Below are 137,459 nucleotides of genomic sequence, written 5' to 3' on the forward strand. Positions count from 1 at the left end.
GAATATCGATGAATTCAATCGTAGGAAATTAATGAGCTCCTTCTTCCTTTCTTGAGTAAGGCTGACCCTACTTTAACTACATGATCTAACTGTTTGTTGAATCTCGTATTTTGATGATGAAACTACTTGATATATGTTTATGATTTAATCTGCGTTTTGAGTGACGCAGGATGCTTCGATCAGAATGAGACAATTAAAGCAGGAAAATCATGTTGTGCCGAAGGAACATGTCAGAAGATTGGACGTCGGGCCGGTGGATCGGTCGACGTATCGACAGAAGGCTTCTGGCCGTGGACTCGGGCATCGGGCCAAGAAGAGCGGGTATTGTGCCAAGGATATCGGAGTTGCGGAGTCAACTGGCCGATTGGGCAATAGGCTGCACGAGAGGACGATGCGCCGAAGAATCGGACGAAGCGTCGAGGGACCAATGACATGTCGGACAACTTGGTTAATTGCTTAGGATTAATTGTCTCGATTGAAGTTTTGTTTTGTTGTGCAGGATTAACTATGATAACGAGTAAGACAAGCAGCAGGTGTTGCGCCGGAGTCAAGATCATGATCACGTTGGGAGTTCGAGAGTTCGACGGAAGTTCGGACGGTCGTCGGAGGTTCAGCGAGAACAGATCCGAGAAGTCCAGAAGCTTGCCAAGCGAAGCTCGTCGGAACTCGCCAAGTGGATCGTCGCAAAGTCCAGGAGTATGCCGGATGTCCGCAGAAGGATCACCGAGGGTTATCGGATGATCGACGGAAGTTGGCCGGAAACTCGCCGGAAGAAGCGATTGACGCATCGGAGCAAAGCTGCAGAAGTTGTCTTAGAGTTAATCGTAGTTAGCATGATGATTAAGCATGAAAATGGGAGGTGATCCCATTAGCTTAATCTTGGGGCAATTGGGCCCCTGAAAAGATTCAAATTGGGCCGAATGGAGTGAACCATTCGGACCCTGATTGCACCAGGAGGTGCAACCGCCCCAGCCAGGAGGTGCAACCGCCTGGGCTGTGGGGTTGGGAGGTGCAACCGCCCCAGCCAGGAGGTGCAACCGCCAGGGCTGCGAGGCTGGGAGGTGCAACCGCCCCAGCCGAGAGGTGCAACCGCCCAGAGCTCAGTCTTCGAGCTAGACTGGGCGGTGCAACCTCCTCTGCCAAGAGGTAGCACCGCCAGAGCTCAAGTTTCGAGCTCTGCCAGGCGATGCAACCATCGAGCTCAGTCTTCGAGCTCTGGCAGAGAGGTGCATCAGCCTGAGCTCAGTCTCGAGCTCTGCCAGGTGATGCAATCACCAAGCTCAGTCTTCGAGCTCTGGCAGAGAGGTGCATCAGCCTGAGCTCAGTTTCGAGCTCTGCCAGGTGATGCAACCACCGAGCTCAGTTTCGAGCTCTGCCAGGTGATGCAACCACCAAGCTCAGTCTTCGAGCTCTGCCAGGTGATGGAACCATCGAGCTCAGTCTTCGAGCTCTGGCAGAGAGAAGCAATCGCCTGAGCTCAGTCTTCGAGCTCTGCCAGGCGGTGCCACCTCTCCAGTCAAGAGGTGCAACCGCCTGATCCCAGAATTCTGGGATTTGATCGATTTGATCGTTTTGAGCTCGAATTTTGAATTGGGTTGGGGCCTATAAATACCCCACCCATTCAGCATTGAAAAGATACAGACCTACACCGAAATCTTGATCTTTTCTGTGATTCTAAGAGCTCAAAAGTGTTGTAAAGCCTTTAAGTCTCCTCCTTCTGTTCTTCAAGTTTTCAGTTGTAAAGTGAGGAGAGAAAGGTCTGTAAAGGTTGTCTCCTGAGCCTGTCAAAAGGAGAGAAATTGTAAAAGGGCAGTTTGGCCTTCGCCTATTGAAGGAAGGCCCCTAGTTGACGTCGGCAACCTCGTCGGTGGAGGAAGCCAAAAGTGGAGTAAGTCAAGGCTGACCGAACCACTCTAAATCTCTGGTTTGCGTTTATTTTCGAGCACTTTATCATTACTGCAAACCTCCTTCATTACTACTGCTCTCTGCGCTTTCACGAACAAGTTCTAAGTGCTGTTCTTCCGAATCTGCATTCAGACGTAAATTCGTATTTTCATACATTACAGTTTACGTTTACGTTTGATTCTGTAGAACTGTCTTCCGTGCTTTTACGAACGAGCTTCTTTGCAGTTTACACTTACATTTTGATCCTATTGATAACTGCAAACTGTCCTCTACAATTTTACGAACGAGTTTCAACATTTAGACGTAAAACTGCATTCAGACGTAAATCGGCTTTCCTCGCTCAATCATCAGATCTCAGTTCACGTTTACGTCTTGATTTCAACTGCATACTGCCTTCTGCGAGTATACAAACGAGTTTCAAAGTTTAGACGTAAATCTGCGTCTAGACGTAAAACTGCGTTTAGACGTAAATCTGCGTTTAGACGTAAATCTGAGTTTAGACGTAAATCTGCGTTTAGACGTAAAACTACGTTTAGACGTAAATCTGCGTTTAGACGTAAATCTGCGTTTAGACATAAATTTGCGTTTAGACGTAAATCTGAGTTTAGACGTAAACTGCGCTTAGACGCAAAACTGCGCTTAGACGCAATCTGTGCTTAGACGCAAACTGCACTTAGATACAAACTGAGAATTTGCTTTTGCATCATAATAGTTTTTGAACGAACGCAGCTTTTGGTTTTTAATCGCTGTAAGATTTCCGCTGCACTAATTCACCCCCCCCCTCTTAGTGCTCTCGATCCTAACACTGTTTAGGGTTTAGAGGAATTTTTTCCAATTATTCTCCTGTCATAGTGTCATGGACAAACTTCTAAACAAGATGTTCGATGTAATGCTTATGTGTGTCCGTGTCTTTTGGCATGTTCATACCTTGTACAACATGTAGAGGGGCGACCGAAGGCTTAATAGTCCCATTTTAGTTGGGTTGGTGGCCTCTTTAGGCTTGTAAATAAAGGTTGTGTCATGTGGATACGTACAAGAGATTTTTGGTCTGTAATGGACCATTTTACCCTTTATTGTGCCACTGTTCAGAGCTTGTAAAAGTCTATTTGTAATTTGCATTGTCTATGAAGTGTTTTTCGGAGATGTTTGCTTGTGGATCTCGATTGAGGCGTTCTCTTTAATCCGTTCTCTCTTTTGGTGGTCCTAAGGGACAATGGGAGGTTTCGGGGAGGTTAACCTTTGCGGACGGACACGCAAGGGTGCCGCACGACTTAGGCAAAACCAGCTAAATCCATGACAATATGGTGTAAAGCCAATGATGAAGGATCTCATCAATCCATTGCGTGAACGAGGATGCTCCTTTCTTTAGAAGGGTGATTGATGTCATAGAACATCATCTGGATTCCTTAAGATCATTTTTTATTTCCCATGCTACTAAACAAGTTGAGAATTTAAGCGTCATGTAGTAAGTCAACACTACTTCTAGTATTCAGTTGAAAGTAGGTCACCTAATGATAGCGTTATAAGCCAAGGGGATATCGATCATTAAAAACTTAAAATTTATTATCTTTGTATTATAACTAGTCCTGAAGGTTATGTTAAAAATGACAACTCCTATCAGGGTGACTGACTCTTTTGTGAACCTAGTAAAAATGAAGGAGATAGACCGAAAGTCTTTGGTTGATAAACCAATTTTCTAAAAGGCATCATGGTATAATATATTCGTAGAACTTCCTGCATTAATCAAGATATTTTTAACTAATGCATTAGTGATCATGAGGAAAACTACAATTTGTGATCATGATGCTTTGGGTATAGGTGCTCAGTCACTTTTTTCTCAAACCTTTTTAGCTATTAGTCTCTTGCATACATCTTTCAAGCAGAGGAATTATTGTAACCCCAACCCTAGTTATGCCTTTGCTTGACCACTTGGCATCCCCGCTCACCAGCCCTCGTAAGTGGCCAAGAGAGGGGAGGGGGGCAATTGCCGTTGCTTGTCGGCCCTCACTTGGAGGCGCATGTGACGAGAGAAGGGCAGGGTGACGATCAGCATTCATAGGTTACATGCGAAAGCATAAGCGGCCAATGGAGGGGGAGCAATCAACGTTACCTATCAGTTTGTGCACAAGGCGTAGGTGGTCAAAGGAGAGGACGAGGGCGATTGGTGAGGGCTATAGTCAACCATGTAGGATGGGTGAGAGCTAATGTGCGGAACTACTAAGCTGATGACGACCACACATGGGGGTGGAAGGGGACAACCAATGAGATAGAGGCACTGCTAAACGTAAGTGGAGATACGACGAAAGACGATAACTGATAGAGGTAAAATAATTATTTTTTAAAAATATTATGTGAGAATTTTTTAAACTTGGAGCGGTCTCTAACAAAAATCCAGGATTTTTTTCTTAAAAAAATTCGCCCCTTCAAATTTGAATATAAATATTTTTATACTTATACCAAAATCAAGTTCCGACCTTGCTATTCTGGCATCCGATCCGTTTCCTCTTTCATCCGCTACCGTCCGTCGCTGCATCAACTCCATCGATATTAATCCAACGGTGGCCTGGAAGATCCCTAAACCTAGAACAACCAAGTTTTCCCCAACCCCTCACCTCAGTTCGTAGTTCACTTCGATCGCATCGATTCCTCTCGCTCCCATCTACCTCCCTCCTCCCGTCGTCGACTGCTGGGAAATATCTCTTCCGCGGCACCGTCGCCGCCATCCACGCCTTTGAGTCTCCCGTTGAAGTTGGAAGCCCATCCTTCCTGGTGAAGTGGCACCACCAGCACCACCGCTGCCGATCATCTGCCAGAGGATGCGCGGATGAGGACGAGTTCAAACTGCTCCTAGGGACGCTCTCTTCCTCTCACCATCGCTGGAGAGCGGCGAGCCATTAGGTTTTCGGACACAGTGGCAGCCTTTGGCTCTTGCGATCATCGAGGTTCTTCCTATCTTCTTGGGTTTTTCAGATTTGTATATAGGGGTTATTTAGTGTAGTATTTTGTTATAGAATAAAACGAATGCAATGCGTCTTTGCCTGACAAAGATTACAAAAAAGAGTAGGATTCGGGAATGAAATTTTAAGTACAAACATCTATAAGAATGCACTACTGTATATTTCTAGAAGTTCAAGATCAGCTTATTATCCTCGACTTGTATGCTTCTGATACGATAATAAATTTCAGTTCAAAGTCCTAAGAACTCGGGTTGATACTATGTAGCTAGCCAACCAAGTTTGATATTAGAATCTATTATAGACTACAATCAGGAAACATCTAACTGATAACCGGATCAGGTTGAGTTTCATGATTAGATGCATGGATAAATATTAGGTTAGACACGGATCATATTTTAGCCGACTGGATGGGGTAATTGTATGCCAACTTTTATGTCTATGCATCAAGATGTTAACAGAAAAAGAACGGGGTAATACTGAAAGTTCTTGAAAGCTCTACCAGGGCATATTGGTTATGATGGTTCCATCCTTTTCTTGTTTCTACTGAAGGTACTGTTTACGAGAGTGAAGCAGTTTGCTGATCTGTAGCAAATGCTTAGTTATGTTATAAATGAAAAGTTCTCAACCATGTTTTTCAGGTCTTGGGTTGGTGAAATTTGTTATATTTGCTGCCTTAGCTTATGGCTGCAAAATTGTGGTCTTTTCTTTTGATGTCTTCTTCTTTATTGTTAACTTTTGACTTCTGAAAAAAGATATGACTTTATCAGGATCCAGTACTGAATTCCTCAAGTTTTTCCCAGTTCAGAGGATCCTTTTACAAGTTTATGACACAATATTGTTATCATAATGAATCATCTACATCGTTATAAAAAATTTGAAACAAGAAGTAAACTATTTGTTGTCAATTGTTTGTTTTATGTATATCACACAAGATATGCTGCTGAATTGGAAAAATGATGAATCACTTGTTTTTGCTGGTGTTATCTATACTAGTTAAATAATTTTCAGGATCAGGTCCTTTAGGACAATATTTTAAGTTTAATATTATTGTTAGTGTTAATTAGAAAAAAAAGGCTGCAATGTGCGAGTGTTAGGGTACCACATAGCAGAACGTGCAGTAAATAGACACATATGCATCTGCATATTAGTATATCTTAAATAAAATTAAGTATAAATGAAGAAATATACAATGGTCTAAATTACTTAGGGAAGGGAACAAATTTTTATGCACCACTCAACATGTAACCTCTAGTCTTTTCAATGCCTGAATGGCATATCTTTCTAAATCTGATTCGATATCTATCAGGTGAAACAATAGAAGCATGTACTTTTGTCCAAATTCCTTGATGATTTAATTTAAATGATCAAATCCAATGCAGGTAGTAGGTAGCATAGATAAGATTGCTATGATGGTTGATATAGAATTCACTGTTCCATTATTAGTTCCTAAATATATGCCAAGTCCAAATAACAATTCATAAGTTGACACAATATTAATGGCATTTATTAGCTGTTCTTAAGTAACAATTTATTAAAAAAAAGTTGAGAAGGTGCAAGGGATGTATATCATTTTATCATGGACCACACAATATTACCAAATTATTACTGGTAATTGAAATAATATTGGTAAGAATGAAATGTAAATCACATATGTGACCATGTTTTCATATCGCATGCAGCATGGACATGCTAAATTTTACATATACAATAATGTGACATGTTATGAATGCATTGCCTTATGCAAATATGATTGCATATGCATATTCTGCATGACCCGTATACTAATTTAAATACTGCTCAGTATTGTTTCTGTTGTTCTATAGTATATTAACACAATATGCTTTAGGTTTATAAAGAATCTAAGCATCCTTAATTTGAAACTTCGTGACCTTCATTTCTAATGCACATATAATAATTTTGCAAATTTATATCTGCAGGCATAGTACAAACCTTGAGTTGCATCCAAGTCTGGTAAAAGCTTTCAATATGGCAAATATAAGTATAACAAATATTCTGGAGAAGGTATGCAACTGTTCAAAATTTTATTCTGGTGCTTCTGCTGGATATTCTATTTGTGGGCTCATTTTGATAGTGGCTTTGATGGTCCATTTCTAGATGACGGGTAAGGATAAAGATTATAGATATATGGCAACATCAGATTTACTTAATGAATTGAACAAGGAAGGTTTTAAATCTGATTCTGATTTGGAGATGAAGTTGACAAGTGCTGTCCTCCAACAACTAGAAGACGCAGCTGGAGATGTATCTGGTTTAGCTGTGAAATGGTTTGCTTTCTAAATGCTATTTGATGCATTTACTTGTGTCTGATTCCTTGGATTGCGATGCATCTTACAAGTATTGCATAAACGTCTTGTCTATAGTCTTGTTTAACTGGTTATGATCATAATATTTGCTTGTTATATGGTCTTAGGAATTTATTTATTTTTTTAAATTAGACTATCATTATAGTATGCATTCGAAAGTTGAAATTTGTTGAATTTATGGTTAAATAATCTTTATGGTGATTCACCTCCTGGATACCTTACGAATAAAAACATTCTTTTAGGGTTGACGGAAATTCAGGAGTTCACTGCTACATAAAACATTGATGACAGTTACCGTTTTCAAGGTGGTTAATTAAGTCATTTTGCATGATTCTGCATAATTTAACACATCTGATTTTTATTAATTTTTAATAGGTAGCAAGTCCTAATAGGAAGTGGTGTGGTCTGGTTTGTTCAATGATTAATACATGGTGAAGTTGAGTTGCTCATTTTGTGGCCATCCATAGGCCATTCTTTCGTAGTTGTTTCTTCAGCGATTTCACAAAGTTTTTTTGTTAGTCAAAGATCAGACTGAACATTTCTATCATTTTCGCTTAAAATGGATGGTGTTAAACACATTTGGTTTATTTTAGTGTTCCACTACAGCTTGAGATGCACATTCTTTAGGAAAAGGCATATAAAGGATAAAAATATTGATGTCTAAATGATAACTCGCTGGGTGGGACATTGGGAGTGACTTTGCAAGATACAGATTGATGTTAGATGAATAGTATATCTGCAATGGTGACCAAAACTGAAGATGAATATGCCATCTTTTTATTATGCATATTGATATTCATAATGGAGTCTGGGAGCTGAATGTGCACCAGAGATTGGAGAAGGCATATCGTGCTTTGGAGTTGTTCTCGTGTTATTATGCTTATCATGAACTATCCGTTGAATATTCTTTTTTAGATCATATCTCATCTACGAAGAGTTTTTATTTTATGCAAGGTTTTTAAACATTTTTTGCATTAGTTCCTCCCATGTGAGATAGAGCCTTCACTTTTCTATTTGATTGGAGACCATTCTTGATTTGCTCAAGATGTCTCCTCAAGAGAGCTGCCTTACAATTTCAAGTGGTATCTGTATGTACTCCACCATATCTATTCTTTTCACTTTAAACATCACACTGTTATGTAATTGGTTTTTTCACAAATGAAGAGATCAGTTATCGCGTGTTGTACTCGATAAGCGATCAGTAATTCTTTGTCTTCAAACATATGTTTCTATTCTCCACATGTACTAGCTTAAAGATTCATGTTATATTGTTAAATTATATAACATGACTGGAAGACTGGAAGGGACAATATGGATTAGATGATTGACTTTTGGCAAAAAGTGAATTAAAATTATCTTAAAAATTACATAGAATATTTTAGAAATAAAAAGTGATGTTTAAAATTTTAAAAGGAACTGTAGCAACTAATTAAGATTTTTAGCTACAATTGATACTTTTGCTACTTCTTAGAAGTGTAAATATGTAGCTGTTCCATGATTATCTTTCTTTGGATGAATCGAGTAGTCTTTGTTTGATCTTGTCTAAATAGAAATATTTCTGACTGCAATAACCGAACAGTTGTTCTTCAGTTAGTTCTTGGTTGGACTTCGGTAATTTTTTCATGTGCCTGCAAGTCTGCAACCATCATGTACCCAAAAGGAATATGTAAATCCTGTTTATCCAGTTTATTTTGTTGTATGGTAATTTATACTTCTTGATCTTGATGTACAAATCATGTTTGGTTTAGGTGCACCTCATTAATTGAGCTTTCTTCCTTGCTGGTTTTTTTTTTTTTTTCTGTATATAGTCTGGCTCCTCTTGTCAAGAAGATCAGTGAGGACAGGATTCTGGAAATGGCCAACAAGCTCTGCGACAAATTGTTAAATGGGAAAGATCAACATCGTGATATTGCTAGTATAGCCTTGAAGACAATAGTCTCAGAAGTTAACACAACGTCCCTTGCCCAACGTATTCTAGCTTCTCTTGGTCCTCAGTTGATAGAGGGCATAACTAATCCTGTGAGTTTCTTATAATTTCTTTCTGTTTAGCTATTGTCTGTGGACATCTTGTGGCACTTTATCTTGACCATATGAAATTTTTAGTTGAAGCTTTTTGTTTAATTTTTTAACGACTCTTATTTCAACATGCACCTTTTTTAGTTTTTGTTATCCTATTTAGCTGCATGTTATATTTGCTTTCCGTATAATTGGATACATGGAAAACATTGTAGTTCTACAAATGTTTCCTTAGGGATGCAGGAAAATGAACATTGTACTTTTTTGTATGAGTTGTTTTCCTATCCAACATATTTGTGAAGGGAAGATTGGATGCGCTGTGAATTATGGAAGTGAATCTAGGTTTTGTAGATGTTTGTGTTGAGATTCTTAATCAGAAATCATAGAGAACATGTTGCTTTCCTTCTTCCATCCACTTCCTTGCGCTTTGGTATTATAGAGAGAATGTTGAGGCAGTGTACGCCTTTCTTTCTTCTTCTCACGTTTTTATGACCTTTTTGTGTTACATATGTTTTTGTTGCAAACTATGAAATATGTTATCTCAAATAATGTAACAACCTTTTTTGCTTGGACTACTCTTATCTACCAAATTCACAGATTTATGCGTTGGGAACTTTTTTTAATGTTTGGGTGTTGACGTGGTGCTGAATTCGTTTGATAAGTGAATAGAAGAAGAATTATTTATCGTGACTAGGATTCTTTCTGTAATTGCAATTCATACTCTGTACCTGATAATGTAATCTCATCATCTTGTTGTTACAATCAGTTAGTTCTTTGTGTATTATGCACAGGCTCTACTCTTGCCTGTCCTGATTGGTTTCTGTCTTTAATTTTTTTTCTTAAGCGGCTTACATCTAGAACTTACATCTGTTTGATGACTATCTACATTCCTTGTGTTCTTTGTTACTTTCATTGTACAGCTTGCACTTTTAGATGTTTTGCTCTTTTTGACACTTGGACTTCTTGAATGCAAGATCTAGACCTTTTATAGTTATGGAATTATTTATTTTGATTCAGTCTTTTGTTACTTGCGATGCATTATCCTGATTATTTCATTGATACGTCGAAGTACTAGATTTTGCAATCTTCTGTTCTGCCAAGACTTGTTGTTTGAGTTTAAAGAAAAATTCTACGCATATTGATGATACAAAAATATTTTTTTATTTCTGCCAGGGGAAGAGCACTGAGATTAAGTGTGAATGTCTTGATATATTAGGCGACATGCTCCAGAGATTTGGAAACTTGATGACAAAAGATGCTCATGAGGAATTGCTGAGTGCACTTCTGTCCCAGTTGGGTTCTAATCAAGCCAGTGTTAGAAAGAAATCAATTCTTTGTATTGGTGAGAAACTAGTTATTTCCAAGGGGTTTTTGCCTATGTATTCTTTTGAAGCTCCAAATTTCTCTCTTTTCATATATTTGCACATGTACACTGTTGTATATATCTCTCTAGAAGGAACAATTTGTGTGTATATACATGTGTGTGTGTGTATACATGCCATGTGCATGTGTACCAGTGTTATGAAACTTCATAGGCGTTTATCAATCCAAATAGCATATTATCCATTTCCATGTTATACTTTTGTAATGAAATAAATATTCTCTTGATTAAAATTATTTAATAAAGTATCTTCTTGCTTGTAGCTTCTCTTGCCTCAAGTTTGTCAGATGATCTCTTGGCTAAGGCGACATTTGAAGTTGTTCAGTTGTTGAAAAGTAAGAATATAAAGCCTGAACTTACACGAACAAATATTCAGATGATTGGAGCTTTAAGGTAACTTCTACTTGAGATCTTATTCATTGCTTCCTTATATTGTGTTCTCATGGTGTTGACATGCTTTACTTATTCTGTATCTATGTGATCACTATTTATTTTGCCTGCAAAATAGGCTGGTGTTCAAATTGAGTTTATGTACATTGCATTTTCATCAAATTGGATCACTTGTGTTATGTTGAATTCATCTGGTCATTTCTCTGAATTCAGAATGGACACAGAGATGTTTTTCCTATAAGATATGTGAATAAAAATATGACGGATCAATATTTTAATAGTCCTGCTTGTTTTTGGCATTTAATCCCATTTCACAAAATAAAGTGCAACTAGTGAAAATTGTATTCAAATTATTAAACCTGGACTTGTGCTGACCATCTGATGGCATGTATCAGTGTTTTTTGAGTCAGATATTCTTCTGACTGTAAGCTTAGACAGCAATTCATGGCTGAGTCTCCAGCAGTTAATGTTGTATGCTTAAAGAAGAATATCACTGGTTGTTACCTTTGGACAGAGGAAGAAAAAGGCCTTCCAGTCCCCAGCTATTAGGAAGTTGGTTGCCCAATATCACTTGGAATCAAAGTGATGTAGATACTGAGTTGTAAGCAGGATCATTCAGTATTGTCCCATTGTTTCCTTGTGACAAACATCAGTTAGAATGTCTCAGCTTCTCCTATTTGCCATTCGAGTTTTGCATACATCCTTTCATGCCAAGAGTGGTTCTCACAACAATGAACTGGTGGGGTTTTCAGAAAAAAAAAAAATTTCAGCTTGTCAATGCTCAAATTCATTTGTATAGTCCGTGATGTAAAACCTTTTTCCTTATGAGTTCAGCGTACACATAGTTCATCTTTAGTTGTAAATCTATTATTCAATGCAACCCCTGAACAGTCACTAGCCTTGATCACCGGCTCTTTTGATATAGATTATAACTTCGATAAGAAAGCAGGAGGTGAGGGTCTCTGATAAGTGACAACTTAATTGTTATTTAATATTTCAATATTTTGGAAAGTAGTGTTTGAGTATAGGGATGAAATTTTGGGTTTGGAGGACATGCTATTGCTAACGCTAGTTTATTTCATCGTTAGAAATTGCTCTGCATATTAAAGCTTGAGGAGGGAAATATGCTTGAGAGAAATTAAGAGTCTAAAGCTGGTCTATGGGACACCAAAGGGTAGCTACATCACTCGCCCATTACATTGGCCTTAACCTGACACCTCTCCTTTTACAGCTTTTGCACCTACATTAGCTTTTTCCCCGAAGGTATACGGCACTAGGCCCTGTTATAGTGGTATGTTAGTCATCAGTTTATCAATTGACAGTGACCAATACAAGTCAGGAAAAATGACATAATAGTAAAAATTTTCTACGAACTTGTGATTTTTCTTCAAATCCAATAATCTGAGCCTTGTAGTGGTCAGCTTCGAATGATTTTAGCCAGTGATCTGGTGTTGGAGAGGAGAATAGTTAGTAATCAATTTGAAATAGCAAGACATGGCTTCTGATATTTTATCTCATTTTCCAACCATCTTTAGAATATGATTTAGTTTCAATCAGTTACCATTGGCTTCATCTGTTTTTCGACAAAAACTGGTTTTGATCAATCAGTATACTGGGTCTGGCTTACAAACCACCTGTATCCAGACAATCATCCTGGTCCCTGTTTCCTTCTGATGATACATGCCACATATAATGGCAGTATGTCTCATTTTCCAACCATCTTCAGAATATGATTTAGTTTCAATCAGTTACCATTGGCTTCGTCTGTTTTTCGACAAAAACTGGTTTTGATCAATCAGTATACTGGGTCTGGCTTACAAACCACCTGTATCCAGACAATCATCCTGGTCCCTGTTTCCTTCTGATGATACGTGCCACATGTAATGGCAGTATACTGTAAAAAGTTAATCCATTCTCATAGGTGTCTCTTTGAATGTGATTTTAAACCATCCTGTAGAAGTGGTGGAATAGTGTTTGAAGGCATGATGGAGGAGATTTACCAGTTCAAAGAGCATTAATAAAGCAACATTGTTCTCTGTATATATGTATGTCTGATATTCTGTTGAGCGATTTGTGTGCAGACTGCTATGTTGAGTTATACTTATATGGTTATACCAACTCTTATTATGTATATATTTACCAATATGAAACTTTAAGCAAATCATATATATGTCTGCTATCCAAAATATCTTATTTGAAGGATGTCTGTTGTTGTTCTTTTAGTCGCTCTGTTGGATATCGTTTTGGACCACACCTTGGTGATTCGGTGCCGTTGCTTATTAATTACTGCATGACTGCCTCGGAATCTGATGAAGAACTCCGTGAATACAGTTTGCAGGTACACTCAAGCAATGATCTTTTTCACTGCATTGCAATTTCTATAGCTTACATTTTTTTTAAAATAAAGAAGTTAGAAACTTGCATCAATGTACTTTTTCCAACTTCTTGCAGGCATTGGAGAGTTTTCTACTTAGGTGTCCGAGGGACATATCTCCATACTGTGATGACATTCTAATTCTAACTATGGAATATTTAAGCTATGACCCCAACTTTACTGATAACATGGAGGAGGACACTGATGCTGAAGGGGATGATGAGGAGGAAGATGAGTATGTTGCTCAAACGTTTAAAATGTACTATTGAGCTTTATAAGTATTTTCTATTTCTAATATAGTCTTATTACAAATTCTGACAGTGAAAGTGCAAATGAGTACACCGACGATGAGGATGCCAGCTGGAAAGTTCGAAGAGCAGCTGCAAAGTGCTTACAGGCTATTATCATGTCACGACCGGAGATGCTTATAAAGTTGTATTATGAGGCATGTGAAGTACTATACTTATTTTTGCTTTATTTGCATGATGATGTGGTTGGTGCTATATCCTGATAATTGGCCATTTTCTTAACAAGATGGACTAAGTCCTCTATAGCTGCAACGTCGATATATGGCTGTTTGTTGTAGTTGATATCTAATTCTGTTTGACATACATGATCACCTTTATGAATCTTAAATTAGTTTGTTATACCAATTTCATACTGAGCATAAATTGTCCATTTGTTCCTTATCTTTTTACTCATGGTCTATGTGGGGTCTGTTGCTGTTTGCAGGCATGTCCTAAGTTGATTGAAAGATTTAAAGAAAGAGAAGAGAATGTCAAGGTACTCATAGATCTATCAAAATATTAGTGTTGAACTAAGATATACTGACTTGTATATCTTAATTGTACAAAATGCCTTTTCTTTTCAGATGGATGTATTTAACACATTTATCGAGTTGTTACGGCAGACTGGTAATGTGACAAAGGGACAAGTTGACATTGACGAGTCAAGGCAAGTAGTTATTCCATTGTAATCTCAAGTTAAACTGTAAATGCATCTTTTGAGTGCTGTTTATGTATTTGAACCTTGTTATGGGCAAACAAAACCATGCAAACATCACATAAATAATGCAGAATTTTAGATATCCAAAAGAAATTAGGGTCAAACTGATATCATCTGTTACTTAATGGTTCTCATTTTTCTAAACTTAGATTCTGCAAATTGGGATGGTTCTCAGCCTTCGAGCTTCATGTAGCTTTTATGGAACTTAAGTTCTAGATCAAATGCCAATGTCAATTTGCCAAATTGCTCATATGTCTTCTGAGGGGATTTTGACATTCTGGTTTAGTCAATAAAGCATTAAAATCAAATCGGTGGGGTATATCAGATGCACCTTTCTGTTGAATAGTCTGTCAACACTCCCAACTTCTGAGGGGTTGTCATCCACTTACTAATTACCAATCATAGAACTATGATCATCATGGTTGTCCAATTTAATTTTCCAACATCCAGTTGCTGATTTCTTACTAGAACTGTGGTAAACTTTCATAAGTATAGTGGCATCCTCACATGTTCTGTGGACCTGATATCCATAATGAAATCTTGAATCAAGTCAGCCATGATTCACAGTTTCTGTTTGATGGCCACCATATCAGCTCCAGTGGTGCCAATTTCTGCTTGGTCAAATAAGTTTACTGTGAATCTTATTTAATTTAATAATACCGATTGCTTCATTAGACTGCTAGATGAAAATTGCCACTGCTCAATTTTTTGTGTTACATGAGTGCAATGGTGATTGTGTGGAGAAATCTGATATCAATTTTTTTGATAGATACTTCTCTTTATGTTCTTTCTTCTCTTGGTTTTGTAGCCTATACTTTTCTTAATATTTTTCATATTTTTTTCCTTCTTCCTCTCCTTCTCTTTCATTTTTTAATCCAATCTCTTCTTCCTCTCTGCTGTGTGTTGATCTCCAAGCATGTTGATATTATCTTGTCATCTTATTATCTTGCCATCTTCAAATATTGCTTTGACTGTATCGCGGGATGACAGTCATTGTTTCTGAAGCAAAAGACTATAACTTTTTTCCTTGGACAAACCTTTTACGACATCTTGGTATGATGCATTTTCTGCTGGTTTTTGATGTTCAATTCCTTAACTAAAGTTAATATGAATGACATTATCTTGCTTTATTTGATTCTGGTTAAATGCAGTCCACGATGGTTATTGAACCAAGAAGTGCCCAAAATCGTGAAATCAGTTAACAGACAACTCCGTGAAAAATCTGTCAAGACTAAGGTCGGATTTCTTCCGACATCTTTTCTTGGCTCAGTTATTTTCTGGTGTTTGTAAGTTCCTCCACTATATATGTTCAGGTTGGGGCATTCTCGGTATTAAAAGAACTTGTGGTTGTCTTACCTAATTGTCTTGCTGAGCACATTGGCTCACTTGTTTCTGGGATTGAAAAGGCATTGACTGTAAGTTATTTCTAGGTGTTATAGTACAACTCTGTCCTTTTCTAACAATCGTATATAGTGACTATATATTTGCTCCTCTTCCCAGGACAAATCTTCCACCTCGAATTTGAAGATCGAGGCCCTTGTTTTTACCAGATTGGTTATGGCTTCACATTCACCTTCTGTATTTCATCCATACATCAAGGTAAAATAAAATCCTTCTTCCTTCTTGTGGACCCACATATGATATTTAAATTTTAACATTGTAAGAAACTTCAATTGGGCAAATTCTGTTTAGCTGTAGTATGAATAGTCATGTTTTATCACCAAATTTGTTGAGGGAGTGATCACCTTCAAGTTTTTGCTTTCTACATCTGATTTTTGTAGTTTTTTATGTATATAGATCATGAATCCTTCATGTCTAGGTTATGATAAACTCAATTTCTCATTTTGCACACTATTCCCTAACATTCCAAATTACATTGCACATTTGTTGTTGGTTTATCATGACTTTGCTTTTTATCAATCCTAGTTTACTTTATTAATGTAACTCCTTTTTGGTTTTTGGCATCGTTTCGAGTTTCAAAGAGTTTTTTTTTTTTTTTTCTGTTGTACTGTACCAATGTATCTACTTGGGGGTGAGCTGTGCTAATGTTGATTTCTAATGATGTTCTGACATTCCTGATGTTGATTTCTGCTGGCTGGCATGGAATGTGCTATAGACGTTTGACTTTCATATCATGTCAAGACATTACAAACATATGGTGTGCTGGCAGTGCTTCGGACGCACACTTTGTCAACACCCAGACAATACTGATATTTCTAACAAGTAATTAGATGATAATATCATAAATTTTAGTCTTAACTAATGTCATGCATCATAACTGAGCTCCATGCATTTTTTTTAACTCTTCAGGGTGCAGGTAAATAATGTGTATTGGTATGGTTCTAGTTGCAAAGCTTCACAGATAAATCAATATATCCATCATATCTGGCTAAAGCGGCCTTAGAATAATTTCTACCGTGCACACTAATTTGTTTTTTAATTTGATCATTTTTTACTGCCAACATACTTCAGGCCCTCTCTAGTCCAGTTCTATCTGCTGTTGGTGAAAGATACTATAAAGTAACTGCTGAAGCATTACGTGTCTGTGGAGAGCTAGTCCGTGTTCTTCGTCCTAATTTTGAGGTAATTACATTTAAGCTATATTTTACTCTCTATCACTTGTATGATCAGCGGTAACTTGAGTTTCTTTGTGGTGTAGACATCCACTTTGGACTTCAAGCCATACATCAACCCTATTTATAATGCCATATTGGCACGTTTGGCAAATCAAGATCAAGATCAGGTTGGTTTGAAGTTTTTCTTTGGTTCTTCACTTTGAACATCTTGCTTCATATATCTAAATAATGGTTTCATCCCAGGAGGTTAAAGAATGTGCTATATCTTGCATGAGCCTTGTAATTTCAACTTTTGGTGATAATCTACAAAGAGATCTACCTGCGTGCCTTCCCATACTCGTTGATAGAATGGGAAATGAGATTACCCGACTCACAGCCGTGAAGGTTATCCTTTCAAGACTTTATATTAAGATGCAATTTGGTTTTGAATTTTTTACTTTTATGTGAATGCTAATTTATTCACCTTCTCTTTTTGAGTAAATATGTCAAAATTATAAATGAATTTAATTGCTGTAATACTCTGGATACTAGAGGAATAAATAGATCATGATAAAATGTGGGTGTCTTGCTTTCACATGCTATAATATCTTTCTATATATGTAGAACTTAATAGTGTTATAATGTTACTTCTTAAACAAAATTGTAATTCATTAAACAGCTTATTATGGTTTTTTTATCAATTAAATTTCAAATAGCAGTGTTTTATCAATTAAATTTCAAATACTACTAATACGTGGACATGATACTCTAGGACTGCCATATAAAGGGTCATACAACATATATATTTTAAATTTCTATTATTTTGGTTTTCTATTTAATTGCATGTTTTTCATAAAATTGATGTAATAAAACTTTTACGCCTTGTTTTAACCTAGGGTCTAAAATTACAACTAAGCAATATAAAGGAGAATTGACACATTTTTTATTTAAGAATGTTCTTCATTTTTTAAAAAACTATATAAGCAAAATCATACTTGTGTCTATCTTTTTGAAAAATTTGAGAAAGTACATCTGGAGTACTATCATGTGGCTTCTGCAGTTTTCTGGTGGACGTGAATTCTGGTAAGATGCATTGCATGTATGCCTTGTCTCCAACAAGAACATCTATTCATGTGGCGATAGACACATCTGCTGATGTTTGCAATGGCATCCACATATGTACTTCTATAAACTCATGATTTATGTCCAAGCAGCATTTATTTACTTGGAAAATAATTCCTAGAAATTTCATTTGGAAATTGAATAATTCTCTTCAACTTATATGTCTCAAGCTAACAACAAGCAACTCATACTGCAAGCTCTGCTGATTGTTAATATATCTTGTACAATGAGTAAAGAAATTGCTAGTCATATCATTGTAGACATTTGGTTTCTGTAACATGTAATAACATATGGTTAAATCCATTTCAAAAATGTCTAGACTTATCAACTTACAGGTCATAAAATTATTGTTCAATATCAGTTGAAACTTGAAACTTACTCCCTTGATTAATTGGATAAGTTATGTATTCTGCTCAAGGTTGGCGTGGCCTTTGCAAGTGATGAATATCAGTTTATTATTATTATTATTATTTTCCTTCTAGGTGTTGATATTACATGGCCCCCTTGTGATCCTGTCATGGTCAGCAGTGTTTGCTATTGCATTTTTTTTTTCTGCTATGCTACTAACAGTATCTCATGGATGCAGGCATTTGCTGTAATTGCTAACTCACCTCTTCGCATAGATTTGTCATGTGTCTTGGAACAAGTTGTTTCAGAATTAACAGCATTTTTGCGGAAGGTATAACATAAACAGTTCATGTTATTAAAGGATTGGTGAATTTGACATGATGATGTATCCTAAGATTGGTATGCTTATTTTACAGGCAAACAGAGCTTTGAGGCAGGCAACCTTAGGAACACTAAACTCCCTTGTTGTTGCTTATGGCGAGCAAATCACCTCATCAGCTTATGAAGTTATAATAGTTGAACTTTCAACCCTTATAAGGTTCTTTTGGTTATGCTATATTATCCTTGAGCTACTTCATTTTCTTCAATCCAGCTTCTGAGTTATGAATGTGTTGTTTTGGCAGTGAAGCAGACCTGCATATGACTGCTCTTGCTTTGGAACTTTGCTGCACAATGATGACTGACAGAATATCCAGCCAAAGTGTTGGTTTGACTGTTAGGCATAAAGTTCTTCCTCAAGCACTCATATTAATCAGGAGCTCTCTGTTGCAGGGTCAAGCTCTGCAAGTATCTCATCGAAACTTTGGTTGCTCAAATGTGGAAATTTCTAGTATTCTTTTTGTGTACTAAGATGGTGTTTTGGAAATGCTGCAGGCATTACAAAGATTCTTTGCATCATTGGTTCATTCAGCAAATACAAGCTTTGACGCACTATTGGATTCACTCCTTTCAAGTGCTAAGCCTTCACCACAGTCTGGGGGCCTTGCTAAACAAGCTCTTTATTCAATTGCACAGTGTGTTGCTGTACTTTGCCTAGCAGCAGGTGATCAGAAATGTGCATCCACTGTAGAAATGCTAAAAGGCATTCTGAAAGATGATAGCAGTATGAATTCTGTAAGTTCTTTGTGGGTATTTTTTCGTTCTTTATTGATTGTTTTTTGTAATTTTTGCATCGTTGAGTGATAAAATTTGGGCTTGCAAAAAGAAATTTAGTTGCTGGTCTAGTTGATTCTTTCAAATTTTTTCTTATCTTCAACCTTCATTCTTAGCAAACCAGAACGCTCTGCTAGTTGATATTTACTGCAATGTTTCGGCAATTTTTGTTGCTTACCAAGCTATTAATTGATAAACGGTTGAAGTTAAATGATTTGTATATGCTTCTGCAAGGATTGCTGTTATGTGGCACAAGAACGATGCCTTTCTAGCATGATATGAATCTGTGGTCTGATTAGCATCCCCTTGTTAGTCAGCACAAGCAAGATTTGGTCTAGCTATATGTTGACACGTTCATTATGTGTTTGCACGACAGGCACAATAACTTTTTGGCATGGCGTGTTTTAGTCCATACCTCCTTGTGCTGATTGATGGCATTCCTTGTGCTTTTGAAACATGACAATGAAGGATATTCTTGATAATGATCTTATGTTTAATGCTTAATGATCTGGCTATATATATAATGTAAAACCTGGTTGCAGGAAGTTTAAACAATGGACATTTGATAGCCATTTGCAATGATATAGAAATTGCTAGCTATTTATATAAACTACTACACTAGTATATTCAAAATTTTTAGTTCATTTGTTGCCGATGCCCTGCAGCCTTTAAGTTAGGGTCGAACAACAGCAGACTCAATTATCTTGTTGAAAAGATTCTAATATCTGTGCTGTTTAACAGGCTAAACAACACCTGGCTTTACTATGTCTTGGAGAAATTGGAAGAAGGAAAGATCTTAGCATGCACGTGCACATAGAGAATATCGTTATCGAGTCGTTCCAGTCTCCTTTTGAAGAGATAAAATCTGCAGCATCTTATGCTCTTGGAAACATAGCTGTGGGCAATCTATCTAAATATCTGCCATTCATCTTGGACCAAATTGACAATCAACAGAAAAAGCAATACCTTTTGCTTCATTCTTTAAAAGAGGTTTCTTTTTTGTTAAAATCATTAATTTCCTTAAGATACATGGTTGTGCTACATTGTGCACTCCATTAACTTCTTGACTTCCTATGTAGGTTATTGCAAGGCACTCTATTGATCAAACTGGCCAAAGTGAGTTTCAGGAATCTAATGTTGAGAAGATATTGAACTTACTGTTTAATCATTGTGAAAGTGATGAAGAAGGGGTTCGCAATGTAGTTGCTGAGTGTTTGGGCAAAATTGCACTTATTGAGCCTAAGAAGCTTGTGCCTGCACTGAAGGTATGTCTTATGACCTAATTTGGAGTAATGAAAATACTAATGTGATCTTGCAGAACAAATAATGTTGGCATTTTGTAGGAGCGCACGGCAAGTCCTACTGCATTTACAAGAGCAACAGTTGTTGTTGCTGTGAAGTACTCAATTGTTGAACGGCCTGAAAAGATAGATGAAATCCTGTACCCGGAGTTTTCTACATTCTTGATGCTAATTAAAGACAGTGACAGAGTAATTTAGTTTAATGGTTGTCAGTTATGTGAATGGACTTTCTAGTTATTTTGATTAATCATGGCTTGTTTTATTCTCCTTCATGTGCTACAGCATGTTCGACGTGCAGCTGTCCTGGCTCTAAGTACAGCTGCTCATAACAAGCCAAATTTGATTAAAGGACTTCTTCCTGAATTATTACCACTGCTCTATGACCAGACTGTTATCAAGGTACGCTAATTCTGCTGTGATTGATTATATTGATGATTGGACCTGTGATTGCCGGATACACTATTGTCTGTATGAATGAATTGTATGCAGTAATATTCGCCAAATAATTACTACATGTTAAAATTGGTAAAACATGTATGGAATGATATTTTGTAGGATGACTTATTTTTTGTCCCAACTTTACTGCATGTTCAACAGGTTATTTGCGTAACACCAGCACTTCTGAAAGTTGTCTTAATGGGGGCAAAAATTGTGCTCTTGATTAAGAAATCCGGTGACTACTAGGTGGATAGAAGCTTCATTTTATTGGTTGGGAATTAAGCACACTGGTGGAAAAACTGTGAAATTCCCCTCTGGTCCTAAATAGTCACAGAAGAATGTGAAGATCATCTGAAAGTCAATAAATTATCAAGCATATCCATATTCAAAGTTTTCTGAAATCACACTCAATTTACTCTTTAAATTGTTAGAAATCATTTTCACTGTTTTGCTGTATGTTGTTCTGCTATTGTTTCTCCACCTTTACATGATTTATCTGTTGGCAACTTTCCCTACTCAGTTTTCTGAATGTTGTGGAATGATGTGCATTACTTGTAGCCAAATTTTTGTATAAACTTTGTCTACACTGGTTCTTTAACATCTTTGCTGAGCAAAATGTTTGTGTTAGGCCCATCTGAAATCATTTTGTTGTCAATGCTTTATTTATCACCTTACTAATGCATTTGTGTCTAATAAATGTGAAATAATTATTTTATAGTAGGAATATATTATTGGTTTCATTACTAATGGCATTTTTCTTAATTGCAGAAAGAATTGATAAGAACAGTTGATCTTGGTCCTTTCAAGCACGTCGTAGATGATGGTCTTGAACTTAGAAAAGCAGCTTTCGAGTGTGTGGACACATTGTTGGATGGTTGTCTGGATCAAATGAATCCGTCATCTTTTATAATTCCTTACCTGATATCTGGTTTAGGTGGTGAGTATGGTTTGAAAATAATGCACAATAGATCATGCAAGACGTGATGAGACTGATGATCATGGTCATAAGTAATTTCTTTCTTAACTAATATCGCTGTTGTATTTGTCTTGCTGCACATGAATCCATTTTGATAGGATGCTTTAAGGAGGATAGTGATGGTCATGGTGATAGTTCTCTTTTCTTGAGAGTCTGCCTATGACAATATTGCCAATAAATGCTGCATCATTTAAATTATACTAGCTAATTAGTTATTGCTTATAATAAAATTTGGTGCCAACATTTCGTGAAAATTCTTCTATGTGATAATATCTTCCAACCATTGAACTTTGATTCTAACATCTTATGATGATCATCATGAAAGATTGCTTGTATGCTATTATTCTAATCATTTAACTCTTTACGGTCTTCCCAGATCACTATGATGTGAAGATGCCATGTCATCTTATCCTCTCAAAACTTGCAGACAAGTGCCCTTCTGCTGTCCTTGCAGGTCTTTGCCTTCTGAAGGAGTAATTTTATTATCATCGGGTGATTAAAATTGTAACTTGCAATTCTTTTCCCTTATTCTCTTTTTATTAAATTCATGCAGTTCTGGACTCACTGGTTGATCCTCTTGAAAAAACCATCAATCACAAGCCGAAGGCTGATGCTGTGAAGCAAGAAGTAGACCGTAATGAAGATATGATCCGGAGTGCTCTTCGAGCCATTGCTTCCATAAGTCGCATAAGGTTATAACTTTCGATTAATTTTGAAGAAGTAACAAAATAAGTATGCTATTGAATTTATTGAACGTATCACTGATTATTGCACAATTAGTGGGTGGGAGATGAAACTGTGCAACTACTCATGCACAACTGTTTTGCTAACACCAGACAAAGTCATTCATTGCAATGTGATAGAGCACTGGACAGGATAAGCTATTTTTTATTATGGGTGGTGGTGTTACATTGGCCTTCCAATTTGATATGCTTCCACAGTTAGTAAATTATGATATGCTTTTGCCTATGGATAGATATGTGCTAAAACCAAGTGATCTACATACCAATGGGACAGACAAATAAATAATCCATTATTCCAATTTAGATACGTACAGCTGAAAAGGAACATTGCCTTTGATGAATTACCCATAATTCTATACTTTTTGTCCTTGAGGGTTCTAAAAGAGAGGGAGCAGAGTTTTGTGCTTCCTGCTATTTTCTGTCTCCAAAATGATTGTTGTGTCAACTTTCCTCTCTATTGTGATGGTTATGGTACACTTCTCATGTTTCATAACCAGTTATCACTGGTTCATATTGTTCTTTCAGGTTTCTATAGTAGGTTCCATTTGGTATGATGTCTTATTTACCCCCTTTTTTCAGCACATCTCACCATTTTAATTGCACCATATGGTCCTGACAGCAAGACAATTGCTACATTCTTGTCATTGTTCAAGTTGCTGATGTATAATGGGGCGATTATATGATGCCGGAAAATCTAGTTCGCATTTTTTGGGACATTTCATCATGTTACTCAATATGGTTCCTATGCTCTATTGAATTTTTAATGCACCTTTGTGTTAGAAGGCTGTATATATATGTATGATGGCTGGTATCTGTTTTAAACACTATGAATGTTTCATGAAAGGAGCCTGATTCCTCAGGACTTGTTTGTTTCTGTTTTTTATGTTCATATTCATTACACATTGCCTATTGTTGGTTGGTATTTCTGGTTGCACCTTTGTGATGGTTGTATCCACATGCTTCGATAATATGCATTTCAGGAGATTCAAAATGTTTTATTAATTGAGATCTGATATGATTTGAGGGAGGGTTATAAATCTTGAGATATGAAAAATGTTCTTGGTTGGTTAATCTGTCTTTGGTTCACTACTTGTAGTTAAGATGCTGCTTCTGATGTGTTTCTCTTTCTTTTCTTGTTTACATCTGTGATTTATTTTTCAGTGGAGGTGACTATAGCTTGAAGTTCAAGATGCTGATGAATAACATTATGAGCACCGCATCACTCTCCGAGAAGTACCATTTTGTGCGCTCTGAGTGATGGGTTGGGGCTTTCAGCAAAATTCTTAAGCTGAGTAGTACCTTGAGCAAATAGCATATCTGAGGTTCAATTTGTCTGAACGTGAAGATTCAACTATATCACTGAATATGAAGTTTCTTTTTCCCCAAATGGAATCTAGCCTAAAGGGAAGAACAGATGATCACTGTGGTGTTGCCTCCTACCCAATTTTGTATATTGGTCTTGAACAGTATTTGTTGGTCTCGATTTATAAAACATTTGAGGAAAGAGTTGCTACTGACCCTTTAGGTAGAAACTTGGTTTGTGCATATTGATTAAAGAAGCTGCTTCTGTCTTTTTAGTTGGAAACTAAGAGGGTCTTTCTCGACTGATACTTGTGGTGGATGATTCTTATGCTGTAGCTCAAGAGACATGGAGTTTACAGGGTTGTAGTATGTGTTTCATCCTCTATCCAGGACATTGCCCCGTTGTATATTCTTGCAAGTTCGCCTGCATGTGACATGCATATGGTTGTGGATTTCCTTTCTTATGTTGTTTAATCAATGTCTTTTTGTCTCTTGAAACTGATGAGATAGCCAGCCTCTTCGATCTTGGGTGCAATTTGTATGATATAGAATTGCACAGATGATTAGTTAGTGCCTGTTCTTTGACTTGAAAGTTTGTGATCAGGTACCAGCGCTACTTGTGCCCTCGCATATTGTGTTGTTTCGGTCATCATTTTTGGTTTTCTACAAGCCTTTATTGCCGTCATACGAACTGATTCACAATGTTAATGAGTTTTTCCTACAATTTATGACTTATTTTATGTCGATCAAATCGTGTTACTGGACGGAAATTAGAAATGTCCGTGTTTACATTTGTATTCATTAAATGAAAAGATAAAACTGGCCATTGCCACATGAGACAACCAAAACTAGATTGATTTTTGGCCTTTGCAAATACAATCTAAGTTAGTGCCCACTAATATAGACTTTCGATTCCAAAAAATACATCATCCCATCTATTTACTTATGCGCCCCTCCATGCATATATCTCACGTTTTGTTATCCAAATCCTAAAACCAGTGTGTAAGCCTTTGTAATTATTGTCCATTCCCCCCATCTCACTGTTGGAATAGCGATTTTGAAACCTTAATTAGGATTAATATTCTTCAATTATTAAAATATATTTTTTAATATAAAACACAAAACAGTTATTCATTGTTATACTTAGTAGTGATTCATGTGAGTATTTTTTTTTTTGATATCTGTGGAGGGAATCGGACGCACGTCCCAAATGTTTGGTTCGCTAACCCTCGCGTTCGGACTTCTTTGTTCGCGGCCTCTATGTTTAGGGTTTCGAACTCGTTGGAGTTTTCTTTCGCCCTGTTCTTCCTGGAATTCTCCTGTCTATTCGCGCTCCGCATCCCTTCAAAGCCCTCCTCTGATCCAGCGACGGGAGGTTCCGGCGGAAAATTTCAGGAGCCCTTGGGTTAGAGCTCGAATTCTTTAACTTTGTTCTCCTTCTCTGACAGTTTCGATGTGTTCTGTTAGTCTTTCCATTGCTGCTAAACTGATCGCGATTTGTTTGTTATTACGATGGTCCTTTGGTGGCGATCGTCGAGAATTTTGTGATGGTTATTGGTGCCGGTTAATGGGGATAGGGATCTAATCCAACAAATGGGGAACGCTCGGTTGTGGCGTGCAAATCAACTGAAAAAATTGATCCAACCGATACACCGGAGAAACATTTCCATAATCATACGAAGGAGTTGTGGATTCGGATCGGTCGTGGGGTGGACCTAATTTTATGAGTCGAATCGAAAACACCACCACGAAGTTCATAAATGGTGGATTTATCTTGATTAGTGTTCATATCTCATCTTGGATTATGGAATTTGAGGGTAGAGGTATAGGGCGTAGTTTAACCCAATTATTAAAGAAAAAAACAAAAGAATTATGTGTTCTTTGCCCTTCTCTTGAATCTGACATGATCTTGCTGTAGATACTTTTCTTGAAGACCTGGCATTTGGAAGCAGAGGTATCTTTCAAATTCGTTTGGTATTTGGGCACACATTTTCAATCATCAAATATTTGTCTAAAATAATAAAAGTCTACAAATTACCACAGTGAAAAGTGAGAAACATCTGTTGGTTTATTGATTCTGAGTAAATACAAGTTTGCGTCAGATCCGGTATAGGTTAGCGTATATGAAGATTGTATCAGTGTTCTTTTGTTTAAGATATGTCAATTAACTCTGAGAACTAATTCCGCTTTTCCAAGTTGACTTTCAGTGCAAACAGAACACAATATCCTTTCCTTTTGGAATGGCAAATAGTTTAATGTTGATTCTTTTTTCAGATATTTGCTGACCTTCTTAATTGTAGATGCATTTTTTATGACGAAATACAGCTGTTTTCTCTACCTTAAGGAGGGATTTCTTTTTTATTTCAACTTGCCTGGGAGAAACTGTTCTTTTTTTTTTTTTGACAATTTTAATCTTATTTTGATTATTATTTGAAATATTTTCTGATGAGGGGTGAAGCAATGGCTGCTGACATTAGGTTTCACATAGTGCATTAAGTTTGTTTCAAATGTTTTAAAATATACACTGCCCTTTCTTTTTGTGGCTGGTGGTAACCAGAAGGAAAAATAAAAACAAAGAATAAAAGAGAAGAACCTACCAAAATGAATGGGGTTGATGGTAGGTTTAGGGTCTGGTTCTATTGCTTTTATTGTTAAAACCTAGGTTGATGACTAAGTGGAGTTTCTTAATTGGTTGCAAGGGTGAAAGTCGTGTACGAAAACACTCGCTTCTTGTAGATGTTAGATTGCATATGTTGACTTTTCTAAACTTCTGTATTCGTAAAAGCATAGTGTTGCGACCCACTTTTTTCCCTCGAGGGTTAACGGTTACATCTTTGTTATTCATTGTGCAACAATGTTTTCTATTTTCTCTTCCCATCTAACAGGATAGATCGAAATAGAAAATATTTCCTTTCTTGTATGCATTAGCCATCGCATCCTAGTTGTTGAGTTTGCACTGATCTAGACCTGAATTTTATTTTGTTCCAAAGTATAAACATGTCTAGCTTGTCCCATGGTGCTGCTATCTGGAGCAAAATCTAGAATTGTTATGTATCATAAAATCTTTAAAATGGCTTCATATTTGTGAAAATTAAGCACTGCATAGCAAAACTTGAATCAGAAAGTTTTGAAGTTTTTAATTGGACATAGTTTGAATTCCATAATTTGAGCTTGGTAAGGTTAATAATAGGACTGAGTTTAGTGCAACTCTAGCCAACCAAATACCAATAGTAACCAAGTCTGCTAAAGACATTATGTACGTTATACATCGATTGTCCAGCTCAAACAAATCTGTCCATTATGTGTAACCAATAGTAACCAAGTCTGCTAAAGACATTATGTATGTTATACATCGATTGTCCAGCTCAAACAAATCTATCCATTATTATGTGTAACGTATTCAAGCATGTGCTATTGTTGAAATCTTTTTTTTATTGAACATCACTCTGAAGAGACCGTTATGTTAAACTTAGATTTTAAGATTCTGTTCTGGACTAAGAAACACCACTAGAATCCTGTTTTTGCTGTTTTGATCTTATTCAACACTATTGTCTTCATAATTTAGTGCCACTAGCTTCTCAAATCCTGCTGTTTTGGCTTCACCCTTGTACTAGGCAGATTTGTTGTTCAAGAATCAAATAATACTTGTGTTATTTTTAACAGCCATCAACCTTCTACTGTTAAACATCTAATTTTGCATTATTGAGGGTACTCAATGACATTAAAATGCTCATTAAGCATGAGTCTGTCCAAAATGCTATATACAAAGTTTTTCTTCACATCAGTCAACTTTTTACTGCTAACTGTCTGTCTCTTCCAGTGTTTGATGACGCATCATCATCCTGCCAGCTGCTCGAAGTGTCATATCTGTACATTCTTCTGCCTCTGCCACCGCGCTTGGACATGCTTAAACATGATCCACAGACGAACTTCGCCGGAACCTCATCAAGATCATCTATGCCCGAGCATCTTGTGTGCTTCCACACTCCACACCTGTCACATGCTAACATTCTCTCGCCATCATCATCTTTGGTTCCACAGGTGCAATCTACTGTCCAACTCTCTGTGCCCCTCTCCATCCGTAATTGCTCCAACTTGCACCCACCTCCCAAGCACCTTCCGCGAACTTGAACAGAATCATCTGGGCCTAGCAGGAAACTGATTTGGGTGGCATCATCAGCATCTTCACCATTTACTAAAACCTGCTCTGCCTGGAACGATTGCAAGATTAGGTATGTCTCCTGGAAAGCCTTTGTTGCTTCAGATTTGAGGTCTGCAACCGTGGCATGTAAAGGTAGTAGCAAGAGCTCTGGTGGGGGGGCTAAGTAGTTCTTTGGTTTGTCAGCTAACTCCATTCGACACCATACACGAAGTGTGAATGGATGTGGATCCACCAAGTCTTTATTTTTATCATAGTGCTTGATAAATTGCTTGCAGTCGAGAATTTTTGCTGATGAACTCCGGGAGGCCTCCCACACTGACCGTGGCTCGTAAGGCTGCATGGTGGCAGGGTTGAGAAGGGCATCGTACAACACCCTGAGGTCATGAAGAAGACATTCTTTGGAAGGTCTGCATAAGCGTCGAGCAGATGATCGCTCGTCCGAAGCATGCTCAAGTCTGAAGAGGCAAGTAAAGACATCAGTTTGCAGGTTAGACCCACATATTCATCTCAAGTGAATAGGGAGGAGGCCAACCTGTACTCGACCGAGTTCGACTCAGCATTACATTTGACTGCGACAACCAAACCATCGGTCACTGCTCTACCAGCAAGTTTCCTGAGGCAATAATCCAGCAGCTCTAACGAGCCAATAGACGAAAAGGTTGCCCCTCGAAGAGCCCGCCAGGTAACCCACTTGGATTCCTTAACAGCTTGAAGAATCTTGATAATGGCATTCTCTGCTCGGTTGATGTCTTCCTGTCTCCATGTGCACATTGGCAGTGATTCAGGATCTTCTGGTTTTTCTGTTGCATCAGCTCCCGAATTCTTCTCATCGTAGCAGTCCTTGATCTGCTGAGTTATGAAACAGAAGAGGTCTCTCAATGTCTTCAGTCTTCGAGGTGAAAGGAACACATAAAGGGCAATGGTCTTCTGCAGCTGGGTGCTAAGTGATCGGTCATCAAGGAGAGGAGTGCTGGAGAGACCATCCACGGCCTTACGGTAAGCCTCAGTGGTGTGACCAAAGCTGCCGGTACCAAACTGGTATCCCCAGTTTCCATACCATGGCTGGCCTGCGGTGACAGCTTGGAGGAGCCGGAACTCCATGCCGTGCTTCTTGGACACATCCATGACGGAGATTTTTCTGCTAGGGAAGAATCAATTTTGGGGTAGCAGCAGGGATGAAACTCTTGTTTCTACAATTCATGCGTGGAGGCAGTGCTTATAACTCTAATAAGCTATTAACTGATTATCCAGTAATCAGAATTTGTTCAGATTGTTATCCAAAGTATCGATCTCAAATTACATTTGAAACCCTTTTTCATTAGTTAATACGAAGCACGCTTTTCATTTGAAAAAAAAAAAAAGGCCATTCATATAACATATTGGAGTTATCGGTAGAATTATTTTCACAGTGGTTATTCCGATGTCAAAATCCATGATAGTTGCAAACTTTGTGTGGGTGACTGAGCGCACATGGTTGCAAACTTCCACAAGGAGTATTCCACCAAATAGTTGGCTAAGGGGGCACCTTTACCGATGAACGTTGTAAGGCATAAACAAATTAAATTTTATTATGCAACAGGCTACGTTTACCTTACAGTGAAATCTGATCAAATGTGTTTCATCGCATTCAATTTCATCACATTCAATTTCCTCTAACTACAATGTGTTTCAACTGGTTTATAGCCTGTCAAAAGATTACCCAAAGAACAATATGGCCACAAGGGAAAATTGTTACGAATATCTCGACTACCGAAGACAAAAAAAGGCCTCATATTGTAGCTAACAAATATCGACTTCATGGTGTACTGCAAATGTACAATTATATAACTTGTGTCGTGGATAATAATTGTTTCTTTCGGCGTCAAGAATAACAGTAATTTGTTTGATTCCATAAAAAATTGCATCTCCGGATTCTAAAGCGAATTAGAGAACTGATTCTTATGAAGTAAGATTTCCGTCTAAATTTGATCCGGAGAAATAGTACAAAGGATACGACAGAAAAAAAAAGAAACAATATAAAACCCTTTCTTATCTCCGATAAATTATTATATCATCATCTTATAGTCATCATGTCACTACAATCGTAACTTATCTCATGAATAATATAATCTTCCATCAGTAATCTCTTCGTCTTATTTGATAAAGAATCATCACAGAGTCATCATCGGCAAAACGATTCAAGTGCTACAAAATTTTACTTATATGATTTCTGAAATAAACAAAAAGACTTCTTTTTTTTCTCAATTAGTGCTCGAATAAAAAAAAATCTCACGATCAACAAATAAAAATATATATTAAAAAAATAAGATTTAATGTGATTCGATAAATCCCTACATCATCTCTCTCCACCTATATCCATGAAAAAAATTAAATTCTTCTAAGAAAAACCAATCAAATTCTCACGTAAGCTTGAAAATTTCTTTTTTCAATCGAGCTAAGATTCAAAAATGTATTTACAGGAATAAATCTTAATTATCTAAGCACTATTTTCTTACTTAACATTATTTTCTTATAAACAAGGAAAAAGATGACTACAATTACCCTTTTTTTAAGGTGTGTAAATGCAAAGATGTTGGATATACCTGACATTGAGTAATTTACACAGTCGATCCCAATATTCCATCAAGTCGCAACCTATTAAATTTTTCGAGCCGCCTTCACGGCCATTAACCCTCAGGAGGTGGCCATATCCATTGGCATGCACCACACCATGCAACAAATGCGTAGGGTCCTCCAACTGCAGAGATGCCCAGTCCTCCAAATCAAGAGAGGTTGACTCATAATTGCAAGTACTGCACCTGCAGGTTAAGCTGATACTCAATGTTAGAATGTCTCCTCTTCCAAATAACCTCTAAATATCTAAAAACTTCTCTAATTACATTCGATCAATCTTAATTTTGATGTGTACTTTAGGAATTAAAAGATCAAAAAACTGAATAAGAGAACACTGAGGTTGATTGATTACACGCTAAGCAATGGACATTCTATCCAACTCTCCTTTATTTTCTGTCAAAAGATTTTGAGAACTCGGAGATGGAGGACTAACTCTCAAGAATCTCATACCTGAGTTCTGAGAAGCGACGCGGCGCCCCACAATGTCTGCAAGGATGGTGCTCGTAAGAGGAGGATGGGCTGCTCTCGTTCCGGATTATGAAGTGGTATCGCGTTGAACACACTGGATTCGTACTCCAACCTGTTGATCCAATCACATGAATCACACATCGAGACGTACTCATGAAACTTAATATCAAAAGTGAAATTAAATAGCCAATAGTTTCTCCTCTAATTTACTGGATTATAATATGATTCATCAATGTCTACTCAGGATAATTTTCCCCATCGTTGTACCCGCTCGCACGCCGATAATAACCAACAAAAAGACGGAATCGCGCGTTGATTAATTAGATCGTATTATATTAGACATCAGAGAAGGCATAACGAAGCCCGACAAGATCGGCGACGCATCGTCGAGGTGGAGGACTCACCGACGATCCTGCAATGGTCGCAGTAGATCCTCCTCGATCTCGCGACGTCCTCCTCCACCACGTCCAGATCGACGGCGGTGTCGCCCACCCGGGAGGCCATCCGCCACATCCGCAGGCGCGGCAGCGTGGGCGGCGCGACTCGTGCTTGTCGGGCGATGAAGTACCTCACGCAGTGCCGGAACGGCCCGCAGGGAGCGATCTCGCCGGCGCTTATGCCGTCCGGGAGGCCCAGCATGCCGTCGGCCTCATCCCGGCGCCGCGCCCGTTTCAGCGGCCTGCCGTCGACGGCCACGGCATCCACTCGCACCATCGATCTCGGAGGCGGATCGCAGACTTGATTTCGATCTCGATCGCAGAGGTATAAGTAGATGCAAGGATTTGGTGGTGGGGGTTCGATTTGAATCGGATTTGGGGTCCGAAACCAGAGCGGGAGAGACGAGGGAGAGCAAATCGTCCCTTTCGGGATTCCGAAACCAAGGCGGTGACGATATCAACCGAGGCTTCTATAAAAAGGGTGTGCGAGGTCGGCTGCGTTGAGGGGTCTAATTATTACTACGTCGGTCGATGCGCTACCGGAGGATAAGTTTGAACACCAAAAGCGCCCGTTTTGAAACGTATGGCTACCGCTCGGCCACGTCTCTCGTGCCAACTGGCACGCTTTGACTGGCCGTTGCTCACTCCACGGCTCGGTTCGGCCCGGCCTGGTCCATTTAATCTGGCCCACGATCTATTGGGCCCCGTTGACCAGAGACTAATCGACAGGGATAACAAAAGCATGGACAACATAATACACTTATTTTACTTTAATTTGGAGCTTTTTTCTTCTAATTTATCATATATAATTTTGATCTGCAGCTTTAACATAATTAACCTTGGAGCATTTATGTAATAAAATTAGGCATATGCAAGGCTTAAAAAGAAGGGGAGGCCAAAGCATTTCTTGGTATCTTTTCGAGCTAGCAGAGCATGCAGCTTTCAGGGAAGAGCTTACACCAAGCAAACATGGGTATCTTCTCCCACAAACACAAGAATGAGCATGAGTGTGGCAAGGATGGCGTCTTTTAACTTGGACATTATATCCCCCATACCAACATGTCCCCTTCCCACCTCCACACAGTGGCAATGACATGTGATGAGGACTATGGTGCCCATATAAGGAAGAAAGGGAGCGAAGAAGACAAGAATGAAGCATAGGCTGCAATGATGTGTCGTGACATTTCTTACTGTTAATGAAAGATGAAGATTACTAGCGCTGAGTTTGATATCAAACTTAGATTTAGAACTTTGTTAGTCTTAAGAGCGATAAGAACGGTATCATGCATGGAGGTGGTGGTCTTCACAGTATATTCCGAGGAAATCAGCTGATGCTAAGGGAGGCTTCACCAGAGGGGCCATGGTTGGGTGCTTTAGTTGACAGAGACGGACTGGTAGAGTACCATCTGGCCCAGAAGAGGTAATTGACGAAGTTGAGGAGGCTGAGAGCCGCCAGGAGCCAGTAGAAGAGGTCCAGCCTGTCCTTGTTGAGGTCATTGTCACTCAGCCACCCACCACTCGACGAGCTTGATGTGATCTTGTTCACCAGGGAGACGAGGAGGGAGCTCAGGAAGAACCCAAACGAGTAGGAGCAGTATGTCATGGCTGTCAGAAAGGACTGCATCCCCCCCGCCGACTGCCTGTAGAAGAACTCGATGAGCCCCACCGCCGTGAACATCTCCGACAGCCCGAAGACGAGGAACTGCGGCGCAATCCAGAAGATGGACAGATGCTTGTGTGGCCCGACAGCTTCCTCCCTTCTCTTCTTCTCGATCAAGGCGGCCGAAACCATCGAGAAGGTCACCGTGAAGAGGCCGACGCCGATGCGCTGCAGGGGGGTGATCCCAGACTCCTTTCCGGTGAACCTCCGGAGGAGAGGGACGAAGCCAGTTTCGTAGATGGGGACGAGAACGATGAGCATCATGTAAGGGATGGCTTGGAATGAAGCCGGAGGGATCGTGAAAGAGTTCCCCACTCGAGTGTCCATGGAGCTTCCTTGTTGGACCGAGAACGTTTGGAGCTGAGCAAGGATGGTGTTGAAGATGATGGTGCATGCAAAGATCGGTATTACCGAGAGGACCACTTTCACCTGCTCGACTTCCGTGGCAGTGCATAGCTTCCATGGGCTCTCTTTCAAGCTCGAGCCATCTTGAGCTTTGATGCAGGCTTTGTCCAAAAACCTTAATTACCAGGAGGAAAAATGTTGCAGGAGTTTATTGCACACTGTCCGAGCATACTTTTACGACCAAGAAATGCCAACCTGAACTTGTCGGTGTGCCTGAGGCTGTTGACACCAGGAGAAGGTTGATGATGATCACCAGCATGCTTTTGGCTTTGGTGCATCAACTCAGAATTAGTAGAGGGGCAAACTTGCTTTCTCTTGCTAATTGCTGCTACAAAGACCTGCAAGAATAACTTTTCTTGACAGCAAGAACATGCACAGTTCAAAGATCATTGAGGGAACAGTGATATGATCCATGCATGTAGGGCTGCAGTCAAATGCATGCTTTTGAAGGAGAATTAAGTATATTATATGCGACATGAATCCAGTGTATTCCTGTTCAGAAGTATATAGAATATCTACAATGATTAGACGAACATGAAAATGAAATACTCATGTCAGTACATCATTCGTGTTCCCAATTAGCTACATTTTTTTCCCTGCAAGACAAGCTATCAGTACAAGCAAACGAAGACTGCTTTCATTTCAAGCATTAATTATGTGCCTTGTCCTTTCTGATACGGATAATAAAGTAGCAAAGGTAATAAAGTAAGAAATGCTACTTTTTGTCTGGAGCTATATCTAAACCTGAAGAACACAAACACAAATATTCTATCAGTTTCATACGTCAACAAGCAGCCCAGTACTAGTTTGACCAAATGACACCAAACAATCTCTGTAGACTTGATAGAGAAGGATGGAAGTCCCCAAAGGACTTTCCATCACCATTCATTGCAACCTTATCCTTTGTCAGTAATTTCGACTATGATGAGCATTAAACAATCTCATTGGATTTATCGAGTCAAAAGAGATGAAATCATGGATCTTACTCTTGCAATAGGGGTGAAGATGCTGCCCTGTGGAGGCTTGTTTCTATAGAAAACAACACCGGAAATTAAGCTGATGAGGCCCATCGCCATGGCGCCTGCCGACACGCCGAAGCCGACATCCATCCCGGAGCGCGTCTGCACCCAAACGAGAACAGTGAGGGCGATCAGCTCTCCCACGCAGAAGCTGAAGTAGGCTGCGTTGAAGTATGTGGAGAGCTTCTTCGGCTGCTTCGGATCGTCCCTTCCGAACTGGTCCGCGCCATGGGCTATCATGTTAGGCTTGAGGCAGCCACTCCCCAAGGCCACCAAGTAGAGAGCAAGGAAGAAGACGGCCGCCTTGAATCCTTTGGCCTCCACGCACTGCTCTCCCGTCATCATGTTGCATGGTGGTGGCCTCAGCTGTGGAAGGTGTGCTTGGACTGCCAGTAGTATGAAGCCCTAAATAACACCAAGACAGAAATAATGCAACTAAACCACATGCAGGTGTTTGCCTCGAGAAAAGAAATCACATGTAGGTAGTTGATGATGGGAGTATTCAGAGCTCCGGTCGTGTGGGTTTGCCGCCGCCAAGTGGCTGAAATATTTGCAATTTAGATGGAAAAAGATGACTATTTTCTAGGCTATAAAAGATAAGGTTTAAGCAGTCACATTTCATCACCAAAAAGAATCCAAGTAGTCATATTTCATGACATTATCTTCTTTTTATTTTGTATCTTATGGATGGACAGAAAGAGAAGAACAGAAACATGGTGGTATCATCCCTTGAACGAGTTTGCAAGCAGTGGGAGATGGAACTTACCGAGAGCTCAACGAATCCAAATGTTAACATGGTCCAGAAGCTGCCCAGATAAGAATCTGAGAGAAATCCACCGAGCAGGGACAAGATGAAGATAGTCCCCACGAAGTTGGTCACTACGTTTGCCGACATCGACAGTGAGAAGTGCATCTCGTTGAAGACGTATGTGATGAGGTTGTTCCCAACAGCAGCGATCGCCATGATTTCACATGCTTGAATGCCTGGAGAAGAGAATAGATTAGTTCCAATATGCTAACACAGGAACACACAGAGAGAGAGAGAGAGAGAACCTAATACGAAGACAGCAGCTCTCATGCCGCCATGCTTGTCGTGCTTGCAGGGCCTGCCCCTCCAATCAAGAGAAACTTCAGCAAGCATGGAGTCCCCTTTGAGGTCCTGTCTTGTCTCAATATCCATAGCCTCTTTCTACACACACAAAGAAACTCTCTGTCTCGGTATGAAGACAATCTCTTCGAATGCTCACAACCAAAGAAAAAGGCCCTCCGCCCGAGAGATTTTGGGTGAATTCAAGGCAGGCAGATGCAGCTATTTATAGTACAGAGAGAGAGAGAGAGAGAGAGTTGTGAACAGTGATTGGCTAGTGGGTTTCCATGCTGGCGTTGGACTGTCAGAGTTTGCTGTGCCTCTCACCGAGCAAAGTGGGGAAGAACAGCAAAAATATGGTCTCCCACATAGAAATCCTTGGGACTTGATTGCTTTCCTCCTCCTCTACTAATGCACAAATGATCTGATTTCCTTGCTAAACCTGAATCTTGAATCAAGAACAGGATTGTTAACCTAAAAATGGTGATGCAAGTGATTCTGGGAGGCAGAAAGTTCTTCTTCCCAACAAAAGCCTTTTCATGCAACAAATTACCTGCACAAGTACATGCACACAAAACATACTATCTACCAGCAAACCAGATGTCAAATATCCATGTTCGTTGCCAACCAATGTTCCTAAATACTAATACATTAGGAATCCAAAACCATCCAAAAACTTGGTTAATTGAAAAGAGAGTAGCAGGTGAAGGAACAACAGTCCATCTGACAATAAGAATATGTTATCCGAGAGTTGATGCTTGAAAGAAGGAATATGTGGGACATAGATCTATGCCTGTCGAACCAACCTATTCCTATTTCTTAGTAGATTAAATTAAACTCACTTAGATGTTCTCCACATTTTTCAAAGTTTGTACTTATGATAAAAGTTAATCTAAGTAGCTGAACAAAATGATGGATAGCTTGTGAGTTTGGAGATTATGATATCTTAATGAAGCTCACATAAAAACAAGATGAATTACTTCTCATCTTCTCCTTTATCTTCCTGGTTGTCTTATCATCACTAGTTTTGGCTTTGGCAGTGCATGTGTATAAGTTGAACACCACATGCAGGTCAACACTGGTCACATGAATCCAGCAACCAATAGCAACTTTCTACCCACTTGAATGAAGTGGATATACTCACTGGATGGATCACGGACTTGCATACGTTCCTGATTAATGTAGCAAGTTGCAGTATCTCATTGGAATGAACAGTTGACTTGTTTCCACTTTTCTTTTAATTTGGATTAACCATATATCACATCTAGCTTGTTTTCTTGATGTCCATACAGTGAGGAGATGAGTTGAAAGAAAGATGTTTACTTTTCCTTAATATCAACAGCGAAATCTTGGAGTTTTAGTAATATTGAATACTGTTCTATCTTTTTTGGCTTGATGGATTTTATGTGTGTTGCTGTTCCCCATAAATGCTAGAGCAAGAAGTTGACTGGTTTTGTGGTCCTTGATAAGAACACAGGCACATGATAGTCAAATTCTGGGCAGTGTATTTTGGATAGGAATGTTATCAAGAGTCCTCCAAAATTGAATACAAATAAATACCATAAGATTAATATGATTAAATCATGAAAATAATTAAGACAAAAAAATATTTTATAACTTGTTTTTTTTAGGATTCCCTATATAAAATTTACATCATAAAATTAATGTCTTCAAAACAAATAGTCAACTATGGTGTTTGATTTTGAAGGAATCCTTTGTGAAATTTAAAGGATTTTTTTATATTAATATATTTCGACAAATGTCAAATAATTCGAATTAGGAGGTGTTTTTTTTTTTTCTGAACATAAAACACATATTTATCGTGTCCAAGTTGAGATGCTTTCTTCTGACTATTGATCTGCAACAGTCAACGAAAGAAATAGATGACTTAGAATCTGGATAATCTTGATTACTTGGAAGATGAGAAAGCATGAAAGCTAATGGTGGTGTGCTAACAACCATCACTACCGATGGACTTGCAAGTCAACTCCTGTGTTGAATTCCATGAGATATCATTTTAATTGGAGAGTTTTGAGGGGGCAGAATCATCCCCACCCACCTCTAAAAGCTACGCAGAGCAGCACATTGTGCTGTGCCGACCGACAACATCACCTTCCATTTGTGTTGCTCGCCATGAAAGGTCAGAGGCCAGTTGGATTGCTTGGTCTCAGAGCACCCCGAAAGTGCTGCATTATGCCTTTTAGCAGTCTTGTTCCTGCTTCCTTTTTCTTGAGGTCCAGAAATCTATGCCTCTGACCAAGGCCTGTAATCCACCACCCCGTGGTTTTCTTCCACTGCAAACCAACGAGCGTCTTGCGATCATGGGATGCTGCAGCTGGAGTGAATCTTGACCCGAGGGGTTCCATTGGATACGGCGTTGCTATTGAGGTCAAAAGATGGGAAGATTTGGTGCGTGTGTTGGAATCTGGAGATCGAGGTTAGCTGTGCTGGCTAAACTTGTCGATTTCGGATGACTCACCACCCTCGGTTGGAGATCGTTCGTGCTCTTGCCGACGCTGTCATTTCTCCGAACAGGGGGTGTGCTTTTTCCATACTCATCTGGAAGAGCTCGGCACTTCAGACAAACGGCTGGGAATCCACACTGCTCGAGTATCCAAATCAACAATGATTCGTGGTCTGTATTCAACTCGTGAATTAACAATGATGTTGGTGGCTTCGGGAGACTTGATGCGTCCATGGTCCTACACACTATTCATCGCCACTGCTTTTTCCATCAACCTTTCTATGCAATGGGGTTGATCAGCCTCTGTTTGGGCCTCAGCAAGACAAACTCACAGCTTTCTTGGGACTGAGGTCTACTGAGCGGGAGCGACAACAGGATGACAAGTTTGACCACAAGAAACACCATGCGCTTACTTGTTGCAGTGGGTGTCTCCCTCTGACAAGTGCTTGTCACAAGAGGAACAACTTCCTAAGGAGCCATTGATGGATCATAATAACTGGGTAGAGACAGTCTTTGTTGCATAAATGTAGGTATGGATTTTATCTCTTACTGTTCTGTTTTTACAAAATGTTATGCCACAAAACAAAATCATCAAATGATACAAAGAGCAGAAGTTGATTACTGCAATATAAAACATTTTCTTTGGAAGATATTATATATCAGACTTTGCTCAAAATTTATTCATCCATGTTAAATTTGATTACAACTTTTCTCATAGCTATACACCAAGTAAAATATGGGAGTATTTCTTGACATCTGGTTTACCCTGCATATCATTGCATTTCTTTTGGATGACACCACCATCTTATTATGATTGGTCAAAGGACATATAGTATTCAACAAAAAGCATGTAATTGAATCTAGGCAGCAATATATGCTGCAGAGAGGAGCATGAACTGACTAGTCTCAATGAGTGTGTCATAATCTGCAGAAGATTATTTGGTTCTTCTCTGCAGAAGATGATGTCTATAATCTATCCTAAGCTTTCATCATCATCATCTCCTCATCCACTTGGAATGGCACACAGAAGGCCTTAATCACCACTGGATTATAAGGCAGCTTAGACAGATAGATGTTGGTGAGTTCAGAGGTCCACATTGGATTAAACTAGGTGCAATGATAGCTCCCAAATAGGCTTTGGGAAAAGATGAGCCATTTTAATCCTCAAGTATACAAAGGAAGCAATAAGATGCCAAGGGTCCTGGAGCTCAAACATGTCAGTGCTTCTCCATCTTGCTTCCTTTGACTAATATGTATGTGTAGTCCTACTTTTTATGCAGCAATAAGGAACCTATTACTTTTCACCAAAAAACCTTTAGAAATATGACATAAATCCAATTTGTTTCACTCAATTTAGCTCAAAATAGTGCAAAAATCTTTTCCAGATCTAGTTAAGAAAAGAAAGGAATCATCCTTAAATATAAAGTCCAATGGGTAGAAAGAAGAATAAACTTTACTTCAATGAACCATTGAACTTGGAGAAAAGTGTAAAAGAAGTTGGGGGCAAGCTTTTTTAAAGGCACAATGTTGGTTGATAAAGCACAAATAAGCCAAGGAGACAACTGAATCCAGTAAAGTTATTTCGTCTCATATCAGCTGAAGAACACAATGCTTGGTGGACTGTTCTGGCTTATGATTCTTTTCGCTAATGTGTTTTGAAGCTTAAATATCACATAGATCATGAAAAGTGTAGGAGATATGAAGTAGCTGAAAATTACATGAATGAAGAATAACAAAGCATCATTTCTAACAATTATAGAATACAACTATAGATCTTGTTTCAGTGATATTAACCTATTTGGACCTCCCACCACAGCCAGTATAATATGAATGTAGGATCTAACATTAGCTTTGCAACTAATAAGTCACATACTTCCTCTGTTCTTGATCAATAAGCCACATTTTTCTGATGCAAATAGACTTGTCTTCACAAATAGCTCACATTTAAGTTAGGTCATACACATTTTTGAAGTCTTGCACTAATACATCATATATTTAAAATGTTTGAACATGTTATTCAAGTCATCATGGTGGTTTTTCATGATTTCCTCTATGATTCAGAGAAGTAAAATTCTTCTGTGGTTTGAGAGTCACATAGTCCTATATGATTCAGAGAATTAAAAGAAGAGTCAGGATAGAAGAATTAGGTAGAATTGAAGAGAATATTTACAGCCAAAAGGGTTCACTTAGGATGCTTGATGTTTCTTTCTCATAAGATATAGCATGCATTTAGATACTTTGAATTTGATAAATATATGCAATAACCGACATAATCCGTATCAAAACAAATGCAATAAGAATGCATGATTGTCCTTTTAAAGCAACTGGATCAAATAGATAATGAAACATATGGAACTCTAGATGAGTGAGAATGTCAAAATGAACTTTAGAGAATAATCTCTTTAGTAAAACAGGGTGATCAATGAAGAAATAGCCACCAGTCATGAGTCATCAAATCCAAGCCAAACAGAATTTATATCACAATGTAATCTCTTTAATCGCATCCCTTTTTTCTTTTTTTTCTTTTATGGACAGTAAAATTACATGTGCCCAATCAACAGCTTATGTGCCATCTTATATAAACTAAATTATGATCAATCACAAAACTTCTTGATGTATAAAAAACATAGCAACAATTTCATGGAGACCAGTCATAATTGTAAAGCAGCTACTGAAAAGAAAATTAGAGAAGTGCATTGTCTGGTGATGCAAAATGTAGAAGGATATCAGATACTGCTAAAGTATGATGCCTAGCTAGTTATTACAAGATCCAGTTCTTAGTACATAGCATATAGAAATAGAAGTCTCTGGTCTCTCTGAACATAAACAGCATAAGCGAAATAGCAGCAATAATAACAGAAGTCTTTCCAAATTTAAACTGCATGAGAGAGAGAGAGAGAGAGGAGGAGGCTCTTGGACCTAACCATGGTGGTGTTGAAGCTGCAGTGTCATGGAAGAGGAACCCATGAGACCAAAAATATATCTCCAGGGTGTCCATTGGGTGGTAAACACTAAACTTAAATTCCTATGGGTGGTCAGAACTCCATAGCCATATATGGAGCTCATACTGTTAGTTAGGGACAGGAAGCAGCAGAGCTAGATGCCAAAAATAAACACTAGCTCTCCTCTACACCTCCCTGGCTTGGGGCTAAAACTCCCCCTGGAGCCTAGCCACAAATGTACACACAAAGGCTACTCAACAGATAAAGAGGGGTTAGTGAAATCAGCTTGCCTTTCCCCAGGCAAGGTGAATGGTTGTGATTACACTGAATTCTTACATGATGTTTAACTGGTAAAGTTGACATTATAGGGTTGATCAGATTCTCTCAGTCTTCACAGACAGTCAAGGTCATGGAAGACTTGAATTAAGATAAGGATCAGGGCATGCCTTACTCTACTACTTGACCAAATGCACCTCTACAACAGAGTAAGAATGTTAATTAAGCCCAACTCAGGCTGACACGGAAAAAGAAAGACCAGATTATGAGTAGTAAGACTTAGCTTTGTGTTAGCTAAGAGCCCTCCCAAGGGCACTTAAGTTTGATGGATCGATGCGCCTGGCTCATGAGGAGCCAAATTAAACTTGGTACCGCCTTTCCTCGTCTTTGAAGGCATCACCCTACCTGTGGGTGCATGCAGATGCTTTAAGCCCATCACAGGGATAAAGCAGAAGGAACTGCACAGTTACCACGGCATCAGTTGATGGATTCGGAGTGCTCCTCCGATCCCGAGACTGACTCGGTCTACAAAAGACCTTGGGGTGTCAACTTAGGCTTATGTTAGAGCAGATGGACAAACTTACAGACACACAGTGAGAACAAGGATGAGTGAAGAAGAACCATGGTTAGGCCAAGGGTTGCTCCGGTGCGGAAGGTGCAGCAAAGTGAGCAGGAATGAGTCTGTAGGGATGGGCTGTTGGACTCGGCAGGCTTGGAGATGTCACAGCCATAGTCATGCCTGTTTTAGAGCAAAAGACACTGTTAAAGATATTAGTACCCCAAATTGCAGATACAATGGCCTCAACCAGCAGAAAGATAATACAAGTGCATAAAGGAAAAAAGAAATCTTAGATCTAACACATTTTTAGTTAATGACAAAGAATAATCATGTAATTAGGAACGCTATTAATTATCTTTAACAGGTTGCCCTTCCTGAGATGTAATCATATGGCACTTCCAATCTCTAAAGAACGTGTTCGATCTTAACCTATTACATATCTACAATCTTCTATAGCGAATGTATTGTTACTAAGTAGGTTTCCGCCATTATCAAACTTTATCTGATCTCAAGGAAAAGAAAAGATGGGAGAAATGGAAGATCTCAACGAACCTGCTTGTGCTGTGGGGGTCGGAGCCAGGGACATGGGTCCTCCGTAGAGTTGAGCTGCGAAGCCTGTCACCCCGGCCGTGGTGGTCACCGCAGAGTACTGGAGCATCGGAGGGTACTGCAGGCCATATCCTTGACCCTGAGCGTAAGCAGCCGCGCCGCCGCCGCCGCCGCCGCCGCCGCCCTGGCCAAACTGGAAGTATGGGTAGTAGCCGGTGGTTCCGGCTACCACCCCGTTTGCTGCCCCTCCGTAGAGTGGATACTGAGAAGCTGCTCCACCGTACATGTTGTAGTAGCTCTGGTAATCAGACTAAAATGTAGTGAGGAGTCAGTAAGTGCATGCGCCAAATAATTTGCTTGGTGGTCATCGAAAAGCTATTCCATTGTAATGTCGATTCATGTTTCCCTCCAACTTGTTTATTGCGCCAAGGAAGGAATCCTATTTCTGTATTAAGCTCTGTGACTGGCTATTTAACTAGCAAAAGAAAAGCTTGAGGGGACAAAAAAACATGTTATTGCAGGTGAAGGTTCTGAGAAACCGGCATTGGCTAAATCCATGTCAGAAAAGAAACATGCATGCAACAGTACTAAAAGAGATGTGAGAACTTTATATCTCTCTCTCTCTCTATCTTTTGCGTCAAAACAATGCAGGTAGAAGAGAGCAAGCGGGACATACCGTAGCGTAGTTGTACTCTGCGGAATAGGGTGAGAACCTGAAATTGCAGGTGGAAAGCTACAAGTTAGAGAGACGTACATGGAAGTTATCTATGAAGAAAGAATCTTCATGCACGTCGACAACGTGACAACGATGACGACGAGAAGATGTGCGTATGTGTATGTTTGTGTGTGTGTGTGTGAGAGAGAGAGAGAGAGAGAGAGAGAGAGAGAGAGAGGAAGAGTGACACTGCTTTGATTTGAAGCACCCATCCATGTACACGGATCAAGGCAGTATCGTGCGTGGTGAGAGAGCAGGCCACCATGATCGTCTGTGAGAGAGGGGGGGGGGGATGCCTTTACGGGCAAGCGTACATGCACATGCTGGCATCTGACCCTCACAATGTGTGTCGCCTTCTTTACAGCTTACCCGTAGACATAATAAGGAAGCCCTTGTTGGATGGCATAATGAGGGAAGGTGGCAGCTGCAGGCGAAGGAAAAGCAGTTCCCACCCCACCTTGAAGGCCTGCCTGAAAAGATTTCATAACCCTAAAGTTCCTGCTCCCTCCTGTAAGATATAAAAGACAGTGTTATCATCCCCATCAACCTCAGTCAAACTACTGTAGCTGTCACCTCAGTGACTGTCTGCTCCACTGGGGGGAATCCAAGGTAGAAATGCCATGGAAACATGCCTGAGCACTTAAACCAGTTGAGAAAGACACACACACACACACACACTACAAGAAGTAATGACTTTGCCTTGATGAAATGAGCAGCATTGTTTCCTAGGATAACTGATATGATTGTCTCTTCAGCTTCTCTCATTACCCTTAATATCTTTAGATAACCTCACTGTTCTTTCTCCTTTTACCTTTTGTGATGCTACACCATAAGTTTAAGAATGATAACATAGGGTTCCAGCTCATAATGCCAGCATATTTAGTGGTAGAATGAATGAATTATGATCCGGAAAAAGAATATTTGACGTTATGCAATCCATTAAACAACAAGAATGTGTGTGTGAGAGAGAGGAGAGACTAGTTAAAATATGATAAGAGATGAGAGTACAAGAAGCAAATTGAATATTAATAGGTGCAAAGCCTACTTTTTATCACCCATATCATGAGCTCTTGGCATCACAAAAAAGCATGAAATGAAGCATAATTAAGAACCTTGGACAAGCAAATTAATTACAAGAAAGAAGCATAATTAATGATAAAGATTTGTTTACCATGAAGAAGAGTTGGAGGTTTAGATCTGTGAACCCCCAAGGAGGCGAGGTTGCAATTAGCCCTCCTTCCGTCGATCACCGGAGAGGGATCCACGCAAGCTCTCATCGCAGCTTCCGGCTCGCGAAATGTGACCTTGGATGAAAGATGAACGCAGTGAGGAATCTAATCAAGAGATCTAAGATCCTGATTCTTTGATAGGATTCCAATCTCTAGATTTTCCTTCTATCCATGTATGTAGTCGTGTTTGCAGTCACCGTTGTGTGTTCCCAACCAAGGAATCAATGGAGGAAAGGAAAAGTGAGGAAGAAAGACTTACAAATCCATAGCCTTTGGATCTTCCTGTGTTCTTATCGGTGATGACCACAGCTTCTAGGATCTCCCCAAACTGCTCAAAGTATTTCCTCATGGTGTCTCTCTGGGTCTCCCAAGCAAGCCCCCCAACAAAGACCTTGGTGTAAGTGGTGTCTCCAAATTGGCCTGCAACGTTAGCCGGAGTCATCTTCCTCCTCCTCCTCAGATCCGTCGCTCCTCCTCCTCCTCCTCTCAGCCCCTCCTCCAGAGGAGGTCCTAGCCAGCAAGTGATCTAGATGTGACGAGTAAAACGATCAGCCCACCAAATTTAGAGGAGCTTGTCAAGGCGTTATATGTGAGTTTGGTTAGGGCTAGGGAATTGAGAAGGGGAGAGTTGAGAAGAGAGGAAAGAGAGAAAGGGAGGGAGGGAAGAAAAAGCTAAAGGGAGGAAAGGGAAAGACTACAAGCAGTAGGACCTATTGCATTATATACTCTCCTTAAAGCACTGCTGTTGCCGTTCATGATAGTCGTGTTATGGGCCTCACCTTCTTGATGAATAAAGATAACACTGCAAGGCACTGGTTGTGATTGAATTGACCAATCTACCTCCGATCCTTGAAGGGATTTACCATGTGGAAGGGAAGCACCAGACCTGGAAGGAGAGGCAAGAACGGAACGGGAGACATGCGGGAACAGTTGGTGATTGGTCCAAGCATACAGGAAGCAGAAGCCAAACTCATGATCTGGACGAACCTTATGTCTGTGCTTTTCCGCTGGTTCTCTACAAAAGATTAAAGAAACCTATGTTAAAGAGAGGCTCGGCTAGCAATCAATTTAGGTAGGTCGAATCATTTGCATGATTTCCACGTTACAGCATACTCATTCAAAGAGCTTTCTGTACCCAATTCCTCGGCTCATTTGGCATCGGATCGAACCCCTCCTGTCTTCCCAATTAAAATCTCGACATAACGTAAAGCCTCGATTAACTAACTCAATCCCATGCATTGATGCCTTCCTACTTAATTAGACGCATCAGAATCTCACATTCCATTGTTCTGTAGCCTTCCTGCATAAAGTAAGACAGCTTTATCGTGTCCTAAAGGGAAGAACGTTAGGTGCGGACGTTGATTGGGTTAGCGGTGACGAGGCGTAGAAGATTAGTTTTTGTCGGACAGCGGATTCGGACCGGGTCGAACCGGTCGGGATGTAACTGATGGACCGGCCTCGTTGTTCCGATTTGGAGACATCGTCCCTGTGGGCGGACGTGATTCTGGCACGTGGGTCCGCCGATCGAGACCGTGGAATCTGCACCTCTGTACTCGTACCACTGTGTCAGATCGATTTTGACCTGGTTGACCACGATTCCTTGGGACGCTAATCGAGATGATTCGGCATCCACTCATGCAATTACATGCGCATTATGCGTGATTACGGCTTGCTAATGACTTGAGTTATCCATTTCGCTCCAACCAATGCCGTCCGATATTAATTAACCCAATCATTAAATCGTTGTACCGAGCTTACTCTGGACACCATTGTTTTCGCAGCCATCATTAACACACATAAAAAATAGTAATCGATTACTTTTAGTCCCATTATTGTGTAACATTATTATGATCACAATTGTAGTGAAATTATTGGTCTGTGTCTTTTCTTTTTCTCTATAATTGACACGAGTTTACCTCGAGAATTAGATACACATAATTGTAGGAGACTTCTGGCAACTTTATACACTGCAAAACTCAATTGATGCAAAAAAATCAACAGTGTAAATTGAGTTTATATAACTTTGATATAGAGCTCGAAATCTTATTATTTTAATAAAAAAAATCAATGCAATGATCTCTCTTCGATTTATATATGCGTATAGAAAAAGTTATTTTCTGCACATATATATCTCATCTTCTTAAAATTCGGAATCAATAAGATTATATTAAACCTATTTAAAGTCTAAAAAAGAATTAAAATGCTGTGACGTGCATGTACTCAGTCTTCATGGGGTCTTTGTGCAGCGACATGACATTAAACCCCTTCAAATGTATTTTTTAATGGAGCCAAGATAACAATAATATTAAGGCTATTTTAGGTATTTTATATATGGATATGATCCCTATTTCCCACCTCTAATCACCACTGATGACTCCCAAGTTGGTACGCGTGCGTAATCATGAGGATCACCAACTATTAAGATTGGTTGCACGAATCTTGGTACTGACCATGGTGGTATATAATACTTGATTATATCCTCAAGTGTTTTGAAGGTTAATCTTTTTTCCATTTAAGATGGCAAGAAAAATTGTTATTATTTTGCAATCGGTTTAATGATTTGCGTTAAAAAAAGGCTCCTTAGGCTGAAAATTAAAACATAATTAACAAATAATCGTGGTAATAAATCGCCTGACAACACACAACTATGCGGATTCTACTTCCCTTTTTCCTCTTCGCCACAGCTGTCTTCAGCTACGGCTTTGACCGAGAAAAGCTGACGACAAGAACTTGGGACGAGAGCAACATCAACGTGGCCTCCTGCAACCACAGTGGTTCCCCGCTTGAGCGTTCATGCTGCCGGCCATGCCTCTCTCTCTCATCAACGTGGCCTCCTCCAACCACAGTGGCTCCCCACTTGAGCTTCCATGCCGCCGGCCATGCCTCTCTCTCTATCTCTACGTATATCATCAAATGGTGCAAGGCTTCGAGCTTGCGAACTCGAGACGCCAACTCAGATGACCTGGATTTCTCGTGCACTTGAATTTTATATTTGTCTATGATGAGAACCTCCCCAAAATATTTTCTGTTTTGTTGTCAATTCACATCCCATCTCTGGTGAAGTAAATGGATTGTTGATGAGCTATCGTTGTTCTTCGTCGACCATAACATCAACGATTAGTTTGATGGTGGTAAAAGATCCAACTTTCCTGTGTCTTAGCGATGCAAATCCTCATAGGCCTCCGGATCAAGGCTTATGAATACATTATGAAATCAAAGAGATTAATGAAACTAATATTTACATAGTATGAACTAGATAATTAAAGTAAAGAGGGACCATTAGGAGGAGTTTTAGGTGATCATGAAGTATTAATTAGATTGTATAAAATATTTTATAAGATACTTACTAAATCAATGATCTTTAAACAGGTAGGAGAATCATCCAAGACTGTGGTACAAACACTGCGGATCACCATGCTTACAATCACAGCAACCAGAATAAAGATGGATACATCTGTTCGATTACATCATGTTTGTCATACCTGACTGCATGAAGCATCGCAATCTGGAATCGCAGAGAAGACAAAGCATGGTACAAGCGGTATGTCTCATTCCTTCCTGCCTTCTCCTGTGGTGGCAACTGGGAGAGCACAGAAAAGAACAAACATGATAGGAAACGAACAACTTGAGTTGTCTGCATATACTCTCACAAAGACAAATGGATACACGTTGAACGTGAAGAACAAAATAACTCAGTAACGACAGCTTAGCTACCCATCAAATCAACAATGTTGCTGACAAAAACAACTCAATACCATATCTGTGAGCGCATTTTTGTCTCATCAACTGGAAAAGAAACAAGTCTAGTCATGACGAACGGCGCAGAAGAAGCCTTACACCCCACCAAAATACCAGCAGATTGAATTTTCAGGGCGCGGATGCTTTATTACAGCCCAAGCAACCTACTTAATTACTTGAAGTTTATCAAACAGCAACCTCAAATTATTATTAGTTATGTGCCAATGATTGTTGTGTCCAGTGAGCTCTCGTTAGATGTTCAACATCTAACGAGAGCTCACTGGTGCAGTGAAAAAGGTGGGAGAAAAAAGCCTATATATACACATGCGAAGTGGCCAAGAGGGTAGGGTGTCTTCCAAGGTTAAGTTTCCAGTCACTTGTGTTCCAACGAAAAGGGTTGCTAACAGCACCTTCGTCGAAGCAAAGTGGTGGCCATGATGCTTCCTTGCTTTTGGGTTATGACCTTAGACTTCGGCCACTGGCTTGTGTGTGCAATCTGGGCCCTGATCAGTTTGACTCGCTCAGGCTTGCTTGTCCTGCAATGGTTCTCATGTGGTTGCATCTCTGATGCTTTGTGGTTATGGTAATCCTTTTCTCTTAGGCTAATCTTAAGCAGTGAAGACCACCGAACAAGTGGTGGCGAGAATCGGGCTTTTGTCAGTGTGTAGCACCACATTTATCTTACAGCATGTATATGCCACTGCCTTGTTTAATTAAGTCGCTTTAGTTGGGTGTCCATTGTGTTTTAGTACTTCCCTCCTTATGTTCCCATGCCATTATTCTGTCACATTGGACCTGAATCATGCCGGAGTGATTTGGATCACCGGCATCCCGCCCACAGATTCTGCTATTCCGTTTCTATCGATAGTCTCAAAGCAAACACCAGAGAACAACATCTCATAGAGATGATTAATCATAGTACTACTGCACGTACATGATGGCTTTGGTCTCGTTCATGCCAGTAGCCCATGTGGCCGAGCGAGTACTACTAGCACACGTACATCACCCCTTGCACTCTATCTGCATGTGGGTGGCGTTCAAACCCTTGAAGAGGTCTGCAACGTAGATTCTCCTTCCCACCTCCTCTCTTACATGGTCGGGGGGATGAGTTGTATTGTTCGGCTAGCAGCAGCAAAGCCCTGCGCGTCAATCGGAGAGCCGCCTCCTTAATTGTCCTTCCCCTGTCAGGCGTCAGCAGACAACATGCCATCAGAAGAGCTGGGAAGGTGGTAGTAAGTCTTCCAGTTTGAGGAGATTAAAAGTCTAATCCTTTATTTCCTATTGATCACCTACCCGGCTTACGAATTGAATCGGACAGGCTTCTGTAACCTGGGTTGTTCATCAGGGACATTTGGTGGTGCAGATTTCTTCCAAGTTCAGGAAAGACTCTGCTGTGACCCTCATGAATAGGTTCAAACAAGACCCTGTGTTCACCATTATACCTGCGTAGCAGCTGGAGCTCATGGCCTCTGTTTAGAGATGTCTTCCCACCATTCAGCATCATGCCAGCACCATGAATTCCCATATGGAAGGCAACAGACAGAGGCCTAATGGTTAATTGCACGCAACGTGGAATAATTCTCCCCATTGCTCTCTGTCGGAAGGTCACTCCTCTGCTCTCCAATCCCAAGGCAAACCCATAATAGAATAAGATCATCGAGCAACGAGCAGAGTCTACGGGTGAGTCCTGTTTATGTTGAATGTCTTTAGAGTATCTTGAGGTTGGATGATTATTTCTCAGGTTGATGGGAAAATTAGAACTATCCACCAGTGTATCGTTCTTGATTACTTGTTCATGAATAGAGTATTTTGATCCAAACAAGCCTTGATGTTATCTTAAATCATTTGAGCAAAAAGAGTAGATTGCAGATGGATTTTACTCACATTGATCTGCATGTGCTGCGTGAGACGTGGCCGCACTGCCTTTTGCTCCACCAATAAACAAGTCGCAAGATCGAACCTTTCATGGAGCCCTGCCGCCGAAACGTATTGCTTCCGATCTCTCCCGCATCCCTTCAGTTTGTGGCTTCCCTCCATTGGAACAGCAACGCAGGACAGCCTTGCTTCTCAGCTTACGTGGTCTTTAATCTATTGCAGACAGCATCCGACCCAATTATTGAGTCGACAGCACCCTAACTCGTCTCTTTGGCTGGTCTTTCCCTGTCCCAACATATATACCGCCGCTCCTGAGTCCTCCACTCTTCCGTAGAGTACATCAGCCATGAGGCCTTCTTCCCTTCTGCGCACCTTGTCACTTAAGTTGATCTCCTCCAAGCTCTCGCCCTCCCCTGTCGCTCCGTGGCCACCCGTTCGCACCCCCTTCGACCGATGGATCGCGGCGGAGCTCGACGAGCTCCGATTCCCCGCCTTCAGCAGGAAGACGAGCGCTCAGTGGCTGTCCAAGGCCTTGGACCTTGCGGTCGCAGCGCTAGAAATGATGGCCAGGTCTGAAGCACTCGCCGGCCCTCGTCTGAGTGCGGCCAACCGGAAGCTGGTCGAGGACTATCTCGAAGACGTGGTGGATTTGCTCGACGCGTGCAACGGCCTACGAGACAGGATGGAGGACATCAAGGAGTACACCAATTTGATCTCCACAGCCACGCATTACCTAGAAGGAGAGCACGAGCGAGGCGAGGGCGTAATCCGGCGAGCGACGGCGGCGCTAGCTGCATGCGAGGCGATGGAGAAGCGGTGCGCGGAGCTAAAGAAATGCGGCTCCAGCTTGCGCAAGCTGGGCGAGAGGATCGCTGCGCACGGTGCGCCGTCATGTGACGAAACGAGCACAAGTGCCGCCGCCGACGAGCTCCACGAGGCACTCAGCGGTTCTCGGGCTGTGGCGCTGCTGGTCATCGCCGCCACCGGCATCGCCCTTTCCTTCAGGACCCGAAGAGGGCTGCCCGTGGTTCACTCGAGCAAGACCGCGCCATGGGGAGCCAAGCTGCATGAGCTGCAGAAGGAAGTGAAGGAAGTGTTCGACGCGAGGAGAAGAGGTGGGCTTGTGGTGTTGGATGAGTTAGATGCTGCGGCTTCTTCTGCTCGGAGTTTGCGGGATGCCATCTCGCGACGAGATCGGAAGGAGCTAAGAGTCATTGTGGATTTGGCCAGGAGGAAATGTAGGGAGTCGGAAGAGAGGACGAGGCCCCTCGGAGAGAAGGTTGATGAGCTCTACAGGCAATTAATCAGCATCAGAGTGTCATTACTGGGGAAGCTCACAGAAACCTAATCAAAAGGAGGCTTTGAGATTCCAAGAACAGATGTAAATAATCACTGCGCAATTTTCACCTTCAATTTTGATACGAAGGCTATTTTCTTGTTCGATTAAAAAAAGAAAAGAAAAAATAGTGCTATATATATCTATATATATCATAAGCGATTGTTACTCTGATATCTTATTTATCACGATCAAACTCCTGTTCTACGAAAAGAATTCTCAGAAACAATTCGTTGACAATAAGTAATAGTAACTCAAGAAGTAGTCAAAGTTGACTCAGGATAACTTTGGACGAGTCTAACGATGTCGACTTTGTTCTTCCATTAGCTTCGCCCGGCCTGGAACAGCCCCATATTACATTGCTCGCGGTAAGATTTATAGAATAAGAGATGAGTTATAATTCTTGGTTGTTCTTGAGGCAAATCCTACATAGCGCTTCATCGATCTGTTTGCTAGAGGAAGGACTTCACGGTCTAGAAAATATATGTAGACAAAATCTGAAGAACAACCCCTTAGAAGATGTATATCCACACAAGCACTGGCTTTCTCCATATCTTCTGCGTGTGTCTCCTAATTCTGCTCCTCAATATATGATCTTTTTTGCGTCTCAAGTCTGATCTTTCTTGATATCTCCGGTGAGCATAGCATCTGCAATGCGTTCCTTGGAGTGTCTCCAGATCATCTTCTCCATGTCATCTGTCGCCTTCAAGTTTAATCCATGAAAGAGTGATCCTCCACGTACAAAAGGTTTTGCTAGCCACGTGAGTGCATAAATTTCTGGAGGTCGATCACCATGACTGTAATGTCATCCCTGTTGCCCTTATTGCTGGAGATTTCTATGAGCTCTTTGCAGGATTTCATGGAGGAACTGTGCTTAGAGACAACATCGACCGCCTCCTGGTTTGTCACCTAAGAAAATGAAAATGAGTTAGAGATGAACTGCTGAAGATTTGACTGCTAAGTACGAGACGCATTTGCAGCAAAGCAGTACTAAAGTATACTTTGTCCCACAACCCATCAGAGGCCAGTATTAGGGATTCACAATCCGTAGTGAGGTGGATTTTCCTGATCTCTGGCTCGGAAATTATCCATTCCTTCATGTTCATGTCGCCAATTGCTCTTGACACAGCTAGCGAGTCCTGCACTCTCCACATACCATTTCGGCATGTCACATAGCCCCCCTGTTAAGTGTAGAGTACTTACTGTAAGCTTCTAAGCGAAAAGATCATGAGAGAGAGAGAGAGAGAGAGAGAGAGAGGAGGGAGGAAGAAGAAGAGCTTACAGAGTTTTCGATACGATTGCGCTCATCTTCTCTTCCGGCACGGTGGTCATCGGTGAGAGCATCTGCTACTCCCTTCCTGCTAATGACCACCCTGCAGTCGCCCACATTGGCCGCATGCAGCTCCCCATCTTTTAGCAACACAGTGACTGCACATGCTCCACTGCTCACACCCTACAAATGGAGGAAAACATACCGATCGTCAACACCACAAGCTAATTCGTCTGTGGATGTCATCTGAATAATGACACAAATCTCATAAGCAATTAGATCGAAGAGTTTGATATGATCTCTGGGTGTGCACGAAAGAATCGATGTCAAACAGATGGTCAAATACTTTCAAATCAAAAAGAGTTTGTCTGGTTAAGGGAGGATTGAATGTCTCAAAGTGCTCTGCACTTGCCAGTTGGGAGCCACACCTGACTTAGGAATTCTCTGTCCGTGGTCAAAAAGCCTTCTTTGATGGCCAGCTCCATTTGGTTCTCTTCCTTCTGTAGCTCTTCTAGAGCTGTTAAAATGTTCTTCCCGAGCTTCTCAGAGACGAAGTCCACAGCTGCACGTCCACCGTGTCCATCAAACACTCCGAAAAAGGCCTGGAGAAGAGTAAGACCAGCAGATTAATGCAAACATTATGGAAGGGAAGGCAATGAACAAATGATCAACACAGCATAAAGGAGCTTCAAAATGCCATTGCATTAAAATGCTCTTAAATGAACCAAGAAATGAGAAGCAACAAAATATGTAATACCTGCTTGTCGTCTCCATGGATGTTGGGTATGACCCCATACCCATCTTCCATCCTATGCCTCTGTCCTCTCCGACTGACCACGCAGTAAGCACTACCCTCGGCTTCCGATTCCGTTCGAACCCCATCCTGCTCCCCACCCACAACACTAAAAGCTGCATCAGCCGAAGGCTTCGGTATCACAATCCTCGCCGGTCTTCTTCTCGTCTTCGGTAGCGTACTCTCCACAACTCTCATCACAGGGGGATCGGACGTCTCCTCACGCTCTTTGTTCTCCTGCACCTTCTCTTCTTTCACGCCCACCTTGGAAAGAGACGAGGCGTGTTCGACTACGGAATCTGGTTGTTTGCATTCACTCGAGATCAAAACGACACCACCGTCGGTGCCGGAAACCAACAGCCCGGTAATCTCATCCTCAACGGGGTGTACCTTACGGTCGGATGACACGTTGGGCCTCTTGTTGGCCGCAACGGGCAGCTCGGCCACCCTCTTCCACGAGAAAGCTGGAGCCGGGAAGGTGCGGCGAGGAGAACTGGAGCACGGAACGATGGAGAAGTACTTCCTGAGCACCTGGAGCAGGCGCCCACGAGAACACAAGGAGTACCGGAACTTATCTGGATCAACCATTGCTTTGGGCCTCTCCTCCACCCTCTGCTCTCCCTCTCCCTCTCCCTCTCTCTACCTCTAGCTCGTGCTTCTCGTTATGGGATTTGATTGTGAAACGGGTTATAGTATCTATTCCATCCTGAGGTTCGAGGTCAAAGGTCTCCTATTCTTAAGGCTAATCGCCAGGTTTAGATGGCCAAGGAGGTTGGGGAAACGAAGAGTCTTGCTGTTGTTGCTATGATTGGGTGGTGATGGTTGGAGAGGGGTGGAAAGCTTTATATGCAAAGGAATCGGTCGTACGCCGAAATTGACAGGATCAGCGATTCTTTAGGTATCCCGTTCAATCTAGTTCTAACCTAAACGGGTCAAATCAATCTGAATCATAGATCTATTTAATCGAACCGATTAAAAACTAGTTAATCTGATTCGGTTAATTAGTTTATAATTTTAAATAATTTAAATATATATATATATATATATATTAAATAAATTTTATTAATTTGGGTGATATAATAATATTTATAAATTTAAACTCATATTATTTGTAAAATTAAATATTTGAACAAGCTTAATTAATCGGTAAGAACCAGTTTAGAGCTTAGGATAGTGAATTCAAATCAGTTCAGTTTGATTTGAAGACTCCAATTGGATTTTCTATTTTATACTAATAATAATAATAATAATTATTATTATTATTATTATTGTTATTGTTATTATTGATATTGTAAAATTAGACCACTTTCATTTCCCACTGCTAACATGATCTACACGTAGAACAGCAGAACGCCTCCACCGGCGTCGGCCACCGACTAACGTGGAAGCGGGTGCTACTGCGGAGGAGCGTTTCTACGGCTCGGGACGAAGAATCCGCTTCGGATCGGCGAGAGAAGACGAAATGTGCGGAGGAGAGTATGGCGTGGCCACCGGAAGCTGCCTCATCGAGGCACGCCGACATGGGAGGACCGGTGACCCCGGCCTCCCGCGGAGACTCGGTCAACCCGCATGACGCGTTCTCTGCTGTTCTTGGCGGGAAGTCGTTTGCGAACGGTAGTTATCGAGCAGTCTAATTTTGCCTCGCGGAATAAGTCATGCGGGTTGGCCCACACGAACCGGTTGTGACGGACCGAGCCACACGGACTGAACCGGACGGAATCTTGAGGAAAAATCTAAAAAAAAAAAAAGATTTTTTTTTCTTCGAAAAATCGTTCTTAATTTTATATATTATAATTTTAAAAAATTAAAATAATTGAGGTGTGTAAGGCATCACCGAGAAGAGGGCATGTGGTGTTCATCGGTGCATACCGGTGGGGGAAGTTTGTGGCTCGAAGATGGTCGCGACCGCGCTCCATTTCGGAGCCATTCCGACTCTAATTACCGTAAATAACCTAGCTAGGGTTTCCAAAGAGGGGCGAAGAGGACCCTCCACCACTCCTCCGTCTTCGGCCGGTCCCCTATTTCGATCGGGTTGGAGGATTTCGCGAGCCCCGGCGACGGCCCCGATCATACGGGCTGCTGCCGAGGTGCAGACCACCGAGGATGCTCTTGTGAAAGTCTCGACGGCGGCCGATGTGGTGAGGGAGTTCTACGACGGGATTAATCGCCGGGATCTTTCAGCCGTGGAGTCGCTGATCTCAGAGGATTGTGTCTACGAGGATCTGGTCTTTCCCCGACCTTTTGTTGGACGCAAGGTAAGGCAAGAATGGTGAAATTAACCTTCAATCTGTAGGCTTTAGCATGACAAGTATGCCACTTGTCATCGATGAGAAGAATGGTTTACTGCGATGGATTCATTACCCTCGAAGATGTCTCACTTTTGATTGTCGACTATTAAATGGAAATTAAAGACTTTTATTTGGAGATGACGTCGAAGAAGTCCACATAAAGGGTGTGGGCAATGAAACACATCTTTAATTTACATGAGGGCATCTTTATTCCATGAGATATCATATGAAGGAATCTGATCCCTGTTTTTATCTAGCAACACTCTACATTTTCTTCTTTAGTGTTTTCCCCCTAGAAATATTTTATCTAATGCATCTCTTCTTTTTTTCCTCTGTTTCATTCTCTTTTTTCTATTAGATGGCTAAGATGCCCTTTATCATATTCTTGCAAAATAAAAAGGGCCGTGCTTTCTATTAGCCTCTTGGTACTCGTTTGTTTTAATTGACCACTTTATTGTAATGGGCCAAAGTTTTGTACTTATTAATGCCTTGATTTCCTGAGGAAGTTAACAAAAACCCTAGATAGTTAGGGGTGGAACCTAATTTTTCTTTTGAGGTTGACTTTTGTTGTGATCGCATTCCTTGTGATATCTAATGCATTCTCTATGTTGTGGTAGCTGTTTCTCAACATTTTATGGACTATCTTACACAAGTTCCTCTTGCCTACAGGGCTTCCTTAATTCTTTTTGAGCATGCTTACAACTCCTTGCTACTTTCTTCCCCACCTTTCTACAGTTTATTCAATTGTGGTGCAATGTCATATTAAAGCATGTTGCTTCGATGTTTGTATTTAATTTTTCATGTCTTTTAGAGTTTTGGTTAAATATTAAGCAATTAATTTAAAATTTTTAACGTCTGTTAGAAATATTGTGCTCATGTTGAGTTAAAAGGTTTACATTGCATATGCAGATTTAGATATGTGAACTCTAATTAGGTTGGATTATTGATACTTATTTATTGTAAATTTCTAATATATATCAGAACAATGATACAGGCTATTCTCGACTTCTTCAAAAAGTTCACAGAATCGGTCAGTGCTGACCTTCAGTTTGTTATCGATGACATATCTAACGAAGATTCATCGGCTGTTGGAGTTACATGGCACTTGGGTACGTCATAGTTAGTGTTTGTAACTGAAGAAGTTTGGGAAACATAATATGCTATGTTAAGTGAATTTGTCACACGTGCAGAATGGCGGGGCAGGCCTTTCCCATTTAGCAAAGGGTGCAGCTTCTACAGTTTGCAGTTTCGGGAGGGCAAGAGACAGATAGTGTACGTCCCTTTCTGTAAGAATCAGTTATGCTTGAAAGTAGGATATGAGAAGCTAGAAGTAAGCTTCAACAGGAAGGTGCACTCAAATTAGGTATCTTCATGGTTCATAACATCAATGTATGAGAAGCTAGAAGTAAGATATGATGCAAATTGAATATAACATACATATCCAAGGCAACGGCTATTGCTTAACAAATTGCCTTATGCATTCTTTTATATTGTTTCAGTCTCCTTTTTAAGATACAATATTAGAAGTATTTTCTGTTTTTCCCCTTTGCTATCTGTCAGACTAATGCAGAGACAGATGGTGTACATCCTTTTCAGTAAGACTGCATGGTCATAACTAAGAATTATGGGCCGACTATTTTTGTCCTTAATGGCTTGATCATAGTTTCTGGCTACCTAATATTTGTAATATACACACTGTGGCAACTAATAAAAGTTGGATGATATGATATTTTCAGGACATTGAATCATCACTCATGGATGTCTGCTTATAATTTGTCATGTTCTCTGACCAATTGCTTCTTTTTTATTCTAAATACAGCTATGGGAGAGATTGTGTGGAGCCTGCTGCCAAGCCTGGGGATTCAGCATTGGTATGGGCATATGCATCATACATTATGAATTTTTGCTTGAACTCTCTCAGTATTGCAGAGTATTAGTTTATTTCATGCATTTATAACTAGAATATGATAGTTGCATCGTGTTAATCTGTCATCAGCCTCTCCCATTTTTATAGGTTTTCATGGTCCAGATGAAACAAAAGAAAGGAGGTCTGTTGCCAGTTGTGCTGGCCAGCCACCAAAATATGTTCTAACACTTTACTCCATAGTAACACTACTATGGTGGAGCATGAGGCAGGGATAAAGGTGGATGGTGAACCTTAAGATTCTTGCCAGTGCTCCATTTTGCATATTGCCTGAAATTTAAGCTGTGGACTGAACCAGTTAATCCATGAATAAGTCATGTGAAATCCTTGGATTTTCTATGACATGGTTCTCTTTTCATCGTACCTTTAACAAATTCTCATGTCTATATCATCATGCAGGTAATTATCCAGGGAGTATCATGGATACTTCAGCAATTTCCACAACTTGCTGATTGGCTCTGATAGAAGTCTCCTCTTTCACCCTGGATATGTAAAATACAAATGTATGTAGAATGTGTATCTGAATATAGTCCCTTGTGCTCCATGTATTTAAAACTCTTAGCATATGTTATGCACTGGCATGTTTCTTAGATTCACTTGATTATAACAAGGAAGTTTAATTGACTTTTTATCCCAGGAATCAATCACTACCTTTCAATGTTATGGACATCTGTTCAGCAATTGCATTCTCGTAATCTACCACAATATTGTTTTAGCAACACCGTCTCCAAAAAAATTGAAAGGCGTCAAATGATTTATACTGTATCAGCTGATCACCATTGTATGTGACACGGTCATCGTATAAATGAATGACTGAGCATCTCCACTACGCCGAGGCTCCGGCCGAAGCACCTACGGACGGCGGTGTTTTAGGGTGGTTCGGTGGGTACGGGCAACGAAACGGCGGCAGAGGTGGGAGTGGCGGCATAGTCACGCAGGCCGTACTCAGTAGGTTTGTCATGACGTCGATGCACAAGCCATTGCAGCACCACCGCCGGAACGGGCAGCGGATGCCGCAGAGGCCGCAGTTGTTGACGTCGGCGCCGGTGTCGACGCACCGGTTCCTGCAGCACATTCTTCGCTCGAAAGGCCGCAGGCGCTCCAAGCAGATCCATGGCTGGTACCAGCAGCCATGGCGTCTCGGCGACCTTCGCCCTCTGAGCCACGGAGAGCTGGTGGAGTTGGTTGCCTCCTCCACCTGAGCTGCCACTCCTTTGCCAAAGGCCATGAACAGTAGCAGCAGCAGCTTAAACCCCACAAGAAGGTAGAGTTTGAAGCGCATTGCTTCAAGTTGATCCCTCGGTCTTTGACACGCACACTGTTCGCTGGGAAACCGAGGAGAGGCTGTGTATGGGAGCGGGAAGTGCTTAAAGATGTGAACGGGACGTTCTCTTACCGCTCCATCGACAATATTGAAGGAGGGATCATGCATTCCTTGAATCTCCTGTTAGGCTACTCCAACAACCTAATTGCCCTTCTTGACTCGGTGTCACAAAGATCAAGAGAACGCTAGAGCTGCTGCATGCATGAGTTCTTTTAATCCAAAAGCTATATATCCGGTGGAATAGTTTAACATGGTTCGATTTATTAAGTAGCATAAGAATGACAAGGAGGTTAAGGTTTTTAGTTTATATGATTTTGGTTATAAACCTTTTAAATCTCTATGATTTATTTATATATAAAATAACTTATATATTTAGAAAAAATATAATATATAAGTCTTTTTCGTCAAGTCTAAGTTAATAGACGTTAAAATTTGTTTACGTAGTATGTTAACTCATAATAAATTATTAATATAATGATATATATAATTTAAGCTTAAAAAAATTGATACCTTCGTTAATAACGAAAAAGAGACGTTATTATGGATGCGATCATCAGTAATAGCATCGAAACGCTATTGCCTAGCCAGGCATCAGAAGCTCCTAAGCTCGTCGTCAACGTGAGAAATACTACATACGTATGATGCCCTACTAGGTAGCAATAGTTCGATGCTATTGCTACTGGTTGCTTCTACTCTTAAGTCATTATTTTTTTTAACTTAAATTACATATGTTATTATACTAACGATTTATTACGAGTCAACGTATCATAAAAACAAATTTTACTGTTTATTAACTAGAAATTTATATAATATATTTTAAAAATAAAAAAAATATTTTAGATATAAGTAAATAAAAAAATTAAAAATATTAGGATCAAAATTATAAGAATTAAAACGGACTTACCCAACGATTTACGAGTACCCGAAGAACACAATGTCAACTAGAACTTTTGACTTTAGTCAACCGTTGACAAACTTTCGTCGGTAACTTCTGGCACGTCAGGGTCGATTTGCATTCTTTGATTGCCTTCTCTCCGTAAAAGCTCGGTGTTGCACCCAGCAAGAGGAAGCTGATCAACGTGGGACGCAACCAAAAGAGCAGATGTACGATTCGGGTGGGCCAAAAGCAAGTAGGAAGACACGTTCGAAGGATAAAGTCGAGACCCTTTTCGTCGGCTTCTCTGCTGCCGGTTCCTTTCCCCCCTCCTTCCTACTCCATCGCTTCGGAACTCTACTCATCCGTCGATCACGGGAGAAGAAGTGTTGGTTCCTATCTGGAATCCGGCGGTATGAGTAATGAATAGTAAGATCTCCATCCATCTATCTCTTGGTCGTCCATTGTTCTCCTCCGTCGATTCTATTGTTTTTTGTTGTTCTTGGATTTCCTGATGGATCGTTGCCATCTGCTTCGCCGTAGTGATTACCTCTTCAAGCTTCTCTTGATCGGAGACTCCTCCGTCGGGAAGTCCTGCCTCCTCCTCAGATTCGCGGTGAGTTTAGCCTGGATGTTTCCGTATCATTCTAAATCCAGGGTTTGTTGGTCTCTTTTTATGCTAAAACAATGTGGCCTTTCGTTTAGTAGCTTGCTGTGCGTATATGTTTCTATCGATGCTGATGGTCTTTGGGTATTTTCTTCTCAGGATGATTCGTACGTTGATAGCTACATCAGCACCATTGGTGTTGATTTCGTAAGTGTCTTGTGTATCTTCCGGGGAACTTGCATCAAAATCTGTTTTTTTCCCTAATGTAATCGATTCCGTGCTCTTTTGTTCAATCATCTTGTCGCAGAAAATTCGTACGGTGGAGCTGGATGGAAAAACAGTCAAGCTGCAAATTGTGAGTCTTATCGAAATCATTTAATAAAATTTCATTTTTTTTCGATCAGAGAAGTTAGATCATTTTTCGCTTGAATTCGCCTGTTTGGTAATGATAGTGTGTGATCTTAAGATGCTGGAGGACTTGGAGAAATGGTTTTTGGATACTTTAATGCATCTTATATTTGGATATAACTGATAGATTAGGTGGGTAATTGCAGTTTGAAAGCCACTGATTTGTCGGGCTGTGATTGTAGTGCAATTGCATTATACTATATATCCATTTCTTGCATTGTTATACTTGGTGGCAGATATAAGCAACCTATGAGCACCATATGATTTACTTTACCCTGTTATGCACACAGACTCCGTTTGGTGAGTTTTGTCTTCCAATTTAATGAGAGGGCTGATTTAAGTTGTGGTTCTTATTACAGCAAATGTATACACTCAAGTGAGACATTGCACTTGTGTTTATTATTCATCACAACAACTATGAGTTCTAGTAGACATTGGAGAAGCCAAAATCTAATGCAGGTAGCTCAAGTATCATGGATTTTCAACTATAACTTGACCTACCTGCAGTTATTTTCTCTCTCAAATTGGCCTCTGCCGTTATGAATATTAAAAATGTTGATGAATATCGTTACCATTAAAAATACGAATGGGTGAAGGAGGTAGCTGAAAATAAAGAGTTCTTTATCAGCTTAGAACCTCAGAAGTGAAGTGCAATCTCTGAGCACATGAATTACTAATAATGCTTCTTATGTTTTCACCTAGTGCAGAAATTGCATTTGTTACATGTGATGATTTAATATATATGGTCAAGGTGGGCCTTGAAGCAAAATTTAAAAGGAAGACTTTAAATCATGCATTTTAATGGCTTTGACTTTAGTTTATGCTGAACTGTGATCACTCTCTAATTTTTTTTTTAAAACGAAAATTTTATTAAAAATCACCCAGGATCAGAGATATCTGAAAGTAAAGTTATCTCCTCTGATGGAGGAGGAACAAGAGATCTTGCAGCATTGGCAAGATTATGAGCAGTTGTATTTTGTGAACGGTCGATATGAACCCATCCTTGATCATTCTCTAATTTAGAATCACTTGAAGCAATAGAAGAAATCATATGCCCACTTGCATTGGAGTCTAGAATGCTCAATTAAGGCAATAATCATGTTTGCTTGTAGTGGGACACAGCAGGACAGGAGCGGTTCAGGACCATAACAAGCAGTTACTATCGTGGAGCGCATGGCATCATTGTAAGAGTTTTTTCCCCTAAGTAGTTACTTTTCTGGTTAAGTTGTAGTAGCCATGTCTTTATCCTTGTTTGTGTTTGCTTCAGATACTTAAATGACTACTTATAATCGGATTCTTCTTACTAACTCAATTTCCTTCACATGTTTTTCTTCTCGTCATAGAGAACCTAGCCATGGAATCAAGTATTAAGCCACCGTTAGGTAGTTTTAGTTTAGAATTGCAAAGAACACACACATAACATGTGGAAAGTTCATTGCTTGTTTCCTTTTGCTGCCAATTTAGGGCACTATGATACTTGCTTATGCTAGGGATGGTTTAATAAGATACCTGAATTATCTGTCGGGCTTTGAAATCTCTCAAACTTGAAAATGCATAGGAAGTGGCTATTGGCACTTGGAATTTCTTGGGTTAATCTAAAGAAGATTTTATTTCTTCACTTAATCTTTAAAATGCATTGGGGATAATGGTTTACTTACATCTGATGTCTTAAGGCTTCCTCCAGATTGTTTATGACATTACAGAGATGGAAAGTTTCGACAATATCAGGCAGTGGCTAAGTGAGATTGACAGATATGCTAACGACAGTGTGTGCAAGCTTCTTGTTGGAAACAAATGTGATTTAGTTGAGAACAGAGTTGTGGAAATGGAAAAGGCAAAGGTAATGATATCTACTATTTTTAACAAATAAGTGTTCTACTTCTGAATTTGGTCTATCATACTGTTGCAGTGCCTAAAAGTTAAAAACCAAAACCAGAAAATGACAATCATTTCTAGTATATTTACAGAGGATACAAAGAAAATGCGACTTTATAAGCAAGTATTAATGAAATTGGAATTTTGTATGTGTAGTTCAGCTGAGATCCATTATTCCATATATGTACCGGAGTAGCGGAGTTTCAGCTTCGGTTTTATTTCTCTTCTTCAAACATTCTGATGGTGACCTATGGGTTAAAGAACTTTAAATCATTATTGTGAAGACAGCATTGATTTATAAACATAAGGGGCAGCAAAAATTGATTGATGACATGGCCAACAAGTTTGAACCCTGGATGCCTTATTTGAATACATGATGTAATGCAGGCATTTGCAGATTCACTTTGTATTCCTTTTATTGAGACAAGTGCAAAGGATTCAATCAATGTGGAGAAGGCTTTCTTAACCATGTGTGCTGAAATAAAGAAAAGGTTAAAATTACTGACTCATCTTTATTAACTGCTGCTGCAGTCCTTTCCACATCTTCTGGTTGGCTTGTTTGTCTTATCACAATTTTGGAGCTAATAATTTGAGCTTTTCTAATTCTTGTACATATAAATGACACCATGAAGTGTCATGTTCTTGGAGAAATTCATGGAAGTATTTACCCTTATGCCATATAGTATATCAAACATTTACTCTTATACCATGTCATCATCTGTTTCTTAATTCATACAGTTCTCAAATAGTAGTCTATTTAGTCCATAGTAGCTAACATTTATATCTGTTACTCCTATAGCAGAATGGGAAACCAACACAGTGCACAGAGAGCACCATCTACCACTGTCCAGATGAAAGGCCAACCTATTCAGCAGAAGAGCAGCTGTTGCAGTTAATCCTGTTATACCTGTGCATCTTGTTTGGAAGAAATGTGACATCAGTTTGGACAATCAAGCAACTAAATTAGCATACATCAATATTAAGTGTTGGAAGATCCTAAATGACTTGTGTTCTCTCTACAAAATATATGACCTCACATCTTTCTTAGCCTCTTATCTATTACATAGATTGCCAGAACCTTACTTACCTACTGTTTATATTTTGATAATCCATGCCTCCATCACAAGGATCACACAGCAGATTGTTTGAGTGAGAGTTGCTGCATTCAGGACATTTAGAAAACCAAGCTTGATCTGAGTGCCATTCATAAACTGAATATTGAACTAATTAAACAACATTTAATATACAATAATAGAATCATATATTTCAAAGCATTCATAGGCACACATTTAAACCTTTAATGATTGCTGTTATGATGGAAAACCAAGCAATTCCATCCATGTAGGAACAAAGAGACTGAAAGCAAATATATTGAGCATCAACAAGAAGGAAATCACTCTAGCAAGCAGCTGACTGGATTTACATCAAGCAAAAGCAGACTGTAGAAACTCTGAGCGCATAATACCACTACGTTGAGCAACATTGCCTGCTTGTGCTGGAGTCTGATGCTGCGATCGTGATGGCCTTGCCTTCTCTCATACCCCCTGCGGGTCCTTGCGCAGGCGCCTCGGAAGAGATGTTCTTCTTGCTGATGACTCGATATATCTCAGCAAGGATAACTCGGAAGGCCTTCTCCACATTTGTAGCCTCCAAGGCAGATGTCTCAAGAAACGAAAGCCCCTCTCTCTCGGCGAAGCTCTGGGCCTCCTCCGAGTCCACCGCTCGAAGGTGCTCGAGGTCGGTCTTGTTGCCAATAAGCAAAACCACGATGTTGGAGTCAGCATGGTCACGAAGCTCCCTGAGCCACCGGCTTGCGTTCTCAAAAGTCGTCGGCTTGGTCACATCGAACACTAGGATTGCTCCGAGAGCTCCCCGGTAGTAGGCGCTAGTTATTGCTCGGTATCGCTCTTGGCCTGCTGTGTCCCAAATCTGTGCTTTTATTATTCGGCCTTCTACCTAGAAAAGGAAGAGCATGAAGAGAAAAGGATTCCATATGAATGAGAACAGAGAAAAAAAAGGAGAGATTATTGGCATCTAAGATGCATACTGATCCTTTGCCTGTGACAGACATTCATACTCTTCATCGTGCACTCGTTGGAGTAAGAATTCAGAAGAATTTATATAGAGACACATGGATTCTTTGTGCTTGCAAAAATCTTAGAAGAAAACAAGTAGAAATCTCGCATTGAAATCACCAGTAGATGCCCAACCAAATCACGCCATAGATGATACAACATTCGAGGGAAAATACGTGAGAGCTTAGCGGATGAACTTCAAATTCCCAATCCATGTTCCACACCGCCCAAGGAACAACGACGATCGACAACATCGGGTGAAACGGTTGAATTAGAAAGTATCTGCAACATCCGAAGAAGAGCAAACAGTTGCAGTTTTCGTGATCAAATAAGATCGTACATCTGAAACAAATGAAACGTGAAGAAACGTATCGAGCCACACAAAATCGAATTTTTAGCTGCCTCTTTTTCTTTAAATCGAGAGACCTCGTCGAGGAAATCACAGGAGAGTTCGTCAAGGCAAAAGAAGTTCCAGCGAAAATATGACGCAAACAAATCTCTGATCGAGGAAACAGGAAAAGAGTAAACCCAGTCGAGGTGTAAAGGACGACAGAGGAGGAGATCCCGTTGACGACTGACTTGGAGAGTACGGGTGGCGAATTCGACGCCGAGGGTGGATTTGGTCTCGAGGCAGAACTCGTTGCGAGTGAAGCGGGACAGGATGTTCGACTTCCCCACCCCAGAATCCCCGATCAACACCACCTTGAACAGGTAATCGTACTCCTCCTCTGCCCTCGTCGCCATCGATCGTCTCCCTCGTAGTGGAACTCTCGTTGACACACAGGAATGGCATCGACGAACAATAATCCTCTCCTTCCCAAAATACCCCCTGTAAGGTTTTACGAGCGGTTCACCGCGTACGGAATTCGGACCGGGCCAAATTTAGCGCAGATTCCGGTCCGGTTCATTTTTTGTCTTTTTGGAATCAAAGCAAACAAAAATGCGACAAAATATTTTTTTTATTTGTATTTACAATCAATATTAATACGGTGTTGGGATGATAATTCGATCACATCAAAGGTGTTGAACATTTGATCGGATTATAAGTATCTGATAAAAATATATTACAAAACATTTTCCAATATGAATTAATTTTGAATATTATTTGAATTTGCAAGGAATTTAACTTCGAAAAACTTTAATTTCCATGCACTAAAAATGATGTCCAATTTAATTTTGAGGGTTGTAGTAATTTTTTAGTTTAATAAAGGGAAAAGCTTGTGCAAGTTTCATGGTGGCTCTTTGATTTGTATTCCTTTGCGGAAGGATGTTGTGGTTACTGTGTAGAAATCTAAAGAACAGTACATATGTGCTGGCGTTTTGATTTGCTTGGAAGGAAGCTCTTCCTATTTCACTTGGGACCGCAACATTATCTGCTGCAATGTAATGGTCGCAGAGCTTTTAGAATTGAGCTAAGAACAGCCTCTGGGTTTATACGATCAAAAAGCTAGTTTTTGCAGCCAAGTTTTTGCGAGAGAAAACGAAGATGACACTGAGCTTTTCTATTCTGAAAATTTTGAGTTCAAGCAGTATCTAATCATACTGCTTCAGAAATTTTGATGATATCTGCAAAGCTAAGCTTTGACTGTTTCCTTTGGAAAACTACAAAGATGAAGTTTAGAATCCTAATCCTAAAGGTTTAAGATTGTTCACTAACTTCAATTTCTAAATTCACCATTGATGATGCACGGAAGTAATGCAAGTGCTGTAGTCTATGGATGTCTCAACAATGGAGGTATAGGAGACACCACTAACTCAGGCCTTCTCAACCATTTCCGAAAGGAAGATGCTACTGGCATCCAATGCTCCCACTGATAATTGCACTGTTGACACAGAAGTAATTATCATCACATAGGTGTGTGATGTGACACTGGTGGGTTCTCAGAACTGATAGTTAATGTGTTCTATACAGTGAATAATTTCTGATCACTTCTACATGTAAATGTGATTCTTAGGTACAGATCTTTCTGTGGTGTGAATATCCTGAATTGGTATGGTAAAGAGAGCAAATATTAGCTGATCCTACTTGTCTGTATTATAATTGATAATTATGATCTTGTGCCTAATCAAAGATCTGGGATAGCTGGTTTGGCTTGAGTTGACTCTTACTTGGTATGTGATAGTAACATAAAGACTGTTGGATTCAGTCTAATTAATCTATGGTTGATTGGCATCCACTTTTATGTTCCTTGGCAATGCTTGTAAGGGATGTGGTAGTGGTGGTGGTGGTGGTTTGGGCAAAGGAGTTCGAGTAAACCTGGGGCTTGAGGATTCCATATTGAACTGTTGGCATCCGCTGCGCACTGATCTCTTCAGCCGCAGAGAACATAGAACAAAGAGTCCATCAATCAGTCATATCTCATCAGTTCTGTGTATTTCCTTTGGACCATAACTTGTATCTCAGTGCTTCTTTCAGGTCTGCTCCCCATGACCTTGTCTAGGTGCAGAGGTTGCTTACCTCAAATTGGAATGCAAGTGACTCTCTCTCTCTCTCTCTATCTATCTATCTATTAGCATGTGAATACTTTCAGTGGATGAAGTGATGGGTTAAGATTCCTTGGAACCCCACTTTAAATACAATATTCAATTGCCTCTCATGATGATGGATTGGAATGTCTGAGTTGTGCTTCATCAGAGGAGTTTTAAGTGTTAGCTTCTTGAACTCAAACACAACTGTCAGAACCAGATGAGCATTAGTATGCTATGGAGAAGATGTTCTTGATTCAAGTTGCATTTTATTTGAGTAGTTAAGCATTGGCTTCCTGAGCTCAGACATGACCACCGTAAGTGAAAGAACAACCGCAAGACCAACATGTCTCCATGTGGAGCTCTCTTTTAGATACATCAAACACTGTCGTTTTGTTCTCTGAACTCTTCAGCTGGTTAGAATTCTTTTAGCAAACCTGCCATTGATGCTCATGCATGAACAATAGATAGTTCACAGGCATCCCTATCCGAAATGCCCCAATGTTAAGGGTGACTACTACCAACTTGTAGCAGTATTTTGGTTTAGTTCACTGTTAGGACTAACTTACTTTAATTGTCTATGTACCTCAAATTTCTTCAGCTTCAATCATGACAGAAGGTAGTGGAAGCAAAAGTAAAAATCTATCAACCTTTAACCACTGACATTTCAGAGGCCTCTATGAGTTGGATGGATTTTTAGCATAACACTACACCAGAAGTTTCATAAGGAGAGAATGTTCTTCCTCTCTTTTAAATGCTGTAGAACAACCAAGAAAGGTCACTGGAAATCAAATGATATGGTGCCCACTAAAGACTTGAAACTTGTCAACTTGCATGAAGGAAGATATTCTTCTTCACATGGCCAATTTACAAGGCCAACTACCCCAGAGTAATGGGAGTAATCTGCAGTAAAGTGAGCAAAAGCAGCATTGTACAATACTTGGAGATGGTGAAAGAAAGGGAAGAAGGAAGCAAAAAGGAAGTGGTCCTTCTCAGGAAGGGTAATAAAGGAATGTAGCAGGCAAGTTTACATCGTAGTAATGGTGAAAAGTAGATTGTCCAACAACAAAAGTCCATACTCTCTTTCTCATTCACAACAAGGTGGAGAAGATATGTGTGCAGACAAACACTGATGGGGTACGCATGTCAAAACCTACGACAGCTAGATGAAGGCCTCAAGAAATAATCCATTCTTTTAGTAAGCCTTGATATTGTAATGGAATAAATATAAAGCTAAAATGGGCTATACTTTTAAAGAAAATTATTAGTATAGGTGATGTTATATATATATTTTCCTCTTGTATCTTCAGAAGTAGATCTATATTATCTCATTTTGAGGTTTTTTGGGCACTCCACTGATCTTTCATGTTCTTCACCTTTCTTTAGGCATTCTTTTTGTCACTCCTTTTCATTGATAAGCCATTTAAAGTGGCATAGATCTTGAACTTATTAGATCCACATAGAACATATAACTACTACATATACAAGTTAGGTTAAGAAGCTCATCCAATGAACTCTTGGGAGACCACAAAGATCTATTTTTACACGATCTCTAAGAGAGGAAATCAAACAGATATAACAAGTTTGTCTCAGCTAGAAATTTGGAAATAGAAATTGACCTCCCACCTACAAGACAGATATTTTCCAAACTTGAGGATGATGATGGGACATCTATGAATTTTATACTATCTTCAAGCAATTTTAGTAGCCATTCATTATTTATCATATATCATATATGTATCATTAGTAGCCATTTATACTATCTTCAAGAACAACAATGATTTGCAGTATCACTATTTATCATATATGTATAACCTACATTCATGCATCTAAAGATTCAATCATAGTCTAATGTGTGTGTATATATATACATCTCTTTCTCTAGCCCTCTCTTTCAAGTGATAGGTTCTCACTTATTTCAAGGATATATATATTTATAATCTTTTGAGCCAATTGCTTCGTTGATTCACAACCATGTTGATGATATACAAGCAAACTTTTGCTACTTTCTTCCCTGTGAAAGCTTTAAGTTGTTAACCTTTTCTGAGAACTCTGTGCAGAAGTCATGAGCTTACCATGGGTTGCAGTATTGTTGTTCTTCCTTGATTAGGTTTCTAACTCTGTACATGTTGTATCATATATACTCTCAGTTATCATTATCTCCTGACGATTACTATCACGAGCATATTCTGAACGCAACATTCTAAACGAATGGTCCTTAGCAGAAGTGTCCATGCTTCTTCTATTCCATGAAATTATTTGATTTGATGTCTCCAACAGATCGAGAATCTCCATTAGCATACTCCTTAGATATTCATTTGTTCTCATAAATATATTTTACTTACTATAGAACACTTTCAAGTCCAAGTAATAGAAGAAGACAAGCGTCTGCAACCATGTACACATCTACCGTGCGTGATATATGCCATTGTCATTCTTCCACATGAACTCCAGGAAAGGAAAATGAAGAGAATGAAGCATAAGCCAATCGAAAACCCTAAAAGATATTCTTCTCCGAGTCCCTTGTTGTTTTGATTCCCCCACGGAAGAACAATATCTTCTTTTTTCTTCATGGCTTTGTTCTGTGGATGAAATGGGCACAGTGAGCTTGAAGCTGAATCCGAAAAACTGAGGACAAAAGCTTCACAAACATTAAAGTAGATTCGTAAATCCGAAAGCAATATATGCTGGATTCTCATCCAATGAATCAACTGTCAGTCATGCATTAAATCACATGTCCGACGATGAAAAGGCTCGACAACGCAGCCAAGCAGGATGCGCATATGTTCCGAACAGCGTTAATATTCGTATCACATGGTAGTCCACACCCTGCGCCAAGCACTGGTCTTCTCAATATATTGACCTCATACTTACAAGATTCTTCTCCCGGATATTAGAGCTGCACTGCTTGGATCGCCACCACCGATTCAAACCTCTCTCTACAGATCTCTCTACAATCTCAGCCAAGTGAAATCCATCAAGGATGTCACTGTGATCTCTGACAGGACGTGCTCAATCCTGGGCCATCCAATCACTAGTTCGCTGCCATTTCCCAGTGCTCTCTCTCTCTCTCTCTCTCTCTCTCTCTTATATCAGAAAATTTACATATCTTTTCTTCTAAAGTTCAAAAATAGCATATTTGTCCCTTTAAATTTTAATATAACATATATCACTTTGATATTACGTTTTTCCCTTTAAATATATGAATAATGCACATATCACTTTTGTTAGCATTCATCAAAAACCCTCAGAATAATCTCAATTAATTGTAGTAATCAATTAGTTTAAAATTATTAAGATATCTCTTACACTTTCACCAACTATTTGGCTTCTCGTTTTCCATACTTAGAAGGACAATTATGAAAATTACTTAGCTTAACCTAAAATTGGAGGAGATAATATACAATTCATAAACTTTAGAGGAATGTATATATATATATATATATATATATATATATATATATATATATATATATATATGGGCCATGGCATATATTTATCTATGTTTTGGGCTAGTAACATGATAACTTCATACAACTTGATTTATTATCAGTAAGCCTTGTCTTATCTTTAGATTATTTTTTACTTTATGAAATCATTAAAATATTATAGTATTTATATTAAAAATAAAAAAATATTATTTATGTAATAGTTTGACTTAGTTTTACATTGATAATAGATAAGAGTACAATGGCTATATTACCCCCGAGTCAAGCTTAAATATTTTAGCTAAGTGGTTTAAATATATTAAGTCAATGATTAAAGTCATAATAAATATCACAATAATACCTCATAACACGAAGCCTAGTCTAGCGATATATTTCTTTTATTTAGTTTTTACATCACAAGTAGCAAGAACTTGAATTCAAGTAACTCGAGTGAATCATTATTGTATTGTGCCTAAGTATTTTAAATTAATGATTTAAAATTTTAATGAGTTGTGCTTAAAAAAGATTATTTATAATTAAATTATATATAATCATGTGTTTCTTGAAACTAACACTGTTAGGCCCGACCCACCAATCATGCGGCTTGTAGTGGTCCACGTCTCTTGATCTGTCGGTTCAGGTTCAGCTAAACTCACCCTCGGTGGGGAGCACCCGGACCGGACCGCCGCACGTGCAAAAGGCTTGCCGAGTCTTTTCGTCCCTGTCCCAACCTGCGTCAAGTGTTCCTCAGGAACACCGCACATGAAGGCCAAAAGAGACAAAAAGAAACGAGGTGTTGAGTGAGCTCGCTCTCCATCTTCGGAGGGGAGGGACAGGATACAATGACAGCTCTCGTTAAAAGGAGGCCGCTGCGGCGTCCATGCAGTCTGGCTTCCCCTCTCTTCTTCTCCTCAGTCCTCTGGTGGATCCCGAGGACCCCGGCGAGGCAAAGCCTAGGCTCCGATACTGAAGGAGATTAGGGCTGGGTTTCTAATTAGGAAGAAGGTCATGATTACTTGGAGAAGATCTAGTGTTTTCCGCTTCTTTTGTCCTGAAGATTTCGTTTTTAGTTTAGGGAGTGGGTGTTCTGATGGTTTTTTTGTGCTTTCTCACGTCATCATGGATGGTTTGCTTGAAGATAATTTGTGGTGGTAACTCTGATGCTCGAGTAACCTTGATTTCTTGTCAAGCTCGAATTATGTAGGAAGTAGAGATCGATTTGTTGTTGTTTCGTTCTTTTGTTTTTGGGAGTGGCATCATGAAAGTTCTTGGAGGGAGTTTGTATTGACAGCTTCGGTTCTTGAGTAACCATGATTTCTTGTTTTCTTGGCATTTGCTTGGTGTGTTCTTAGCTTCTGCGAGATATCACACTTCAAAACGAATCTTTACTGATAATCTCTGGTAAGATTCACTACTTTTATCTATTGCTTAAGATGCTTAGGGATTTCGCTTGGGCATGGTAAAACAAATGAATCTGTCTCTCAGATGAGAATCATGGCCATCTCTTGACCTCATATTTTCGGTACAATTCAGAATAGCTTCATTTGAAACAATTTTAGGGATTTTTTTTTGAACTTAAATTTGTATTGTTCTACTTAATTTTACAGCTCAAACCTCTTTATGTTGTTTTCTAGCTCAATTTTGGCCCTTAACTTAGTAGAATTAATCCATCAGTTTCGTAGAAGTTAATTCAGCTAAATTCAACTTGGTCTTCTTGTAAGATATGAGCAGGTCAGATTACGGAGTATACCATTACAGACGACAAAAGAACTCCTTACTCTTGATTTGATTCAAAATTATGTTTCTTTTATTGTCATTAAGACCGGAAATCTTCTTTTTTCCAGCTCAACCTCGGTTCACCAAAGAGATCAAAGAGATGGGAAGGGGTAAGATTGAGATCAAGAGGATCGAGAACACCACCAATCGCCAAGTCACATTCTGCAAGCGGAGGAGCGGGTTGCTGAAGAAAGCTTATGAATTGTCTGTGCTTTGTGATGCCGAGATCGCCCTGATCGTGTTCTCCAGCCGCGGCAGACTTTACGAGTACTCCAACAACAAGTATGTCGGTTTGCTGAATTCTACATTTCATGCTATGATCTTTTTTCCTCTCCAATGAGTACGTATTGTCTTCATCATTAAAAACATAACAATCGGAGGAGATTATATAAGAAAAGAAAAGTGATGATAGAATTTCATGAGCTTTTGCTTGATAATCGAGTAAGAAAGAGGTGGTCGTTTTTCAAGAATTTACTGGTAAGAGGAATCCGAACTGGAGACATATAGATTTATGAGGATTCATGTTTATGAGGAGATAAGATTGATCTAAATTCACATTAACTTTTGATGAGGTTTTAATTATGTTTTCCATGAATTAATATGTGTTCTTAGGAGTTAGAAAAAAAGAAGGCAGGTAGATATCGGTTGTTGTTTCTTCTGGAATCATTTGATATGCATACATACACAGCAAAAAAATTCTAGATGCATCGAGAAGTCAATCCATATCTCTACAGATGAATGTTCAGCTAGGGTTCAAATCTGATGCATCATGATAAGGCTGTCAGCTTTAAACAGTTGCTGAGAATGTTCCCCATCTGTAATATCTAGAATTCCTTGTTATCACATGCCATATGCATCTGCCTCACATATCTCAGGATATTGTAGGGCCTTGTACAACCTAGAAGCTATTTCTGGTGACAGAAATCTTGGGCTTCTTTCTTCTTCTTCTTCTTCTTCTTTGCTCTTTCCTTCCTCGTGTTTGGCTTTGCCTTGTCAAATCTCTATTCCTGTGTGTGGAGTGGGTTCAAATATGTAGCATATGATGTTTTTTGTTGGTCCCTTGTGATTTCTCCACGGCAGAAATCCATAGGCTGCCATTTCCAGAAAGAGGCCTCCTTTAAATGGATTGCACTCTACATTGGTGACCCCTCCTAAGGTGGATCGTTGATCATACCTTCAAGATCAAGCCATCATTCTAGCTCCCCACACAAATATAGCTCAGACACTGTACTCTTTCCATCTACATTGGCCCGTGCACTTGTTTCCCATCTCTCCTCCAATATTTTATTTCTTAGAACTTCCAAAGCTTACCCAGAATACACTGAACAGAAGTCCTGCACATTTTTCTCTCCTTTTCTTAACCTCTCTCAAAGTTTTGATCTTTCTTAGGGTTCGGACTTCTCCCAACACCACCAGGGAAACTGTGGATACTCTAAACTCGGTTTCCCTTCTGGTGCTATGTCCTCTCTTTTTCATCTCCCTGTGGGGATCACTGCCACTGGGACATCTGTACTACGTGATGATGATTACTTTGAACGTGGAAGCGTTCTATTTCTCGGGCGCTGCGTCCTTCACGTCATTTCCACACCTGTGGGGAGTGGTGTGTCATGCGTACATTTGTATTGTCCCAAGGGCTTACCTTTATGTATCTTGTCTTGCTTTTTTGACGAAACCTTAACCTCGTTGCCAGCTCAACGGGATGATAACAAAAGGTTAGGAGGGCAAAGATCTGAAGCTACTTTATGAAGATCGAACCCAGCAGTTCTCTGCTTGACAAGATAAACAGTGAAGCTTATTTGGTGTGATGGAGGTGGTGATATTTTCCTGCCAACTTCACCTACTCTTTTCTTCTTATCCTCGATCTTATCTTTGCTAAAATATAAACAGTAGAAAAGAAAGAATGTTGCTATTACAATTGCTTATATTTGGGTGAGTCGACATGATATGTAGATAGATAGACACCATTTGAGGTGGTGTTCCTTGGAGTTTAATAGAAATATTTGATGTTTGTGGATTAGTGTGCAAGCATAATGGCCTTGCAGTCATCTTGTGGATCAAATAGACGATAAAAATATTGGCTTCTATGAAGCAGTTATGTAGATGCATATAGAGATTAGTATCATAGTTGATAGCACAGATAGTTAGTGCTTGGTATCATGATATGCAATACCGAATGGTACTGTCCGGTGTTGGCAGTATGTACCGGTCCGACGATATATTAGTATGCGGATCACCCGGTATCGGACAGAACGTGTTACAGTACTACGCTGTAGAAAGAAAATATATAAAACTGTTCGGCACACCCTGGTGTACCGCTCGATATGTAGGTACCATGCCGTACCGAACCAATCTCGAAACACCGGTACGATACGGTATTGCATACATTGGCATAACATCAAACAATTTTCATTATTACATTTAAAAATTGGTAAGAATTATGGAGATGGAATATATATGATGTTTACTTGATTCTATTGTCCACAATCCTTTTCTTTTTTTCTCTTCTCCTTCCATTCTATTACCTTTCATTTTCTTTTCATCCTTTATCTAATTCATTCAGAAGTACTTCCATCCTCTTTTCTTCATCTACATATTCGTTCATTTCACTACCTGTTGGGCTTTTTACTCCAATTTCCCTTGAAAAAAGGTAATTATATAAACACACAACTCAAAATTTGCTCACACTATGAACATGTGAAACTTCTTATACTTATCATTCTTGGCACCATAGTTGATACCAAATTCTTGTAATAAGAAAAAAGAAAATCATACAGAAAATAACAGGACATGTTGATCTTGTACCTGATTTACTTGGAATCCTTTCAGTGTTATTACACTGATCATTGTTGAAACTGAGTCATCTAACTAAGTTTATCATCCAGGAAGTAATGAGTAATTTTTGGGCAGTTTAATTCTTTGAATTAGCCATTACATTGATATGATGGCTTTTTTGAAATGATACTGATATCCAAAGTAGTAGTTGGTTATAGACTAATCAGAAGTAATCAATCACCATATTTCAGGGAAATTTCCTTAAATACCAAAATATTATTGATGTCAATCCTGCTAGACCACCTGCTTCATTCATAGGAACACAACTCAAAGTGCAAAATGAAAAGTTATGATCCAATGTCTGCCTGTTGCGTCCAGCTTCAATGTTCAAGCCACTGAGCAATGTTTCTTATGATACTACCTTCACCCCTAATATCTATATATTTACTCAATATATTTTCATTTGTTGGGAAAAAGATGTCTTATCTACTACTGTTTTGAGGCTCAACAATTATTCACTTAGCTTTGGTCAAATCCGGAGTTTTTGAGTCTCTGATCCCCATAGGTTTCCAAATACATAGCTTTTCTCAGTTGGCTACGTATAGGTCTTTTTGTGGGGTAGTAGCAAAAGCAGATAGTTCATCTTCTTTCTCGACAACATCTTGGATTTGTCAGCTAAGTTCTATTCCACATCAACTATGTTCAGCTTTTATCCTCTTCTCAGGGAACTCAAATCCTAGAGCATGTAGGTAAATAGCTACAGGAATAAAGATATTCGAGGAAGATACACTTGAACCCTAGAATAGCTGTACCATTAAAGATCAAACTGGAAGAGACCCATCCATAGTGTGTCGCACAGATCAAGCTACGAGTGGAGGAGAACATTGCTGTCATTTTCTTGAGGATTGTGTCAGTACTAGACCTCCTTCACCTTGCCTTCTGTAGCAGAACGAACCCTAGTGTATTCTCCACTAACTGCAGCTTTTGTCTTGCATGGAAAGAATTCCTGGCCGTCACTGTCCTTTCTGCGTGAAAATGACAAAGGGGCTCTCTCTGGTCTCAATTCAAGGGTTCTATGCATGTACAAGAAGATGCACCATGTGAGAAATGTTCCATGTGTTGATAAGACCTTGAGAAGATATGATAGGGAATATTTCTCCGGTTGCATCATAACTCGACAAATATTGTGTGGATCAAAGGAATGTGTATCCTTCACCAGCCGGAGACAAAGTCGACTTTGTTTAGTATTTAATAGAGGATTTGATCACCTACTTTCTGTATCTCAGGAGGCATGCTGTCTTATATCTCTTATGATCTTAAAGCTTCCACTTTACTCAGACAAAGATCTCTATAGGTTCTACTTGAAATCTCTCTTTGGGATCTTCATGAAAATATACCTTGTCATACGTTATTGTTCATCACTTCATTGGCATCCCTGATACAAGTGGATCAGTATTTTTGGCAGTCATACAGTAGAATTCCCCAGTCTCCTGGAAAAACACAGGTACTTCTGGAAATCATACCCTAGACTCTGCAGATACAAATATACATTCTACATTTTGCATTAGGGATCTATGCTATCTGACAATAGTGTTATTGGTATTATGATTAGTTCTCTCTTACATATTAGCAATTACTTGAAACATTGATATATAAATTGAAGCCAACTTTTACCACTACTAATAGAATATTTAAAGTTGCTCAATTATTTCAGTTATAAAGCAATCACAATAAGAAAAGAGGTTATGTGATATGTTTTATATAAATCTCATCAGTCTAAATATCTGTCTTTGGCATGCAAAAGCAAGAGGAATGATTCATTGTTTTCTCTTTCTAAATGGATATATATGACAACAAAATTCATGAAGAAATCTTTATTTAGTTCCCTGAGAAGTAAAAGAATGGAATATTAATGTAAATCAAGTGAAATTGTTGTTTCTTAAGTTAACTCTTATATGGCTGTTTTCTATGTAAAATCTCATAGTTATTTACAGTATAAGATATTGGTCTTCCAGCATAAAATCAACAATTGAGAGGTACAAGAAGGCATGTGCTGATACTTCAAATTCAGGTGCCATTGTAGATGTCAATTCCCAAGTAAGACTTTGTGGCCTTCTCTCTTCTTTTAGAATTATCATAAATTTGTTATGCTTAAAAGCCTTAACTTGTCTTGCCTCATGGTTTTCGACATCGGAGAATTATGATCATTTTTTCAACCTTCCTGTTTTTTCGAGTCTAGACCTTTGTACTTAATAAGAAACATATCCATCATAAGATATTTATGGTTGTAAATTATATATGCATATAGTGAATTCCAGCTGAACCCATAAGGGATACCTAATCCTATGAGTAAATGAAGAATCTAATGTACTCTAACAAGCCACAATCTAATGTACCAAAATGTTTTATGATTCTTTGAAAGAAAGATAAATCATAAAGATTATGTTGGTGCCATGAAGTCTAACCCCAAAAATTCCATCTCAAAAAGTGATTTATCCTTTAGATACTTGTGCTACATATGTTCCACTTTTAAGCCAAGAGGACTGTACTACTGCTTGACAATTGTGGATAATGCTTTTTAAAGATGCAACAAAGTCGCACATAATTAATTGTGCCAATCACATAAGCAACGGTAGTTCCAAGAATATGATTCCACAGATGCTGGTGAATGCCAGATTCTAAGAGATTGAAGATTACAGATATAAGTTCCTAGTCATCTCATCCTTTTATTTCCTTTAAGGCTATTGTTTGACCTATTTGGAGGTTTGTATTGCCAATGCAGCACTATTATCAGCAAGAATCTGCAAAACTGCGCCACCAGATCCAAATATTACAAAATGGAAACCGGTATGGTACCATCTTATCTCATGACATAAAGTGAAACTTAGGTTAGACAAGCTCACTTCTCTCTCTTGCAAAATGATGTTGGATCTATCTAGTTCCAATTTGATTATTTCCTTTTCCAGGAACTTAATGGGTGACTCTCTAAGTTCTCTAAGTGTCAAGGAGCTTAAGCAACTAGAAAACCGACTCGAAAGAAGCATCACAAGGATCAGATCAAAAAAGGTAATTTGGCTATTATTGAAAAGGAAGTTGATGTGCCATTCTTAGCTTCTAATTTCTGCATCCTGTTGTCTTGGATCACTGAGCAAATCTGACACAACTTCTACTCTGCATGATCAACTATAAGTAAATAACCCAAGAAACTATTATGAGGTGTTGAGTGGGTTAGTCGAAGTATGTATATATTCAAACTGGTCCCTGACTTAAACTGTTTCCTATCATGAAGCATGAGTTGCTGTTTGCAGAAATTGAGTATATGCAGAAAAGGGTAAGCATCAATTATCACTTCTAAAACCCCCCATTGTGGCCTTGCATCTGTTTCTTGCAGATCTTTGATTCAGTAGATTAATTTTCTTTTGTAATTGCAGGAATCGGAGCTACAAAGTGACAATTCCTACCTGAGAGCCAAGGTAATATTCACAAACTAAAGCACAACCTTCCTTAGAGGATAAACACTCTGAAGTGGCTGTTTAAATTTATGAATATGAAGGTAAGTCCAACATGAAAGAAAATTTGTGATACTATTGTCTTCTAGGGTAATTTGGATAGGTAGTGTTAGGAAGTTCAGGAACTTCCTATGGCATCAGTATAAACAGCAGCTACAATGGAGTATAAATATCATACAGGTTAGTTTTGGTGCACTACCTATCAACCCCCCAAAATGCTGCAAAATCTTATTGTTACCAACTCTATTCGGAACATTTTGTCATGTAACATCTTTTATATCTCAGTTTCTCAAAACAATTAGTTCTAACTTAAATCTCCTTCCAGAAGCATGATTTATCACAAGCTTGACCAACACTTTGAGCTAAGCACCTGTTCATGTTATTATCTGCCTTCAAGCATCTGTAACTTCATGATCGAAACCGAAACTGGTTATTCTGCTTTGCGAGTACTAGTAGTTTTCTATATCTGAAATCAGAAATCTACCAACTGATGTTCTCCAATGTTGTATCTATCATCTTCTATTGCTGATCATCCATCTGAATGATCTACAAATATGAATATGAGGATGAAGTGGTTCTTGCTCTTCCAAAGCTGACCTGATTCTTGAACTTAATTCAGATAGCAGAGAATGAACGAGCGCAGCAGCTAAGCATTATGCAAGCGGGGACCGAGTATTATACTCTTCCAACGTTTGATCCCAGGAACTACTACCACACAAATATGTTGGAGGCAGCAGCCGATTACTCGCATCACCAAGACCAAACAACTCTCCATCTTGGCTATGACACTAAAACTGATTCTGCTGCATGAAGTTAATTCTTATGGAATAGCTTCCTTGTTGTTATGAGGTGTTCATGGAGATATATCAGAAGTCAGAATTATCTTTGACAAACTGTCTTTCTTGAGATCCTGTTGCTTACTACTACATGTCTTGACATAAATCATATCAACTGTATTAGATGGCAGTTGCAGATGACTTTGAAAAGCTTTTCCATCTTTCATTCTCTCTCTCTCTCTCTCTCTCTCTCTCTCTCTCTCTCTCTCTCTTATATATATATATATATAGGAAGCAAAAGTTATAGTACATTTGCATGCATCAATAATGTGGGAAAAAAATTATAGTACATAAAATGTAATAGAAAATTCAAAATGAAAGCAAGCTGACAAGCATCTGTAACCCGCTAATTATTTTTAGGAATTATCGACCTGTATTAATTACTACAACTGCGATGCACGTCCATCATGCATCAATCACCATTCATTTCATCCTCGTGCGTTATGGAGTTCCAATAGATCTTCAGTATGCATCAACTGGAAACCCATCAATGAGTATATCATATGGTGAGTGAAACTCAAAATAAATACAAATACTGTAAAATAAAAAAAAAACAATTAATTTATGAATCAATACCTAAAACTTATAAACAAATCATTGGTTGGGTCACTTGATCATATGGGCTGATCAAATCAAAGCCCTTATAGAGTACTTGGATCGGACTTGTGGGCTGGGTCTCATGGGCTACTACTCTTACGCTGGTCTTATTGATCCGATTTAGATCACTGCTGGATTTGCCTTTTGTCTCCCATGTACCGGCCCGATTTGGGCTGACGCTCGAATTGAGCCCGGTCTGCTCTAGTCCACTGGCCTATCTGGTCTGTGGTGGGTTATAAACCCCGCCTCGACAAACCGCCTGGCGGAAACCCAAGCTGCGCCGAAGGCTCCCTCCCGTATGGAGGACGACGAGAACGCGGTGAAGGTCTCAGAAGTTGTCGCGGCGGCGAACGAAGAAGCAACGGAGATGGAGGAGAGAGTCGGAGGCGGCGGCGGGGGGCGAGGAGGGGAGGAGGAGGCGGAGGATGATGTGGAAGGCGAGGAGGAGGAGGAGGAGGACGAGGAGGAGGAGGAGGACGACGAGGGTTACACGTTGCGTTTTGATGGCGACACGGATCCCTTGGGCTTGGTCCAAGAGGACAACCACGGCGTCGATCTCTACCGGCAGTTCGAGCGGCTCGAGTACGAAGCCCTCGCCGAGAGAAAGCGCAAGGCCGTCAGCCAAAAAGAACCACCGTAAAGGCCAATCTTTTTTTTCCTTTTTTTAAATTCCTTGTGCTTCCGAGGAAGGAGCAAGTTTTCTTTTTATGAAAGGTATTGTTCGCTTTTTTCTTATTGATTAATTAATTTTGGTAGTGGCGAGTCTGCGAAGAAACCCAGGCGGGAGGATGTTTTAGGCGTCACCATGGAGGAGATCAATGAGCTAATGAATTTTGGTCGCCGGAGAAGATCAAGAGCCGTACGCTTTCTTTCTTGATCTTATCTAGAATTTTTGTTCCTTTGCTCGTTCACCCTCATGGTCAACTGAGGCCGTGAACTAATTGCTGTGGCATGGATTTTGTTGGAGAAGATACGCATGTCATACTTGTTTTTCAGTTCTTGGATGATTTATGCTGCATGTTTTTAACTTTTTGCTCGCTGAAACTTGTCTATATGTCATAATTAATGCTTAAGACACACATTGTAATGATTATTTAAGTAGACCTTAATTTAATACTATGGGATTCCTAAGTTTACAAGTAGTAGAATCTGCATAACATTCTTACTTTCTCATGTCAACTTTTTGTGATATTGCTTGTTGAGACATTTGATTTGGTTATTAGCAGTCAAAGAAAAGGGGAAGAAAAAGGGGGTCAAAGAAAAAACTTAGCCCTGAGGTTTCTAGAAGAATTGGGGATGCTACTCTCTATTACACATCTGGGGATTATGATGAGGTGAGTTTTTAAGACAATTTTGTCAACCAAATATCTTTTGGTTAATCTTGTGATCACAAAAAATAACATTACATTTTCCATTGTTTGAATTTCTGCTGGTGACATACTTATATAACTGCTAATATGTATTCATGTGCATTATGTACATATACCTTATACACAGTGTGCCTTCATGTGTGTGTATTGCTGGTTTTCCGCTGGTTAGATGTCACTCCTTCCTATGTTTAGGGTCATATAGTTTCTCTTCTTGATTTGAACAGCGCTGGAAAGAATGTCCAAATATGAGACAATTAAGATCCATATATTTGTGGCAGCATAACTTCATTGTTGTTGAGAGACAAACCAGACTATATATTAGTCATCTTATGCTGATTTGACAATGGTCTATTTGTAAGTAACTAAGTTTAGCATCTGAGTTCTCAACATCAAAATGCTTTATGAACTATTCTTTGCTGAGTTAGGTTGGTTTGTTTTATGTCTTGATTGAAACCATGCTGTGATTTTGTTGTTTTTGTTGTATTGAGACCAGTGATTTTGTCAATCATTTGGTCTTAGAACATCTCTTCGTGCTTACTACAGGGCATATTTAGCCAACACCTATCCGTATGCCCTTTGAAGTGTCATGAGTTTGGATCACTTGCCTTATTCATTAGGCCCTAACCAACTAGAACCTTGTGTAGATTGACCTGGACTAACCTTTCTGCATGGTATTGAGGATCAGTCTTCACTGTGAGCTAGTTGCATCATGCTGTTTTAGCATGCACCATAATTTTCAGTCCTATTGCAATTAAACTGCTCTTGTTGAGTTTGTCATTAATTTTTGTATAGTGGAGCAATCCTTTTCTTATTAGGATCAGTAACTCCAATCAGCTCGTGGAGTTTCATGGTGTTATATATGTAATGTTAAAATAAAACCATGAAGACCATTTGGACTTCTCAAATATTCACTTTTTTTTCCCCTACAGAGGATGTATCTCTATGCCTGTGTTCAGGTGATAGGAAGGAATTGCTGACTGGCATATCTCACTGCACTAGTCCTTTAGTCCTTTCCATCTTGCTCTAAAGTGTACAAAATCAGTATATGATTATCTGCAGTAACAAGTAGATTGACTTAAAATTTTTTTGGCAATAATGTAATTATAATAAATTTTGCCAAAAATTTTGGCGTATATCTTTTTACTTATCATGAATCTTCAAGGTGCTGCATGGTCCTAGGCTCCAATGGGAAATAGGGCTCAGAGAACATGAAGTTGCTGAAAATAACAGGCATCTTACATCAACCCTGCAAGATTTTAGCCAATAGTTTTTGTTCTATTCTTAAGCTTGCACAATATGTTTCAATTTTTTTTCTAAAAAGAAAACCATACCATTAACCGGTCATCTGAATGTTACTTACATAGCCATGTTGCAAAAACTGTTGAATTCAACTTCCCAGATCTGGGTTGAATTCTGAACACGCCCAAAATTAGCTAACAGAGGTTCCAGCCTATTTGTCTTCCCTCATATAATTGATCATTAAAACACCTACATCTTATGAAGCAATTGAATATCAGCAACAACATTTCTAGGGTAACAGGAGGTATTGTAATGTTCATGTATTTCTTGTTAATGCATGACTGATTGGTTCAATTCATTGAAGCCACTTATTTGGAAACTGTGGTATGCTGACCAGGTTTTATGGCATTGGGCACTTGTACTATGGCATTTCTTTTAATTACTTTTTGAATTTCTAGTATCCATCAAGTGACTTGTTTTTCCACACTATGGACTATGGATTTCAATTTGATATTGATGTTATTCTCATAACAGGCAATTCCTTTGTTGCAAGAAGTTGTGCAGCTTGCACCCAATCTTTCTGATGCATATTATATACTTGGTCTAATATATGATGCCAAAGGTGACAGGGGGAAAGCTCTAAACTTTCACATGATAGCTGCACATTTATCACCCAAGGATCCATCTTTATGGAAAAAACTTGTTGCATGGTCAATGTGAGCTCTCTTAGATCTCGGATTCTTGCAGTTATTGGTTCTTTTTTTTTTAATGTTTCTACCGGTAGTTCTTTTGATCTACAAAATGCTGACTATCAGTATCTAGATTGTTTATATTGGAAAGCAGCAACTGATTTCTACTGCTTCTTTAAAGCCATCATATTTTGTTGTTTGCACTTTGCACATCTTTTAAGCGAAACACTTCTTGCAGTGTTACTTTCTGGGTGAGGAAAATCCACCTAATGTAGCAATTTCGCGTATCCTAAATCTAAGACTTTGAGATCTACAGAACTTTGTCATCGTAAGGTCCATTTACTTCTATTTCCACCTTCAGGCTTGTCTCTGTAAGACATGTGATATCACAAGGATGTGCAAAACCATGGCTTGAAGATGGAATAATCTAATATGTACCTAGTTTGATACCTAAAGATTGGTGTCTTGTATAGGCTATGCCCCATGGCTTAATAAGATTTCAAGTCCACTGTTCTTTATGAAAATGTCCCAAGGACTGGTATGTGCAAAACCATCATGCACTGGCATGGACCAACACAGAAAGGCATGACTTGTTTCATGAACTACATTGGCAGCTCGTGTAAAATTCTCTGCATCATGGTATCCTGCCAGGATAAGTGCCAATTGCCAACAGGCACACTATCATGGCTATCCTAGCTCGTACTTGTAATCTATTTGATGCTGAATAACTTTGTGACCTGCTCTCCACATACTTACATTGTTTTGCCAATGCAGTGAGCAGAAAAATACTGGTCAGATTAAGTATTGTCTTAAAAAGGCAATAACTGCAGATCCAAAAGATGTGGGTCTCAGGTTCGACCTTGCTTTGTTGTACTGTGAACTTGGCGAGTACCAAAAAGCTGCAGAATCATATGATCAGATCATTGGGATATATCCTGCTAACATTCAAGCACTCAAAATGGCTGCAAAGGTTTCAATTTTTTGCTTTCATTTCTTCTTATATAGCTTTCCAAATTCTAGATGAGTTTCTCTTTTTTTGCATCATAGAAACTCTCAAGTAGTCATATTGATATGTTAAAAAAAATATGCATGGTTAGCACTTGGTGCTCCCTCTGGCATCTCATACTGGAATCTTATGACTGTACTTTGCCCGATCAGAAATATGGGCATGGAATGCAACACTGAACCATGCATAGTTCTTGTGCTCTCCTGGCATGATACTGCATGCCTGAACATCCCGGTATGACTGTGCATGGACAAACCATGGGAATACCTTTGTCATAATTTGTTTCCTTACATACTGTATGCATTTGCTTTAGAAACAGTTGCTACCAGTCCTACAAATTTCAGGCTAGTAATCTTTTTATTTACGTTGACAAAAGTTGCTTGACATGTCAGAAGAAAAATATTGATTTTAAAACATAACCAGGAAAGATTTCCAGGCCTATGTTAGGTTTTCTGGTGTACTTTTCTCTCATTTAGATCCTGAGGGGCTTGGATCTGGCTAAGTGGTTACAAGTTGGATTCTGGTGCATTGACTTTTACTTTCATTTGTCACCATTCTGATTTGGTTTAAGGACCGGTGTTTTCCCGTAGATCATATTTCAATATACCAAGTGCATATCAACCTATCTTTCCAATAGTAGAGCATAATTATCTTGTCCTTTGGTCAAAGTTCATTTTATTGCTTTAGAAGAAAAATAACTCATTCTTTTACTTACATCTCCTGATAATGATAGTTGAGAATCGAGACTTCAGTAATGGAAGTGCTTCGAGCTGATGCTTTAGAGTGCAGTTTCAATTGTTTTGGCTAGTTTCTCTTAAAATTTTTAGCTTAAAAATGTGTTACTGTCTTGATTCGTTATGGATAGATACTGTAATTGTCACTTATATCTTGATGTTTATGTAATCTTTACTTCTGAGTTTGCTCCTATTTTGCTTCTTTTATTTCAGATGTACCAGAAGTGTGGTCTAGTTGAGCGGGCTATTAAGATTTTGGAGGATCATGTTAACAGTCATGTTGAATGTGATAATAGTGTTATTAATCTGCTAATTGCATTGTACATAGAAAATGGCTCACATATGGAAGCACTTAAGCTTATTGAACGTGCATGCTCAATCTGTGGCCTGGGAAAGAAAAATCTGTTATATCTGAAAGTGAAAGAGGCTGTCTGTCATGCTCAACTTGGAAATATGCAACATGCTGAGGTTTGTAGTTAGCCACCTTACACCAGACTTATAATTTTAAATGTATTTATATGCTGCAGATTAATTCTTTCCCTGGTTCAGATTATCTGTCTTCATGCTTCAAACATGACACCATGTTATGTTTCATTTTATTATGGTTAGTAGTTGCTACTTATAGCTTGTCTTTGCAAATTTGATATAATCAATTACAGTTATGGTTCCCTGTACTCATAGGACAAGATGTATATATATATATATATATATATATATATATATATATATATATATATATATCCCCTTACACAGCTCATGGTGGGAAATGATCCACATAGCCTTACCCAAATAGTTGGTACGTTATGGCTTTTGCCTCCATGACCCTAAAATCATTGTTTCTTTTACAGGTTCTGCTTAAGGACATGCCAATGGATCTTTGTGCAGATAATGGAGATTTGATTATTGAAGCTGCAGACTCATTTTTGAGTCTCGGGCAATATCAATTTGCAGTTGAATTTTACTCCGTGCTGGAAGATGTTCCTAATCATGACAATGTAAGGTATTCTATGCCATATTCGTTCCTCCAATTTTTGTTTTATAACTATGATGATAGTGACTTCATTTTTGGCCAGTCTCTAATCCAAACAAAAGAGCAGTGCCTTTGTGGCATGGGCTCCCTTCAGAGCCTTTCTTAGTATAGCATAAGTGTTTATGCATTGTTATTGGCCACTTCTGTTATCATGTGTGCAAAGATTTGTTAATTCTTAAAATGTTTACCACTTCATGCTCTATCTAGTTTCTCTAATTATCACTGCACAACCAAAGAAGATCATGATACTCCACAGTGTGTTCCAGTTAAATGACCATTTATTCCCAAACAAACAGGCTCAAAGCCACCAATTCATGTTGGATCATGCTACCTTCTTGTTGAGCCGTGCTAGTTAAGTAAAAATGGAGAAACAATATTTCCTGATACTCCATTTGACCTTGGTTCATTTTTCTTTATTTCTTTTTCAAATAATTTGTTCTAATTTCTTTCTGCCTTGACATGTACGTTGCCCCTAGTAATGAAAGCATTATTGTTCCCTCTTATCCTGTTCGTTCTCAGGAAGAATTTTGGAGTTGTGCTCATGCTGAATGAACTAAAACTGTAACTATTGAATTTGGCTTTTTCAACTGTTAACTTGCTTATTAGTTTTTTTCTGTTAAATGACAAATCATTTATTGTCTAAATTTTTACCTTGGCTAGGAACCAGCTCTATCATTGGAGGATTGATGAAAGGTTTGATAATTGTATGAAATAGCACAACATTTTTTAAAAAGTCCATTCTTCATATGTTAGAAGATAACAATGAAAAATCTACACGATTAGGAATTTAGGAATAATCCATATCAGTTAATTAGTGTAAATTACATGTTCTTTTGTTCATTATTAGCCATTCATGGTCTCAGTTTTAATTTTTATAAGGCAAGGTGTTGTTTTTTTTTTTTCGCCAAAAGAGTGCTAATAATTTTTTTCTGCTCCAAACATGATCTTTGGTAATATTTTCTTGTATTTTGAGTTTTGCAGGGGAACTTACACCTAAAAATTGCTCAATGTTTCTTATCCATGGAGCAACGAGGAAAAGCTATAGCATTCTACTATAAAGGTTACATTTAGCCCATGTAATATCTATAAAATGGTTGTTCTAATTGTTATAAGTAACCATCTAATCTGCTGTAAATAACTTATTTGGTTTGTCTAGAAGTGTTTATTACTGCCTTGAGTCAAATATTTCTTTTTAGAAGATTGTGCCGTTGCATACTTCATTTTTTTTTATACATGAAGAAAACAAAGATTAAAATCTCGATCGGTCCGACACGATTCAGTTGGTATTTACTCGTCCGACCGCCAACCGGTTCGCAGACTGAGAGGTTTGGTCCGATCAATGTATATATTATACTTAGGGTAACATGATGCAAATTCCTTATGCATGCGATGATTTTGCATGGCAACCGCTCTCACTCGCTGCATGAGGAGGTATTTCCTCATGCAAATTCCTGATTCCTTCTCCCTCTTCTTCTCTTTACTACTTGCCCCTCTCCTTCCCTATTGTTGTCTCCTCCCTCCTCCTCACTGTCACTTCCCTCCTCTTCCTTCTTCTCCTTTGTGACAACTCTCCTCCCAACCGATAGCCACCAAGCCTCCTCAGACCTTGACAATCTCCTGCCCAATTCCTCCTCCCTCTTCTCATTAATTATGTTTAAATTTTAATATTTGTGAGCACCTTGCATCGCTAGAGTGAGTGCCTAGCGCTTTTCGAAACACTGGTCATAGGATTAACTGTCTTGCTAATTTGTGTGGCCTTCTCTATTGCACGCTTACAAATTTTGGTTGTTCAAATTCACATACTACTTGTTGGATAAATTAAAGGCACGGGATTTTCAATAGAAGGGAAACTTCATTGCAACCAACAAGAATTTACAACTCGATGTTGTGACACAAGTCCCAAGAGTAGGGAAAGAGGAAACCATCATTGAAAAACTTTGCATGGAAGTGAAGCGGCTGGTTTAATTTAATGCCCATTTCCTAGGTACTCTCTAGGAGGAACATCCTCTATGTACCAATCACTCAAGGGTTAGTAAGTGCTAAGATGGCTGACGTTTTAATTTAATGGCATTCATGTCTTACATCAGTTTTCAGCCCATAACAAGACAAATCTTGTTGTTGCTCAGCATAATGCATTGCAACATAGTGCAACTGAGATTGTACAAGATTGTTTTGTGCATATTTTACATGTTTGTTAAAGACCATTTCTACTAAACACTATGACATTTGTGCAGTTCAATTAGGAAAAAGAACTGGCAGCAGAATATCTCTAGCTAGATTTCTTGTGGGATACATGAACTAGCACTTGTGTAACTTATGTTTGTAAATGTTGGTATACATATACGTTTCTTGTTCATTTTATTTATATTTTCAACTGAAAAAGGCAGTTATCATTTACTTTCTTATCATAATCTCAGTGTTTCTTCTCTAGTCATTGAGTCTTGGCGAAGTGATGTTTTTGTACTTTAATACACTTTAACATGCTAAACCTCCTTTCGATGGAAATATTCCAAATGGTTTATTGATATGGTTACTTATTTTGAAGACATCTGCAGTCAGATATTCGAACTGGAAATTTCCAATTCATATGTCTAAACGTTGCATCTTTGTTTGAAATGAAAAATTATGGAGAAGGCTATACTCGTGAATCTCAGTATTCATGCTTTGAATATGATTGAAACCTTCTTTCATTTTTAATCAACATGCTTCATCTAATCATTTATCCATGTTTCTTTTTGGTTGGTCTTTACTTGTTTCTATAGCAGCTATGTTGCAGTAATTTTTAACCCTCCTTTTTTTTCTGCTGGTGTGAACTATTAATCATGATTTTCTTTATCACAGAGTTCATACTTTCTCCTTGAAAAGAGCTGTCATTTATGCCTGTTAGTTTTAATTTTTTTTCTTTCTAGTGTGTGCTCAAGGTTTTCAAAGTATTCTGTTCTCAGCAATTTGTTTCTATGGCTTGTTTCAGCTTTATCTAAAATTGAGAATGATGTTGATGCCCGTATCATCCTATCTTCTCTTCTCCTTGAAGAAGGAAAAGATCAGGAAACGATTAATCTGCTTTCCCCTCCAAAGGTTTCAGGTAAGTGCATGATTATCCTTTCATATGGTTGTACAGATTGGCAGCTTCTTTAATTGTTTCTATATTTTGTATTACTCTTCAGCACAATTGCCCAATTTAAATTCTGCACAAACCAATCCTTGGTGGGAAAATGGGAAGATAAAAATGCAGCTTGCTAAAATCTATCATGCAAAAGGGAAGCTTGAGGATTTTGTTGACACAATCTATTCATATGTTCGCGAAACACTTGTCATAGAGATCATGAATCGAAAGGTATTGTTCTAGGTTATTCAACTAGAAACAGGAAGCTTCTGTTCTTTTCATGATTGGCTAGTAGTAAGTCAAGCCCTGCAATCTGAATTTTTTTTTTCTGGGTTAAATCTTCAAGCCTTTTACCTGTTTTTATTGTATATTGGAGTTTGCTCGATGTATTAAATCCTTTTTAAATTGCATTTTTTTTACGTGGCTCTCAAGTTTGTTTGTGTTAGTTGTAATTAGTTGTCTAAGTAATTGGCCTGCAGATGATAGAAACTTTCTGAAGAATTTCCAACAGATGGTGCACAAATCTAACCATTATGAGTGAAACTTTAGAGCACAATCTATACTGCTAAACCAATCATTGCACTTAGATTTTTCTCTATATCATAGGAAATTTATCCATCTATCAAAATAATTAGACAGTCACTAATTCTCCACTTCATAAGTTTGTTTCGAAGCCCTAAAATGTAGATGGACGTTCTCTCAGGTAACCTGTAGTGTAAGTTGAAAATATTCTCCAGGTTTTTCTTGGTGTTGAGTAAATAAACCAAAACTTTTGGTAGTCTTGCTTTTCTCAATAAGTACTGCAGCTTTATTTTGTCCTTGACAAGATATTCTGTTCAATATAGTATTCCTAAAAAAATCCCAATATAGGATTGGTAAATCGACTGCAAACCAACTTCTATCTTGTTTTATGTTGTCCCTAGACATGTTGTTTCGGTAAATGTATGGGTACATATGAATATTCATTTCATTTATGTGCACTATGTATTTATTGGTCTTGTTTAAGATTATTTACATATTTGTATAATTATATCATTAAATTTTAGCAATCTCATGCTCTACTATGTGAGTATTCATTCATAATCATATGACTTGATGTTTCTAATTCACAGTATTGTTACTTCCAAGTAGGTGCGTCCAGCAAAAAAAATCGCAAAAAGTGTATTATTTGAAAGAGTCAAGTTGTTAGATGATCAACAGGCAGATAACCTATTCCGTGGCTTCAAGCCAGTTGCAAGAATGTCAGAGTTGTAAGTTTCTTTTTCTTCTTTTTAGTTATTATTATTTTCATGTGTATTGCTTGTAGATATTTACACTACATAATATTTGTACACAAAATATCAATGGCATGAGAGCATTTGCTATTACAAAATCAAAATAGAAGTTGCCAGTCTGAACTCATCTCTTCATGCCAATAGTACAGGCCATACACCATCGAGGATTGATACGTGAAACTAGAAATATTTGTCTTGAAAAGGAGATTTGTAATAGAGATCATATGTTGGTAAAATCCATGATTTCACAAATAGTAACTCGTCGACTAAAGAAAAATAATGTGCTTTATCTGAAAAAATCAGGAAGAAAATTTAAAAATATCCTTTGCCTTACACCTAATACAATTTTCTTCTGTCATCTTGTGAAGAAAGATTAAGAGAAGATAGAGATAATATAGAAAATAATATGACATAACATAAAGAATCATGTAAGTGTTTCATGATTAAAATAGGAAAAAGAATTCCTTCAATTCCAATCACTACAGAAAAGCTTCAGTCTCACCTTACCAGATAGAATACTCTTATTTTATTCTGTTTTGGCTGCCAGCCGTGCATGCACATACACACCTCCTTTCTCCTAGCACTTTCCACACCTTCTGCCATCTAGCCCTAACTTTCCTCTCTTTGGTCATCTTTCTTCCTCTCTCCTTTGCAAGGTACTATAATGACTAACCCAGCAACTGTCAACTCATGTTATTGTAATGATTAGTGACCGGCACTGAAGTGGATCAGTGTTTCCAAGAGGTTCACACATGCATGATACTGGATCAAATATGTGCATTGCTTTTGAATATTTTTGGTGCTTTTTGTTTGCTTTTCTTCTCACGAGCAGATTACCTGTTCTGGTTTTCTTTTACTGCTACATCTTTAATAATTTCAGTTGCTTTTTCTTCTTTTATACAGAAAAGTAATTTCTGTAGATCTTTTATTGTCTTCTGTTAAGGGTCAAAGCAGTTAGAGCAAAGAAGTCCCTTCAAAAACTAGCAGCTCTAAAGGAAGAAAAGAAAGCAGCAGCATTGGGTGCTGGGTTAGATTGGCAAAGTGATTCAGATGATGAGATTCCGGTATTATATATATATATATATATATATATATATATATATATATATATATATATATATATATATATTGCTCTATTTTATTCACTTGATCTTGTTTCTTCCATGTGATGAGCTTGATAACTTGTCTTAATGATCTAATGCTATTTTCTATAGCGGAAGGCAAAACAAGAACCTCCTCTGCCTGATCTCCTAAAGGATGTGGAGCATCATCAGTTCATTTTAGATGTTGGTACCTTTGTCACCACTTTTTCTTTGTTCTAATTGCTTGACTTTTCTTCTCATGTATGCATCTAGCAAGAAACATGAAGGGATAGTATTCTAGAACTTAGGAACCTTTAATTTCCTTGTTCTCCTCACTATAATGATTTCTTAGTACACATTCAGTGGTGACATATCAAAAATTTCATTGTGGCACAGCTGTTAAGGTCGATTTGATTTGTCATCAAAGCACCAAGCATATCAAAAATTCATTTAAAAGAAGCTTGTTAATGTTTTATTGCTGACAAATAGAAACCTATTTTTTGTTGATTAAAAATTTAACGGTCAATTTTTGTAGCCTTATCTGACATGGATCATGTTTTGCATTTGTTTTATGAAAATTGTAATGACTTTCCTAATGATTATTAGGCATTATTATGTCATTAATTTATTTATATATTGAAAACATTTGTAGCTCTGCAAAGCCTTGGTGTCTGTGCAACGATATTGGGAAGCATTAGAGATTATCAATCACACTCTGAGATTAGAGTACAACACGATTTCTACTGAGAAAAAAGAGGAGTTTCGATCACTGGGTGCACGTAAGAAATTGTTATTTCATCTCTATATCTGTTTAAACAGTCTATTGGATACAGCATTTAGTGTTGTGACAAATTGTTATGCCTTGGTTAAAGAAATTATGTTGAGATCTACTTTAAGTGTTTAGCATACATGTTATGTGAATGGAAAGAGTAATTTCAAAAAAACAGTTACTAATTTTTAAAAAAATTATGTATATTGACATTTTTACTCATATGCAGATATTGCATACAGCACTAGAGATCCAAAACATGGTTACAATTATGTAAGATATATAGTTCAACAACATCCGCACAGCATAGCTGCCTGGAATTGCTATTATAAGGTTGTTTCAAGGTAATTATATGTTTTTACACTGGGCTTATATGCTGTTATTACAAGGTTTGCTGAATTTTTCCCCTCTTTCTAGGTTAGAATATCGTTTTTCAAGGCATTTGAAGTTTCTCCACCATATGCGAGTGGAGCTAAAAGATTGTGTAATGCCAATGATAATTTATGGCCATCAATTTACTATGATTAGCCAGCACCAGTCAGCTGCTCGGGAGTATTTGGAAGCTTACAAAGTTCAGCCAAAAAATCCGCTGATCAATTTATGTGTTGGTATGATTTGTGTTGATTGACTTTTCCATCTGGGCAATTTATTGGCACAGCTTATTGTTTATTTTCCTGCAGGCACAGCCTTGATTAATTTAGCGCTGGGGTTTAGGCTTCAGAAAAAGCACTACTGTGTAGCTCAAGGTTTTGCATTTCTTTACAAATATCTGCGCATCTGCAATAACAGTCAGGTTATTGTTCGATAATTCTCCAAATGATTTTTCATATCATACATGCATTATCATCATGAATTGTTCAGCAATGTTTCGTCATTTTTTTTATTGACAACTCATCATCTTCTTGAAATTTTATTTGATATTCATATTTCCTTGCATCAGAAGAGGAATATTTTTTGTGATAGTTATAATCTACTCCGATTAGGAAATGTTTTGCTCAATGTGCATGCATGCTATGTCATGTTTAGCAACTATCTAGTCAGTATGAATGCCACTTGTAGCTGCTTGTGGCAGTTGTACTGAAACAGGCGAATATGGAGGGTTTAACTCTCATCTGGATTTTAAATTAAAGGAAACATTATTTTCCTATCAGAAAATCATTTAATTGCCACATACATCTAGATCACTTCATCTTACCCAACCATAGCAAAACTTCAACTTCTTACCCAATAGAACATTGACATGATACTTTGGGCTACTTTTCAGGAAGCCTTGTACAACATTGCGCGGGCGTATCAGCATGTCGGCCTTGTTACCCTGGCGGCTATTTATTATGAAAAGGTGCTTGCAATGCAAGAGAATGATTACCCCATCCCCAAACTTCCATATGAAGATTCAAGTGTTCCAGTAACTATGAAGCCAGGCTATTGTAATCTTCACAGAGAGGCTGCCTATAATTTGCACTTGATTTACAAGAAGAGTGGGGCTACAGATCTTGCCAGACAGCTCTTAAAAAATTATTGTTCTATTTGACTGTATATTGATGCACGACATGATAAAAGTTCCAGAAGATATGCTTTTGTTGCATCAAAGCCTAGCGTGCCAAGATTTGATGAAGTTCCGCATCTGGGAGGTTACAAAAGGTTAAAGCTGGAATCGACTGCCACAGTGATGAATATATCCTCTTCACAAAGTTTTGGTTTGGAATCCATTCCAGTAACATGGAATTGATGTATATTGGTTAATTTCTTTAATACTTGTATTGTTGCTTCAAACCCTTCTTTACAAATCATGGCAAGGCCTCATGTCTCACACCCACAATATGTAACATCATATGCATAGTTTTATCCAAACCCTATATGCATAACTAAAGAAAGTTATCGTATTTTTATTTTTATTACTTCTATCGATATGAATGTAGTGAGAAATGTATAATTTTAAAATTAAAATATATTAATTATTAAATAAAATGATACGATTTCTCTTGTATATAATATTTTTAATACTTGTACATAGTTTATAATATCCAATAAAAAAAATTTAAATATAAAATATTTAAAATTTATACTCATATACATAAAATGTGTACTCCTATATCGTATGTCATTATATATATATATATATATATATATGTTTTCACATCGTATGTCATAATATATATATTTATTCTTATAATATATATGTGCATTTCACATCGCATGTTATAATATTTATACGCACTCTTATACTACACATCATAGCATATGTATATGCTTTCACATCGTACGTGATAATATATGTATGTATATAAGATATTTTTATCGTAATTCATATATTTTTATACTTATAAAATATATACATTCACATTTAGCACATGACAATCATATCATCTACATGTCATTATATATGTATGCATTCATAATATTTTTATTATAATTCATATGTTTTTATGTTTACAAAATAATTCACATTTAGCACATGTTTTACAAAAGATATTATGCATATGATGATCTATACCATGGTATGTAATATCGAATGGTACCGCCCGATACCGGATGGAACGTGCTACAGTGCTATAGTGTTACACTGTAGCAGTGCTATAGTAAAGAAGAAAATATATAAAACTATTTGGTATGCCCTGGTGTATCACTCGGTACGCCCTGGTGTACCGCTCGGTATGCCGGTACCGTACCGTACCGAGCCAACTTAGAAACACCGGTATGGTATAGTATTGCATACCTTGATCTATACGACTATTATTTTACAACGAATTAAACTTATACTTACTATTTGAACTTGAAAATGAATATGTCAATCGAGTATGCTATGGAGCAATAATTAAGAGCATAGGGTCATGAGATACATTAATTAAGAACAATATTTTTTGAATCGACGATTTATAATAATTCATAGCAATAATCCATAAAAAAAAGTTTGATAAAATCTCTCCTAAGATAAATTATATTTAACCTAAAAATTTATTTAGATTCCACTATCAAATTTTCTAACAATTCACTCAATAATCAAATGAACTAGCCAACATCAATCAAACCATCACACAATTTTACAAAGCAATATTACTTCACTATTATAACTGATTGAATGATCTTGAATTATCATAAAATTTTGTATAAAACTAGAAGATATATAAAACTAAGTACACACCAAAATTCAGCTTAAAACAGAATCATTTGGAGGCTAAACTTATCCTCCTAATTCAATTACCAACACCTATTCCATTCTACCGAAACTAGTTGAGATTATTTGAATTTATAAACCTCATATCTTGGTGCAGGTGATATTTACTCAATTCCAAACTTTTTTAAAACATATCAAAATGTCAGAGTCTAATTATATTCCTAAGAGGATTAATTTAGCTTGAACAATCCCTTCCCAGAAAATAAAAGATTCTAAGTACCACATATTAAAACAATAATAACTATGTACCATTCTCAAATTAACGTCAAAGCCTTAGAACATAGGAGAATCATCTAAAACATATCCAAAAATCAAAGATAAATTTGAAGTCTAGATTACTCAAAACTAGCTAAAACTTAGAATTTATAAAATCGAAACCCTATGTATAGGAAGGGAGGAGTTGAGTTTTTCTTATCTATTTAGGGCTAGGGATTGATGGTTTCCATAAGAGAAGCTAAGAGAATTGCATAAAGAAGAAAATAAAAAGCAATAGGTTATCTACTGGATAAAGAGGATTATATCAAAATTAAGGAAGAGGTGCTTAGGAGGTAGGCTTGAGGTGTTGGGTTCAATCCCATTATGCCTTTTTAAATTGTTTTTCTTCTTTTACTAATATAATTTTAATATTGTAATAATCTTAATTGAGTTTAATTTAGTTTGACAAAGATGATTTTTTTTATCTAAATTTATTTTTCAATTATGTACCTCAACATTTAATATAACACTCTTTTTTATTTACATCTTCATTTAATTTTTTATTACTCTATTGATGCCGCTTATTATCCTCTATATACATTATGTTTAAAACTTAAATTTTCTTATTTTAATCACGTTCAAAATCATTCAGATTTACTTAAGGTCGATGATTATTATATGCATGCTCATTGCCATAACTTAACCTCATATTCATGCTAGCACATTTTGATTTATTGTACTATGCTTAACATAAATATTAATGTTTATACATGCTTAATATTAAAATAGTGAGAATGATATTTTTGGAAAGTATATACCTCAATCTTACAAGTATATTTTATTTATCATATTTATAAAATATAGACATCACAAATAAATGAGAATAACATATATATTATTTGTATTTCTATTGATATGTTAATTATAATTTAATATGTATAATATATTATTTATATTTTATTAATATATTAATTATTTTTATATTTTGTATTGATATATTAATTAGAATTACTCGAGTGTTACCGTTACAAAATCATAATGTCATGTTGCTTCTCTTGAGCTTCCTCCATCTGTACGACATCTTCTATATATTTAATGACATCCAAGATCACCCTCAAATTCCTCTCTCTCTCTCTCTCTCCTATGTAGTCAGGTACCAATTGCACAGGGCAAAACTCAAAGTAAAATCAAGATGCCACAAATCTCAGAATTACTTGGGTTGGTTTCAGCTGTTGATGCGGCGATGGAGATGCGGAGTGGCTTTACATTTGCTGTTCCGGGTAAAAGAACCCGTAATATAAAGCAGATGGAGTCAAAAGGATACACTTACCTTTCTGTCCGTAACTCGATGCCACCGCACCGCGTACCAGATAGCTTGGCTGTATTATCAGGCTGCTGGATTGTCAGATGCATTCTCGGACAACGTCCAATGGTCGACTACAAAGCATCGCAAGCTGCTCAATCCAACCGAGACCACCCATGCGAAGCCTGTGAAGGGAGGTCGAGGCATCATTCTGCAGCAGTTAACTAGCGACGAACAAAAGATGATGCAGCGGCAGCATAACAGGCCTCGATAAACCCACCGACGATACTTTGACATTAGGAAGAATAGCGTCATACCATGCTGCTGGTTACATTGTACAAAGCTCGGGTAGGGTAGGGGTAATTCACAAGCCCAAGGCCCTGGACGCGTCCTCCGACTCCCCTTCGGATTCAACCTCCACACCCTCTAAAACAGGACGATCCTTAATCTTGCTGTCGGTGATGTAGCGTTCCAATGCACCGTCTCCACGCAGAATTTTAGCTCCAGAGCCGGGTCTGTCTACAGAGCCAACCGCATCCTCATCTACAACAACTGCATCTATTGGCTCATCTTCGTCTTTGGTTTTTACATCTGGAATCTGAAAGCAAATTGCATTTTGACGAATTAATCACATAAGCAAATCTGAAGCGGCATTCCATGTAAGGATATGGTGTGGTGCAGGTCAATCTCTTAAGGTAAAAGATCGCCAAGAATTAGTCAGAGTACCTCATACATGGCCTCAAGAAGAACAGTTTCCAAAATAGCTCTTAGACCTCGTGCACCAGTGTTCTTTGCCATTGATTTCTTTGCAATCAAACAAAGTGAGGCGTCTGTGAAATGCAGCTTAACCTGGAAGCATAAGTTAAGAAGAACGGCTTTTCCAATACCAAAATCATCTACATGTGCGCATATACTTACATTGTTCATGCTAAATAATTTCTTATACTGTCGACCAAGAGCATTCTTTGGCTCCATCAAAACCTGAACAAGTTGGTTCTCGCTTAGAGCTGACAAACTAACCAGTACTGGGAAGCGTCCTACAAATTCTGGTACGAGCCCGTAAGCTATAAGATCGCCACTTTCAACCTAAAATAATGACAATCATCTTAGTGAGATCACAATGTTCTGCGGCGAAGAATTACTGAAATCACAATGCTGTAATAAAACAAATTGTTTGGAATTGTTGATGCTTACTGATTCCAACAAAGATGATGTCACAACATCATCTGTTAACCAACTGGTTCTCATGTTTGCACGAACTGATGCTCCAAAACCTATAGAAGAATCCTGTCGTCTGTTTAAACAATTAAAATTATGGTACGAGAATTGCATGTGTAAGCATCATTAAAAAAGATTTGCAAATGTCTATCTTCATGATACCTTTCTGAAATTGTCTTTTCCAGATTAACAAAAGCACCACCACATATAAAGAGGATATCTTTCGTATCTATCTGTGAAACAAAAGAAAGAATCAATTAGAAAATGAGATTACCAAGATAATGAATCTCCATTCCAATAGATAAATGAAGTTCAAAAGACAAATGAAATACCGAAGAACTTTTAGATTATAGAAGGATTCAAAAGCAAAAGAGAGTCAGATTGCTGACTCCTATCAATTATTTATTTCCATCTGTCACTGCTATAGTAACCTTTCTTGCCTATTCAGTAGCAAGGTGACTTTTCAATTTTTCTCTACAAATAGATCTAAAAAATTAAGCCTTACAGGTTCAATGTAGTCCAAGTAACATAAAAAGGAACACAAATACCACACCTAAAAGCAAGGATACAACTCATTGTTCATATTTAAACACTCAAATTCAAGAAATGCCTACTACCAATAACTCAGTGTTCATATTTCAACGAAGTTGAAAATGTTACTTGGTACCAATAAAGTTGATATGGTTAAGATTTCATGAGATCCTGAAAACTTTGAACATGTGAAGTGAGAAAATATTCCACAATGGTTCCTTTGACAAAAGGACAGCAGAAAGTGAAAGACTATAACTTGGTTTCCCAAGACCTCCAAGCTGCAGGTTTCCTGGTTTCTCCAATATACAGATTTTGTAACTTATATTAGTAAAACTTGTCTACATACAATGAAGTTCAAAAGATAATGCAGCTCTCTTTCACTTGTCCATGAACCCATATTGAATAATATGTTTAATTTTTCATGAACTAGAACCCTGGGCAGCATAACAGACCCAATCAGAAAACTGCATCAATACTGCAAACTCCAAAATATAAGTTAAAAATCAATATGCTGATTAGATTTAAAATCTCAGTTCGATATCACTTTCGACACCTTGTGGTGCATTAATGGTAATACCAGGCACTGTACCGATCTATACCTTCCAGTACTGGCCAAGCCAGTATTTGAGATCTTGTGCAATGGCTCTCTGAGACTCCATCAATTGGATTTAGTGACAATACTTAATTGAGTTTAGGATGACATACCACATCATTAGCACCTCAATATGAAATAAGCAATAGCATGACTTCAACAATAAACAATAATGAAGAATTTTATAATCAACAAGATTTTTACAACACAATCACAAGCACTTCAAATTTTACAATATGTCACATCTGTGTACCTGTATATTGTCACCACGAGGGTGCTTTCGAGCCCCATTCTCAGGCACATTGACTATCTGCACAAACAAATATGAAACACTGACCCTTGTAAGAAACCAAAAAGAAGTTCCACATGGTTCCAATACAGAAAGTCAAGGTTGCATGTGCAAGAAGACTAACCAAATTATCAATGCCTCAGAGCAATTATCTCGTTCATTATCTATGACACATGCATGACATATACCATGATAAGAACAAATTGTCATACAAAAAACGGACACTAGGTAATATTTTACAACACTAATGAGTTTCAGGACCTCAAGATTTATAACTTTCAGATAATTCTTATGAAAGATAAATCACCATTTGCAATTTAAACTATCAGTTGTTGAGCCCATAACCATCGGTTCAGACTTAACGTGTTTTAAATTGTTACCAGACTAGGTTTAAAACTATATATCATATTTGGTTAAAAAAATTCCAAAAATTACAATGATGAGCTCTGAGTTCGTCTTTCCTTTGGCTATCATATATACACATACATGACCACAAATATCTGAAGATGGTCCTGAATGTATAGAAAACTTCACTGATAATGTCCTCTATTAATACCAAGAATTGGTGACTAAAAAAAGAAATTCAAGTTTTAGCAAGAATAAAACAAGCTAGTACCACAGATCAACCAAAATGGAACATACTTGAAATACTAACAGAAGCACATACTTCACGCAAGTCATGGAAAATAAAGCTAAGTAGGCATCAAATTTCGGCAGGATTATGTATAACAAGTGGTGTAAAGCCCTATAGTAATTGCCAAGTTTTTTAAATTGGGATGAGATAGGTATCAGATGCCCAGAAAGGTTGGAAAAGATATTGACAAGAAGATCAGACAAACAAGTATGTACTGCAACATTGCAAAAACTAAGAAAAAAATCATAAGTTAAAAAAAATGAAAAAACAAGATGTTTAATAATAACATTGAATAATAAATATTTAATAAGTATATAGATCACTTGACCAAAAAAAATTAGAAATTGAAAACATTATTATCTTTTTGCCATGGTTTGTCTTACCTATCAGTACCGGTGTACCGACCGGCATTGACACAATACATATCGAACCGCCATACCTACATATCAGTACACAGTATAGTGGGGCATACCAACAAACTGATATATACCACCCACACCAATCCCTTGTCGAACCGGTATCTACCACCTGTATCGGGCGGTACGCTGAGGTACGGCGAATCTTGTTTTTTGCAAATATAGGTGCCCTGATATTTTATCTAATATCCATGCATATTTCATGTTAAAAGCCAATTACAAAATATATATCTTCTTCTCCCGCAGACATGGTATGAAAATCGCAGGGATCATGACTATCAGATTTTCAAAACCCTGGATATTGCAACCACGCGTTATTCAAAGTGTTTGATTGATATCTTTTCTGCTTCTTGTTTCCATGTTTAACCAATCTGAACATATTTGGTCCTTGTGTTTCAATTTTTCTTATATGATCTCATTTCTGTTCTTGCCGAAACTACAGCGGATTTTTCTTGACTCGATGACTCAGAAAATAAAATTAAAGTATCATTACTCATTGGATTCTGAGGTCCAATCCATGAAAAGTCCTTTTTATTTCTCAATTGCTTCTTAAATTTCTCATTCCAGTTTCAAAGAAGTCAGAGATAATACAAAAACTGAAAATTATATTTCCCTTAGAAACAAGGAAGACATGGCTAAAGTAATTGTTATTCACGAAAAAATGAATTTCCAAATTTGACAGGCGAAATATAACTATATAAGTAAACCCACTGGTGCCAATTTATATCACATCATCCACAAAGGTCGTCAACACAATCTATTTTGAGCAGTTGGTGAAGAACAAAACCTGAAGTTTTGCATATTATGAGGCCCTTGTTTCTTGAAAAACTCCTTTTTCAGTTAAGTCCAAAAAATCCAGTAGAAAAGGATGCACCGCAAATGAAAGTGTAAGAATATTCCAACTAAAAATTTCTGGAACAAATGAAAGCATGTGAAAAGGAGGTGACAAGTATTTTATATCATAAATTTAGATGAGATCATAATAGCAAACGTGGTATGTGAACTAGTAGGTATGCACATGTAAACAGCATTATGTATGACTTACAGTTCCTTCTAGCATTTTCAGCAATGCCTGCTGAACACCTTCACCAGATACATCCCTACTAATATTTAGGCTCTCAGACTGCATATTGAATGTTTAACAAAATCACTATTAAGTTCTAAACAAACCTAGAGTTAGAAAAATCAGCCATTTAGCCATTAACCTTCTTAGTGATTTTGTCAACTTCATCAATGTAAACAATTCCCTGTTGAGCTGCCTGTACGTTAAAATCAGCAACCTAACCAATAAAAAGTACAAGCATGAAGAAAATTCACTTAACAAACTGTAAAGATGAGAATCAGAATCGTAACAACTAACAAAGTTATTTAGCTATTAAAATTGAGATCAACAAAAGGGGCTAAAAGATCATTAATGCATCAAGTATCATAAAATCAAAAGAAAGGAAAATGAGGAAATTTTATGGACAACAAAAGTCCATCATAATCATGGTTGATGAATGATTCACGAATCACGCTTCTCTCAAAAGCTTCTTAAAACATATTGATCATCTTGACAAAAAACAAGAAAGTGAGATTTGTTGTTCTGGTTTCGATTTTATATATATATATATATATATATATATATATATATATATATATATATATATATATATATAGGATTTTTAAACCCTTTCCTCCCCCTCTTTCATCCCCTTTCATTATCTCAAACACTTAGAGTTTCTCAATCTCTTTCTCATCCACTTATTTCTTTTATTTTCACATTTACACTCTCTTAAAACTTCACAAAGTTACAATTTGTGGATTGGATCAAGCTTAGAAGGTTAATTAGCAAGAATTAACACCTAAGTTAGAGGAAGAACTTTCTAATTACAGGTACATAGACTTCTTTTCAACCGCATTCAACAACCCACTCGGTCTGGAGACATGACAGCGACGTGGACAATAGTGCCTCAACTGACAACGTTAGGGAGTCAATGATCCCATATACATAGTTTGGGAGTGGTGTATGGATCGAGGAGCAATATTTTATGCATGTTACTCAAGATTCATATCATGAAGCTCGACATGATAGTTGGTCATTCTTCTCCAAGCAATAATACAGTGATAGTTGATTATTTTTCTCCGAGCAGCAATACGATGTTCAATCTTATGATACAAAACAGCAAATCCGTGACAAAAGTAGAAGTTCCGACATTCTATGCTCCACACTAATACATGTCACATTGTACTTGCCTTAGGAGCCACCACGAACACGTGTGGTTCATGATAATCAAACTACGACCATAATCACATTGATGTATCAATGACATATGTTGTATCAGTATACTATGTCGTGGGATCAATTTCAAAATTAGACCCGACAAACATATCAAATTGATATACAGATACATAAGATCAAGGACCCTAATCCACTGCCTGTGGAATCCCATCGTTCTTTTAAGTGATAGAACCAAGTATATCAATCGATCGATTATTTGATTCATTTGAATCTTAAAGTTTAAGTTGTTTAACAAATAATCTAACAATTCAAATCATTTCTTTGTAGATAATTCAATATCAACGAAAGGACGATCCGGAACATACCATAAAGCTACTCCTCAAAGCTCAAAAAAGATATGTACCGCTATTCTTTCTTAATTTAGATTATTTTTGCTAAAATTGTACTAAATTTATATTTATTTCCAACTTCAAAAATCCTAATCTAACTTTTCTATTTTAAAAAAAAAACTTGGTGCTATTTTCGGCCATTTTTCCGTATCATCGGTACGCCCCACCATATCGACACACGATACATCAATACTGAATGATACATACCATACTATCGTCTGATCAATACACCAGTTCAAATCGGTAAGGCGAACCTTGACTGTAGCACCACGGCTCATCCTCATTATTTTAAGTAAACCAAATTCAAATATGTAGCACTGGTTTTGATAGATTTTGCATGTCTAATTACTAATAGCCACTCTAGACTCTAGTTTCAGCTGCAAGAGAGCATCAAAGAAAGGTAAAACAGCATTAACCTATTACACAAATAGAACTTTGTGCAAATAAGGCTTTCACAGAACTTACATCACAAGAAATATGAAGAAATTTGTTGATATTTAATTTTCTCATTTATTCAGACAGGAGAAAAGGTTCGGAGGAGTGGGGTTAGGATTAGTGACGTTGGACTAACAGGCCAGGATTGGCTAAATATAGGGTAAAGAGAACACAGAGGGAAAGATGGAAGGAGAAAAAGGGCAAAGAGAAAGGAGGATGGCATCTTGACCATCTCCCTTCTCTTTGCCATTGTATTTTATTAGGTTTGACTGGTCAGGTTGACCTGCATCGAAATCTACCAAGCCTAACTCCTTGACCTGTTTAAAAGTTGACTAAAACACAGCAACCATGCCCATCCAAATTGGAACCTAACAATTCCGAATGAAACTAAGATTCAATATGGTCCTTCCCAATCCAGAATGGTGTTGACTGATTCTAAGAACCATAATGATAATTTTGCAGTCTCTCATACAATTTCCTTTTGTGCTATGATAGTTTAAAAACAAATCATCATTCATGAGAAACCTATAGTCGCAGATGACTTAATGACCACTCCAAAAGCCAATAACTGGGGATATGAATCACAGCTGAAGTTCTACCTGCCTCTCACCTTATTTGTCACTCCAGAGGAAAGAATGTTATTTGCAAAGTTAGATTGTCTAATTGCTTTGAGTTCATTTCTTCCTTTTATGATGTGTGATCAATCATCATTTTTATATTAATGTAGATGGTCCATTTTTCTTAACACAGTCTCTGCCAACTTATAAAGTTGCTAGACATTACAATGTTACTACCATCCAAAACTTTACCATCCTGGTCCATGAATAGAAAATATAATCAGTACAGCAAAGAGTTTTTACATTTTAAAGTTGCATTTGCATGTAACAGCATTGAATTGTAGGAATTGTCGTATAGAGACGCCCAAGTTGAGGCAAGAGGAAGATGGCACAGCTATGATTGAGGTAACCCACATGCTGGACAAAAGGATGAAGCCTCATTAAGAAGGTTAACAAGCCATGTTCAGACATATGGCATCTCTAAGTCTCCTGTTATTAGCACACAGGTTTAGCATGCCCCAGAAGTAAATTTCTCAGGTATATGGACACTGGAATTGGAATATAACCGTGTTAGACAATATCAACTAGGCATGCAACTGCATTAGACATTATTCACTACAAACTCACTAAACATCAAACAAACTAAAAGGGTTAAGCAATGAAAAATATATTACTCCACGAGTTTAAAAATTATATGTTGAAGAATGAAAGATAATAATTTTCAATTAGTTTAATCATTATAGCCATGTACCAACTAGCACAAGAAAATACCATAAGCAGCTTGTACAATATGGATTCAACGTCCTCCCCAACGTAGCCTGCCTGCAAAGGTAAAGTAAAAACAACAAAATCATGATAGCTGCTAAACACTAAGCCTCAACTGAAAAACAATAAAATCATAGATTGAAGAAAACTTAAAAAAACAATCTCACGATAGTGCTCTGCTTCTGTTTATAGAGACAGTAGGTGAAAAAATGGATTCAATAAAAAGACCTGCCTGTGTCAGTGTTGTTGCATCCGCAATAATGAAGGGCACATTCACAAAGCGAGCTAATGTTTTAGCAAGTAAAGTCTTCCCTGTCTTATAGAAAGCATGACTGAATAGGTCAGCTCACCAACCAATCAACTTAAGGGTAATATTCTGTAAGTTGATGATAGGTAGGACCTACCAAAAGCTCTCATGTGAACCATCCAATTAAACTTGAATAAAAAGTTAGATCATGTACCCGATCCAGTAGGTCCCATCAAGAGTATATTGCTTTTTTCCAGCTCCACATTATCATCATCATCACCTTCTGCATGGTTCTCCGAATCAACTCCAGCACTGGGCATTTGGAATATTCAATTCATTATGAGCCATCGTGATGATAAGCAACTTCTTATGACCTAGCAATAGAACTTAACTGTCTATGTGTTTAAAGTTAAAGAGACAACATTAACAAGTTAATAAAACCAGAGATACAATAACTGAAAGCATCACTAACCTTTTCTGTAAGGATGCATGATATATTCTTTTGTAGTGGTTGTAAACAGCCACAGAAAGCACCTGCAGTCGTTCTTTATGTTAAGAAATTACACTAGGCAAATAAAACCCAGACACCATGCAGCTCAAGCATCGAATCGCAAGATAGGCATTTCTTGTTGTTTAACTATCCAGGTAAATTATTTGATATAATCAACAAAGATGTTAATCACAAAAAAATCAATGTTTTGGTAAGAAATGTGGCATGAAATACAATATGAACTTTACTTGGCTCATTAAATACCATGACAGAACATCTCTTTTGCAAGTTTTAACTATTGATCTGATATGAAGCTCATCTCCGTGAATGTATTTGCAGTCATAGAAGAATTAAATTACTGAAGAACATCTTGAGGATGTTCCAACATTTATGTAGATCCTAAATTTTCTTTTCTTCTATCTAAGCAGAATTTCTGACAAAATTCAATGAATGTCGAGGAAAGATTTAACCAATTCAATGCCTGCTAAAACTTTAAAATAATGATGATCTAAGGCGAGAGCCTGCATAACCAATATGGAAGACAACTACATAAGTCAAACTCATTATTGAACTGTTGAAGGTAGCCCCATAAAGTTTGGAATAGGATGCTTTTTGGAGAATACATGGAGATCAATTGCAGCTTCACAAAAAAAGTTTGGGATAGCATTAAGCAAAGAAACAAAGGTAAGGAACTTCTCGACAGATGTAATGGAGCTGTGGGGTGACTGGGTTGAGATGACTCTGAAGACTGAGATTCAGAGCACTTTCTTCATCCTGATTATAGCTATCTGGAGGCACGTCAGAAAGACAGAAACAGAAGAATGTTTGAATCTACAATCCAAATGGGGCAAAATTTCTTAAAGAGTATCAGATTGATCAAACTCAAAGAGTAACCAAATGTGGGCAAAAAGAACAATCTCCTAAAATGCGATGGGGTTAAATGTTATTGGCATGGTTTTAAATAAGGGTCCAACTATCGACTTCAACAACCTATTGGACTAGCACTGTATTTGATACATAGACTTGTACCGCCCAGCATTGCTGAATTAAATAATAAAAATATTAAAACTTATCAGTATACAAATTGGTGCCTGGCTGTGAGATCCACAACCACTAGTTGGTTAGACAACTAAATACAGACAAACATATACCAGTCTGACTGTTATTTTAAACCATGGTTATTAAAACACTTCAAAAGTCTTAGCTATTTTGGCTTAAGCATTTTGAAGTTAATATGAATTGAGATAGTAGAAGATCATGTGTCCTGATAAGCTTATCTGCAATTCTACTTGCAATTCACTTTATCTTTTACATTATAGAACATGCATAGCTTATTAGTAGATGCTGGCTAATCAACCCATCCTTTCATCAAACAAAAAGAAGAAGAAAGAAAATACACTGGTCTTTATATAATATAAGGTGAAAGAGAAAAAAAACTGAAATTAGACAGAATTAATTTTGTTATACTGAAATTTAAAAACATGAGCAGTAATCGGAAGTTCTGCAGAAAATTATCTGTCAGTTTACTAAGAACACAGGCTGGTTAAAACCATATCCATCTATAAATCAAATTATAACTAGTTATCGCAATATCTGCATGATTCAAAATCATGCTGCGCCAATAGGTAAAACTTGTTTGAGAATCACCAAAAAGCAAGATGAAAGAAACATAAAGCAAATCTATTTTACATACCTGAAATCTATTCTACAGGCCCTAAAGATCCAGAGATCGTATGTCAATAAAACCGATAGAAATTATACCTTCTTTGCGTGCTCCTGCCCAATCACATACTTATCGAGCCCCTCATAGATCTCCTTGGGCGTCGGCATATCTTTCCCCAAATTTGACCCTCCCCACCCCTCCAAACCACCAAAGCCTCCCCCGCCGCCGGACTCATCTGTTCCCCTTTCCCCGCCAGGTCCAGCCACCCTCACCACGTTCGAATTCATAGGGAACGCCGAGCAGGGCGGTGGCTGCACCGCCGACCCGTGCACCTCCGGAGGGCCCGGTACGGCCGGCCAATTTTCCGGCGAATCTCCGCCGTAAAATGATCTAAGTGCCTTCCAAAACCGGTTCTTAGCCCGAATCCCGTTCTCCTCGCTTTCGCATCTATACTTCTCCGGATTGGGGCCTCGGACGCGGCCGATCTCCACAAAAGTGCCCTGGAGAGGAACGAGCTCATGGGGGCTAAAGGAGTAGGCGGTCTTGCATCTAGGGCATAAGTTTACGGCATGGCGCTCTGCGCCGTAGTCGCCACTTCCGTCGCCAGTGACAGTTGGCGAGAAACGGTTGGGGAAGAGGACCCTCATGTGCTTGGAGCAGCGAGGACAGTGAGCCTCGGCGCGGATGCGGCGTGTGTGGAACTCGTCGGCGCCACCGCCATCCCACTTGTGGCGATCGTGACGGAGGAGTCCAGGGCGGCGCGGGGCAGAGGAGGAGGCGTGAACGAGGCGGCGGCGGAGGGTGGAGATCGCGGAGCACTGGTGGAGGCGGTAGCGGGTTTCGGCGGCGTTCCTGGCAGCGCGCGTCGCGGCGTCGCGAAGCTTCTTGCAGCGGAGGATTCCAGACATCGAAAAAAAGTGAGAATGAAAAAAAAAAGAAAAAATGAAAAAGAGGGAAAGGAAATTAATTCAGACAGCGGAGGGGATCGAATTGATGTGGTCGAATTTGGGCGTGCGTGAAATGGTGCGCGCTTTTGTTCTGGATAGCAGCCGCCCGAAAGTCTCACCTCTTCGTAACTCGCTGAATCACCGCCATAAGAAGGGGGCCCACGGATGATATATCAGAGAACCAACGGTGGGGAACGCATTATTAGTGTGCAACACCAAGGTTAATAATGGGGGACTAGCTCAGTAAACGTTTAAGCCTCTTCTTACCTCTGTTTGGACTGAGCCACGTGAACCGCAACCGAGGAGAAGGATCCTTGGGAACTACCACTACTACCAAATGGGACCGAGTCACCCTGAAGAACATCAGGTTTTACGTGGCATAATATCCAGCAAATTGTGATATGCCATGTCATCCCTGAAACTTTTCTTCCAGATTCCGTTTGAGGTGCCTATATGAAACTAGTATGTGTTCATCGATTTCTAGGACGAATGATGATCTAATGAAAGATTAGACTCCGTTCCGGATGTAATCTGAGCTTTGTTATGTACAATGGATGACATTCGAGGTTGTCAAAAGTCCGATCTTAGCAAACCGACGAATTCGGGATGTGATCATGTAAAAAAAATTATGTATAATGAAATCGATAAAATATTCTTCAAATGGCAAGCTATAGACAAACACATAATATATTTTTACTTTTGTGATCGTAAGTTAGAGTACCATCAATCGTGAGTTAGCATGATTTAGTTGAAGATACGAGGTTATCCAAGAAACTCTATAGTTATCCTACAAGGCTAATCCTGTTATGATCTTGGGTGACTTTTGAGTGTTCGAGATGATCTTAATATTTGACTAAGATGAAATCCAACTCTTTAGTATGTTCTTATATAAAGGTCATTGTCGGAAGGAATTCCTCGATCCGACCCTTTCGACACTCAAATCGTTACGAGGTTTGTAATATAAAAAGATAATTTTTAAATAAAGATTTGACTCGTAAGTCGATATGGGAGTTTACTTTTATACCTAACTAATTTAGAGAATCTTTTATAATAGCCTTAACTTCTTCTATTTCATATTATTTTCTTGCCGATGTTATTGCTGAATAAGGGTGATGACTCGACCCTTTTCTTATACATCAGTGATACCATGGTGTCCAACTGAACAAAGATTGATTGTCAAATTATTTACTATCAAATTATTTATTATCAACTTCCCTCATAGTTCCACTTTCCTAAAATATATGATTTGAGCTACAAAGTGGCTACCTGACGAAAGGTTGGTTGTCTTGCCAGCCGAGTTCATGCCTTGGGCAAACCAAGCCGTGGAGCCCTTTCAACTGTGATAGAAAATAAAGTGGTTTGAGGAACAAAGAAGATGTCATGATCGCAGCAAAAAGGCATGGCTAATGGTGACTTTATCACCAGTAATCATGCTTTCAGTTCTCAAGGAACCTGCTTTATACCTGTGTCTCCATCTACTTTGATTTGGATATACCTGCAGATTCTCTTGATATCATCCCTATGCTTTTTCGTGGAATACAGGAGAAACGAAATGGAGTTCATTTGTGTTTCTCCCCCTTGTTCATTTTCTACAGCTTTATTTGCATTTTGCTTTGGAAACATGGAAAGGGAGAGAAAACAATGAAGAGTAAATTCCAGAGATGCATAAGATCTGTAAACTCAGGTTTCTTGGAAAAAGGAAGAGGAGAAAGAAACAAAGACACATGACTCTGTCTGCCAAACTAATCAACTTACACCACCTTGTCAATTTAGATGTCAAGAGGAAATCCCAGGACAGCAGCATATGGAAGGGTTGATGGTTATGTCATGCTACCACCTACCTCAAGACTCTGTCAAAGAGAAGATCTCCAGAGTGACATGTACGAGGGACCATGGCAGTGGCATGCTACCACCCAATTAGAACTCTAACATCCACATTCCAAGTGTGAGACATAAACCAAATAGAGAAGAACAGTTTGGCTCGGTGAGAGGGGAGCCAGCTGCAGCAGTCATTCGAGCTGGAGAGGGGTCTTCTTGGCCAAGTTGTGCTTGTTGTTGTGCATCCACACCTTGAGGACTCTCCTCTTCACCCCGATCTCCTGGCAGAACTGCTGCACCGCGCTCTCTTCCTGCTTCTGAAGCCGCCAGCCCGCCTTCTCTGCGAAGTGAAGCATCTTCTCCTTCTGCTCTGCAGTGAACTTGGTCCTGAACCTCTTCTTCACCAAGGGTGGCCTCGCCATCATCCCACCACCCGCCCCCTCCATCTCATCGGACTCAGATGTCTGCATGGCACCCAGGGGCATGATCATGTGAGGTGGTGGCCTCGGAATGAGGCTGTTGCTGCCGGGGTTGTAGCCAAATGGATCTGCCCCTGAGATCAGGAGGCCTCTCTGGCCTATTACTTTCCGTCCCTTGAAGGGGTGGTAGCAGTCGTAAGAGGACTCCCCTTCTACTTCTTTCCGGTGGAAGTTCCTGTGGCAGTTGCAGGCGGAGCACTTCAAGGCTTCCAGAGTCCCCTCCTCGCCGCTGGGCATGAACTCACCGCAACCATCAGTGGCATTCCCACCAATGGCGGCTGCATGGTTCTTGAGGCACTCCCTGTACTTCACCACCAGCCCTTTCTTGGTGCTGTACGGATTGGTGCTGTGGTGGTGGTCCTCGGTGGTGGCTGCGGAGAGGGGGGGAGGAGGAGCAGCAGCAGCGGCAGCGGGAGGAGGGGAAGAGCCACTGGAGCGGTGGTGGAGGGGAGAGGTGTCATGGGTCATGCCGTGGCCATGGGGTGGACCATGGCCAACAACATAAGTGCTTGTTATTGGGATTGGGATTGGGATATCCCCGTCATGACCAGAAAGATCCATCCTCTCTCTCTCTCTCTCTCTCTCTCTCTCTCAATCTCCGCGCTCTCTCTTCCTCTTCCTTTAACTGTTCTTTTTTGGCCTGCACACCAAAAGCAAAAGGTCAAGGACAAGAAGGAATTAGAAGCAGACCACCCCAAGTGATCAAATGCATGAGCTAAGGTTTTTAAGGCTGAGATCCTTGGGACTCTAAATGAAACAATAATGAACCAACTTGTCCACCTTCTGAAGTCTCGGTAGAAAGGAACAGGAAAATTAGCTCCGAGACCACTATACAACCTTATACTGGTACTTGCTCCTGTACCTCTTTCCCCACATTGAAGACCCAAGAGTGGTGGAAGACAGTAAAAAGAAAACATAGTCTGGACACAGAGTAAATTCCACATTTTTGGGGCTTTCTTTCCACAAACACTAGGAAAATACATCAAAGCATCACAGGAACTTGAAATGAGCAGTTTGACTTGGTAAGAAATTTCATCTGTAGCACACAAGAATTAGTGGTAGATCTGTTCCAAAGAAGGACAGTGGTCAATGAGAGCAAGGAGTCTTTGTTAGCTAGAGAACATAAATCATGAATTTTGGTTTTCAAGAAGGTCAATTTGTGGACTTTAGATTCAAGAACTATTGATCTCATTGTTGTGTGTGTGGAAACTAGAACTTCATCCTGGGTTTCAAATGCCTATTTCATTGCCTCAGAGGGACAGCATAAGAGATGAACAAAATATAGCAAATCTATGTGAGATTATCGGAGAGATGTAACCAAAATGGTGGGCAAGCCAAGACTACAAAAACCCACCTTTCTCTCCTGTGAACTGAGAGAGGAACAGGCTGCAGGGTGGTGGAGAATAGTCGCAAAGCTAAACCAGAAGTAAGCTCTTCTTGGCAACGTTCATGGCTCATAGGAAGAAATGGAATTATCCAAAGAACTCCCTGTTGGTATTATCCATGAGAAGTTTCACAGGAAGAGCTTAGAGAGGAGGGGAGTAAACAAAGATGAGCATCAGGAAGAAACAAAATGAGAGGTTTGGTAGAAGGGCTGCGGTTGTGTGAGACTAAACAAGAGGTTTATAGCAGTAGTGAGGGAGCATAAAGGTTGGGAAAAGATGAAGAGAGAGAGAGAGAGAGAGAGAGAGGATGAAGAAGAAGAAATTTTACAGGACAAAGAGGGAAAAACACAGAATTTTAGAAGCTTATGACCAAACAAAAGTAAAGCGTGGGATGTTTGCTTTGCTTGCACTATCAGGAATCAAGCTTACGCCATAGAAGATAGATGGAGAGAGAAAGAGAGAGAGAGAGAGAGAGAGAGAGAGAGAGAGAGAGAGAGAGGGGACTGCAGTGTCAGAGAAGGAGAGGCACAGAAAGAGGGAGAAGCAGAACCAGTCCCCACATATGAATTTGAAAAAGAAAAAGAAAAGCAAACATACTTAGCTTCTAAAAATCCAAAACACCCCCATGCCAAATTAAAATGACAAGACTTTGGTTGCATCCAAGTCCTACATCTCAAAAAAAAAAAAACAGGAAGAGAGAAAAAAAGAAAGAAGACAGAACCTTGTCTCAGATTCAGTGGACCAAAATGCTCAGGCTAGTTTATCTTCTCACATCTGATAGATCCAATTCCATTCAATTTAATTTCAGTAGGTTGCATCAGTAACTTTCCTAGTTGATCTCCAGAGGAGATAATCTAGATCTCCAAGGGTGTAATGATTGGTTTTCTAGGCTTTTCTTCCATGGATTAATTACATGATTCATGTGTGATGGGACTTTGAGTCAATTCAGCCCATGTTTATGATTAGCAGCATCATTTTGTTGGGTAATTGCCTGTCATGCATCAGATTAGAATGCCTAGTAATTGGATTCTGTGTCCTAGTACTTAATTCTTATCACTTACTGGACTCCATGCACAAAAAGCTCTCACTAGCTTCTTCCTAATGAACAAAGGGTAGAACAAACCTAAAGGCTAATAATGACTGCAAGATGCATCATCTTTAGAGCTTTCCATGTCCAAACATCTTCTGGAGCTTAAGGAATGTTCTCAATCATAAGATGCTTTTTCTATTTTTCTTTTGTGTAGGATGAGATCCTGGAACATTTATCATGAGAAAGAAGACATGAAAACTTTTAAATGGAATTTCTTCACAAAGGACTGTTGGATCATCAATCACTACTTACAACTTAGATTCAAATCACTTTATTCTTGCCTCTCCCTCACTTTATTCCATCTAGCCTCATCCAAAGTTCCTTTTCCACCTGTGTTTTTCCCTCCCCCCTTCCCTTTTGTTTCATCTCCTCTTAGGTTTCAGTTTCTAGTTGTGGCATTAACATTAAATACATCTCAATAACTCTTTTACTCGTTCATGCAGCAGAGTAAGAAAGGCAAACTGGATGTGAGCAGTACATGGTAAAAAACTGTGACAATACTTTGGAAGCCTTGTGTGGTTACGTGTGGTAGTGACTTTTCTGTACTGTGAACCTTCTTCCCCTGCCTCCCCAATCTTTTCTCTCTCCTTTCCTCATCTCTCTCTCTCTCTCTCTCTCTCTCTTCTTTGGCCTTTCCTTTTTTTCCTGTTTTACTTGTGATAACAATACATTCATTAAAAAATGTACTCCATTAATATATACATACATCAGCTTCAAACAGCAGGCTACAGGGTCAAGCAGAGTGATCCAGACAATTCAATGAATCACAAGCTTTTGTGATTGCCATTAATAAGGATGCGTTATTCTCTCCGCGTGAGAGAGAGAGAGAGAGAGTGGGATTAGGATGGGAGAGCATGTGGTGGGGAATTAATACCGAAGAGGGACAGTTGTGCCAGCAAATTAAATGGGATCTGACGACACACTGATCAAGAAGCAAAGCCAAAGCCTCCCCAATCCAACCTTGGGATCTATCAGCCAAACACATCCTATCCAATTCCAGGTTACTGAGGCAGTGTTCAAAGCAGTAGTATCCTTCCTTCCTTTATCCTTGTGTATGCAGTAGGATTACGTACCTTATCCTCCAAGTCCCCTGTACACATTCCTAGAGCCAAATACTTTCCATCATGGATTTGTCAAACACTCAATCAAATGCATAGTATGAATTTTAACTGTGTGTTTAGCAACATATCCTGCTTTGATTATGCAGGCAATCCAACTTATTGGTCCTCCTGCTCAAAGCATTTTAGCAGAAAATTTCAGATAAGATTGGAACACTTGTTAGATGATAAGATCTCATTGATACAGGTCCAGTTCCAGTGTTTCCATGCTAATCATGTGCATAGAGCAATCAACTCCTCAGGTGTTCCACCTCCTGATGGACCACACTCGTATATTTCGAAAAAGTGGACCACAATCATTTTAATGGACTGGAATAGAGGAAGATTATCCTGAATTATCTATCCATTTCAGGCTTCTTCCCCAAATTTATTTTTCCTTTTCTTGTTTTTCTCTTTGATTTGATTATGTCGTCTTCTTCGAAATGGGGGTTGGGCATTGGATGCTGGAGGGCTGTGCCTCTTTCTCCCTGTTTCTCCTTTGTTGATAGAATTTTCTCTTTTCCCTTTGAGTAAAGCAAATGTGAATCCGCATTCCTTTTGTTTGATTAGTGGAACCTTCTCTTTTTTTTTTTGTTGCATGAACCAGACAATGGAGAAAGAAGTAAAGCAATTCCAAGTCCAGTGACAACTGTGGTGCAATTCCATTGATGTGCCAAGTGACAACACCATGAGTAGAACAGAGTTCTGCTGATGCTTGCTGAAATGAAGCTGATTAGTGTGGTTTTGTCGATCCACCTGCATCAAAGAACTCTGCGGAAGTGCAGTGTGACCATGAATTCAAGCTTGAAGGAGGAGTTATGATTTCGAGTTAGAACTTTCACTTCTTCTTCTTCTTCTTCTTGGAGCTGAGAGCCCTTTAACCAGGGACGGCGGTGTCCGTTGCAGAGGAAGCTCACTAAGCAAACCACAACCTGTAACACAACTAATACAATGAAAAGGTCTGCTCGCAAGTGCACCGAGGAGCTGCAGAGGTTGCTTGGAAGGGAGGAAATAGACGCACACCGAGCTTTCGGAAAGCTTTTCCTTATCTTGAAGAGAAACTAAGGCACTTAGAATTGTGATTTGAAGGTGCGTTGAAGCTTAATGGATGTGCGCAGGTGCCATTAAACAAGTATTACTCCTGCCACTGGAATTGCTTTGGCATGCGTCTTAGGATAGCAGTTATCATAAGCCCATTCAACAATCCCCGTTCCGTTTGGTGGAATTCTACATGTCGTCCACTGACTCATCTAAGCGTCTCCTAAAAGCTTCAGCCACAAGTCATTTGCAGGAAGACAAAGCTGCAAGGAAGCAACCTAATGTTCTTTATGGATCCATGTAAAACCAAGAAAATCCATCATGGTAAAAATCTTGGTTTCAGTAGGTTCCACTTCTCAACACAAGTATCATGCTGCATGTTAAAGAAATGAATCAAAAGCGACCACCAGGCACACAGAATTTCCAATCTCTGACATGAGCAACAGAAGCTTGCAATCATACTCATCAAGAAAGCTTCATGTTCTCTTCCACATTTGCTTATCTCAAACATGAAGGCCGCTGCCAGGAGTCATGATTCTAGCCCACACTAACTCGAGCACTCTCCCATTCCCCTCCCTCTCATCCAGTGTAATGAGTCAAAGAGTACTACTACTACTGGGTTTCCTTGGATTGTAATCTTCCCACCACTTCCTGGTTCACTACTTCACTGGCAAATGGTCTTCATGAACTTGGCTTCTTTTGCTCTCGCATGAACTATTCTGCCAATGTCATGAGCTGCTGTGAAATCATTCGAACCCAACTCTACACTGCAAAAAACACATGCAAATGGGGTTTGAGTGTTCTTTGAAGGTTTCCGGGAATGGCAATGCAATGAGTGTCGGCTCCAAAAGTCTTGGCCACAATTATAATTCACCTTCCTACAGGCAAAAGAAAAAGTATTCTTCTTCTCGGTAAAGATCATCCAACGTTATATAGCACCAAAGACCTTAGACGATAAGATTAAGAAGCGGGAGTGTCTGCAACTTTTGCAACAGATCACTATTCACAGAAATTGGAGATGTTTGCATTATGTCCATCATAATGCCGAGACACTTTTACAGTGCCACGTCTCGTCCAAAGTACAAAAAGCAGTGGAAGCGTGTTGGTGAAACACACGGATCGTGGCGGTAGCTGCGAGAGCAACCGGAGTGATGGTATGGGACAGGGGAGCAAAGGAGAGCGATGGAGTGGTGTACTTCGTTGCAGTGGGTGAGAGCAGAGGGGAAGGGGATTAGGGGAAAGCAAAGGGAGGAGGATGATGACGAGGAGGAGGCAGGGGCGGGTCACTTGCTTCCGCAAGAATCTTCATCAGAGACAGCACCACCGACACTGCCCCGTGATTTCGTCTCAGTCCTCTGTGTCAGAGCTCCGTGGGTCGCATGAGCAGTCAAGTTCCCCCCTGTTCTCTCTCGCAGAACCCAATTGCAGGAGCAAAACGATTCTCTCTCTCTCTCTCTCTCTCTCTCTCTCTAAAAGACCACCATCTCAGGACGCAAAGGATAACACGATGATCGATTCTGCTGCTTTGAGATGTGTTCAAAACAAAATAAAATCTAAAAAGCCCAACTCAAAACTTTAATTTTCTTGGTGTCATATTTAAAGTCTTGGACGGCTTCTTTTGCATCATTAAACATCAAAACAAGCAAATAAAATATTAATCTATCATTCTCGATCATATTATATATCCATGTCTTTGGTTTGTCAAGATTTTTATTTGGATGATAAAAGGGTACATAAAATTTCGATAATGTGTATTTGAAATCCTTGCTGACCGGAGGAATTCGAGGACTTTGACTAACATATGAGTGTTTCCTATGTGGAGTTTAAGATCTTTGGATTTGGATTGTAAGATTTCTCGACGAAATGTGCTTTTTAGGATATGATAAAAAGCGAAGGCAAATCAAGTAGCCAAATCGATCTCCGATTTGTTTGATTTCGACTTATAAATCATTCATCTTCAGGAACAAGCTTGAGGAATGGCAAGAAGAATTCTCACTGTGCCTAAGCCATTAATTGCGAGTGCTTCATGATTCGAAGTGAAAGCTTGGACATCATTATCAAGTGGATCACCAAATCCTAAGCTCTCTCGATCAACCAGCTTCCATACCCTACATCTTAGTTGGCGAAGTTGACTTCGCTTGGGTGCAGTTATGTTGTCTTCTCCGACTACTTTTTGCTAGCTTCGAAGCGGAAAAAGAGAAGAAGCATGGAGACTTGGCCGTGTGGAGATTCCCACCACCTATAGTTCTGTCTTCGATCGGTAAAGCAGCTATGTTGTGTCATGGTGATAAGATCAAAGGAAGCATGATTCCATCTCCCTTATCTCTGGACTTGACGAAAGACAGGAAAAGGAATGAATTCTTATTCTCAAAGCACTCCAAAGGTCCACATTTCTTTTCTTCCTCTTGTCAGCAAACCCTACAAAAGTTCCAATATATCTTATTATTATTACAGCTTTTTGTGATAGCATTTCTTGAACTCATGAAAGATTTATTTGCATACATATAAGTAATGTGACGCGTCACACCATCGACATCAAATAGGTAGGTAGATATATAAGATGATCACACAACAGCCTTGGAGGCCTTGATGTCCTCGCCACCCTTGTCGGCCTCCTGCGCGATGTTGATCAGCCTCGGCTGCCTCCTTGTCCCCTCGACGAGCTTCGGCACTGTCACCCGTAGCACGCCGTCCTCCAGGTGGGCCTTCACGGCGTCCACGTCGGCGCTAGCCGGCAGCCGGAACTGCCGCCAGAACTTGCCGGCCATCCGCTCGGCCCGGTGCCACTTCTCGCCCTCCACCTCCTCCTCCTCGCCCTTCCTCTCGCCCGTTATCCTCAGCACCCGATTCTCCTCCACCTCTACCTTGATGTCTTCCCTCCTCACCCCTGCGCGAAGAGCTCGGCCATGTCAGGGACCGGCATGCAAAGACGACGACGAGTAATGGAGCGGATGGAGCGCGAGGATTAAAGCAACCAACCTGGGACGTCGAGGGAGATGACGTGCGCGTGGGGGGTCTCCTTCCAGTCAGCGCGTGCGAGCGCGAGCGCGTCCACGGCCTTGGGGACGGTGAAGGGTGTCTGCTCCAGGATGCGGAAGGGATCGTCGTAGGCGGCGGGCATCATCATGTCCCACAGCCTCCCGGAATACGGCATCAGCCCGTTAGCTGCCGGCGCAGCACACGAGGCCAAGAAAAGGAAAACGAACAGTACAAGGAACGGCGAGCGCCTCATTGTGAGCCGGTGATCAGATGGTTTCTTTCAGATGATGCGTAGAAGAAGAAGAAGAAGTGAGCACTGCGTAGCTTCAAGGAACTCCAGAGATCGCACTTGATCTGGATCTTGGAATAGGATGGAGCTTCCATTTATAGTGGAGGAGGCGTTTCCAGAGTCATCCCTTCCCGGTTCTGGCAGCTTCTGGTGGTCTCAGGAAGAAGATGGCGTCGGTGTGCGTTGGTCTGGAATGCTCTCTCGCGCGTGGAAAGCGGATGCACGGCGTGGCTTGAAACGGGTTTTCTCATGTACACACGTATACCCGATCCATTTGTCTAATCGGATTCGGATCACATATGTATTCCTAGACTTATCTTTGCCCACTTTCTTATGAGAATATTAACCCAGCATTATTCTGTTCAGCTTGTGAACACCATAGTCAACGATCTGCAACCAATAACCAGTTTGCTACTTCAACCAGGATCAATATGGAGAATCAGCTCTAAAACATAAGATCTATGGCTTTTAATCTCTGGTGTCCTCTGGGTGAGGATCGCAAAGCCTTTCAATCTAGTAGCACCACTTCGAATATTAATGGATTTTTAATCTTGAAGCATATTTCTTGATTTCATGGGCAAATTGCATCACAATTCCAAGTAGTTTCACCATCATAGTAACAAATAACAAGATCTTGCAAAGAAAGATGCGGAAGGGATCTTGCGAAGTAGTGACAGGGAACCCGAAACCTGTCACTACTCATATCGCAATCGTAGTACTTTGACCACAAATTTCTCATGAATGGTAGTCTAGAATTAACAGGAGAGATTTATTACAGTATCAGAGTCAACCAATAAATTATTGTTGAAAAGAAAGATGAGCAAAAGACTTCATGACCTGCATTGCAAATGATGTATAAGTTGCCGTAATTGGCAGGGCTTCTTTTACTTTAACAATAATGATTATACTAACAACCAATTATCCTTTCTTTGATGTAACCCTCTGCTTCGTCCATTCTTCCATGTTTTTTCGATGATGAGAATTCATTCTAATGAAAGGACGCTTCTCGCGGATCATCTTCTCAGCATCTTTCCAGCTTTCGGCCACTCCTAATTCAACTAGGAGTGCACACATTACACAGACACTTCTGCCATGGCCTGTTGCATTGAAGGATCATCAGCAGAAAGAACAGATAAAAGGAGAAACGTAAACACCTTCCAAACAAACAAATAGGCAATAATGAAGAAAAACTTTTAGTGTATAATGCTGTGCATACTGCATAGTATATAGAAATGTTGAGCATGAAAAAAATAGCACATATTCATAAAACTAATGGTATTCTAGGCTTTGCAAAGGATAGAAAGCTTGTAATATGTTCAATACTCTAGATCAGTTACAAACTCCTTTCAATCGACATCGCAACATCTGGGACAGATAGTAAAGAAGATGGAGCATATACAAGAAGTGTCGCTTTGTGGCACATACTAGCAATAACCAAAAAATTTGCATAGGCAGATGTCATGGCCAGCAGAACACCATGATGCACAATGCAAACAATTTTCTTATATGGTTACACACCTACTTGTGCTGACTACCACAGTGATTTTTAAGCATGAAGATAGTTCTACTTTGTACTTTTAGAATAAATCTTTCTTGACTGAAATGACATCAGTAAATTTTGGGAAATACTCTACTGGCATTGCTACTGCAATTATAGAAATAATTTGGCATATTTCAAGCACACACTGAAAGATAAATGCAGCAAAATAATCCTAAATGGAACAAATGATAGTTCTTGATCTACATTTGAGACAACCTTTTGTTGCTTCCAAGTAACATGCCACTTATATATACTGCAATATCTACATAATGGAAAGTGATACTCAATGACCTACATGAAAGATACTTATGAAATGTCAAATTATTAAAAGATCCTTAAAAAGCCACTTTGAAAAATGACATTCTTCAACATGTTTCATGGACTAGAATATAGAAATGCTTACACAAAATTTTGCTCAGGCTGTAACTAGTTTAAACGCTCCTCGAGCAGAAAATTAAGGCTACCATTTATATTGGGTTTCTGAGATATCTTATTTATATATAACATATTCACTTCAGAATGTAAGCTGCTGTTTTCATCCTTTCCCCAAACTGCAAATTGAAATAACAATGTTCACCTGGTGAGCTGGCAATGCAAGTTTGATGCATGCAGCTGAATTCTATCATTTCTTTTATGGTACAAAGTTGAATAGTACAATTCGGCTCAAACTACATTAACTTAAGAAAAGGAAATAAAAAAGAATCCAAAGAAAACCATTAATAAATTAGTATCGCCTAAAGTAACCAACTGGAAGTAGAGAGGATTCTTACCATTTGCACAATGAATGTAAATTGGCTTCTTTTCAGCTCTCTTTTGGCATGCCCAACGAACCGCAGATTCAATCTGTGCTGGACTTGGGGACCTTGAATCCCATAGTGGTATGCAAAAATATGCATCCTTGTTAATAAAAGAGCCCTTCGGTAATTCACATGTGCAATCGATTACTACAGGATCACCAGGAGGCATCTGACTTGGGGAAGTAGGCCAACCCCCAACATACAGATTTTCAGAAACTTCATTGTACAATGACTCCCTCCTCTTCAACCTTTTGAGCACAGCATATAACCTAACAGACACTAGATATGGGCCGAAAATAAACTTTGCCCAGAGAGGGAAACTTCCATCAGATCTCTTTCCCAAGAGCGATGGCAAATTTATGGATGGATGAGATGCAATGGAGACCAAATACCCAACCAAAGCACCAACTAAGAGAGGTATTGGCATGTAAGTAAATCCAGATTTCTTGAGGTAGATAGCTGCTGAGAAGAGAACTGTTGCCGCACATCCGACAACCTTCGATATCCCCATTATTTCTTTTCTTTAAGGAAAAAATGTTTCTAATTTTTTACCTGAGCCAAAAGTGGATGTAAATTTGAATGAAAATTACATGATGCAATTTTTCTCAAAAAGAAGAAAAATAACATATATACTATTGAAAAACACAGATCGAAGGAATCAGCAAATGAATTTTATACCTGACTAACTAGGTTTACGAGATGAATTACTGTAAATGTAAGGCTTTCTTGCCTAAAAATAGCAAGATTGCAGCAATTAGAGATAACCAACACGAACAAGATCTCCACAATCAAAAGCCTTCATTGTTAAGATACATTATATGACATCTTCACACGTTCTATTAGAAGATCTTGTAAATGACTATTGTAGAAAAATTGGGACTTCGAAAATAGAAATCTGTTTTAATGTACGAAACCCACTGAAGCATAAGAAAGATACCCAGTCCTACAGCTCAGGTTAAAGCAGCACTCAGTGGTTTCTTACAAACATCCAAACTCAAAAGTCCAATCCAAAAATCATCCTGATCGTACTACAATCATTCTCATTTCAAGCAGTCAACTTTGTAATCGAATCTACTCAATCAGATCAAGCTACTTGCTTATTACCAAAAAAAGTAACTATTTTTCTTTTGGAAAAACCTAAAACAAGTTCAAATCCGAAAAGGGAGGTAACCAACAAAGAAGTGAAAGAGGATCCCGATTACTTTCAAAAGCAATTGAGGCCGAGGCCCGACCTTTGATGACAGCGCGAGAGCAGGCGATTGAAAGGCCGACGAGAGATACGGACAGGAAAGAAGCAACAAACCTACAAGCCGAGGAGGAGGGGGCGGAGCAGGAGGAGAAGGGGAACCCCTCACCCCATATTTGAGCGCCGAGGGGAGTGGATCGCCATTAGAAACGAAGTCCACAAGCTCGCTTTGCATCTTTTCATTTGCCCAGCGACCAAGGGATCCTTCTGATTAACGTGCAGAACCACGTCCTAGAGACAACTTAGATTAGCAGCGGTCTTATGACACGTGCCCGAGCAGTTTGCTGATGGTTTACGTGTCGAAATAAGCTTCAGTTAGGATATTCTGTATGGTTTCATCGTTTGCATACGATCCTCCCGGTTCAACTCTAGGCCGGGAGCAGTTCTTTTCTGTTTGGACCGGACCGATTGTGCTGCATGTATAATAAATAAATAAATTTATAAAATGATAATAGTTTCGATACATGAACAAAATACGAATTTATACGAGAATAATAATTCTGATATAATGTTGCGTACATGTAATTGGAGTGCATGTGGTGTCGGGTCAGCTTTTAACAAAGCTAATTACATATTATTTATATAAATAATTATTTTTAATATCATAATCCTTATATTTTTAAAAATTATATTAATTTTTTTATATTTACGAATATAAAATATTTAATCTTATTTATCATTACGTCATCGATTCTATTCAAGAAAAATATCATGCGTATTTAATGATAAACCAAATGATACGTAAACTCTACGATATTTTCGTCAACAAAATCAACATCGTAAAGAGAAATAAAACTAAATATTTTATTTTTATAAATATAAAAATTTTAATATAACTTTTAAAAATATAACAAATATAAAGATCCAGATACTAAATATAATTAATTATCAGAGATAATATGTAATTAATTCGTTTTAAATAATGAATTATCAAAAGCACTGTACATAAATAGTTATTTATGAAGATTATTACAATTGTATTAGTTTCTCATTAAGCATAATATTTAGCTACTTTGTAGATGACGCTAGTTAGATTTAAATTATTTTTAATACCAACAAATTAACTATAAGTATATATTTCAATATTAATATAGACCCTCGCTCTTTTTAAGTGGATGTTAATGTCTCACCAAAACGAAAATTCGAAATCATTTGGAGGGATGAAATGAAATGAAAAGAAAAGAAGCAAACGAGGGCGGAGGCGGCTTTTCTGCCTCCATGTGGGTTCGTGGGGCTTCCGCCCGAAGCAGATGTTGTCCTTGTTCCCATCGATCGCCATGGTTTCCTCCTACTCCTCATCGACGTTGGAAGAGCCCCGGATCTGCGATCCCTCGGCGATGGAGGCAGCGGCCCGGGTTTCGGGGACGGTGGCGGTGGCCGCATGTGCGGCCATGGCGTTCTTCTACGTCGCGATCCTCTACTCCCCGACCCTGATCCTTCGCCTCCCTCCACCGGCATCGCTCGATAGCTTCATGATCCGGCGGTTCGCCTGCGCGGCTGTCTCCTCCGCCGCCTCTGTGCTTGCCTGCGGCCTCCTCCTCGGAGTAAGCCGCTTGTCGCTTCATCTCCTCCTCGAATCCCAGGGACTCAAATATGGCTTTTTTATCAGCTCGGGAAACTTGACGATTTGCCATCTATCCTCGGTGTTCTAGGTATCAGGAGAGATCACTTGGTAAGTTATCGAGTTTTTTTTGGAGATTTTCTAACATTGCAAGCTTAATGGTGGGGATTGTGCAGTGGCAAGCTGTGACCTTTCCTCTGCTACTGACATCCTTCCTGTATGCCGGGTCATTCGTGTCGAGGTCATGGAAGCTGATTAGTGCATCAACAGAAAGGAGCGAAAATTCTTACGGGGAAGATGGAATCTGTGGACAAGGGTGTACAGATTGGGTGTGTGCATATGCCCGAAATGTGATGGCTTGGCGTAATTATGTGGTGGTAAGCGCACTTCTTTCCCTGGATATATATGCTTCGTAACATGTATCCATTTTTTTTACTAGATTCTAATCGACTGAATTATGTAAATTATAGGTTTCTATAACTGTAAGACACATGTGCAACCCAGGGTCACGTTTGATATTCTTGACATCCAATTTTAGTTTACCCAGGTAGAGTCTTATTTCAATGTATCTCTTTTCAGACTCTTTAATCACTAAGTGAAAGAGTTCCAGAAGGATTAGGAGTTTATTCAAAGAATAAGTTGAAAGAAATAAGAATCCAACTGACACCTAGTTAGAGTAGGAATAGTGGTTGGCTATAACTACGTATGACATAGGGTGCTGGTCAACAGATTATATGCAAATAACGTTTGATGCAGAATTAATTTGCTTGATGGCAGCAAGCATTAATTTTTTTTCTTTTTGATGCTACAGATTGTTGGGAGAGCAAACAAGCAGCCTCCAATTATCTCTCCTTTATCATCTCCTCTATTTTTCCTTATCATCTGAAATTAATTTACACTAAACAGTGTCATAAGAAGATTCTTCAGTTCACAAACAAACTAATCTTTCCACTCTTTTGCCACATTGATCAAGAGACTTGGTGCAACCAAAATAGATAGAAAATTCGGATTGTTCAAACTTCAAACCATATATGTTTTGACCCACTTGCCAATGTGACAATTCTTCCTCCATGATTTACAATTTTCAGTAGTGTTGCTAAGGTATCCTATTTTACTGATTGTTTTTTTTTTTTTTGGTGAGATATATCTTTTTTGTTTGATGGTACCGTTCATGAGAATTTAACATGACATAAATGTCATGAACTAGGGAGAATGGGATGATGAATTGGTTTGAAATTTGAAGCCTATGAATAATAGGGCAATAACCTTAAATTGTTTTCATACTTTATTTTATTTATTGTCTATGTTTTTTTTAATTGGAGCTCACGTATGCACACATTTTCCATATCCATTATACAGTACCCAATCGCCTGCATTCTACTTCAACTTTTAAAAAAAAATTCTTAATATTATGCTAATTAGACAAGTTTACAAAAAACACTCTTACAAGTGATTAAAGTCTTAATACTTTCCATTTATCTTGGAGGTGCATTTCTTTTTTCCAAGTTCTTATACAATGAAAGATAAAGCATCACTAGGAGATATTAAAGGTAATTAGTTCAAATCAGAATGTGATATGCCTATTGCTTTGGTTTGATATTTTTGGTGATTGACTTATTGGATGACTTGACATAATTGTTTGGGACATTATCTTAGATAATTTTTCAGTTATTAATTGCTTCTTGTGACTGATAAAGGGTGGTTCTTTCTTAGCTTCACAAATATTGATTTATTCCCTCGTGTATGCAATAATTGAGGTTCGAGCCTTTTGTTGGGATCTATACATTTAGGTAGTTTGAAATAGAATACCTAATGTTAAGAGAATGGAAGTTTGATATGCTAGAAGCTGAATCTGTAGGCAGTCCCTGTTTTTAACCAATGGTAATTTTCTCATCACACCATAGTAAGTGGTTTGTATTCTTTGAGGCAACGTGATAATTCAGCTGGGTTTAGAAATAAATCATCCAAGTCTATCTGAAACTTTTGATTAATAGTTTATTATTGTCTTGTGTACAAGATTTTTTTTTTTCTTTTCCTCTTTGCCTTTGTTTAGAAGTGTAGCAATTTTTTCTTTGTGAGATAAACTGACAAGTAATTTCTATGGACAGGCACCATTTACTGAAGAGCTTGTTTTCAGGGCCTGTATGATACCACTGCTCCTTTGTGGAGGATTTGGAACTAGCAGTATCATATTTTTCAGTCCGGTTTTCTTCAGTTTAGGTAAGTAGATGCTGATCTCTCTAGTTTCTCAACTTTGTATTGCTTTTGAGTTTTACTATGGGTTTGTAAATTTATTCTCAATTCATACATGAAGCAAACTAATCTTTGGATGTATTAATTATTAATGTAAGATGTTTTTGCAAAAAAAAATTCTGTCTCCACCCATAACTTTAGATTGCATTTACCAATTTCTATGCATGTTTATATTGTAAGTTCAATGTATCCTTACCATTCTTCTTTCTTCAAATTTGTTGGATATGATAATAGCAAGTGGCTGTATCAGAAACTCTTTGAGTGATCTTGATAAACGCAACATTTCTTATTTCTTTGGCAGTAGACTTGTAATATTTCATTGGCAGTAGTTCCATCAATCATGCAACATAACATTTCTTATTTATGATCTTGATAAACAAACCCACTTCAAGTTCTAGACTTTTAGTATTTTTGCGACAGTAGTTCCATCATTCATGCAATATAGCATTTCTTCTTTGAGTGATCTTGGAATTTTATTATCCATCTTTTTCCCATCTCTTCTTTTGTTTCAGCACACTTAAATCATTTTTTGGAGCTCTACTACCAGCAAAGATACAGATTTATGAAGGCTTTCCTGATTGTAGGTACTTCTTTTATCCTAATGCTGATATGTCTTCCACTTGTTCTTTTAAGTCATGAAAAAAAATAACTGTTAACATTTTTCTACTCCAAGACTTTTTATGCAATTGCAATCTTAAATTGCTGTTTCATTCTTGCTAGGCTTCCAGCTTGGTTATACTGTGATATTTGGGTGGTATGCGTCTTTTCTCTTCATTCAAACAGGTTTGTGCACGTTGAATATGTTATTACATCAAATATGATGCCTTCTCTTTAGTACTCTACTCTTTAGAAAATTATTTGGATGTAGAAACTTCTTTTGTGTGGGCTTTTGTTGTTTTTTGTTATAATTATATCTGAAACAATGTTTGTAGCCACTGTAAGACTGGTGACAGTGTGGTTGCTCCTTGATGGATGTTTATTATAGATGAAAGTTTTCTGTAGTCCAATAACATTGGCATAAATAAATGCAGGACCTGACAATTAAAAAAAAAAAACTTCACTAGAAGTGACAGCTTATAATCTTATTGGAAATCAAGTTTCTAGTAATTGGAAAAACGATCAAATATGAACACCCACAGTATGTAATTTTTTTGTAGTTGGTCCATGCTCTGGTAGATATGAATCTATAGATATTATTGGATACTTTTGCTGACATGAATTAATCTGTTTGGTCATATACAGGGAACTTAATATCTCCTATTGTGGCCCATGTTTTTTGTAATGTGATGGGTCTGCCATTGTTGTCATCTCCAAGGACAAAAGGTTTGTCCACTCAGTTAAAATGATTTCACAGTCAAATTTATTGCTTCTAGTTCAACAAAATTTGACCTTGCAATTACTAGCTTTGTAATTCCTCAGGAGTATAATAGCACTTATCTAAGTATCCTTATTTCAGATTTTCAGTTGGATTTTTCTATTGTGGTGGTGTATCTTTCCACTTTAACACCCCAATTTAGTCTCACATTGGATGTAGACTAATATTAAATTGACTTACAAGAGGCTGATGGGTGTTCTATTGTTGCTTTCGTCTTAAATATTTTGGGTCAGTGGTTCGGACTCAATGAAGTTGATGGATCAGTATCCGATCTTGTATTGGGGAATGGTGAGAGATTCAAACAGGAAAGGTCTATCCGTAGATGACACTAGAGGGCTGGGGAGAATGAAATGCCCTAACTTAGTGACACGTCGGATATGAGCTAATATTTGGATTTACCTACATGAGGCTAACGGATGTAATTTATCATTTTTTTCCTTTTGAGAGCAAGTTGAATATGATTATATCCTCTAATATCTAGATAATATACCTATTTTTCAAATATGAATACATCCTCCAATATCTCTTAGTAATATATCTCATTTTGATCATATCTCCAATTAGATATAACAATCCCTATAAAAAAATTATGCTTCTGATGCACTACACTAGTTTTATTCATCTAAATTCTCAAAAGTAGGGCCACTTAATAAACTAATCCTGTGGGCTCCAATTCCAACAGGTTCCTAAATCCATTGCACCGGATAAGAGAAGTTCATTGTAACGACCAAGAATTTTCTGCTCCTCCTCAGATTAAAAATTACCATAATTAGAGTTTTATTTTATTTGAATTGATTTGTTTCCTTGTTTGTGTTATATAATAAATGAAAGTTAATAAAGATTTGAAATTTTCTTCTGTAATTGTGTGGTCTAGCTAGAAAACTAATTAATTAATTAATCCAAAGATAAAATATTTTGTGTATCTTGAGGGGAATGCCCCTTCCTCTCTTATTCATCAATGAGTCAAGAGAAGCCTAACAGCAGGAGGGGTTAGAGGGAGGAGAGGGACCTCAATCCTGAAGGAACGTAGGTCCTCCACTTTTTTTAGTTTAAAGTTTTTATTTATATTTGAGTTGCTAGCATTTCTGAAAAAAAAAGATCTTAAAGTATTATATTTTTAGAGACTATGATACATGAGAATCTCATTCATATTAGTTTGATTTTGATTCATTATTAATCAATTATAGTTCATGTTCCTTATATTTTAGTGGATTTAATTATATTACAATATATTAATTATTAAGTTTAGCATGTTGATTTATGTAATATTTTTTATGGAAATTATGCCATTAATATTTATGTGGATTTAATCATTTTGCAACATCTTAATTATTTAATTTAGCATGTTTACTTAATGAATTTGCTTATTGTCCATTTCATTAGAATTTCATGTTGTATTGAATTAGATCATATCATTACATTTATCGATTTCATGTTGTATTAAAAGGGGAAAAATTAAAATTGAATATAGAGGTTTGACTTGAGTTCAACCTGAACTAGACTGACCAGTCGAACTGGATCGACGTAGCCCGAGTCGAGCTCAGGCTCAGCCTATGGCATGCACCTGAGCATTGAGCCCACTAACCCGCATAGATGTGCTGCAACACCTAGCAGGCTGGCTCAATAGACTTGCGCAAGACCTGGCTTGGGATCAACTCAGCCCGAGGTTGGCGTGGCTTGGATCTCAACCTGTGGCTCGGCTTGGTGCAGGCAACCCATAAAGGCTTGATACAACCCATGATCAGCTCATCGCAACCCAGCGCCTGAGGCCCTCACACTGGCTGACATTGAAGCCAAGCCTGCTGCCCTCCTCAACCGTGTGGGCATGTACAACCATGTGTTTGCAGTGTTAATTCGTTTGGATTTTCATGTTTGCTTGTTAGATTAAGATACATTGTGTTTGTTAAATTAAGGTAGATAGCCTATATTTGAACTTACAGGGACAACAACTGTAGCTGCTGCAGCTGGTGTGGTCAGTTTCTTATATCTTCTATTTCCAGCCACACGACCAGGACTGTACAATGATATGAGAGAAGGCTGTAGCTGTTGGCACCGATATTGTAGTTGGAGTTGGTACTGAAGTTGGATGGTAGCAACAGAAGAAAGTCACAACACGATAGAGAAGCTCAAGAGCCCTCATCGACTTGAATCAGACAGCAGGAAAGTTGTTTCCTTTTGGTTTTTACTTCTGTTAATGAAAATTTAGTGTTTTTTAGGTATGTTTGTTTTACATGTATTCTACATTGTTTTTCCTGATATTGATTCCTGTCCAATTCCTATGCTACATGGTATGACTGGGTTAATAATGATCTTCATTCAAAAAAGCATCTTAGGTTAAATCCCCTTTCTTTAAGTACTTCCCCTGAATGAATCGTTGTTTGAACAATCATGTTAGTGGTAGTTAATGGGAATAACTGTAAGCAAGATAAAGCAGTAAATAATTCAACTAAAATTTTAAATTGAACAACCATCCTTTTGTTGCTATGTCACTTCTATTAATGTCGAGTATGCTCATTTTTTGAATTGTTTTTGCACAATATGTTATTGATACTTTGCAGATTATGCTATTGTCTTAATCTAGAATGCTATCATATGGTAACTACTACCTGAAGACATAGACAATCTAACATTGCTCAATAGAAGGTAGGAGACCAGGAAAAAAAAATGGTATTGTTAAATAAGTTGATTTTTCCTACCAAAGTGATAACCTTTTGGGTTGTGGGTCTTCGATAAAACAAGATAAGAAGAAGAAGAAGAAGAAGAAGAAGAAGAAGAAGAAGCTGCTTGGTGGCCTTCTGGTGGTGGGGCGTGGGGTTTCTATGGGATGCAAGATGGGCATTGGTGGAACGTTCTTCTCTCTCTCTCTCTTCTCTCTCTCTGGCTGGCTGATAGACACACTCATGGTGGCAGGCATAGGAATCATGCATGTGTGGGAATATAAGCAAGCGAGCAAATAGAGGCATGGAGGCGGGCGGGCGGCGGAGAGGAGATTGAGCATGGGTCACGTTATGGTGGGGATGGCTCTCCGAAACGAAACGGCTATGAGCGGGGTGACCTACCTTCCTTCAGGATGGAGGTCCCTCTCCTGCTGTTAGGCTTCTTCTCTTGACTCATTGATGAATAAAAGAGAAGGGTCGAGCAGCATTATATAAGAGAGGAAGGGGCATTCCCCTCAAGATACGAAAAATATTTTAATTTTGGATTAATTAATTATTTAGTTTTCTAGCTAACCCACACAATTAAGGAAGCAATTTTCAATTCTTTACTAACTTTCGTTTATTATATAACACAAACAAGGAAACAAATCAATTCAAATCAAACAGAACTCTAATTATGGTAATTTTTAATCTGAGAAGGAGTAGAAAATTCTTGATCCTTACAATGAGCTTGTCTTATCCAGTGCAATGGATTTAGGAACCTGTTGGAATATGAACCCACAGGATTAGTTTCTTAAGTGACCCTACTTTTGAGAATTTAGATAAGTAAAATCAGTGTAGTGCATCAGAAGCATTTTCTTTATATAGGGACTTGTTATATCTAATTAGAGATATATTACTAGGAGATGATGCTAGCAGAAAGGATGTTATGTTCTAAAATTCTGATTCCCATACAGAACTTGCAAAACATTTTATCTCGATCTTTGCCTCTAAACAGAACTTGATTGTTCGTATAGCCTTTGAGGTGACGTCTCAATCGTTAGCATATTATATATGCAGTTAATATTTAGAGGGTTGGAGCCTTTGACTCTTAGAGGCTTCTTTGTTTTGACGTGATGATTGCACGGAGGCGTGGGACGTCTGATGGGACTTTTGGACTGAGAGCTTGGTGGGTGTTTGGTCAACCTTTTTGTTGTTTTCTTCTTCCCTTGTCATTTTCATTGGACCTCACATCGAATCTACGTCACATATATCATCACTCTTTGACCCATCACCCTCTCCTCTGCATTTTGGATCTACATAGCTGAATCCCTGTTATTTCACATGTCGGATTGCAATGCTGTGTTCTTGGAGTTACAAAGTATCCTTGCTTGGCTTGTACATCCTTGGTCCCACACGATTCATATGCAGCTTCTTTGCAGGCCATTTCAAATGCAGCTGAGTTCTTGTTCGACTGGGGATGACTTCGTTCAGGTACGATGGTAACTCTGGACATCCTGAGTGCATCATTTTTAACGAGGGAAATATTTCTTGTTCGGACAAAGTTTTAGAAACAATCACATACATGACTGCTTCATTTCCTGCCGATCTAGCTACATATGTAGGATGCACACAATCTATCACCACGCCAAAACATCCAAAAAAGATTAAAAGTCCTGTAGAAGAGATGTTTCTACTAAGTTGAGTGCTTGCTGGAGGTCATGGTGGATGATGGGGGAGTAGCGTTGAGGTCTGGGATTTTGGGACTGGGATTGGAGGTGGCACTGGTGCTGGCCAGCGTCTGCTTCTGCTTCCGCTTCAGCTCAGACAGGAGAGCCTGGTTCTCCTGGTTGAGAAGCTGTGCTTTCTTCCTCAGCCTCTCGTTCTCCTTCATGATGTAGCAGTTCTGCAAGTACAGTTGGGTGTTGAGCCTCTCCATGACTTGCCTGCATAGAGTATGTATGTTAGTTTATAGAACTCTGGCTACGACAGTGCTCAATTGAAAGTGAAAGAAGCAGCAAAGCAGATCTATATTTGCAATTGACCTGTTGCTTTTCCCGAAAAGAAGAAGAAAAGGTCGAGGTACTGCAACAGAAAAATCTACAAGGAACAAAAGCCACACCAGAAATCCAACTGCCAACAAATCAAAACATGCATATCTAAAGCAAAAGTTGATCTCAACAGGTTAGAGCCATGTCTGTGTGTGTGATGGAGAGACTAACATGAAGTCGTACAATTAGACACGAAAAGAAGGGAAGGACAACATTGGGTTAATTGTGGAAGAAAATGGTTTAAAGAGGTAATCCCCATCAGGAGGAGAGAAACTGGAGAAGGCAGAGTCAAAGCCAACATACACTTCTATCAGAAGACTCGACTCTTCGAAGATTCTATCCCAACAGAAGAAGAGCTGTATAACAAGGAATTGCATGAGTTCCTACAAAAGTGATCACCTTTTGGGTTGTGGGTCTTCGATAAAACTAGATAAGAAGAGGAAGAGAAGAAGAGGAAGAAGAAGAAGAAGTTGCTTGGTGGCCTTTTGGTGGTGGGGCGTGGGGTTTATATGGGATGCAAGATGGGCATTGGTGGGACGTCTCTCTCTCTCTCTCTCTCTCTCTCTCTCTCTCTCTCTCTGTGGCTGGCTGACAGACACACTCATGGTGGCAGGCACAGGAATCATGCATGTGGGAATGTAAGCAAGCGAGCAAAGAGAGGGAGGGAGGCGGGCGGGCGGCCGGGAGGAGATTTGAGAATGGGTCACGTGATGGTGGGGTGGCTCTCTGAAAGGGGCATTAGTGGGAATATACGCGGGGTGACCGCAACACGAGAAACGGCTCTGAGCGATTTCGTTGGAAACGCCCAAAGCCGTTTCTCATGGTGTGGTCACCGCTTACATTCCTCCTAATATCCCAGGAAGAGGAAGGGGATGTCGAAAGACTGCAGCAGCTGTTCTTGGTGAAAGAAATGTCTTGCAATTTTGGTAACGTAGTATTATTATTATTATTATTATTTCTTTCTTTTCCTTATTTCTTCTTTTAATGCAGCATAAAAAGAAGAACAAATAGGTGGAGGCTTCAATTACTGCGGGGTGAGTAGGAGAGAAATGAGGCAGGTTTTGAGATGGCAGCACCATGATCATGTTGGCTTACTCTGGAACAACATGATGGCGAAGACTAGGAGGTAAATGCATGGCGGCAACACTCGAGGTGATCTGTAGCCCCTCTTTCCACACAACTATCGAGGATTGAAACCAAGGCAGTGTTTGCATGTGGGTGGATGGGCGAGCTGATGGCCCATTGCTGCGGCAAACACAGTGTAGGGTTTCGATCAGTTTTTGCATGGCTCCAGGAACAGAGATGATTGAGTTCGGCACTCGAGTGCTGCACTCGATAACTAGTCAAAAAGCACAGACTGTATCATTCCATGGCAGCTTCCGGCAGGAGGATTGTGGTACTTTCCGCCATCATTTGCGCCTCCTGCGCAGGCGAAGAAGATCTGGCAAAGCAATGAGGATGAGTGGGTCATACTGGGATGGACATAAAGGCCGGCCGAAGAGCTTTCTCTGGATTTGCCAGCACAACTTGGAGGGGAAAGGGCAGAGAGTTCAGATTCCACTGTCTTGATCTTTCGAGCAGGAAACAAGGATTTGATCTTCCATTGCAAAAGAGCGAGCTCTGCAGGTGCCATTGAACACATAGCCCACTCATCATAAGCAACGTGTCACATTAGGAATTAAATTTTGAAAATTAGTATTAAATAAACTAAATACAAAGTTAGGATTAAAAAATATGAAAATATATAATCGCCATCCTAAACATATTTCTTCGATCTCATAATATAATAACGATATCAGTTAGCTTGGTTGATAAATATATTGATAATTTAAACGAAGTTCTTAAACTCGAATTTCATCTTTATCATTTATCTTTCGTAAAAAAAATTATAATATAATTAAAGGATTGATTATGCTATGTCTGAACCAAAGAAATCGAAGGTGAAATTTGAATAAAATAAAGGGAATAATGTAAAATGAATTGTTTAAAAAAGTTGAGAAAAGACGGGTATAAATAGTTTTTCAAACCAATCATGAGTGTTGCCATGTGGCATTATAGGTTGCAAGCGCGATATTAACATAAGGAAGAGAAATAGAGTAATACTAACTACGAGCAATGAGAGCGAGACGAGTAAGAAAAATATTGGCATAAGGTTGGCATGATTCTCTTAGTTGGAATGGTGAAGAAGAAATATGGGTAAAACTATAATTTGTGATTTTTTGCATGAAAAGGTTTGATAATTTTTATGACTTTAATATTTTTCTCCTTAATAAAACATATTGCTAAAGATTATATTAATCTATGAAAAAAGATCAACAAAATGTGAAAGATATTTTTATACGAATTAGAATTTTTTATTTTTTAAGAATAGAAATAAATCATAAATAATTACACTGAGAATGGGGCGGTTTTGCTAGTCGTTTAAGCTTGGTTATAATGGGACATGCTTTTCTAGATGTTTCAAATAGCTTATAACCCACCCCAAACTCAATGTAATTAGTTTCTATTTCAACATTTTTTATAAAATGATTTGGATTAAAAATATTTCTTATTTTGCTGATTTTTCTCACGAATTAATTTATATATTCATTTAAAAAATTTAAATAATATTTTTTTTATTTCTTTATGAAAAAATATAAAACGATCAAAAATATTAACACATTTAAATCACAAATCATGGTTTTACCATGCTTCTTTATCGTTTCATCTCACTGAGTCATAACTTTTATCATCACATTGATCGCTTATATCGTAAAATGTGCAATACGACCCATGTATCATGCGTCCATCGCTCATAACGAGTGTTACTATTCCTTTTTACTTCGTTGTTGTCATATGACTTGCTCACATATTACCATGTGGCAACCCCATGATTAGTCTCAAAAACAATTTATACTTCATTTTGTCCAAAGTTTCACCTTTTGTTTAGATGATTTTTTAAATGTTTGTCCAGATGCAATTTTTTCTCTTTTTTTTTTGCATCCGTGAAAATTTTCTCATACCAACCAAAGTACACACGTAGATTAAGCGTATTACTGCGATGTGCTGTCAATTGTGTAATCTATATGCCTAATAGTGTTTTCATTGAGAGCATCTTACGCACACGAAGCTTAATGGTTGGAGACTTTGCCCCATGATGACCATCAATCAACGCGAATGCTAATGCGAATGCCACCTTTGTTTAAGGCGTCCCCGTGCACACGCTACCAACCCTTGGCTTCTTTTACCGCGCAACATTGTGAGCACCATAATGTAACGTATGCAATTATATCGTGCCATCAATGAAGGCCATAAATTTGCCTGCCAATGCACAGTACAGGAGATCTACGACGGCGGCCAACCGTCCGCCACAAATAGCCTTCCCCTGAGCCGGTCATGACCGATTCGATTGCACACCGCCGTCTCGCGTCGGCAGCTGGTCCCCACGGACTCGCTGACGCCGCCGTCTCGCGTCGGCGGGGAGTCCCCACGGACTCGTTGACGCCGCCTGGTCAACACGAGACCGAGTCGTCAGCCGTGACCAACCTGACCGCACACGGAAACGACGAGGTTTCCATCCGTCATGACGTTATTATTTAGGATTTAGAGAGAAAAAAAAAATATATATATATATATTAAAAGAGAAATAAGTGGGAACTACTAATTAATAATAGTTTACATTTTCCAGGCTTTTTTTTAACCACCACCAGCACCTAAAAAGAAAAAAGAAAAAAAGAAAAAAAGAAATGGAGAAAGCAATCCACCAGAAAGCCGTCAATCATCATCATATCACAAGGGAGTGGGGTCTCCTCCGGGACGAGATCGGGGCCGTCCATCGAGCCGGGGGAAGGGGGAGACGGAGGGTGGAGATTCTTCAGATCTTGTGGAGCTTGTCGGCCTTCACGACGGGGTTGGCGCGGGCGATGGCCGCGCGGCCGGCCGCCTTGAAGTCGAACGTGCAGTCGTGTTGCTCAGCGTACCGGTGGACGCCGCAGTAGGTGGCCCCGCACCGGCACTGGAACCCCGTCAGCCCCACCCTCTTGCGGCACCTCGCGCACCGGCTCGGCCCCTCCGCCGCGCTCTTCTTCTTCTCCGTCTCCTCCGGCGGGGCGGCCGGGACGGAGGCGCCGCTCACCTCCTCGTCAACCACGACGACGGCTGGGGAAGAGGCAGGGAAGGATTTCGCGACGGTGAGCATCGCAGAGGCGGCGGCAGAAGAGGCCGGCTGCTGCTGTCGCTCCTGCTCCTCCTTGAGGCGGTGATCGCGGTAGCATTTAGAGCAGAGGTTGAGCGTCGCGGGGCTCCCGAAGAAGCCACAGTTGTTCGCGCAGAGGCGGTGGCCCTCCTGGCATCGCTGCTCTTCCGCCATTCTCCTCCCTCCCCTTTCTTTTCAGATCAATCGCTCGGCCGGTCAATCTGCACGCGACCAATAGCAAGCACACATCAAATATTATAGATCGACCACCAAATCCGCCCCTTTTCTCCCTCTGACAATAATATAAAAGACAAATCTTTGGCGTTACGGATCCACAAAATCCATTGCTTCCGGTTCAAGAAAAAGGCAACACCACAACCCAAAAGCTCAAACAACCTCTACAGCAAGGAATCCCATCAGAAACATGCGCATGGCATACCGTCTCAACGATCTCCACAACCACAAAAAGAGAAAGAGAGAGAGATTGAGAAAACGGCACCTTGTTATGTGAGAACAAGGCGAACACCAAATCGGTGCCTTGAACCGCGTGGCCGATTCCAAAGGGAGGAGGGGAGGAGAAGAATAGGATTTCGCGGAGGATTAAAAGGGTCCGGGAGTGGGAGGAGGCAGCAGCCTGGCT

At 39.0% G+C, this 137,459-nt stretch overlaps 17 protein-coding genes and 3 long non-coding RNA genes across 45 annotated transcripts in view; 9 read left to right on the plus strand and 11 right to left on the minus strand.

Annotated features, from left to right (window-relative positions):
- The first annotated feature begins 4,482 nt into the window (after window positions 1–4,482).
- LOC135624621 (cullin-associated NEDD8-dissociated protein 1-like) lies at window positions 4,483–24,698 on the plus strand. The gene is made up of 29 exons (XM_065128435.1): window positions 4,483–4,847; window positions 6,800–6,884; window positions 6,978–7,147; window positions 8,995–9,205; window positions 10,376–10,544; window positions 10,847–10,976; window positions 13,197–13,311; window positions 13,425–13,582; window positions 13,669–13,792; window positions 14,080–14,130; window positions 14,219–14,301; window positions 15,504–15,588; window positions 15,666–15,767; window positions 15,853–15,951; window positions 16,825–16,935; window positions 17,012–17,095; window positions 17,172–17,312; window positions 18,616–18,708; window positions 18,794–18,915; window positions 19,001–19,163; window positions 19,251–19,490; window positions 20,271–20,519; window positions 20,609–20,794; window positions 20,873–21,019; window positions 21,113–21,229; window positions 22,037–22,205; window positions 22,621–22,698; window positions 22,798–22,936; window positions 24,149–24,698. The coding sequence occupies exons 2-29, from the start codon at window positions 6,849–6,851 to the stop codon at window positions 24,243–24,245; spliced, it is 3,669 nt and encodes a 1,222-aa protein (XP_064984507.1). The 5' UTR covers window positions 4,483–4,847; window positions 6,800–6,848; the 3' UTR covers window positions 24,246–24,698.
- Window positions 24,699–27,961: 3,263 nt separating this feature from the next.
- Window positions 27,962–32,473, minus strand: LOC104000757 (PHD finger protein At1g33420). 2 transcript variants are annotated; one of them, XM_065128436.1, is made up of 5 exons: window positions 31,937–32,473; window positions 31,515–31,644; window positions 31,034–31,249; window positions 28,984–29,589; window positions 27,962–28,906 (listed from the first exon to the last, which is right to left on the minus strand). In XM_065128436.1, the coding sequence occupies exons 1-5, from the start codon at window positions 32,244–32,246 to the stop codon at window positions 28,075–28,077; spliced, it is 2,094 nt and encodes a 697-aa protein (XP_064984508.1). In that variant the 5' UTR covers window positions 32,247–32,473; the 3' UTR covers window positions 27,962–28,074. The 2 variants fall into 2 exon arrangements, with proteins under 2 accessions (XP_064984508.1, XP_009421159.2); XM_009422884.3 differs by having other exon boundaries at window positions 31,034–31,261.
- Window positions 28,380–29,759, plus strand: LOC135624622 (uncharacterized). Its single transcript, XR_010491752.1, has 3 exons — window positions 28,380–28,521; window positions 28,727–29,133; window positions 29,229–29,759. It is a non-coding gene; the product is annotated as an uncharacterized LOC135624622 (long non-coding RNA).
- Window positions 32,474–33,120: 647 nt separating the features above from the next.
- Window positions 33,121–36,344, minus strand: LOC135624840 (protein NRT1/ PTR FAMILY 4.3-like). The gene is made up of 5 exons (XM_065128851.1): window positions 36,107–36,344; window positions 35,820–36,037; window positions 35,021–35,458; window positions 34,230–34,372; window positions 33,121–34,149 (listed from the first exon to the last, which is right to left on the minus strand). The coding sequence occupies exons 1-5, from the start codon at window positions 36,231–36,233 to the stop codon at window positions 33,294–33,296; spliced, it is 1,782 nt and encodes a 593-aa protein (XP_064984923.1). The 5' UTR covers window positions 36,234–36,344; the 3' UTR covers window positions 33,121–33,293.
- Window positions 36,345–41,276: 4,932 nt separating this feature from the next.
- Window positions 41,277–45,564, minus strand: LOC135582823 (uncharacterized). Of its 4 annotated transcripts, none has more exons than XM_065128438.1 (6): window positions 45,134–45,564; window positions 44,817–44,949; window positions 44,015–44,153; window positions 43,607–43,643; window positions 42,934–43,228; window positions 41,277–42,561 (listed from the first exon to the last, which is right to left on the minus strand). In XM_065128438.1, exons 1-6 carry the CDS (start codon window positions 45,314–45,316, stop codon window positions 42,449–42,451), a joined length of 900 nt encoding a protein of 299 aa, XP_064984510.1. In that variant the 5' UTR covers window positions 45,317–45,564; the 3' UTR covers window positions 41,277–42,448. The 4 variants fall into 4 exon arrangements, with proteins under 4 accessions (XP_064984510.1, XP_064984509.1, XP_009421157.2 ...); XM_065128437.1 differs by having other exon boundaries at window positions 42,934–43,240; XM_009422882.3 differs by having other exon boundaries at window positions 42,418–42,581.
- Window positions 45,565–49,699: 4,135 nt separating this feature from the next.
- LOC104000791 (protein BYPASS1-LIKE-like) lies at window positions 49,700–51,886 on the plus strand. Of its 5 annotated transcripts, none has more exons than XM_065131175.1 (2): window positions 49,700–49,838; window positions 49,976–51,886. In XM_065131175.1, exon 2 carries the CDS (start codon window positions 50,834–50,836, stop codon window positions 51,833–51,835), a length of 1,002 nt encoding a protein of 333 aa, XP_064987247.1. In that variant the 5' UTR covers window positions 49,700–49,838; window positions 49,976–50,833; the 3' UTR covers window positions 51,836–51,886. The 5 variants fall into 5 exon arrangements, with proteins under 5 accessions (XP_064987247.1, XP_064987244.1, XP_064987245.1 ...); XM_065131172.1 differs by having other exon boundaries at window positions 49,710–49,844; window positions 49,958–51,886; XM_065131173.1 differs by having other exon boundaries at window positions 49,710–49,844.
- Window positions 51,887–52,146: 260 nt separating this feature from the next.
- Window positions 52,147–54,682, minus strand: LOC104000790 (probable protein phosphatase 2C 77). Its single transcript, XM_065130104.1, has 4 exons — window positions 53,851–54,682; window positions 53,522–53,695; window positions 53,106–53,276; window positions 52,147–53,004 (listed from the first exon to the last, which is right to left on the minus strand). Exons 1-4 carry the CDS (start codon window positions 54,472–54,474, stop codon window positions 52,729–52,731), a joined length of 1,245 nt encoding a protein of 414 aa, XP_064986176.1. The 5' UTR covers window positions 54,475–54,682; the 3' UTR covers window positions 52,147–52,728.
- Window positions 54,683–55,720: 1,038 nt separating this feature from the next.
- Window positions 55,721–58,729, plus strand: LOC135582829 (uncharacterized). Of its 4 annotated transcripts, none has more exons than XR_010491754.1 (5): window positions 55,721–56,141; window positions 57,169–57,283; window positions 57,365–57,537; window positions 57,994–58,045; window positions 58,498–58,729. XR_010491754.1 is itself a non-coding variant. In XM_065128439.1 (5 exons), exons 1-5 carry the CDS (start codon window positions 55,782–55,784, stop codon window positions 58,264–58,266), a joined length of 687 nt encoding a protein of 228 aa, XP_064984511.1. In that variant the 5' UTR covers window positions 55,721–55,781; the 3' UTR covers window positions 58,267–58,538. The 4 variants fall into 4 exon arrangements, 2 of the variants coding, with proteins under 2 accessions (XP_064984511.1, XP_064984512.1); XR_010491753.1 differs by lacking the exon at window positions 58,498–58,729 and adding an exon at window positions 58,189–58,474; XM_065128439.1 differs by having other exon boundaries at window positions 57,365–57,446; window positions 58,189–58,538.
- A 1,812-nt stretch (window positions 58,730–60,541) lies between these two features.
- On the plus strand, window positions 60,542–64,252 carry LOC104000753 (GTP-binding protein YPTM1). Of its 2 annotated transcripts, none has more exons than XM_009422875.3 (8): window positions 60,542–60,725; window positions 60,840–60,912; window positions 61,063–61,110; window positions 61,211–61,258; window positions 62,424–62,495; window positions 62,996–63,151; window positions 63,574–63,677; window positions 63,986–64,252. In XM_009422875.3, exons 1-8 carry the CDS (start codon window positions 60,712–60,714, stop codon window positions 64,080–64,082), a joined length of 612 nt encoding a protein of 203 aa, XP_009421150.2. In that variant the 5' UTR covers window positions 60,542–60,711; the 3' UTR covers window positions 64,083–64,252. The 2 variants fall into 2 exon arrangements, with proteins under 2 accessions (XP_009421150.2, XP_009421152.2); XM_009422877.3 differs by having other exon boundaries at window positions 60,548–60,725; window positions 63,989–64,252.
- A 171-nt stretch (window positions 64,253–64,423) lies between these two features.
- Window positions 64,424–66,075, minus strand: LOC135624623 (ras-related protein RABA2a-like). The gene is made up of 2 exons (XM_065128442.1): window positions 65,841–66,075; window positions 64,424–65,142 (listed from the first exon to the last, which is right to left on the minus strand). Exons 1-2 carry the CDS (start codon window positions 66,003–66,005, stop codon window positions 64,654–64,656), a joined length of 654 nt encoding a protein of 217 aa, XP_064984514.1. The 5' UTR covers window positions 66,006–66,075; the 3' UTR covers window positions 64,424–64,653.
- A 5,915-nt stretch (window positions 66,076–71,990) lies between these two features.
- LOC135582852 (agamous-like MADS-box protein AGL11) lies at window positions 71,991–80,198 on the plus strand. The gene is made up of 8 exons (XM_065128441.1): window positions 71,991–72,160; window positions 73,000–73,213; window positions 77,719–77,800; window positions 78,486–78,550; window positions 78,670–78,769; window positions 78,993–79,034; window positions 79,135–79,176; window positions 79,832–80,198. The coding sequence occupies exons 2-8, from the start codon at window positions 73,032–73,034 to the stop codon at window positions 80,021–80,023; spliced, it is 705 nt and encodes a 234-aa protein (XP_064984513.1). The 5' UTR covers window positions 71,991–72,160; window positions 73,000–73,031; the 3' UTR covers window positions 80,024–80,198.
- A 733-nt stretch (window positions 80,199–80,931) lies between these two features.
- Window positions 80,932–94,839, plus strand: LOC104000749 (uncharacterized). 3 transcript variants are annotated; one of them, XM_009422871.3, is made up of 18 exons: window positions 80,932–81,281; window positions 81,402–81,504; window positions 81,869–81,979; window positions 83,789–83,970; window positions 84,718–84,913; window positions 85,897–86,151; window positions 86,532–86,678; window positions 87,695–87,773; window positions 89,685–89,798; window positions 89,881–90,050; window positions 90,951–91,069; window positions 92,037–92,157; window positions 92,308–92,379; window positions 92,828–92,954; window positions 93,174–93,288; window positions 93,362–93,552; window positions 93,625–93,737; window positions 94,209–94,839. In XM_009422871.3, exons 1-18 carry the CDS (start codon window positions 80,944–80,946, stop codon window positions 94,473–94,475), a joined length of 2,820 nt encoding a protein of 939 aa, XP_009421146.2. In that variant the 5' UTR covers window positions 80,932–80,943; the 3' UTR covers window positions 94,476–94,839. The 3 variants fall into 3 exon arrangements, 2 of the variants coding, with proteins under 2 accessions (XP_009421146.2, XP_009421147.2); XM_009422872.3 differs by having other exon boundaries at window positions 81,872–81,979; XR_001975724.2 differs by lacking the exon at window positions 94,209–94,839 and having other exon boundaries at window positions 93,367–93,552.
- A 2,657-nt stretch (window positions 94,840–97,496) lies between these two features.
- LOC104000748 (CLP protease regulatory subunit CLPX1, mitochondrial) lies at window positions 97,497–109,084 on the minus strand. 2 transcript variants are annotated; one of them, XM_018819707.2, is made up of 14 exons: window positions 108,163–109,084; window positions 106,384–106,445; window positions 106,126–106,223; window positions 105,893–105,976; window positions 105,671–105,717; window positions 102,503–102,577; window positions 102,343–102,420; window positions 100,212–100,268; window positions 98,998–99,068; window positions 98,812–98,911; window positions 98,536–98,703; window positions 98,344–98,466; window positions 97,935–98,215; window positions 97,497–97,802 (listed from the first exon to the last, which is right to left on the minus strand). In XM_018819707.2, the coding sequence occupies exons 1-13, from the start codon at window positions 108,970–108,972 to the stop codon at window positions 97,982–97,984; spliced, it is 2,007 nt and encodes a 668-aa protein (XP_018675252.2). In that variant the 5' UTR covers window positions 108,973–109,084; the 3' UTR covers window positions 97,497–97,802; window positions 97,935–97,981. The 2 variants fall into 2 exon arrangements, 1 of the variants encoding a protein (XP_018675252.2); XR_672870.3 differs by lacking the exon at window positions 97,497–97,802 and having other exon boundaries at window positions 98,076–98,215; window positions 98,344–98,447; window positions 108,163–109,083.
- A 1,569-nt stretch (window positions 109,085–110,653) lies between these two features.
- Window positions 110,654–113,147, minus strand: LOC104000747 (zinc-finger homeodomain protein 4-like). The gene is made up of 2 exons (XM_009422868.3): window positions 112,663–113,147; window positions 110,654–111,948 (listed from the first exon to the last, which is right to left on the minus strand). Exon 2 carries the CDS (start codon window positions 111,867–111,869, stop codon window positions 111,021–111,023), a length of 849 nt encoding a protein of 282 aa, XP_009421143.1. The 5' UTR covers window positions 111,870–111,948; window positions 112,663–113,147; the 3' UTR covers window positions 110,654–111,020.
- Window positions 113,148–114,610: 1,463 nt separating this feature from the next.
- On the plus strand, window positions 114,611–116,331 carry LOC108951557 (uncharacterized). The gene is made up of 2 exons (XR_001976027.2): window positions 114,611–114,783; window positions 115,488–116,331. It is a non-coding gene; the product is annotated as an uncharacterized LOC108951557 (long non-coding RNA).
- Window positions 116,332–118,258: 1,927 nt separating this feature from the next.
- On the minus strand, window positions 118,259–119,337 carry LOC104000746 (22.0 kDa class IV heat shock protein). 2 transcript variants are annotated; one of them, XR_010492182.1, is made up of 3 exons: window positions 118,898–119,288; window positions 118,421–118,805; window positions 118,259–118,336 (listed from the first exon to the last, which is right to left on the minus strand). XR_010492182.1 is itself a non-coding variant. In XM_009422867.3 (2 exons), the coding sequence occupies exons 1-2, from the start codon at window positions 119,148–119,150 to the stop codon at window positions 118,483–118,485; spliced, it is 576 nt and encodes a 191-aa protein (XP_009421142.2). In that variant the 5' UTR covers window positions 119,151–119,337; the 3' UTR covers window positions 118,325–118,482. The 2 variants fall into 2 exon arrangements, 1 of the variants encoding a protein (XP_009421142.2); XM_009422867.3 differs by having other exon boundaries at window positions 118,325–118,805; window positions 118,898–119,337.
- Window positions 119,338–119,917: 580 nt separating this feature from the next.
- LOC104000744 (uncharacterized) lies at window positions 119,918–122,962 on the minus strand. Of its 5 annotated transcripts, none has more exons than XM_065130667.1 (4): window positions 122,756–122,916; window positions 122,202–122,253; window positions 121,497–122,075; window positions 119,918–120,283 (listed from the first exon to the last, which is right to left on the minus strand). In XM_065130667.1, the coding sequence occupies exons 3-4, from the start codon at window positions 122,032–122,034 to the stop codon at window positions 120,105–120,107; spliced, it is 717 nt and encodes a 238-aa protein (XP_064986739.1). In that variant the 5' UTR covers window positions 122,035–122,075; window positions 122,202–122,253; window positions 122,756–122,916; the 3' UTR covers window positions 119,918–120,104. The 5 variants fall into 5 exon arrangements, with proteins under 5 accessions (XP_064986739.1, XP_064986740.1, XP_064986738.1 ...); XM_065130668.1 differs by having other exon boundaries at window positions 122,827–122,886; XM_065130666.1 differs by lacking the exon at window positions 122,202–122,253 and having other exon boundaries at window positions 122,827–122,962.
- Window positions 122,963–123,934: 972 nt separating this feature from the next.
- LOC135625583 (CAAX prenyl protease 2-like) lies at window positions 123,935–130,727 on the plus strand. 6 transcript variants are annotated; one of them, XR_010492122.1, is made up of 9 exons: window positions 123,935–124,313; window positions 124,379–124,441; window positions 124,507–124,707; window positions 126,439–126,550; window positions 127,096–127,167; window positions 127,304–127,366; window positions 127,826–127,906; window positions 129,459–129,785; window positions 129,899–130,039. XR_010492122.1 is itself a non-coding variant. In XM_065130573.1 (8 exons), exons 1-8 carry the CDS (start codon window positions 124,020–124,022, stop codon window positions 130,036–130,038), a joined length of 966 nt encoding a protein of 321 aa, XP_064986645.1. In that variant the 5' UTR covers window positions 123,935–124,019; the 3' UTR covers window positions 130,039–130,724. The 6 variants fall into 6 exon arrangements, 5 of the variants coding, with proteins under 5 accessions (XP_064986645.1, XP_064986644.1, XP_064986648.1 ...); XM_065130573.1 differs by lacking the exon at window positions 129,459–129,785 and having other exon boundaries at window positions 129,959–130,724; XM_065130572.1 differs by lacking the exon at window positions 129,459–129,785 and having other exon boundaries at window positions 129,899–130,715.
- Window positions 130,728–132,250: 1,523 nt separating this feature from the next.
- LOC135625585 (uncharacterized) lies at window positions 132,251–133,128 on the minus strand. Its single transcript, XR_010492123.1, has 2 exons — window positions 133,045–133,128; window positions 132,251–132,540 (listed from the first exon to the last, which is right to left on the minus strand). It is a non-coding gene; the product is annotated as an uncharacterized LOC135625585 (long non-coding RNA).
- Window positions 133,129–136,259: 3,131 nt separating this feature from the next.
- Window positions 136,260–137,459, minus strand: part of LOC104000740 (zinc finger A20 and AN1 domain-containing stress-associated protein 5) — a 1,278-nt gene continuing 78 nt past the window's right edge. The window contains exons 1-2 of the mRNA XM_009422858.3: window positions 137,319–137,459; window positions 136,260–137,040 (exon numbers count right to left, since the gene is read on the minus strand). The exon at window positions 137,319–137,459 is cut by the window's right edge and continues 78 nt beyond it. Coding sequence (XP_009421133.2) covers window positions 136,499–136,993 — 495 coding nt within the window. The 5' untranslated portion in view covers window positions 136,994–137,040; window positions 137,319–137,459 and the 3' untranslated portion in view covers window positions 136,260–136,498. The remainder of the gene's footprint in view (window positions 137,041–137,318) is intronic.

The sequence above is a fragment of the Musa acuminata genome, chromosome BXJ2-10 (assembly GCF_036884655.1).
Source record: "Musa acuminata AAA Group cultivar baxijiao chromosome BXJ2-10, Cavendish_Baxijiao_AAA, whole genome shotgun sequence".
Classification (NCBI taxonomy): Eukaryota; Viridiplantae; Streptophyta; class Magnoliopsida; order Zingiberales; family Musaceae; genus Musa; species Musa acuminata.

Bases quoted from the DNA above. Each gene is read 5' to 3' on its own strand.
- LOC135624623 (XM_065128442.1), bottom strand. From the start codon at position 66,005: ATGGCGACGAGGGCAGAGGAGGAGTACGATTACCTGTTCAAGGTGGTG. The intron at 65,143-65,840 runs GTCAGTCGTCAA...TTCCTTTTCTAG, and splicing joins TCGCCACCCGTACTCTCCAA to GTAGAAGGCCGAATAATAAA.
- LOC135582852 (XM_065128441.1), top strand. From the start codon at position 73,032: ATGGGAAGGGGTAAGATTGAGATCAAGAGGATCGAGAACACCACCAAT. The intron at 73,214-77,718 runs GTATGTCGGTTT...TTGGTCTTCCAG, and splicing joins TACGAGTACTCCAACAACAA to CATAAAATCAACAATTGAGA. The intron at 78,551-78,669 runs GTATGGTACCAT...TTCCTTTTCCAG, and splicing joins ATATTACAAAATGGAAACCG to GAACTTAATGGGTGACTCTC.
- LOC135582823 (XM_065128437.1), bottom strand. From the start codon at position 45,316: ATGACTCCGGCTAACGTTGCAGGCCAATTTGGAGACACCACTTACACC. The intron at 44,950-45,133 runs GTAAGTCTTTCT...CTTTCATCCAAG, and splicing joins GATCCAAAGGCTATGGATTT to GTCACATTTCGCGAGCCGGA. The intron at 42,562-42,933 runs GTTCGTTGAGAT...GCTCTAAAACAG, and splicing joins GACCCCCACAGCACAAGCAG to GCATGACTATGGCTGTGACA.
- LOC104000753 (XM_009422875.3), top strand. The intron at 61,259-62,423 runs GTGAGTCTTATC...GTTTGCTTGTAG, and splicing joins AAACAGTCAAGCTGCAAATT to TGGGACACAGCAGGACAGGA. The intron at 63,678-63,985 runs GTTAAAATTACT...TTACTCCTATAG, and splicing joins TGTGCTGAAATAAAGAAAAG to CAGAATGGGAAACCAACACA.
- LOC104000748 (XM_018819707.2), bottom strand. From the start codon at position 108,972: ATGTCTGGAATCCTCCGCTGCAAGAAGCTTCGCGACGCCGCGACGCGC. The intron at 106,446-108,162 runs GTATAATTTCTA...GAACGACTGCAG, and splicing joins GGCAGGAGCACGCAAAGAAG to GTGCTTTCTGTGGCTGTTTA. The intron at 98,216-98,343 runs GTACTCTGACTA...ATTTGCTTTCAG, and splicing joins TTCTTGAGGCCATGTATGAG to ATTCCAGATGTAAAAACCAA.
- LOC135624621 (XM_065128435.1), top strand. From the start codon at position 6,849: ATGGCAAATATAAGTATAACAAATATTCTGGAGAAG. The intron at 7,148-8,994 runs GTTTGCTTTCTA...TTCTGTATATAG, and splicing joins TCTGGTTTAGCTGTGAAATG to TCTGGCTCCTCTTGTCAAGA. The intron at 14,302-15,503 runs GCAAGTAGTTAT...GGTTAAATGCAG, and splicing joins GTTGACATTGACGAGTCAAG to TCCACGATGGTTATTGAACC.
- LOC104000747 (XM_009422868.3), bottom strand. From the start codon at position 111,869: ATGGATCTTTCTGGTCATGACGGGGATATCCCAATCCCAATCCCAATA.
- LOC104000746 (XM_009422867.3), bottom strand. From the start codon at position 119,150: ATGAGGCGCTCGCCGTTCCTTGTACTGTTCGTTTTCCTTTTCTTGGCC. The intron at 118,806-118,897 runs GTTGGTTGCTTT...CTCTTCGCGCAG, and splicing joins CATCTCCCTCGACGTCCCAG to GGGTGAGGAGGGAAGACATC.
- LOC104000791 (XM_065131175.1), top strand. From the start codon at position 50,834: ATGAGGCCTTCTTCCCTTCTGCGCACCTTGTCACTTAAGTTGATCTCC.
- LOC104000757 (XM_009422884.3), bottom strand. From the start codon at position 32,246: ATGGTGCGAGTGGATGCCGTGGCCGTCGACGGCAGGCCGCTGAAACGG. The intron at 31,645-31,936 runs GTGAGTCCTCCA...TTGGATCAACAG, and splicing joins CGACCATTGCAGGATCGTCG to GTTGGAGTACGAATCCAGTG. The intron at 31,262-31,514 runs GTATGAGATTCT...ATTGAGTATCAG, and splicing joins CGTCGCTTCTCAGAACTCAG to CTTAACCTGCAGGTGCAGTA.
- LOC135625583 (XM_065130572.1), top strand. From the start codon at position 124,020: ATGTTGTCCTTGTTCCCATCGATCGCCATGGTTTCCTCCTACTCCTCA. The intron at 124,442-124,506 runs GTAAGTTATCGA...GGGATTGTGCAG, and splicing joins GTATCAGGAGAGATCACTTG to TGGCAAGCTGTGACCTTTCC. The intron at 127,907-129,898 runs GTTTGTCCACTC...TTGAACTTACAG, and splicing joins GTCATCTCCAAGGACAAAAG to GGACAACAACTGTAGCTGCT.
- LOC104000749 (XM_009422871.3), top strand. From the start codon at position 80,944: ATGGAGGACGACGAGAACGCGGTGAAGGTCTCAGAAGTTGTCGCGGCG. The intron at 92,380-92,827 runs GTTGGTACCTTT...AAACATTTGTAG, and splicing joins ATCATCAGTTCATTTTAGAT to CTCTGCAAAGCCTTGGTGTC. The intron at 93,738-94,208 runs GTTATTGTTCGA...GCTACTTTTCAG, and splicing joins GCATCTGCAATAACAGTCAG to GAAGCCTTGTACAACATTGC.
- LOC104000744 (XM_065130666.1), bottom strand. From the start codon at position 122,034: ATGGGGATATCGAAGGTTGTCGGATGTGCGGCAACAGTTCTCTTCTCA. The intron at 120,284-121,496 runs GTAAGAATCCTC...TCAATGCAACAG, and splicing joins TTACATTCATTGTGCAAATG to GCCATGGCAGAAGTGTCTGT.
- LOC135624840 (XM_065128851.1), bottom strand. From the start codon at position 36,233: ATGGATATTGAGACAAGACAGGACCTCAAAGGGGACTCCATGCTTGCT. The intron at 36,038-36,106 runs GTTCTCTCTCTC...TCTCTTCTCCAG, and splicing joins AGCTGCTGTCTTCGTATTAG to GCATTCAAGCATGTGAAATC. The intron at 34,373-35,020 runs GTAAGATCCATG...TTATTCTTGCAG, and splicing joins TCTTCACCCCTATTGCAAGA to GTCTTTGTAGCAGCAATTAG.
- LOC104000790 (XM_065130104.1), bottom strand. From the start codon at position 54,474: ATGGTTGATCCAGATAAGTTCCGGTACTCCTTGTGTTCTCGTGGGCGC. The intron at 53,696-53,850 runs GTATTACATATT...ACTCTTCTCCAG, and splicing joins TCCATGGAGACGACAAGCAG to GCCTTTTTCGGAGTGTTTGA. The intron at 53,277-53,521 runs GTGTGGCTCCCA...CTCCATTTGTAG, and splicing joins ACAGAGAATTCCTAAGTCAG to GGTGTGAGCAGTGGAGCATG.
- LOC135582829 (XM_065128439.1), top strand. From the start codon at position 55,782: ATGGTCGCGACCGCGCTCCATTTCGGAGCCATTCCGACTCTAATTACC. The intron at 57,284-57,364 runs GTACGTCATAGT...TCACACGTGCAG, and splicing joins TGGAGTTACATGGCACTTGG to AATGGCGGGGCAGGCCTTTC. The intron at 57,447-57,993 runs GTACGTCCCTTT...TTCTAAATACAG, and splicing joins GAGGGCAAGAGACAGATAGT to CTATGGGAGAGATTGTGTGG.